The sequence below is a fragment of the Psittacula echo genome (genome assembly GCF_963264785.1).
Source record: "Psittacula echo genome assembly, chromosome: 8".
Classification (NCBI taxonomy): Eukaryota; Metazoa; Chordata; class Aves; order Psittaciformes; family Psittacidae; genus Psittacula; species Psittacula echo.
In genome coordinates this window covers 9374970-9489408 of record NC_137744.1, presented here as the reverse complement: position 1 = coordinate 9489408, position 114439 = coordinate 9374970, and the positions used below count along the sequence as shown (strand labels likewise).

Genomic DNA, 114439 nt, shown 5'->3' with positions numbered 1-114439 from the left:
TACAGCTTGCCCCGAGCAGCCCCTCTGATCCCCAGCACAGCTCTGGGAGTCCTTCTGTTGGTTTTATCATCTCTTTTGGCATATGCAGGTAAGACTCAGGGGGTGGCCAGCTTCAAGGCCTCCCCCTGCTATAGCTTTGCACATACTTGGTCTGCTTTCCCACAGGGCTGTAAATACCTTAGCAGCCTTGTCACAACCCCGATTCATTCTGTTAGCAGGGTCTGTCAGCACAGCAGATTTTTCCTCTATAGACAACCAAAGAGATCCATGTTAGTTCTGACCAAATGCTTTACCAGCATCTCCAAGAGTTTTAACATACTGAATACATGTTTTCTCTAAAAACAGTTCCCAGGATCTCGGGCTTCCATGGATTGAACTGGCAAATGTGCAAATGCCAGCAGAACTACTTGTGTGAGAGGAAAAATCACTGGCTATAACAAAGTCCACACTTCAAAATGAATGCTGAGTTGTTTCTCCCTGTGAACTTGGAGTGATGAGCTCCCCTCAGGCATTCTCATGAGCACAAAGTGTTGGGTTGATGGAGTGTTTACAGTCATGTCTACACAGTGTAATAATGGTGCAGACCTACCTAAACTCATGATAGCTCTGTCTAGCATCATGCAGGACCTATGCAGCTCCATGTTAGGCATAGTGATGATGCTTCCAACACACCATGTGCCTATAGCATAACCTACTGTCTCGAAATCACAGTCTGTTTCCATTGTCATTTGTTTCACAGGAGTTTGGAGAAGCCTAAGAAATGCCTCCCTGCTCCTGTCCCTCTTCCTGACCATCTCAGTGTTCTGGTGTGGCTATGGAGTCGTCTTCATCCTGGAAGGGCAAGGAGTTTTGAAGGACACTGGCAATTTCCGCAATGCCATGGTGCCTGGCCTGGTCACCTTTACTTTGGCTCTCCTCATTATTGCAGCAGTGTGCTTCCTGTGCAGAGAGGTCATCCTAGCTATGATTGCTTCTGCTGTCTCACTTGCCAGCGCTCATGAAGTTGCCATGCATTACAGCCCAGTTTTCGGTTCCTCTGCCGTGGCTTGCAATTACATGGTTGTCTGCTTGGTTGGTGGCTACTTTGCTCTGGGCAGGATTCTCTATTTCCTAACCAAAGAGAAAGCTGCCCTCCCCGGCACAGATCTGGCCAAGAAAAAGAGTCATGAACAGATCCAACCCTCCAGTGGCAGCATGAATCCCTTTGCAGTCACGGGTCTCATCCTAAACATGCTGCCTGCCAGTGTCTTTGGCTGCAGGCTCCTGGGTGTCACTGGCAAACTCTTTATTGGTCAAGTGCCCTGGCTGTGGGCAGCTGGGATCTACCAGATCGGCATCTGCATCTTATCCTACCGTGCCATGGATGTGCTTATGGCTACATTCTTTGGTTTCACTTCCATCCTGAAACTGGCTGGGGGCTATTGCCTTCTGTACCCAGCCTGGCAGCCAGAGGAGCCATCTTTCCCTACTCCATTCCTGGTGGTTTTTGCAATTCTTTTTGCTGTCCTGGCTCTTTTCCTCACTCTGAAGAGCCCAGTGGATGGCCTCTATTTGCTGGTTTATGTGGCCTACTGCATTGCATTAGCTTGCTGCCCCAAGGGGTTTTTTGAAGGTGGACCCCAAGGCGTGGATGTGGCCATCTTTGTGGCCTCAGCCTTGATGACTCTCATTCACCTGTACAATGTGAAAGCAAGTGCCAAGATCCCAACAGGGAAGGGGGCTGTGAAAGCCCTGCTTGCTCGCAGCTCTTTCCTGAAGCTTCGTGAAGGGCCAGACCTTCATGCTCCCTACCTAGGGTATTCCAAGTATGCGGATGCAGAAGTACTGGGCTATGCATGCAGTGTCCTTGCTTCTTTTGCTATTACAATGACAGGGAACCCACAGGCTCCGCTTGCTACTGTTGTAATTCCATGGGTAGTGGTAGCTGGTGGGATCCTGAAGCTCCTAGGTGGCTCAGTGGCATTTGCCCGGGGTAAAACCCTGGAGAGCAGCGCCTTCATTCTCTATGCTGTCATGTGGATCATCTGGGGCTTGACAAGATACGCTGGCCTCTATGGCACTACCAGAAGCTTCCACACAGCAGTAGGCATCATTGCTTTCATGCTCTTCAATGGCTTCATTGTATTCTGCACACTCTTCTTAAACATCACCTGGTTCTTTTACTCCTTCACCTTCTTCCTCATCACCATCAGCTTCTTGCTGGATGCCATCCATGCTCTTCCAGCTGGCTATGACATTGCTGCCACTCTCATCTTTGGTCTGGTCAGCTTTTACTGCTTCCTGTCTGCCCTTTGCAACAGCATCTTTGAGGGTTCCTGCTTACCAATGGGTAGACCCATTGTGCAGCTTAGTGGTGTGGGGGGAGGAATGACCAAGTGCCTTCACCTGCCTGCCAGGAAAGCTTCCTCAGTCAAGAGAATTGCAGGTAAGAGAAATACATAGGGTGTAATGTGGGGTGGAGGGTAAATTCTGGGAGGTTCTGTAGCAGAACACTATTAAAAGGACATTGTTCAATCCAGATGTGAAAACCGTGATAATCTGATGACATTTTAATGAAGTAGGCCAAGTTACCAGGGTCATTAGAAGCTAAAGACACCAGGGGAGAAATAGGATCAATTCCTTTGTAGGAGCGGGGTTTAGCAGTAAATTTGCTGCTGTCTCTTCTGTATCATGAAGGTGCTGAGGTGCTGGCACAGGGTGCGCAGAGAAGCTGTGGCTGCCCCATCCCTGGCAGTGTTCAAGGCCAGGTTGGACACAGGGGCTTGGAGCAACCTGCTCTAGTGGAAGGTGCCCCTGCCCATGGCAGGGGTTGGAACTGGATGAGCTTTAAGGTCCCTTCCAATACAAACTAGTCTGGGATTCCCTGATTCTACGATCGTATCCCTGTCTGCTCATCCAGTCTGAGATACATGAATCCTCCAGGCTGGGGCTGCCACTGGAAGCTTTGTACACAGAAAGCAGGGCAAACGCATGGTGTTTGCTCTCTCCACAGGGCTGAATTTCTTCTGGCCCTGAGGAACGTGGCCCAGAACTCCCCTAAATGCCTGCTCTCCTCTTGGATGAATGCTAGAAAATGCACTGTCAGAGGAAAAGCTTTGTTAGTTGGGAACAGGAGATGAGAGCACCGAATTGACTGTATTGTCTGTGACAGCTCTTCCGTGAATTACAGCCCTTCACTTCTAGTCACTCAAGGGGTTCTGCCCTGTTCACATGCCAACAGATATCCTGAAGAATGGAGGGACTTGCGGCATCCCCACAGATACTGTCTATGTGCTTGTGGCAGCCTGTAACCGCCCTGATGCTGTGGAGAAAGCTCACCAGTAAGTACTTGTCTTGCTGCCCCAGTAAGGGCTTCCTTGGCTTGTCTAAAGAAACCTCTAAGGCTTAAAGCTGCTGCTGAGTAGTGGCTACAGCAGCCATCGAGCTAGGAGATGCATAGCTTGCCCTTCATGGGAACAACAAGGTGAGGAGCCTGAGGGAGAAGATGTGGATGAGGAAAGGAGAAAATTGAGCTGCAGTTGTCTTCTAGGAGACTGAGGCAGGTGATGGAGCCGGGTAGCTTGGATATCACAAGGAAACGCAAAAAAGTGGCAAATGTGCCTATTCGTAGGTATAAATTGTCACAAGCAAAACCCTGCTCATGTTAAACAAATGCCTCTAGCTGTACTTCTGTAAGCAGACAGGACCCCTTGTATTGGTGCACTTTACTTAGAACTTGGACAGTTGGAACTCTATCGATCACTGGGTAAGAAGCTTAAACCTTGAACTGGAGCAGGCGTCCCAGGTTGGCAATAGCCACTAATATCATTTCCTCTCAGGTCATCTATTGAACAGTCCTACTTTTACTAGAGACTGCTGACCTGGGGCAGAGCCTACACACCTTGTCTTTACACAGTTTCCTTTCCAGCTTGGAAATCAATCCCCATCTTACTTCCAGGCTCATTTTTCTCGCCTCTTTTCCAGGTCCAAGCGCCAGGCTCAGGATCGCCCCATGTCACTCTGGATTTCTAGCCTAAAGCAACTGGAACCTGCAAAGCATTTGTTCAGTCCCCTCCTCTGGGACTTCATGGAGGCTGCCTGGCCATCTCCTATTAGCTTGGTGGTTCCCAGAGGTGAGGAAATGCTGTTACTTCCAAGCTCTCCTGGAGAGCTTTGGTTTTGAAACTCCAACTGGAGTTGCATCCCTGCAATGCCACATGCTCCATGGTGATATTTCTGGCATGATCTTTGTGATCTAAGTGATGTACATCCGTGAGTGTGGTGACTCTTCCTCCTGCAGGTGAATGGGTGGACTTCCTGGGGATGAAGGACTCTGCTAAATACGTGGGTACCCCTCAGAGTGTCGCCATCCGCATCCCTGACTGCTCTGTCACCACACACCTCATCGACCTGGTGAGTGGCCAGATCATGCTCATCCAGTAGCACCCGACCAGACCTTGCCCTTTCACTGCTCAGGGAGCAGGCTTGGTGTCAGTCACCAGCACCCAGGTGCTCTGGCCTGCTGGAGGGGAGGATAGTGAGAGACTGGAGCAACCTGACAGCCCTAATAGCATGTCCCTCTCCTCTCTTGCTGCTTTTCTCAATGAAGAGGGGTTCCTAGCATGTCCTGACATGTTTGGGGAGTGAAAAGTGCTAGAATGAGTAACTCCCACAAGAAAAATACCACTAAGAAGGGGTGGGGAATGCAGGCAGCTGGTAGCTGATTTTATTGCAGAAAAGTGGCTAAAAGGAAAGTCAGAAAGCCAGAAAAGATGCAGCTAACAGAACCCTTTGAGTTCCTACATAGAATGCTTCTGTCGCAAGCATGGGCCAGAATAGCTGGTCTAGAACATGGGCAGAGGAACTGCGATCCTCCGAATGTTCCTGTCATCTCTAGGAGAGACACTGTAGGTCTTTAGCAGTTGCTATTGCTGGAAAACAGAATGTTCTTTCCTGACCAACACCAGTAAACCCCAATTCAGCAGGGTGTTAGTCACCCATACACAGATTTGGTGGGACCTATGGAGAAGATGTCTCTACCTGTGAGTCACACTGAGTTCTCTTTAGTCACAGGGACTTATGAGTGAACTTCAGAGCTCAAGTCATCTGTTTTAAACAGCAGAACCTGCTCAGAGCTTTTATTCCCATGTTTCTGTCACCAGGTTGGTCCCATTGTGGTCACATCAGCTAACCCAACAGGAGAGGCGGACACAACCCACCACAACCAAGTGTATGCCAAGCTGGGAGATAAGGTAACTGAGGCTCTGTGTCTCTTTATTCCAGCTGGTCCCAAAAGATGTGGGATGGAACAATACACCCACTTTTTTTTCCAGTAGACAAATCAATAGGGGATATAAAGCATCTGGGAAAGCATCTCATTAAAAACTTCTTAAGGATGCTCGTCATGTTGATGTCAGTGAAAAACAGTGTTAAAGACAGAACTTGGTTCTGGGAGACCAAACCAAAATTCTTCTGATTGATACAGTCTAGTTATGGCTTGGCAAAGTGAGTTTGTTCATCTTCCAGCTCAGAATGATATAAGCAACCAAAAAAGGCTACTTTGCTTATAAGCAATAAAACCACTGATGCCTGAATGTGCCCGGGCTCCGACTGGTTTTGAGATGTTGGAACACAGCGGATTCCCATCTAAAGCTGAAGCTGGTCTAAAACTGGTGCCAAAACTCCAGAATACTCGTGGCTTTTAGAGCTTTCTTAAGTTCTGGAAGTACAATGGCCAGGCCATTGAAATGGCTCTTTCACATCATTGCTAAGCCCTGAGCATACCACGTTTCCTGTATTCATGGCAGCTTATGTGAGGGCAGTTTTAAACAAAAGGCAGCACAAATCTTCCACCTCTAACTCCTTTAAAGTCTGATTTTCTACACATTTCCTTTGTGGATGGGACTTCTTCAGAGCCCCTCAGCTGATGTAAACCTGTCTTTACTGTCCTGCTGACCCCACAGAGAGCTTTCTCTCTCTCTGCTTTTGTTAAGTTCATTCCTCCCGAATTCAGCCCTCAGTGTCGATACAGTGGGGCAGGAAGGCGCAGATTTGGCTTTGATAATAATTATCTGCTGCTGAGAGGGGGAAACTGACCTCTCTTTTCCAAGGGGAACTTGGTGTGAGCATCTGCTGCTCTTTAGGTGGATGCAGTTCTTTGTGATGGGCCTTCTCCAGAGAACATTGCCTCCACAGTCGTGGACTGCACCAAAATCGACAACGGAAACATAGGGTTCTTCAGAGTCGGCATCATCCCCAAGTCTCAGGTAAAATTAGTCTTGATTCTATTTCTGTTCCCTTTCTCCATCTCCCTTAAGTGGGTTTCAGACTGGGGGGTTCTTGGTTCCATAAGGAGGTGAAGAAATCTGTGATAGCACGAGGAGTTATCATGGGGTGGTGTGAAAGAGCAGAAAAACAGAGCTCCATGTTGCCTGTGTCCTGATCCTGCCTCTGGACCACCATTACACCTCTCTGTGTGAGGTGAGACTGATCCATTTGTGTGAAGAGCCCTGAGATCCAAAGTCATGGACATTCGTGGAGCAGGCTGTCCACTGGAAGAGAATAGGGCATTATTTCAATAGCTGGAGAGGAAATCAGTGCTTTCCCCTAATTACTGACCCACTCACAGCAGTGTTCACTACTTCCAGGTACTGCAGATACTGGAGCAGGTGCAGAAGAAACACGCTTCGGTTCCTAACAGTGGCCCTTGCACCACAAAAGGCCATGCAGAGCATGGGAGTCGTGGCCATGCTGTGCACAATGGGGTGGGCTCAGCCGCCTCGGAAGAAGCAGTGCCGGTATGGCCCCGTGACGATGGCTGCGAGAATCACACTCGCCTCTGACTCTGTGCAGGTCAAGCAGTTACGTGTTCAGGAGGGAATTATGTGCTGGAAAATGACATACAGGTCACTTGTGGGGAATGGGAGAGGTTTCCCAGCTGTGGGGTGACTTACTCATCTTCCTATACTGCTACAATATCCCAGTGCAGTGCTGACTGACACACCACAGGCACCCAGACGTACAATTCACTTACAGAGACTTTCACTGAAGATCACACACAACCAAAGGAAGTGTTGTACCAGTGGCAGACTGGCCTTAGAGTATCAGAGCTTTATTCCTTCCAGGATGATTTAATACCTTCGGTTTGGGGCACAGAGTAACGTGAAGTGTTTCATGATTACGTATTGGTGGAAAAACACTGCATGAAACTTGACGTGGGAGAAGGGAAGATGTATTCAGGTGCTATGCTGTGAATACAGTAGATGTTCTGAAATAGATGAGGCAAAGCATTGCCTCAGGAGATGTGCTATCTTCTGATACATCTTCTCAAATGGAGCTCACAGAACCCAACACTAACAAGAAATGTCATTAGCTGAGGTGCCTTTTTCTGTATTTCAATCAGTGTGAGGGTGGAATGAGTCCAATAATATCTCCTTAGAAGTGCTAGAGCATTATGGAAGACCCTTCCTTCCCACGTTATCTTAGAGTATGAATTTCAGGAGACTCATCTGCACTGCATTTGAGGATGCTAGAAGCTGATCTCTTGCCCTACAGCATAACTGTGCATGTCTCATAGTAAGTTTCCTCCAGAGTGCAGATTTAGTGCAGAGTGGTAGCTGCTGACCAGGAGGAGGCGAAAAGAAGTTTCAGACTAACAGGAAGAGTTTTCCTTGGCAAACACTGCGTGGCTGCGCAGGTAATGGTGCATTTATCCTCTGAGAACTGTTGATCTTATTCTTACCTGACTCAGGTGCAAGGTGCTGATCAAACTCGGGTTGAAACCAATGAAACCAACACCCCATCCCTGGCAGTGTTCAAGGCCAGGTTGGACGGGGCTTGGAGCAGCCTGGTTTAGGGGAAGGTGTCCCTGCCTGTGGCAGGGGGTTGGAACTGGGTGAGCTTTAGGGTCCCTTCCAACCCAAACCAGGCTGGGATTCTATGAACTGATTCGTTGATTTCACCTGAAATTCTGCTGGAACTTAACCATAAATGCTGTGCGGTCAGAGGAGCTCAACCTCTACGAGCTACAGCAACACCAGGTCTTCCCAGCTTGTTCTTACAGAACTGGCTCTCTTCCTGCAGAGAAAGAAAACGCCAGATAATTGAGTTTCCTGAAGAATTTTGCTGGTCTGTTTACTGTATCTCTCTGGAATTTATTAAAACTGATTTTTAGAAACCAATAAAATATTTTCAGTACACAGTTGTGCATTGCACAGGGCTGTGCTCTCGTCCATGGCATGAACCTGGAAAAAACTGGGGGGGTCAGAGGGTTTGGGGTGCCAGGATGTTTGGGATCCTGGCCAGGCATGAAGGATCTTGCAAGGGCATCAAGCTGCATCACTTTCTGTGGTGGGGAAGAGAGCAAGAGAAGATAACTCTTAACATCACCCCTCTGGTGCCAGCTCCCGTGCTGAGGAGTGCTCGTGAGCTCATTTCACCCTTGAATGAGCTGAATTCATGAGCTGAATTTCACCCCTTTCTTTACTCAGTTATAAACCCCAACCATAAACACTGAAATCTGAGGGAGGGGGATAATGAGAACAAATCTGGAGAGATGCTAAAGCATCACAAAGCCTTTTGCTTCAGGAAAACAGCCCTGGCTTAAATACAGAGATGCTAAAGCATCACAAAGCCTTTTGCTTCAGGAAAACAGGCCTGGCTTAAATACATCAGGGATGCTGCTGCCTTGTGCTGCAAATAATGACAACATTTCAGTGTGCTACGACTCCAAAGTGGTTTAAAAAGGTAGATTCCTCACAAGGTGCCTCGCCTGGCTCCATCCTTCCTCTTTCACTGTCTCCATGGTGCTCGTTTCTCACCTACAGAAGGTTTTGGTCGCAGTATCAGGACCCTGGGAGAACGTGGGGGGGAACCAGTTCTCACTTTGCTGAGCGAGGTGCAAGACAGGGAGATATTTCAGTTCAGTTCAGTCCTTATTTCACCCCACCCACATCTCTCCTGTGCACGAACAAACTGGAAAGAAATAGTGGAGGGAGGAGGAGATACAAAAGAGATGTTTCAATTAAATCAAGGCAAAAAGAATTCCTAATATTTCCAGAGTTTTCCCAGCATTCAACATGAAGCCAAACATTTTTAAAGAGAAGTGGGAGAGAGAAGCAAGAGCTTCTGTTTCACGTGGCAAATCCAAAACACTTCAGCCAAACAATGTTGAGATAAACATTTGGACATTGCAGTAGATCTGCTGAAAAGTCACAGATCAAATCCATGTTGAGTAACTGACAGTATCTATCAGATGTTTTCATTACTAAAAATGGAGGGTTTGGTCAAAAAAGTTGCCCAGGCTTCCTCAGAGGAGACTTACTGAGTGCTCCTGGTGATGTTCCTTGCCTGTCCTGCTTAACAGGAAGGAATTGCTCCATTGCGGTGTACCAAAGGAGAGGGACAGAAGAGGACTTGCGGTCCTCAGACCTCCATCCCAGGAAGTTTGAAGTGACTGAGGAAAACCAGACTTCTGCGAAAGGCCAATTCTGGTTGCATTGTCAATGACTCGGAGGCCTTTAGGCCTCAAAGGTCGCCTTGGGAGACAAAATAATGTCATGAATGGGCTTCTTTGTGAAAACCTCAACGTTTCAATCCCACTGGGGTTGGAAGTAACCCAGGAAGAAGGGCTGTCCCACATTGATTTTGCCTTTTGTGGAGTCTAGACATGCGTTTCAACGGAAAGAAAAAAAGAGGAAAATAAGGTAGTGTATTTTCCAGTGGCAGGAAAAAGCCAGCTCACCCTCCTGAGAATAGAGCTGTGCCATAGGAACAGGATCTGACTCAGCGACATCTTCAAGGATGCATGTTGGTATAGAGGGTGGACCTGATACTAGAGTGGGCAGAGTGGTTCAGAGAGGAAGGGTGTCATCACAACCACCTCTTGAGTGAAACCAGCTGAGCAGAAGCCTCGAGACATGGGCAAAGTTGGGAATGTCCTTTGACCAACTCCAACTTGGAGAAACACCAGGACGTGGGAGCTCTGCAGGGACAGGGTCCTCCCCTCTTTGGCCTCTGCTCCTGAGATAGTCAAAGTCTACCTATAGTTTGGGATGGGACATGGGTTGGTGGAAAAGGCAGAAGCAGAAGCAAAGGCCTGGTTAATTGGGTGTCAATCAGCCAAAGCAAAACCCTTTCATCTTGGTGCTTTTGAGAGCACAGCGTCTGAAACACAACCTGCAGCTACTGTCACACTCACCTTGCTGCATTCTTCCTGGTACTCCTCGCAGGTACATCAAGGGCCCGCGGTTACTAGTACAAAGCCACCAGATAATCTGGTTTATTGCTTTTGGGGAAAATACCAAGAACAACAAAGAAACAGCATATTTCAAAATCCTGGGCTGGATCCTCAACTGCTCCACAAAGCTTGGACCTCATGGCCGAGCTGTGATACCCAGACAAGAGCTGGACAATAGGTTGCCCAGAGAGGTGGTGGATGCAGCATCCCTTGAGACATTTAAGGACAGGCTGGATGTGGTTCTGAGCACCCTGATCTAGTTGAAGGTGTCCCTGCTCATTGCAGAGGGGTTGGACTGGATGAGCTTTGAAGGTTCCTTCCAACCCAAACTGTTCTATGGCTCTGTGAACCTCTCGTGGTCAAGAGCCACTTGGAGCCCCTGGTGTTTGTGCAAGCTGAAATGCTGAATTTACAGAAGAGCTGAGCTGAGACTCAGAATAAGTCAGGACAGAGCAAGCGGGGTGACAGCAGCTGGGCACTTCACCAGAGCAGAAATTGGCTCTGTTATCTTTTGCTGTGTGTCTTCCTTGTAATTCATGGTGCACCTGAAGTTGTCTGGTTAGGAACAGCGGTAGGAATTTATCTGCCTAGCAAATGAAATCTACTGTGGGAAAACTCTCATGGGGAAAAGGCAGCCATGTGGAAATGGAGCTTCTCGAGTCATAACAAGAATTAACAGGATTAACTTGTGACTCCATCATATTCTTCCTTTCTTCCCCAGCTAGAAAAGCATCTAATGGCTTCAGGACCTTCACCTCCTCTTTATGGCACTGTCATAGCTGGAACTGAGAGAGGAAAGGCTCTGTGATAGCTGCATCTTCGGGCAGGGGTGGTGGCTTATCAGCTCGCTGTATACCCCTGCTCCATTTCCATGGTTGCTGGCATCTCACTGCCACTGGGGCTTGGTTTATAACTGACCATGTGTGTGAGGGCTTGTGTTCAGCTTGGTGCCTCCATGGTGTGTGTGTGTGCGGTCTCTGATGGAGGTAATCGTGCACCTCTGGCTCTGTTGGTGTAGATGCTGAACCCATCAGCACTCTGTTCACACTCAGCATGCATTGGAGGGGTGTGAGCATTCACAAAGAGAGGATCCAGCCCCCCACACTGGTTTTCTCTCTACTCAAAGGATCCCACAGCAGCACAGCCTTGGGTCCCCCCAACTTCTCGCCCTACATACTGGATGGAGGGTGATAAGCAGAAGGTGGCTGCAGAGCAGCATGACCAAGGGGTAAAGTTGGGGGCTGGATGGGGAGGTCTGTCCTGTACATCCAGTTCAGCACTGCCTCCAGCCATGGTTCAGCAGCTCTAATAAATACCTCCGCTGAAAGCCCAGGATGAAAGGTTCAGAAGTGTTAGTTTGTGTGAGAATCATGGAAAACACAAAGAGAAGCTCTCACTCGTGTCATTATCTCTAGATACCAAGAAAACAGGAATTTCAGCTAATTCTTCTGCTCTGGCCATGAGACAGATGCCAGGGTTTAGACAGTTATCCTGAGATAGATATGTACATCTCTGGAGCTGTGAGACACAGACATTGCAGTCCTTCAGGGCCATGCCCAGGCGTCCTTGAGGAACCTCTGATTCTCCACGTTCTGCTGCAGAATCAGAAAGCCTGTCTCACAAAGCAGCCTATTTTGGCTCTGTGCAGCTCCCAGAGGAGCAGGACTTTTAGGATCGCATCCCAAGCACTCTCTTCCTGAGCTCCTCCATTCTCAGACCCTGTTTTCTTATTACCCACCCAGCAGGAAGTACCATGGGCCTTTCATGAGATGTTTATTGGTGAGTTTCAGTAAACAGCCAGCTCTGAATTCCTTCTCTGGAATCAATTACAGGAGCAACCTTTCTCCTTCGGCCTGACTGCCAGTTCACACCTAACAATCGCTCTCTATTTGCTGATCCATGTAACCAGTTTCTCACTGTTACGGGTTTCGCTGTGACCTTATGCAGTCAGTGACAACACCCTGCATTAGAAGGATGTGCCCAGATTGCCTTTCAGTGCACCGTTCTTGGGAACCTGAAGAATGGGTAAGTCCCAGCAGTGCTGACTCTGCCCCTGACCAAGCTCACCGTATCTCCCTAACGTCCCTAACCACCTGCGGCACCCTTTCCCCTGCAACCTTGCTAAGGCGCCTGTGCTCCCACACTAGGTTATCAGATCTTACATGATCCAAGGGGGACCACAGACCCTGTTCTCCTTCTTACCACCCCCTACACTTGCTCCAGGCCCTTGTTGCCTGCGGCTGCCAGCAGCTTCACTCCCTTGCAAAACAAACCAAGTCCTAAGTGGTAACACAGGAGTCTCCTGTGACCGTAGGGGTGGAGGAGGAATAAGGAAGGAGCTGACATAGCAGCTTGCTATGGTTCTGGGTGTGAAGGAGAAACCAAATCCAGAAGGCAGCACTGACCATGATGGATGGGACACAGGGTACAGGCTTGCTTCTCCTTCTGGTGGGGTTTCCACAGACACAATTCACAGAATCATTGAGTCCCAGGTCAGAAGGGACCTCAAGGATCATCTGGTCCAATCTTTCTTGGCAAAGCATGACCTACACTAGATGTCCCAGCACCCTGTCCAGCCAGACCTTAAAACTCTCCAGTGCTGGAGACCACACCACTTCTCTGTGGAGATGATTCCAGTGGTTGATTGATGGTCCGATTGATGTTGATTATGTTCTCCATCTCGCTTCCAAGCTCTAGCTCTCCAAAGACACAACAAAGTGTGAGCCAAAGGAAGCTAAAGGCCTTGCCCGTATCTCTTCACAGCTAAACTGATTATTAAACAGAGCCACTTTGGGGGTTCATAACTGAAGACCAGCTTTACACTGCAGCTGTTGGATCCATTGAGATTGCCTTGGCTGTGATGCTACAGGCTTTGGTGGCTTTTTTAACTTTCCGGGTGTGCTTTGCCCAGAACAGCACCGTTCATTCCATCCTTTGAGGAAGTGAGTCCCAGTAGGTCTCTGGCAAAGGGTAAGAGTTGGGTACAGGGGGTGCAGCAAACACAGGAGGCAGGTTCATTTTCCTGCTACTCTGCACAAAATTACATTTAAACCACGCACTGATAAGATGTAATTTGGTGGAGTTATGACCTCATCACTTGCTGGAGATGCCCTTTCCTCACTCATAAGATTATCAGAGATATAAATAATCAAGCAGTGAAAAAAACAAGAAGGCAGGAGCTCAACAGACTTCTGAGCAAGTGCCAGGAAGGGAAGTGGGGGCAAAATGAGGAAACCCACCCACAGGAGAGATCTAGGGACAAAGACGATGTGGTTCACATCCTTCACCTCTAGCTCAGTTAGAAACTAAAGGTGTGGTTGCTCATTGCTGATTCCAAGTTGGAAATGAGCCTTCAGCAGTGTATAGCATCTTGTAACAGGAAACACAGCAAGAGGTGTTAAATATTAGCAATAGCCCTGATGAAAGGACCTTGTGTTTCAAGAGCTTGAATAAAGGAATTGAAGGCTCTTGCTGTTGATCTATGGGATGTGTGTTTCTTTCCCTCTGACCTTGCTCAAATGCTGGCAGGGGCAGTGCAAACCCAGAGAGTTGGGGAATTCCCTGGGAAGAACTGTGGATACACAATAAGGCAGATACTGCTGCAGGTCCCCACCTTCTTGTGCTGGGTTTATGGGAAACAAAGACCTGTTATGGAGCCTTGACATGGTGCTGCTTGTTCACATGGGGTTGGTGACTGAACAGTTTTCCTTGTCATTATAACTATTCAACACCCAGTGAAAAATATTGTATTTAGAATCATAGAATCATAGAATAGTTAGGGTTGGAAAGGACCTTAAGATCATCCAGTTCCAACCCCCCTGCCATGGGCAGGGACACCTCACACTAAACCATGTCACCCAAGGCCTCATCCAACCTGGCCTTGAACACCGCCAGGGACGGAGCATTCACAGCTTCCCTGGGCAACCCATTCCAGTGCCTCACCACCCTTACAGTAAAGAATTTCTTCCTTATATCCAATCTAAACTTCCCCTGTTTAAGTTTGAACCCATCACCCCTTGTCCTGTCACTACAGTCCCTGAAGAAGAGTCCATCCCCAGCATCCTTGTAGGCCCCCTTCAGATACTGGAAAGCTGCTCTGAGGTCTCCACGCAGCCTTCTCTTCTCCAGGCTGAACAGCCCCAACTTTCTCAGCCTGTCTTCATACGGGAGGTGCTCCAGTCCCTGATCATCCTCGTGGTCCTCCTCTGGACTTGTTCCAACAGTTCCATGTCCTTTTTATGTTGAGGACACCAGAACTGCACACAATACTCCAAGTGAGGTCTCACGAGAGCAGAGCAGAGGGGCAGGATCACCTCCTTCGACCTGCTGGTCACGCTCCTCTTGATGCAGCCCAGGATACGGTTGCTTTCTGGGCTGCGAGTGCACACTGCAGCCGGCTCATGTTCATTTTCTCATTGACCAACACCCCCAAGTCCTTCTCTGCAGGGCTGCTCTGAATCTCTTCTCTGCCCAACCTGTAGCTGTGCCTGGGATTGCTCCGACCCAGGTGTAGGACCTTGCACTTGGCATGGTTAAACTTCATCAGGTTGGCATCAGCCCACCTCACAAGCGTGTCGAGGTCCCTCTGGATGGCATCCCTTCCCTCCAGCGTATCAACCAAACCACACAGCTTGGTGTCATCGGCAAACTTGCTGAGGGCACACTCAATCCCACTGTCCATGTCACCGACAAAGATGTTGAACCAGACCGGTCCCAACACCGATCCCTGAGGGACACCACTCGTTACCGGCCTCCAGCCGGACATCGAGCCATTGACCACAACTCTTTGTGTGTGGCCATCCAGCCAGTTCTTTATCCACCGATATTTATTTGGCTAAATGTGATGAACGGACAAAAATCCCAAAGGATCTCTGGAGATCTGACAGTCAATGCTAATGCATCGGGCAGGATCTTGTCACACGCGCTTGGGATTTAGAGTTGTTGCTATTGGGAATACCATGAAATTATATCAAGTCATATCATGGAATGGTTTGGGTTGGAAGGGACCTTAAGGATCAACAAATTAAACCCTCTTGGAGGCAGCTATCAGTGACTGCCTTGGGAAATCTGGACTTGGCATTTGTTGGGGCTACCAGCTGGGCATCAGCTCCCAAGGCAGACACGTTGCCTTCAACTGGTTTGTTTTACAGTTCCTCTATTCCCATGGTCTTGTGCATGCAATTGGGTGTGTCTGACCAGCATGACTGGAGGTTATGGAACAACAGGCTTGCTTGTCAAGAGGAGAATCATGGTAAATTCCAGCCAAGCCACCAAAAACTTAATGTTATTGTACAATAATTCTAATTCACAGCATTTGAACAAAAAGGCTTTGTCATGATGAGGATTTGCCCCAATATGTTTGGTACAGCGGCACTAAGACAACACAAAGCGAATCTATTTCCTTGTTTGTGGCAGAGACACGCGCTTGCTCCCAGCACAAACTGCGGGAAGAAGAAAAAGATTGTGTGGTTTATTGTGTTAAATAGAAACATTTACTTCCTTTTTATCATGCCACGCCTGATGCTGGAAAACAGGTACAGTGCAAACACCTCTCTCTAATCACTTCTCATAAGTCATCAGAGCACATGAGATAATGAGTATCAAGGTAAGAAGCCCAAACATGGTGAATGGTTTTGTGTAGCACTATTTGTTTCCTTGGTTATTCAGCAAAGCATACAAAATCAATGCATGAGTCCCCATCTTTACATCTCTGACCTACACCTTGCCCATAGGTACAGATGGTTTATTGATTTAATTGTGCTCTGCCAGGAATCCTTTGCATGTTGTCAACAGAAACCACCGCTCGTGGTCCTCCCTCATCTGAAGCCAAGAGGCTCCTGTAATTTTCTCATCTTGTTCTATTTATAACGTAAATTATAGATTTGTCCATAGCTCTGAAGCTGCAAAACAGTTTCTATTTTAACCCCTGATTTCCCAATCACCACAATGCTCTCAAGTGCTTTCCTCAGGGCTGAGACATCCTGGTCTTGATTTACCTGCCACATAGCAGCAGTGCATGCTTAGCGTGCAACATCCCAGGAGCCCACAGCCCTCATGGGTGACTTTTCCAACTGGACAAAACCTGCCTTGATTTACCCAGTCCTGGTCTGCTTGATGTGTGCACGGACCACAGCAGATGGGGAACTCCATGTTGTTCCCCTGAGCCGAAATGTTCTGTGTCACCACTGTGGGGAGAGTCTAACGCAAGCCTACAGCTGCAGAGGTGACAAGTCAAGAAGGAACTTTCTGGCTTTATTTGTACCAAGAGTTTATGGCCAATATTAAAAAACCCAAACTCATTTGCTTGGAGAAGTCAAGTAGTTTTTCAGGTATTAAAGTATTAAAACATGAGAGAAGTCCCATGTTGTGGGACTTCACCACATCCTTAAAGTTAAGTCTCTGCTGGGTGGTGGTGGACCTCAGCGGGCACTTAAATGTGTTTATTGAATAAGGGCTTATCATAGAATCCTAGACTGGTTTGGGTTGGAAGGGACTTTAAAGGTCATCCAGTTCCAAACCCCTGCCATGGACAGGGACACCTTCCACTAGACCAGGCTGTTTGGCTGCCATAAGGTATGTGCAGGGAGGAGAGCGTGACTTCATTCTGCTTACAGATGCTGGCACAGGCTGGGAAACCACAGGAGGCTGGGAATACCCATCTGTGCCCAAGTTGAGTGAACAGGGGCTGTTCAGGAGCAGAGGGTACCAGTGGGTTTGCAGGGTCAGAGGGCTGTAGGGTGAAGGGGAGCCTGTGTTCAGACCCAAGGAACAGCCGCCAAGGAGTTTTAACCAGGAGTTTGGGGAGCTGTTTGAATGAAACAACATCCGTCACCTGGAGCAGGAGCAAAAGCTGCTATTTATGGTGACTCCTGAGTGCAAACTAAATAGCAGCCTGCACCTCGTGGAGGATCAGATGGACAACAACCATGGTGCCAAAGCAAGCTGAGCACGGTTAAAACCGGAGTTACTGTTTACATGTTAGTAACGAAGCGTAGGAGGAATCCAGTCCCAAAAAGCTCCCAGGTTTGGCTGCTCAGGTCCCAGAGCCGTGTCGGATGAGCAGGGAGGGAGCAAGCTCCTGCCCATGGGTGTAAGGGGGGATGTGGTTTGCAATAGAAGCCCATGCGCAAGACAGAACAATGCTCCGAAATGATGATAACGAAGAGAAGCGAAGGACTCGTCCCTTGGGTGGTGGGAGGTGGCACCATGGCTGTGCCAAGGGAACAATCTCGCTGCCCAGAGCAGGAGGGAGGAGAAGGAACAACTGTAGGGAACTGGCAGAGATCTGCCGCTTGGACACTGCCTCCAGTACAGGAAAAAACATTACAGAAACCCTCCAAATCTGTAATGCACATCCCAGTGTTTTGGGGCCAGTGTCCTGCCTTCAGGTCCTAACTCATTGTTTCCTTGGTTGGGGTTTACCTTTATTAAGAGCGAATTTCCCTCATCCCTGGCTCCCCTGGGTCTTATTTGTTTTGGGGGAGAGGAAAGTTCTGTTCTCTGCTCTTGGCAGAAAGCTCCCTTCCCTCCATGCTGTGTTACACAGGTCCATGTGCTTGGGGCTTGGCCACAGACCCACATCGGCCTCTGTACATTGTGAGGAGCTGAGTGCCCCAAGACTGGCTGGAAACTCACCTGGGCCAAGCAGGGAAGGTTGGGGAGATGCCAGAGGATGACAGGGAATGACTTAGTCACTGTGAGCCCTCTGTTAGAATCCTGCCTTCAAATATTTATTCCTTCCTCTAGCGTTCAGCCATGGAGCTTGCAATAGCTTGGTGGAAAAATCGAATGAAACTCAAAGCCTTTATGTTCCAAAAAGAGGATTTATTCAGTGGACTTTAGCAGTTTAAAATACACAGATCCGAGTGCTATGGAAGGGGATATACAAGCAGGGATGGACTTCACAGTTCAAGGCATTTAGGAAACAGGCACTCTGGGAATTCCTGCAGTGAGGCATCAGCTCCCGATCCTGCCACACTCTGTGGGCAGGTCTCCCAGCGGTTTCAGGCACTTACTGGAGATAAACAATAAATAGCCACAGAAAGGTCCCAGGAGAGATGTTGGGTGCGGAAGTGCTGCTGCTTCCCAAGGAGGTGGGGGCTTGATTTTAGAGAAGGCATGGCTTCCACAGCACCACGTCCTCCAGGGAGGCTTGGGAAGCATCACGTCCTTCAGTGAGAGCAGATGCTGCTCTTTTGCTCAGGGGACGTTTCCTTCAGTTCAGACTGCTCTATTCTTCACTCTTTCAAATATCTGCATCACTTTGCCTGCTGGTATGCAGCCTTCTCTCACGATGGTGATGCCACCTTCCCAGAACAAGAAAGAAGTCAAGATAATCCCCAAAGGGTGGAAGAGATGGGATATAAAGGAATATTGTGGACCAGGAAAGCCATCCAAGTGCTCGGGACAACCAAATAATAAGATTGTATAGCAAAAGGACCAGAAAACTTGTTGCAAAGCAAACCTACCTCCTGACACTGACCCTACACTTTGTTCAAGGGTTTAGTTTTCCACTGGTGAATCCCTCTCAGATGGCAACCCACATCCAGCTAATGACACCTCAGCTTGTGCTGTTATGTCATTGTGGATGAGCTTCATTCTGGTGGGCTGCAAGAAGCATCCACCCTTCCTCTCAGAAGCATCCACCCTCCCACTTGAAGCATTTTTGCTATTACAAGGCTGGTTTTGCTTGCACAACCGTGTTTCTCCTCACTGCCTTGTTCTCTGTCAACACAGAGGTCTTCCAAGGGCATCTTTTGTTTGTTCCCCTTCATCAACATGTTTGGAAATGTCCAGGCACTACAGAACTGTTACTTTTGGAGCATGCTGTGCTGCCAGATTGATACTACTGAAAGGGTTGGGAACCTCCCAGGAAAATGCACTTGCTGACATAGAAAGGGTGGTTCTTACACTCACTTTCGTCAATCTTTGTGCAGTTGACCACAGTGGATGCCACCACCTCATCAGATTCTCCATCACACAGGACACCCTCCAGCTTATGGCCAAGACGCCTGTAGGGGGAAAAAAAGCAACAACACTGCACGGTACTTCATATTAGATTGTGCCAAAGCTAAGCTCCATGCAAGGCATCAAATCGTGGTCTATACACCACCCAGACGTGCTGGCCACCCTCTAACGTGGCTTGCACTGCAACAGGAGTGCCGGTGAGCAGGGTACTCACGAGATGACCATGTCATGGTGTGTGCTGTCAACCTCCCCACTAGGATTAGCAGATGTGATCGCCAAGGGCCCTGTCATGTCAATGAGGTGCACCAGGACAGTCAGGTCAGGCACTCTGATCATGATGCTGTCTTGAGTTCCCACTCTGCTGTAGCCAGCTCCAACCCCTTGAAAGGCAGACAGGGAATGTTGGCAGAGGCAAGACCGGCACAATACCTGGTGTAGCATCAGAGGGAGACCTCCTGCTTCCTTTGCAAGTGGCCCTGCTCCATACTCCAAACAAAATTGTGAGTCTCTCTGTATATGTTCAGAAAAGAATTCTGATCAGATTTCTGATCAGAAATCCATGAGAGCAGCTGTAAGATCTGGGGACTAACTGGGTTAAAAGGAAAAGATTGATGTCTGAGAATCAGCATAGCTTTTTTCATAGACATAGAATCATGGAATGGATTGGGTTGGGAGGGACCTTAAAGATATCTGGTTTCAACCCCCTGCCAGAGCAGGGACACCTTCCATTAGAGTCTAACTTCTTGTGATCATTGTCTACCCTCCCACTTCGTTCACACTCCTCTCCCTGTTATGTACTCTTCACTCCTGCTGTAATATTGTCACTGATTCCCAGAAGCCAGGTTTGAGTGTGAGTCGTACACTGCTCACAGTGTTCTGACTTTGTCCATAGGACGGGAAGGAAGAGGCAATGAGAAGTGAGGCACATAGGAATCCCATCCCCATTGGGACTGCTCATCCATCTGGTACTCCACCCAGGGTTTGCTCATTCCCAGCTAACAGTTATGGGCTTGAAGGAGGTGACCCTCCCAGGCTGATGAACCTCCCTTGCTTCAAGTCTGCCTGAGTTAAAGAAATCATACTGCTGTCTCACACTGTTCACAAGCCATTGCAATGCTTTAACAGCCTCTTTAACATTCACCCAGGCATTCAATTGCTCCAGAGATGATTTCTGGGGATAAAATGAACATGATTTCTCCCCATTGACATCCAGAAAGGTGTGTGGATTGCAGACCTGCAGTACTGAAAACATGAAAGCGGGAGAGAAGAGCTGTGCTGTTCATCTCACCTAACTTCTTCAGCCACTCTCCTTTCTTGATGATGCAGCCGATGCCACCAGGGTAAACGTTTTCCATGAATTCCCAAAGCAATGGGCTGATGGGGGGAGCAGCTGCCCGCAGCTGATCTAGGTTTGAAATAAAGATGCAGATGGGCTTCTCTTGAGGCCTGTCCTGCAAAAAACAGGAATAGAGGAAGGGAAAAAATAGATGAAGACAGAGTTTGCATTGAGAAGACGGAAGCCCACAGGAACCCTGGTTTATGCACATCCCAGGGTCCAGGAGCTCCAAGGCAGTAAGATGTCATCTCTGCTCCAAATGCTGGGCACAGGAGGGGACTGGATGCTGTGACGGATGCCTCAGCTCAGATCTACATGTGCAAACTGAAGAAGAGAGAGAACAGTGGCCTGCTCTTGGGATCTTGGCGGGATGCATCCAAATCCTCTGCTGTAGACACAACCAACGCAGGACCACTGATGCTCTGCTCTTTATCAGTGCTTTTAACACCTTATAGACCAGGGCCCTGATCCTCTTCTAACTTACACTGGTACAAATCAAGGTCAAACCCACCAATTCATGACAGGATAATGGAAGGAAGAGCCTAACCCCTGCAAACCAACACCTACATGACCACTTCATCAGTGCTTTGAAATAAGCTTGCTGTAAAACGAACAGTGATACGGAGGGAACATAAAAAGAGCTCACAAAGCAGTGTCCTTTCAGTCCTCAACTGACATCAGTTTCAGTAGGGCCAATTGACTAAGTAACTGAGCATGTATTTACATTCTGTTTATATTATCTCATCGAGAGGGAAGGTTAGCATTGGCATCAAAGCAGGACAGAAAAGACTGCCTTTGTTGCTGATGTTCACACTAACTGCCAGCTGAGATAGTCTGTTATGCTTATTTCTCCAGGCTAGCCAGGAAATTGCCTCATGGAGAATAGACAGGGCCAGGCTGCAAAAGTTGTATTGAAGCTGCAAAGTTTGGGTCTGATTCCAGCACTGAATGTCTCCAAAAGTCTGGGGGAATTTAGAGCTGGGATTCTTATTCAGCACTTCATAAGACGGAGAGGACAAATAGAGGTTTGGATCCACTGGTGACAAGCATCAAGGTGGTTCCAGTTTGGGTTTGTGCTTTATCCCCCGGTGAAGCAGGATGTAGATGTCTTATCCCCACTGCCCTACACCCAGAGCAGAGGGTGCTTCACCCCAGGTTGCTCAGCTCAGGAAATGGTCTCTGACTTTTTGGTTTAGCTGCTCATAAACTCCATCTAGAGTCAAATTCTGAGGCTTGAGACAACTTGAAATAAGGGGCTCCCATTTCTGTTCGTGTACATAACTCATCTATAGGACATAAACAGAAGCCAAGTAACAAGATGACAGCCTTGTATTCACACCTTGATTCTGTAGACCTTCTCAATGGCTTGAGGGTGTTTGCAGGAGGCTGCCAAAGCGTACACAGTATCTGTTGGTACCCCACATACCGCCCCTGTGTTCAGCAAGTCAGCAATGGTCCTCAAGCCACTTGTACAGTGGGACCTGGGGCAGATGCAGGGTGGAGGATCCTTGGTGTCCTTCTTAGGGCTTTCAATCTGGCAATAAGCAGGAGTCAACAAATCCATTACAGTGGGAATAAGGAAAGATGAGACAGAGAGTAGGATACAGTCCACCCAAATGCAGGTACCTCACTGTGCCATGCTCCCTTGATAGCCAAAAGGCATAGGCAGCACTTCTAAGGGTGTTTCACCTCAAGCAGGAGAGATGAATTACAAGGCCGAAGTGATTACCTCTGTCCCAGTAATAAAGACAAAGCTCAGGTGAGGATTCAAAGGAAGGGAAATTCCATGAAAATCTGAAATCCCTTAGGTCAGATTGGAGAACCCAGGCTATCCCTCCTGACCAAGGAAGCTACACCATCATGCATAAGTGTCTTACTGTGAACAGTGGGGTTCCCATCATCATGAGATCCTTCCCAAACATGTTGTTTGCAAGTGATGCTGTTGCTCCATAGAAGCAGATGATGCTGAAGATGCTCAGCATCACAACTGGGAAAGAAAAAGGAGAGAGTCAAAGGCAGGAAGGGTTTTATTTTCTTCTCTATCTCATCACTTCCCAGCATTGCAAGCTTACTTCAGTCTTTCCTGTCGTGCACCATTTTCAGTCCAGCATACTTGTGGGTCTAAAATTCCAAGGCGTTTCCGGCCTTGTCTACCTGTGCATCTTTTGCCATATCACTTTGGGATTTTGTTCTAGTGGAAAAGCTTCTACAATGCATCTTGCTAAAGCACTTAACATCATTACAAATAAAACTGTCACTTGCAGCAAAGACAAAGTTTCAACAGAACTACAGCCATTCACACCGGTGGCACATTTAGCTCATCCCAAGCCTTAGCTCACTGAACAGCTACTATCAAGAAGGGCCGTACAGAACCTCAGGAAGTTGCCTTCATCCAGCACTATCAGCCACACCTAAATGCTTATTAGGAAGTTCAAGGACCTGGGGATGATATAAGGAAAGGTTTTCTCCTCCAATCTTGGAGCTGAGAGGCCCGTCTTGTAGGGAAAGGTGGCACACTCTTCCACTTGTGTTTTCCCGTGTTGAGTTTGTGCAGAGCATTGCTCCTCAACCAGGGACCCACTCACTGCACTCTATGGGTGAAGGTTTGATGACCAAGTTCACCTGAAACTCACTTTCAAATGGCAAAGGGAGTTCCTCCAATGTAAAGAGCAGAAAACAAATGGTCAAGAGCTCCATTGCAAGGGTCATGCAGAGAAGCACCACGTTAAAAGTAGAAGCTGTGAAAAGAAATGGAAACAAGAAGGAACCACATCAGGGAATGGACCATAAAAATGTATGTGAAACAGCAGAAGAGTTCCTAAATCAGCTTAATCTTATCTGATTAAACTGAGCAGTCTGTGGCCTGACTTCCCTGTTCATGGAGGAAGAAAGGCTTGGCTATGGTTCGTTCAGCCCTCAGCTTTCAAGAGACAAGCTGCCAAATCCTTAACCTGCCAGTACACTGTGCTCACATGGAAAACACTTCCTGGGCAGCCAAGACTCTGATTTACAGCAGCTGGACCATGGATAAATGCCAAGGGCCCCGTCCATCTGACACTTTCACCTCACTTGAACCGTTTATTTTCTTTGAAATGTTCTTCCGTTCCCTTATGACTGGTTCTTCTAAGCTCGAGTCAGCTTCTGTTACTGGCTGTGGGCAAAACAGTTCAGTTCTTGCTTAATCGGCATGACAGAGAGAGCTGAGACTCTTGTGCATCTCCACCACAGAACAAACATGATGGCATTAATGCTCTGACCCCGATTATCCCTCAACAAACAATCACACATGGCTCTGAGACTTACCTAGAACAATAAGAAAAGCATTGAGCACCAAAAAGGCAACGGAACCTGCAGTGAATCCTTCGCTGTTCCCCACACTGATGTTCACCAAGTGGCCTGAAATAGGACCAGAAGATTGGGTTGTGAGCAAACCATCATGTGCAGCATAACAGAAGAATGACATATCTGCAGTTGGAATGACCACAACTCAAACCAGTTGATGGTGGCCATTATGAAGAAAATCATTCACATCCAAATCCCTTGCTTCTGAAATACAAAACATTTAGGTATTAACTGGAGGACTGAGGATGGTTATCCAGAAAAGGTGATGATTTTGCCTCCAGCTTGTAATAAACAGGGTCTGGCTGGAAACATTAACAGCTTCTTGCCATTACCTCTTAAGCAGTAGCTTGAACTTTCTCCACAGGTGCTCATTTTAATAGGACTTGGCATGGAGATTCTATGAACACGCTGCTTACCTGGAGCCAAATAAGGTTTTTTAAAGCCCAGGCTCAGCATTCTGAGCTCTTCCTTCATGGCTATGAGTAACTGAGTTGCTCTAGGCTTCTGAAGGATAAATCCATGAACTTGGAGCCTGCTACTGCCTGAAAAGCGTCTCCTGAACTGTTATTCTGAGATAAAGGTGCAGAAACAGTCTGAGTGTTGTCTCACAACAGCTTAGCCAGAACATTTTGACCTCTGTTGGGCTGAAGACACATCTTGGACTCCTGTAGCTGTGAGAGTACCAAGTGATGGCAGCAATGGCAATTGATTGCTTGAGTACAAGCTGGGATGTTCGGTCATTATCTATTTACAAGGAGAAATGCTGGTAAACCTGGTGTCATTGAATCTCCTGGGAGAAGGAATTATGTTAAAGAAAGTAACCTGTAATTTCCTAAAAGCACCCCTTTTTTGACAAAGCAATCATCCTGACCTTGCATTACCTGCAAACCGAAGCCAGGTCCATGCTCCCCAGAAAGCAGCGTAGCAGAATGGAAGAACAGAACCAAACCTTCTCCCTCTTTGAACCTGGATCCTGCAGATGTAGAGCTGCATTATGGCTCCTGGGATGAGCACAGAGGGTATGGAGAGTTGCTGTCTGCTGGGGTCACTGAAGCTACCCTGGATGGCAGAGACTGCAGCCAGGCCATTGCAGATGTAGAACAATGCATCTGGCACTTCAGCACTGGTGCCACCTGGGAAGTTCTTGGACCTTGTGAGGTAGGTTTTGGCAGCCATCAGCGTGGTTTGCAGAGCTGAGCTGGACATAGCCTGCATGCCAACTGGAATCAAGACCTTCTCCCCGATGGAGTTGATAAGGGTGGCAAAAGTGGCATACAGTGAGAGGGCAGTGCAAAGGCTGCAGGCAGCCCCCAGGAACAGGTAAGCACCTGGCATTGGGATCTGATGGATGGAGGCGGCTGTGAGGATGATGAATGAGGCATTTTGCAGCATCTCCAGGGTATCTTTGTGGGTTGACATCAGAAACAGCATGCAGGCAATGGCCAGGAAGAACCACCCTCCAAACATTCCTAGCCTGCTTTCCTCAGCCTTGGCCAGCCCGAGGAAGGTGGTGACTATAAACTCTTCCCAAGACATCACCAGCCAGTAGAGGCTGCGGACACCAAGCTTGGTTGTGTGGTAGACATCACCTCTTAGATAGCTGTAGAAGCTGGACAGCAGCTGGCAGCTGGAGATGATGGATATCCATGCTGCTCCCACACAGAAGGTCTTCATGTACCCAAAGAAGTAAAAGGCAAACATAAAGGCAGAGACGGTATCGCAGATGTTGCCTAGGGCCATGGGCTCGGCGTACTTTGTATTCTTCTTCTTTTCTTCCCCAATGGCCTTGGAAGAGCTCCTCTGTGCTGACCCCAGTAGCAAGACATTGAAGAGAGGATGCCCAAAGCCTGGAAGGACGTACCGTTGTGTGATGCCCTTCAACAGGAGAGCCACGGCTCCATACAACCCGCAGATGACAATGACAATCTCAATGACACCAGACACTACCAGGGCCCACTGGCCAAACAGGGCAACCGCTTCAAACACCAGGGCGAGCGCGATGGCCCCAAATATGAAGGGCATGATGTAGTTCACTGTGGCTGAGCAGAAGGACAGGATAAAGGAAATGGAAATGTAGGCCACCAGCCCAGCCACAACGCTTTGGCTAGAAGAGAGCTGGGCCATGTCAGTGAGCAGGAGGTGGCTGGCATTCCCCGAGGGCAGTGTTATGTTCTGCAAGGAGGGGTAAGCGGCCGCAATGATGCGTGTAGCCCCGTAGCTACTCCACAGAGCAGAGAAGGTGAAAAAGGCTGAGCCTCCCAGGTGGTCATACTTCCGGAAGGTGAGAAATCCTGCCAGGAGCTGGACAAAGCCTCCAGTCAGGATGAGGTGGACACCTGAGAGACACAATGAAGAGGTCAGGTAGAGTTAGAGGTTAGGCTAAGAGAGAGTTATACTGTTGAGGTGGGTACAGTGAACATTAAGATGCTCTGAGAGCTGAAGCACCTCCACTGTGGAGACATGCTGAAAGCTGGGGTTGTTCTGCTTGGAGAAGAGAAGGCTTCGGGGAGATCTTAGAGCAGCTCCCAGTGCCTAAAGGGGTACAAGGAACCTGGAGAGGGGCTTTGGACAAGGGCCTGTAGGAACAGGACAAAGGGAAATGTCTTTAACCTGCCAGAGGGGAGATTGAGATGAGCTCTTAGGCAGAAGCTCTTTCCTGTGAGGGTGCTGAAACACTGCCCAGAGAAGCTGTGGCTGCCCCATCCCTTGAACCATGCAGTGTTCAAGGCCAGGTTGGATGGGGCTTGGAGCAACCTGCTCTAATGGAAGGTGTCCCTGCCTGTGGCAGGGGTTGGAGCTGGATGAGCTTTAAGGTCCCTTCAACCCAAACCAGTCCAGGATTCTATGAATCGCAGCACGTATGTGCCTGTGTGTGTGAGTGGGAGTGAAATTGGGTCTTTCTGCTAATATACACAACACCTACAGTCCAATACTATGAAGCAGTGCTCCCAGGCCAAATTCACCTCTGAGCAGCACCCCCGATATCCCCCCTGAGCATCATCACCCACCTGCGAGGATGTCCTCTGCTCCCTGTGGCTTGATGCCGGTGTGCACCACAGTGAGGTTCTGCAGGCAGAGGAGGAAGGCGCTGACCACATTCGCCAGGAGCCCCAGCACTGCCGGCTCGCTGTAGAAGACGGCGGCGAAACCCGCGGTGCTCGCCATGGCCCCTGCAGACACAACAGGAGCGCCAGCGGTCACCCCACCACCTCGCCGTCCCCGGCGTCTAGACCAGTGCTGCCTCGGCACGGGCACTCGGCCAACCTTCAGAGCCGTGCCCCTGCTCCAAGCAGGGAGGAGCTGGTGACAGGCTCAGGTGTTTCCACAGTGCCTCCCCGCTCGTTGCTCCAGACAAAGGCTCGATTCAAAGCACAGCTTTAGGTGTCTACTTTCCGGAGTCCTATCCAGAAAAAACACACACAACCTATTTAGGCTACGAGGATTTCTGGCAAAAACATGTTTAGGTGCCCCAAAGCGCTGCAGGTGTTGGTGATGGTTCCTGTCCCCTCTCCTCCAAGCTGCTGGAGATGGAGAGCAATGAATAGCCTAACACAAATGAACAAACATTCAGACAAAACCCACAAGGTATTTTTGAGCCATTCCAGGACGTTTCTTATCCACTGTTACAGACAAACAGGCAGGCACGACGCACGCATACACAGTCTCCCTTCCAGATGGAATTTTCCAGCTCCATCCCTTTCTTGAAACCCCAGTGACTAAACAGTTTATTTTCAAACCCTTCATATTTCTACCATTAACTCGTCTATTTGCAGGCAGCCCCCACATTTCCATTCCTCTGCACTCCTGGGTACCATGAGCTGGAGTTTTCTCTCTGGAGGTTTTTGTTAGGAAACAAAGATGAAAATAAAACAGCAATGTTCTTGTTATTTTGGTATTTTTGGCACACCAGATGACCTAAAGGAGCTGGAAAAGGAGAAAGTGATGTAGTCTGTTCTCAGCCATTCCAAAAAGCCTTTTGGAAAGCAAGGGAAGCATGCAGCACTACTATTGACATGGGAAGTGAGGAGTGGAGGGGCACCACTCAGAGAAGAGAGAGTTTTGTGAATATTAATCAACCCAAATCCCAGTGTCTGCTCTTAAACACATAGTATTCATCAGCAGATGTATAGTTTGCAAACATCACAGGCCTCTGGACTCTTTTGTCCCACTAAACCCCCATGTTTTCCTTCTCTCCATTGATTCTGAGGGATGTGATTTTCTCCAGAATAAGGAATGAAGGATAAATTGACTCCTAACTGCTCTGAACTGATTCAGTGACTTAAACTTCATGAAATGTGGAAATGGTAAAAAACAATCAAGTGAGCCTTGGGGAGGGTAATTCATTAATTCAGTTATTTGATTGTGCTAAAGGTTAGGTTTTTTTGGTTCAGAGATATGCACCAAACCACAGTTCTGCAGGAGGCACAAGCATCTCTATAAAGTACTGACCTGAGGAAGGCCGTAAGGATGCACCTTAGGAAGAGCTGAGCAGTACCTGTGCTGTCCATGATGCTGCCATGTCAAATGGCATTCAGCTATAAAGAAGCTGTTTGGTTTACATGGTTATACTTGGAGGCGGGCTACGATCTTTAGTTCCTCCAGATGTTTTGCTCTGAAATAGCCCAGACAGTGGCTTTCTAGGTATGCTGCAACAAGCCCCTGTTTTGAGTCAGTCTCTGGAGGAGGATGAGATGGGTTTCTGGAGGAAGATGGGCTGGCCAGGTGTCTCCCTGGCTTGCAAAAGTGCTTTTCAATTTGCCAAGGCTCATATTGGCAGTTCATGTGTAACTAGTGGTTTTAGAGCCTGCAACATACAGCTTGGCTCTGTGAAGGATGTAGATATACAACTCATAGGGATATTTCTCTCTTCTTGCAGTGCAACCCTTCACAGGATGTCTGAGAATATGCCATATCATGCTACAGAGGTGTAAAGGGAGAGGATGTGAGAGGATTTAGACCAAGATATGGAAAAGCAGGAGAATGAAGGAACCTCACTTAGGAGGAGAAGGGCTTGGGGTTGGAAACTGCTGCAGACCTACCCACAGCATCCCCCACACTCTGCAAACACAAACTGTGCATCGCTTCCCCCTCTATTTCATGCAGCATAAAGACACATCAAATAACGAATCCCCTCCTGTTGTCATCTCAGGGGTAGCAGCACTAGTGATGCTGCAGGCTGCAGCAAGAAATGAGGCTTCTGCATGGAAATAGAGGTGTTTTCTGTTTAAAGCCTTGTTTGTCCATAGGATAAAACCCCTCATCGCTGCTGTTGCTATCTGTTTTGCACAGCTGCTGCCTCTGGCACTTTGGTAGGACCTGTTTCTCTACATGCTCTAGTGAAAACCAAGCGTGACACCTCTCTGCTCCATGAAACACAGCAAGGAGGCATCTCCCACCAATCCTTTCCTTTGCCCTCAAGCCTGCAAGCTTGGTGTCTTCAGCTGAGACTGATGCAAAGCAGCTCTTCGGGTATTCTGCAAGCAACACAGAGCAGTGTGGAGGCAGAGGAGCAAAGGGGAGGTCTCTTCCTACCATGTGGGGTTAGCAGCTCTCTGCAGACACAGGGTACCAGCCAGCACAGCCACTGTCCAGGAAACCACAAGGATGGAGATGTCCTCACAGTGAGGAGGCACCTGGAGAGCTGGGGCACGGCCAGGCCCGGCAGAGCTGGTTCTAGCAGATGATGGGGCAGCCTGGGTGATCCTTCTTTTGCACAAATCCCTCATGCAGTGAGGGCAAAGCCAAAGCCATCCCTTTCCTCACCCAGCCTCCTCCATCTTCTTTCCTTTTTCCTGCTTGCCCCTGACATTCATCAGCTTGGGGTCTGCAGAAATGGCTTGTGAGGTCCTCCCTCTGTCCTGGCTCTTGTCCTCACAGCATGAGCCATGCCTGTGTGGGCTGCTTGCTGCAGCCTCTGATCACCTTTTTCTTGCCTTTCTTGCAATAACTCCCTTTCCAGAATAGGTCATAGTCCTCTGCCTCCCTCTTCCACCTCACTGCTATACCTGGGCTTTGCAGACACTGCTGTATGCATCTGCTTTGCACTGTCATTTGTGCTTCACCTTGACTTACACTAATGGGAATATACTGATGTGTGGACATTGCCTCCAAAGGAGGTTGGAACAAAGCTTAGCATGCCATGGGACACGTATATAAATACCAATATGTTACGTTTCTCAGACACTTATTCCCACGTGGCATTTCACTAGTAGTTTTCCATCCCACCTTATTAATGATAACAACTGTTCACACAGCTCAGAGGAAACACTGCTTCTCTCCAGATAAACAAGTTAAGAGAATGAAATGCAATTCTTTTTGGCTAAGCACATAGCAAGATTAACAGTGCACAACAACGCCATGCAGCTGGGTTAAATACCCCAACCCTGACTCTCCTCTGGTGAAAACCAGCACCAAGTTGCCTGAGGTGCATTGCTGCATCCACAGTGATCAAGGATCTGCCTTAGTATTTAGTAGAAGATTCTGGTTTTAAACGCAAGGTGTACCACACCAGGCTGCTGTTCTGTACTGGAGAACCTGCAGCATGTTGAATGTCCCCAGGTTTCACTCTTGGGCCAAGCAAAGAGCCATGGCATCTCCCCAAAGTCCAAACACTCATCTGGGAAAGAAAAGTCCCAACGTCTCCTGGCAGCAGCAGCGTCCACCTCTGCACTAACCCTTCAGTGAACCCACAGCCCATGGCAGGCAGCATCACAGAGCTGACTATTTAGAAGGAGAAGAGCTATGGAAAGATTCAGCCAAATGACAAAACACTGAATGTATTCAAGAAAAGCACCAAAGAAAACCACCAATGCCTCGCTTCTCCCTCTGCAGCTTGGATTACCTGGTTTGGTGACACTTCAGCTCAATGGGAGGATGCTCTTGTCCCTCTCATTTCCTGGTCAGTACCAGTTTTATAGTCCTCCTCTGTAGGAGGAGCCTGGGGCCCGTTGCTTCACATACTGGCACCTGTAGCATTTGGAGACAGGAATTTCCTTGAACCTTGTCAGTTATTGTCCTAAATCTTTTTTTATTTCCTGAAACCAGGGGGGGTTTCCCTTGTGTTCAGCAGAGAAAAACCACCCCTCCTCATCTATTCCCCCCACCCTCTCCGTCCCCAGAGGCTGATGTCATCACACTTGAAATTCATTTGCAAAAAAACAAAAAGCAAATTGCCTTTCAGAAGCATATATAAACCCTGACACCAAAGCACCTTGCAGACAGACACCTCTCCCATCCCTCGAATAGCGCAGCGCAGAGCTGGGCACTAGGCAGTGGTAACAGCCACCAGCATGGTCTACTTTACCTTACAGGTAACTACTATTTCATGTACAAAACCTATCTGTCTCTGATCTTTCCTTCTTCACTTTAAAGAGGCAATGTCATTTTCCGGGCAGTTCCTTAACTGGCCGAAACTGCCGTGACATGTAGTGGGAACCTGCCCCAATACTAACAAAATCAGAAGGTTTTCACAGACATTTTATTTACAGTTACTAACCTGTTCCTTTCATGCCTGTTCCTTTTTATGCATCCCACATGGGTTTATACGGTGCCATGGCAGGGGGGTTGTTGTTGTTGGGACATGTTATGTGGTTTTTTTACTCTTCGTGTTCACCCTGAGCTGGTGCTGCTTGCAGCCGGAATGGGATTCCATGGTAGGTCTGCAAAGGCTGTGCTGCCCCTTCTACTGTACTGCTTTATTTCCCTGGCTAGTCCTGGCATTCCTGCTGGACTGAGCATTGGAAAATGTTTTTCTCCTTTAAATATGTAGCCAGTTTTATCCGCCTGTTTGATCTGTGAGTGTCTCACAGTGCCATTTTAGAGGCACAACCAGAGTAAAGTGGCTTTGAAGGAGTTCAAGCGGCTTCGGTGACAAATGCTCTTTCTCTGTCTTTAGATATCCCAGAAGTTCTTGGCAAGCTCCCGGCAAGTTCACAAAACTGCTGCTCACGGTTTGTACCTCTCTGCAGAACAGCATTCCCTGTCCTTTTCTAAAGAGCATCCAAATAACCATGTTACTGCTTTAAAAACAAAGGTTCTGGGCTGTGCGCACTGAGATAAACCGCTCAAATCCTTGGAATATAAACGTGTTTAGGGGGTCTTTGTGTGGTTATTGCCCGCGGTTGCTAAAGAACAAGGAGAAAAGTAACAAATGATAAAAATGCTGATTGTTAATCCTGTGCTGAACCAGAAACTTTAACTGATTTAGAACCAGACTTTCCAAATTCTTACTCTTTGACCATAAATGTGAGATATTTAAGTTGGAGCTGTCACCGGCTTGCTCAGATCCTTAACTCCCCCGTCTGTCACCACTTCTTTATTACATCTGATCTTGCTATTAGCACTGCTTGAAGCGATTCAGGGGTCATTCCCTGTGTCTCACAGCAGAGGAGCTTCTGCGCAGCTACAGCTTCTCGCTTCAGGCAAATGAAGCAGGACTTTGCTGTGTAGCCACTTGGTCTCTCCTAAGTTTGTCTATTAAGTGATTTTAAAATGTGTTATTAATATAATAAATGCAATGAATTCTGCTTAATTAACACTCGAGAAAAGAAGGTTAATAATAATCCACACAGATATATTTGGTCTTGGATGGAGTATTTTGGATTTTAATGAAGTTCTGCAGCACCATTACCGTACCCAGACAGAAACACTGGAGTCATGACATGCTTTTAATGGAAGGGTTAAAAAGTATCTCTGCCTACTGAAGTGACAAAGAGCCTTTGATGACGGGAAGGAAGCAATCCAGATTTTATGGCTGTGGTGTGATTCAAGCAGATTTTCCTCCAGCCTCTCCAGTCCAGTTTGTTCCTTCTCCTTGAGGGCGGAGGTTTGTGGGACACTGAGGATGCTCTGGGTACACAGAGAGGACACAGATTTTTCTCAGTAGAAGCTTTTCCAAAGTGCTGAGTGTTACAGATTCCTATAGCGATGTACTTCATGGAGCCGCTGCAAGGGGGGAATGTTATTCCCATGAGTCACAGCTTGATGACATTCTCAGCTGTGTTTACAAATGGATTTTAGGCTCTGAGGCTCTAGGTGAGTCCAAATACACTTGCAAGCAAACTGTGAGTCAGTAGGCATGACATTTAGGGATGAATACAAGCTACTGAAATTAGGGAATGGTCATTTTATTTAATTGGGATGTTTTCTGGTTGAAAAATGAAGTGTCATCATCTGCTTATTCTCATGAGGTTTCCTGTAAGATGTTGAAGCAAAGCGTTTTTACTTGGTTGCTTCACTCATCCTGAATTTTTCATGTCATTAGTTTCATTTGAACATTAATGCCAGCTTTGATCTGTGTGCATGTGTGTGTATTCCCCCATCATGCATACCTATATGTGGATTTGCAATCGTGTATGTTAGCTATATTGAATTTTATCATTTTTCTGCTCTCGTGCACTCTCAAAATTATCTTATAAATTATAATGGGTATAAGAATGATCATTCTATGACTTATAAATTCATCAAAACAATTTTGTCCCAAACTGGGTATTTTCCACTGAATTTTAATGCCACCAAAGATTTGGAAATGGTGACTTCCAAACCTGAAAGTGCCAGGAGTTTGTGCTGTCTGCCCAGCTCTGCCTTTCCGGTCACAAATACAGGCACGGACTTTGCCTTGGGAAGCTTGATACGTTGCTTTTTGTCTGCCAGCAAAGATGTTTTCAGAGACAGGGAAAATTTTCCTTCAAATATCAAGCTCAGGAGATCTTCCGTTTAATCCCCACCTGAAGCATAGGCTGGATCCTCTGATAAGCTGAGTTCAACTATGAAAGAACACAAAAAGAGTTGTTTAAGCACTAGCACCCTTTTGAGTACATAGGGCTTGAGAGCTCTGTGGCTGAGTCAAGAAACCTCAGCGACTTGTAGGACCCAACTTCTGGATAAATCCAGGCTTTGGGTGTAGTCCTACCCTGGTAATGTAGCAGGGCTTCTGCTCTGCCTGTAGTCCAGATAAAGGGACGTAATTTGTATTGACCATCAGCACATGGCCCACACGTGTCTTTGTCCCCTCTCCTCTCTCTTGGTGCTGCAGTGGTGGCCAGGAGTGCTCCGGAGGAGACAGTGACCAGCAGCTTTGCCTCCTTCATCCACGCAGTTCGACCCGAGCACTTGTCCAAGACTGTTCGTCACAGAAGCAAGAGGATGATCCTCGACAGCATCGGGGTTGGCCTCGTGGGTAGCACAACGCACGTGTTTGACATCGCTCTGCAGTACTGTCGGGTAGGAATGGTCCCATATTCCCACGTAGTTAATGGGGTCCTGACACCACCACCACATCCAAGTCCTGATTTCATGGCTGACACAGGACTTGCAGTAGAGGAGTGTTCTGGCACCACAGTCACTGCTTCACTCAAGGTCCTCACCTCAATCTCCCTCCCTTTCACAGGAGCTGTACTCTTCTGTTGCTGTGAGCTCTGTCTATGGCAAGCCAGGAGTAAAACTCTCCCCCACGCTGGCTGCGTTCACCAATGGAGTTGCGGTAAGGCGAGCTCTTCCAGGAGCAGGTCTGCTCTGTGAGGCCTTCAGAGACACTAGTTAGGATTACAGGAAGCAGGGGGTTGGAACTGGATGAGCATTAAGGTCCTCCCAAAACCATTCTATGATTCTATGGGAACTACTGGGTGGATGCTGTTACAGATGCAGCTTCATCAGCAAGGACCCGTAGCGTCCTCAGTTTCCAGCCCCCCCCCACCAGCATGTCCTTATCTCCATTTCTCTGGCAGACTCACTCCATGGACTTTGATGATACCTGGCACCCTGCTACTCATCCATCAGGGGCTGTGCTGCCAGCTCTTCTGGCAGCTTCCCAGATGCTACCTCCAAGCACCAAACCCAATGGCATGGATTTCCTGCTGGCATTTAATGTGGGCCTGGAAGTGCAAGGAAGGCTCATGCATTTCTCCACTGAGGCTCACAACATTCCTAAAAGGTAAACCTCCTTTTTTTCACCAAGTAGGAAGAGGGTTGGTGTTAACAGTACTACTCAGGGCTTCAAAATGTTAGTTTAAGTCCAGCCGAACTCAGGATCAGGGTAAGGACCCACTGAGAGCCAAATGCCAGTTCTCCCCAAGCTGATGAGGCACCACATATTCATTTGGTGACCTCCAGCGATCTTCCCTCAAAACCAACCATCAACAGGACTAGCACTGAGTCTGCAGCGTTATCACCTAAACTAGCCAGGGCAAGAGCACAGGACAGGTAGTGCCCACAGCCATGCAGACAGCTTAATTGTGGCCACAGTCCCAGGCAGTACCCTGGTGTGGTCCAAGGGATGGCATGACCAGGAGTTGTTACCCTTGAGCATGGTGGATGAGGCCACCTTATCTGTCTGGAGGAAGAAAGTTCGGCTTTATGGACACAAACCATGCCACCTACTCTTACAGAAAACTATAAATGGCTTTCTGGAGATGCTGAGCTCACTCTGTTGTCTCCAATGAAGTTTCAAGAAGACAGTTTGTAGATGGCTACATTTTGAGTTAGGTAAATCCCACCTGCACCAGAGCTGGGAGGGTAATTGGCTGTTCACTCAGTCCCAGGCAGGTCTGGTGGATGAAGTTCTTGGGTGTTCCCTGTGCCAAGCAGGCAGGATGCTCATATCTGCAATTTCCCCCCATATCTGCAGGTTCCACCCTCCCTCTGTGGTCGGTACCATGGGCAGTGCTGCAGCCACAGCGAAACTGCTGTCTCTCAGCACGGCCCAGTGCGCGCACGCTTTGGGCATTGCTGCATCGCTTGCAGGGGCACCCATGGCCAATGCTGCCACCCAAGCCAAGCCATTGCACATTGGAAATGCCACACGCCTGGGCTTTGAAGCAGCGCTGCTGGCTGCCCGAGGGATGGAGGCCAACCCCTTGATCCTGGATGATATCCCTGGTTGCTCTGGATTCAGTGCTTTCTACAGTGTCTATCAACCCAAACCACTCTCCACACCAAGTGACCACCATGAATTCCTCTTGGAGAAGCAGGATATTGCTTTCAAGAGATTCCCAGCCCACCTGGGGATGCACTGGGTGGTGGATGCTGCCTTGTCTGTCCGGAACCTCTTCATCAACTACGCAGGGTCCTTCTCTCCCTCTTTGATCCGCACCATTGTGCTGAAGATCCCAGTATCAAAGTACATCAATCGGCCTTTCCCCAGCTCTGAACACCAGGCTAGACACTCCTTCCAGTTCAATGCCTGTACTGCCCTGTTGGATGGGGAAGTGGGCCTGAGCTCCTTCGCAGAGAGCAGCATCCAGCGACAGGAGCTGAGGGAGCTGCTGGACAAAGTGGTGGTGGAGCACCCTGAAGATAATGTGGCCAACTTTGATAAGATGTACGGAGAGGTGGCACTGCTCCTGCACAGCGGGGACATCCTCACGGGCAAATGTGACACTTTCTATGGGCACTGGAGGAAGCCTCTGAGCAACGAATCCCTCTTGAAGAAGTTTCGTTCCAACGCCTCCCATGTGCTTCCAGAAGAAAAAATAGAAACCATCATCACTATGGTAGAAAACCTGGAGAACCTGTCAGACAGTTCCCAGCTGGCCTGCAGCCTGTGAGGGAACAGCAAGTGGGGTTTTGGTATGGGACTTCTCTCAGTGAAACTCTGATTCCTCTCTTCATTGGTGCTTTACTTTTGTTTTTCCAATGACAGGAAAATTCCCACCCCTTGAAGTCAAAGTAGACACTTTAATACCAAAGGAGCCCACGAGGCAGGAGGTGTGTCTGTGTTAGTGATTAGGACACAGATTGAATTTCAACACATAGTTGGCTGCAGGGCCATCGCAAATAACGAAACTCCCATGGAAATCTGTGAGAGTCCTGGGGTATCACCTGGAAGCCGGCTCCCCAGAAGGAACAGTGTCTAGATCTTTTTTCAAGCTGCATTCCAAGTTTTTCTGTGCAGGATGCTTGACTGCTGAGTCTGGTAAGGAGAGGAAGCGCAGCTGCAAGCTGTGTGCTTTTCTTAGTGCTCTTCTGGGCACTTTTGTGATCATGGTTAGTTAGTCATGCTGGCCAGCTGAGAAACCTGTCAGTTACTGTAAACAGCCCTGCCTGCAAAACCCTCAGGCAGAGATGGATTATTTCCTTTTCCAGTAAAAGCCTCCCATTTCTCCAGTACTGGGGAAGTGTTTTTCACTTCTCTGTGTACAAGGGATGGTTCAAAGAACTTTAAAACCTGTATTTCTTTTCTGAAAGGAAGGCAGTTGGAAGGTGAGGAGCCCTACGCCACTCCTATACCTGATCCTATGCCTTCTGCAAGGTGATGCCTGCTAGTTCTTTGTCTCTGCCACAGCATCCCTCCCAGCTTTGCCCTACACAGAGCTGGCTTACCAGAGGTGGTCCTTAAAGTCTCTGCAGAGATGGGCCCCTCTAGATGGTGATCTGGGCACATACACACTATGACTCACATTGGGAAATTCCTGTTTCTCTCCCCTTAGAGGAGGGAAAGCTCAATGAGACTCAGTCCTTAACTCATCTTTCCAGCTGGGATGAGATCAGCACTTGTGCTCCTGTGCAGCCGTTCACTGAAAGGCTTCTGACCCTGCGTCCTTTGTGAGCAGTAAGATGGAGAACTGTGCAATAATCCCCTGTACATGAAACAGATACTGTGACTGCTGATCCAAAGGACTGGCCTCCAATCATAACATAGGTGCAGAATCCATTGCAGAAGTGAAGGTGTCTTCTTCAAGGCACAGAGAGACGGGACTAGACAAGCAGGAAGGCATGTGGGCTGGTTCCTTTTCAGCTTGCCAGTAGTGGTCTTTGCAGAGAACTTCCCAGTCAGAGCAGAACTGTTTGCCCACCTGTAAATCCCCTCTCTCATACTGTCTTGCATATTCCCACTGAATCTTTCTGAATAAAGAACTGAAGTAAACTTGTTTTCTGCATGAAGATTTAATGCTACATTATGTGGACCATCAGGTTTTCTGTTTTAATCTGAACATATTCAGTACAGAGGCTTTTCCAGTAGATGGGGAACCCAGCAGAGGCTAGCTAGAAGGCTGGCCTGTGCCCAGGGATTTCTCCAGACTCGTATATTTACATTGAGCCCTGCAGGCTGTTTTTCCTGGTGAGGATAATAGTCCATAGCCAGAAAAGCCTGGCTGTGGTTAAACATGGTCTCTCAACAAAGAGAAGTTACAAACTGTTTCCCCACTAAGTAACTGATTTCAAATATTTGTCAGGTTTCCATGACAAGCTTCTGGTTTCCCTTGGTTGGAGTCAAACCTTTTACCAGCTTTTCAGCTGGGCTTCAGGCTGCATTTCGTCCCCATGATCCAGAAACCTCACTCACGCCTTGGCTGTCCCATCAGGTGTAATCCTGACACCTTTCAGCAGACACTGTGTAAAATTAGGAAGTGAAGGCACAGGAAGGCTGGTAGGGCCCAACTCCCCTTTTATCAGGCCCCTTACCAGTTGAAGCAGTAAGAGGCTTTTCCAGAGGACCCAAAGGCATAGCCAAGGTTTTTTTCTTTCACGATGTTTCCTCTAAAAGCCAAGAAACCTGAAAACACCTCCAGTGCCCCAGTCCAGGAAAGTGTCTCACTTGTTGTCTTCACTTTCGCACAAATGCTTCATATTCTTAACTAATTCAGAGGCCCAAACCCCTGACAAGGGAAGCAAGACCTTAAGATAGCCAAGTAAACAAATGACCTATGAAAATTACAGACCAGCTTGTGTGATGCTGAGAGTGTTCAGCGATTAATATGGTGCTACCAAAATCCCCAACTTCTCTCAGGCTGAATAAGAAAAGAGCCATTTTCCTTCTTTCTACTGCTGTTCCAAGAAAAATGACATTTAAAATTGAGAAAAGGACACATTCCTCCACAAACATATTTATGGTAGCAAGCTCAGTGACTGAAAAGACACTTGCAGTGCAAAGACAGGCAGGATCCGTGTTGGCAATCAATCAATAGCTACAGTCCCACACCAGAAATTAATAGGACTCTGCTGGCACAAGCACTTTGCTGGGGAGAAGCTTGGGCCAATGGAAAGCGGGGGAAAGCTGTAGAACAGCTGGTGGGAGCAGGATGCCACCATCAGCCCTTTCCTGTGGGCAGGACCCATCCGTGGGGTCCCGTAGGAAGGTCCCACTCTTGCTCAGGACCTACCCATAGGCAGGACCGCCCCCATGGGCAGAACCCACCCGTAGCGTGCCCGGGAGAGGCCGACCGGGCCGCGCTCAGCACCCTGGAGAGCAGCCGCTGCTCGGGGCGCGGGCTCTAGGACCGCGCGGGCTCCGCTGTGCCGGGGTCCCTCCTGGGGTCCTCCCCGGTCCCCGTTCCCAGGATAACTCTGTGAGATGTCTGCGGCTTCCTCCCAGGGCAGCTCTTGTCCTTGGCTCCCACAGTGGCTCAGCTGGAGCTGGGAGAACCCTCGGCCCCATCTGTGACCATCCGCAGCTCTGCAGTTCTTAGGGACTTGCGTTTTTGCATGGAGGAATTTGGATTTCCCGTGAAATGCCAGCAGAAAAAAAACAAAAACAAAATAGCACAGTTCAGGGATTATTTCAATTTTAGAGAGTGTTTTGGCTGTAAGGGTCAGAAGAGGCCTCTCTGCTTTCCAGCAGTGATGGTAACATTGCTACCTCAGTGTGGCCAGCTGGGGAACTGCTCTCCATGAAATCCCCCAAGTCCTTCCTTATTGTTTTATGCTTTTTAAATGATTGAGGGGCTGCTTTTTAGATAATTAACTTGAGCCTTGTCCTAGGTTTGCAAAATAAAAGCTTGAGCCTGTAAACTGGCCACCGAAAGCCTGGCCTCTGCATCCTGCAGACTGCTGGGATGCAGGCACAAACCAGGCTGTGGTCAGGGTTCTCCTCCATGGGCTGCAGTCACATCTGGGCAGTACCTGGAAACCTCGATCAGATTCTCATCGGGGTCTCGGAAGTAGATGGATGTTATTGGACCCATGGCACCAGTTCTGGCCACGGGACCTTCTTCAATAACCACCCCACAGGCCTGGGAAGAGACAAAGAACAGGGGTTTAATGCTTAAGGTCACTCTTCCCCCAGCCTTGAAAACATGAGCTGACAATTCTGACATTCTCCAACACAGAGACCCTCAGAGTGTCACTTGGAGGCTCTGGCTTCATGTCTCCCCAGGTCCCACTGTGGACACATGTGCCTTCTTCACCTTCAGATGATCCTGCAGCTGGTCCAGGGGTACCTCTGTGATAAGGCAGAGATCTGCAGAGCCAGGGATGGGGCACCGAGCCCTGGGTTCAAACTCATTCCCAGCCTCATGAAGGTTAAACTTCTGGTTGCCAAAACGTAAAGCTTTGCGAGTTCCCTGTCCCAAGAGAAAGGAATCAAAGTGCAATGAGACTTCCTGAGCTGGAAGCCTTCAGCATCCACTCACCTGTGTAGTCCTAAAAGTGCTGTGGACCCAGCTGTAGTCCTGCTAACTCTGAACATCCATCCCCACCACAAGGACGTGCCCCAGAGAACCTGTCAGAGATCCACAAAGCCCAGCCACTGGCCCAGAACTGCAGCTCCCCCAGACCCAAGCCAAGCCTGTGCCCCATATTACCTGGAAAGTCACCACCTCCATGCCCAGGACTTTCGAATAAAAAGCCACAGTGTCCTCAATGCTCTTCACAGTCAACACAAGGTGGTCCAAGCGCTGGATGAAACATGAGGGTGAACTCATGCACTCCCCCTTCCAGGACATTATCTCAGGGCTGGGAATCAGCATGAAAATCCACAAAACATGAAAGCCAGGAGCTGCTCAGGGAAATGCTCCAGGCAGCTCTGAACTGACCTGTGAATGGATGCCAAACAGGTTTGCTTTTGGCCTGTCGGTGGCACAAGTACAAGGAGGTAATAAATCCTCCTCCCTGGCAGGGCCCCAGACCCCTGCTTTGCTCTGGTGGGACCTGACCATGCCAGAGCCCCTGGCTTTGGCCAGATTCAGAGGACCTCACTGAGGGCTGAAGTCCCAGAGATGCTGAGCTCTCAATGCACAAACCCCTGTGTGCACCAAGGATGGACCATGTGTGATTCTTCCCTCCAACCATCTCTGGGGTTCTCCCAACCTTCAGGAAGAGACAGAATCCCTTCTGGTCCCCATATAATGTAGATGGAAAACACGGACCATAAGATAAGGAGTGTGGCCTTTACCAGCTTCAAGAGGATAGGAACTTGTCACCAATGTGACTGCACTGTGGGACTGAGCCCAGGGGGCAAATGGCTGAGGGGACAAACCCCTGATGATCTTGCTCTGATGAGCCTCTGATGATCCCTGGACATTGCCCTTCTGCAGAGTCCCTGGGAAATGTCTGGCAAGGAGAGATCTCAATGCCCCTCTGACACAGGAGCAAGGTCAGCATAAAGCAACCTGCTCTAGTGGAAGGTGTCCCTGCCCATGGCAGGGAGTTGGAACTGGATGAGCTTTAAGGTCTCTTCAAACCAAACCAGTCTGGGATGCTACGAAGAGGGACTGGTTTGGAGCCCTGTTTTCCCTCATCCCAAGCTGGAACTGCAGCACTGCCTGGATTGTGCCCAGTGACTGCACCAGTTGTGGAGGGAGCTGCTAATGGAGACAATGAAAATCACTGCTCCTCCTTGCTGCAGATGGTGTTGGGTGTTTAACACCCTTACCTCTGCCAGCCTGCGCTCTGCAAAGTCTGTTCCACCCAGGAAGCTCTCCTGGGTGCTCCCAAGTTGGGGGACCCTCATGTCACAGCCTGCATCTCCCTGCTCCTGCCCAGCAAACCTTGCCAGGACAACCCTCCTCTCCCATGCGAGCCCTCCAGCAAACAGCGACAAGGAAATTGAACTGCAAAACCAGGCCGGGTACCTGTGAGAGAGGACGGTCACTGGGCAAGCTGGTTCCGGATGGTTCCCTTACGACCATCCTCTTCCTGCTGCCGGGAGCTGAGCTGTGTGAGCAGACACGTCACAGGAGAATGAGGGGGAAAACCCAATGAGGTTAAACAAGAGGTGTGAGCTCAGCACACCGCAGAGGTGTACTTTGACCCAAAGGACCTGAAAGTCCAACTACGTAGAGTTGCTTGAAATATCCCAGGAAAAGAGCCTGGATATTTCAGCCACGTATCTTCCCCTTTGCATGGGAAAGACGTGTTACTGTGCTATATAAGGTGCTATATTAAGTTGATCTTGGTGCTCAGTCTGGGGTAACTTACTGTTAAGAAGCAAAGATATTCCTAGACAAGAGGAGCTGTTGGCAAGCAGCTGCAGTGGGCTTCCTGTTTTCCCACCTTCCCACCTCCCCTGTGCCTATTCACCTCTATGCCCCCAAGATTATTTCCTTCCATCATGCTGAGGTTTTATTCCCCTGTGAGGCACTTGCTGTCCCTGGGAACAAGCTCCCACTAGCAAAAGACATACAGGTTGTAGGTACTGAGCTAACAGCCAGTATGGAGCAATGAGCAATAGAAAAGCAGTCTCAGGGCAATGCGCACAGCTTTGAGCACCTTTTTGGACCCCTGCAAGTGGACACATCCAAAGGGGCTCCCTGGCCTCTGCCAGAGTTACAGATTTTATTTTCCTTCTTCTACAAATCCCAAATCTGTCAAAAATCAAATGGAGTTTTGGAAGCCCTGAAGCTCTCTGCACAGTTGGCTTTGGAGGAGTGAGTAGTTCATAACAAGACATGCAGGAGGTGATCACTTTTGCCCTGCCCACTCCAGATCAAGAGGTTCAACAGCCGCACATTGGGGCTGGCAGCAGCTGAACCTCCCAAACCTCATTTTCTTGGGAAAAACACTAATACCTTTTCTTTACTAACACTCCCAAAGTTCTTCCCACAGGTGTGGGTAACAATAGGACAATTGACACCTGGCAGGGCTTTAAAGGCACTAATTGGCCTTAAATAGCCCTGATCAGCCTCACCTGGAGACTCCAACCCACATCCATGGGTCCTGGAGCATATTTAAACTCTTCTTAGGGGCTTTCACACCTTGCCTGAGCTTTGGGGTAGGGCTGTTGCTCTCTAGGCTTAAATGTGCTTCTATCTGGCCAATGGCACTGCAGGTCTGGACCTCAGTTTGTAGGCTCATATTCTGGTCCTTAACCTGGTGTCATCATTATGGACCTGCTTGGTATTTTGTACTGAATAGGAGTTCAGGGTCTTTGGGGTTTTTAGAGAGAAGGTTACAACGGGCAGCATTAGCCCTGTGGTTGTCATCCCAAGATAAAAAGCCATGTTTTAAAGCAGAAAAATATATTAGCAAGCTGAGAAAGTTGGGGTTGTTCAGCCTGGAGAAGAGAAGGCTGCGTGGAGACCTCAGAGCAGCCTTCCAGTATCTGAAGGGGCCCTATAGAGATGCTGAGGAGGGACTCTTCATTAGGGACTGTAGTGCTAGGACAAGGGGTAACGGGTTCAAACTTAAACAGGGGAAGTTCAGGTTAGACATAAGGAAGAAATTCTTTACTGTAAGGGTGGTGAGGCACTGGAATGGGTTGCCCAGGGAGGTTGTGAATGCTCCATCCCTGGCAGTGTTCAAGGCCAGGTTGGATGAGGCCTTGGGTGACATGGTTTAGTGTGAGGTGTCCCTGCTCATGGCAGGGGGTTGGAACTGGGTGATCTTAAGGTCCTTTCCAACCCTAACTATTCTATGATTCTAAGCTGTGATGTTGCTATAGAGGCATCAGCAGAAAATGAGGTAAGAAGAGGCAGCTCCCTGACTAGTTTGGATCTCTAGAACTGAAGCATTTGTTACAGTTTACATACAAGTAAACCTTTTCTTAGCTAAAAACAATAAACCTTATATTAATTACTCTGAACTTCCATCTGTCTCTGATGAAGAGCTGATAGAGCAGTGGTGCATGTTCTGACACCTGGATATAGTAATACTACATGCATCTGGGTGTCTTGGTGTGTTGTAACCCTCTTGTTTTATTACAGTATTACTGTGAAATCGAAGCACAGATAGAAAGGGGAGAGTTCCTGGGGAGAAGATGCTTTTCACTGTTCAGTTGCAGTGGGAGGTGCTCTGCTGAAGAGGTACAGTGCTGGCACTTGCTTTGGCAGTAATCTGAGGTTTGGGATGTTCCTTCACTAACTGCGTGATGGTTTCTTGGAGCTGGGAAGCTGCGGTTTGGGTCTGAGAACTCAACCTCCCCAAGGGAGATTGAGCCTAAGACTGACAAGTCAGAGGGACCTTGGTGTTAAGTTCAGGGTGGGAGCCCCATATATCACACTTCAGCTTGGGAAGGGTTTTGTGCTTAGGTCCTTAAAGGTGTAGCTGCAAACAAGGGTTCCTGAGCTGCTCCCAGCAGACATTTGGAGAAGGCTCCCTCTACATGCTGGACAGAGTGATGGAGCTGAAATAGCTCAGCAAGTCCTCCACGGTGAAGTCCATGGCAATCCCTGATCCCGTGTAACAGCGCTGGATCAGTTCCTCAAACTCTTGGTACTGATGTATGAGCTCCTGCTCCATAGTGTGCCACACCACCTGGGGAAAACCAGACCATCAGCTCCCTTCATCACCCTGTGACAGCTATAAATGCGTTGTGGGCCTGAACCCCAGAACATCACGGCATCACACACAGACCACACTCCAGTTACCGGCAAAAGGTTTTCCTCAGGGGAAAGATCCTTGTGGATTTTCCTGTAGAGGGTCTCAAGGGCTCTTTTCACTTCCTTGCCTGGGTATTTGTCAATGACCTTCCTCAGTTCCTGCTTGCTGTAGGCCAATTGGAAGCTGACCTCTTCTTCCTTCACCCCTTGAGCCACACGGGCTTTCACCCCTTCAAAGAAGTTCTGGAATGACAAGAAGACATTCACTGGTGAGCTTCCCTAAGGTGGACTCCTGCATCGGGGCTGAAATCTGACTGTTTCAGTTCTCTTCCCATGTCTAATTAAGTGGAAATGAGGCATTGGAGGCTGTTTGCCCTCCAGGAAAGCAGGGCATAGGGAACTTCATCAGTTCTCTTCCCTCCCTCCTCAGTAAACAGCATCTTTAAGGCTTGCAGCACCATGGAGCAATGGGGTTGCTGGGAAAATCACTTGTGTTCCTTTGTGCTGCATAGAGCTTTGCTCACTACAAAGCGCTTGGGGCCAGATGTGGGGCTGGGGAATTCCAGAGTCTGCTGAAGTCTAAAGCAAAACTCAGTTTCTCTTTGTTCCTCCACGATATTGTGTGAAAGCAGGACAGGCTGTTCTGTAGCAAGGAGCACATCACATCCCAGGGGTGGCTGTTGTTTGAGAGCCCAAGGCTATGCCAATCCCTAGGGATACAGACCTCAGCTAGCTTTCAGGAAAGTGCCGGGAGCAGTGCAGCTCCAGGGAAAGCTCAGTGCTGACAAACATCTTTCTGCATGAGCTTTTCAGGCACAGAATCTGCCAGGCTGGAAGGGGCCACAGGAGGTCTCTAGCGCAACCTCCTGCTCAAAGCAGCTTCATCACTGGATTCGAAGGAGGATACCCGGGAGCACTTCTCAAGGTAGGTTTTAAAAACCTTTGAGGATAGAGACTGTGCAACCTCTCTGGGCAGACTGTTTCAGTGCTCTATTATCCTTCCAGTCATTCCTGCTTTCTATCCATCCGGAACCTTCCTTTTTACATTTTCTGATGGTTGTCTTGTCCTGCTGTGCACCTCAGTAAGCTTCTAGTTTGGGTTGGAAGGGACCTTAAAGCTCATCCAGTTCCAACCCCTGCCACAGGCAGGGACACCTTCCACTAGAGCAGGGTGCTCCAAGCCCCTGTGTCCAACCTGGCCTTGAACACTGCCAGGGATGGGGCAGCCACAGCTTTGCTGGGTACCCTGTGCCAGCTTTCAGTATTGGAAGGCTGTACTTGTATTGTACTTGTATACAATCCAAGTATCCTTGTATGTTGCTTGCTTTCCTTTGTTGTGAGCTATGAAATGCTACTTTTCCTCACAGAGGAAGAATTTGAAGCCATTAACATAGCAGGGCTGCAGGTAGTATGAGACACAGAGCTGATCTTCCAGTTGAACCTACAAGATGTTTGACAGCAAAGCCTGGAAACAAATTGAAAGTAACAGGCCCTATAAATAATTCAAGTTGATCTCAGTCTCTGAGACATCTTACGCCAGTGAGAAGAGAGAAGGAGCGGAGCAAGGAGGGGTCTTGGGAGTAGCCATCACCTCTAGGAAGAAGGGGGTGTCTGAGTTAGCAAAGCCAGATGCTCTGAGCTCTGCTAACAAAGCAGCCTCTTGGGAAGCGTGAAACTGTGTTAGACTGATTAGCCCAGGCAGCTGTGAGAGGAAACTACCAGATGCAGGCACGCAACTGGGAGTGGGGTCTGAGCAGGTCCTTATGCTGCTGCTGGGATGCAGGACTGGTACCAGCACCTCATGCAGCTGAGCCCTGTTCTTGCTGGGACTGTGCTGGAAACCCAGCATTAAGTGGTCAGAGGAGGTGTGGGAGCATTGGGCAAGTTATAATGAACTAACATAACCCCAGAGTGGATCTGGGAAAGGGTGATCTGGACACCATTTAATTCGTAACTTTGGGAAGTGCCCTTTGAGACCCACTTTACCCTGTACTCACATTGAGCTTCTCCAGTGGCTGGCCCAGGTATGTGATGATGTATTTCTTCATGTGCTCGCTATATCTTTGTTTGGCTTCTATCTTCTTGTCCTCCAGGCAGTGGATCATCTTTTGGCACAGGAAGCAATGAATGTGGTGGAAATTTTCCATCATCACCATATCTGTGTTCACCTTCAGGTTTGCTGAGGACAGGCTATTGACTTAAAAGAAAGGAATAAATCTAAATCTCCCCTCTGCCAGTTTAAAGCCATTCACCCTTGTCCCATCACTGCTTGCTCTTATAGAAAGCCTCTCTCGAGTTTTCCTGTCAGATCCCTGTAGGTACTGGAAGCTGCTCTAAGGTCTCCTGGAGCAGCTGCCTGCCTTGCTCTCCCAACCCTCCTCTTCCTACCAATACACCTAGGAGTTCTGAGGGAAGTTGTTCTTTGGCTGTTGCTGCTGCTCCCAAGACCTCTGAGCCTGTAAGAAGAGCAGTGTGTTCTGTAGGGAGGAGCTTCTCCATAGTGGGAAAGGGGAGGTTGACATTAGTTTCAAAGCTAAGCACATGCTTCAGCCCCGTCACAGCTGGGACCCTCCTTGTGCATCAGATGCTGTGTAACTGCCATGCCACACTGAAGGTATCTGCTGCTCCCAAGTGAAAGCAGTTTCAGCTCCAGGCAGTCCCTAGGAGGCTGGCAGCCTGCACATACCCTGCTCAGCTGATTGCTGGTAGCTGCTGAAGCTGCAGCTATGCATTAGATCTTGAGCAGAAGCTCTTCCCTGTGAGGGTGCTGAGGCGCTGGCACAGGGTGCCCAGAGAAGCTGTGGCTGCCCCATCCCTGGCAGTGCTCAAGGCCGGGTTGGACACAGGGGCTTGGAGCAACCTGCTCTAGTGGAAGGTGTCCCTGTCCGTGGCAGGGGCTTGGAGCTGGATGAGCTTTAAGGTCCCTTCCAACCCAAACCGTTCTATGCATCCAGCCACCAGTGTACTCACTGCTGTTGAAGACACTGCTGGCCAGCCTGAGGTGTGCTTTGTCCAGCTCCCCTCTCCGCTGAGCTGTCCTGAACACCTCCTCTGAGAAGTTCACAAACTCCTCGAAGCGGCTCACGGAGGGCAGGATCCCACCTTTCAGCTTGCTGGGCATCCTTGTCTCCTCAATCTCTTTGCACAAGGTCCCCTGGGAACAACACACAAGACATGGCACTGTCAGATCTAGTGTGGCCCCAGCCTCATTTCATGGTACACTGAGGCACAGGCTGGACTTTCTCCATTTACAGTATTTCCTATGGGGAGACACATGAGCCTCTCTGAGGCTGGATGTGAAGCTGTGCACACTGCTCTCCTGGATCTGGTGTACCTGGTCTCCCAGGCTGTGTAGATCTTTGCTCAGACACAGTGCTGCAATCTCCCCATGCAGATACCCACAGCTCCTAGGGCAGAGGTTTTCATCACTGCCCCTTCTTGCACTTTGCAGGCTGGTTTGTGAGCAGATTTGCTGCTCCAGGTCTTGGCACAGGCACAGTTGATGTCAACATGTGGCTTCCCTTGACCTCAGTGGGCTCAGGGCCAGGTTCCTTGGCCAGTTCTGATGGAGAGCTTATCTCCAGCCATTTGACGTGCTGCCCTCACTCCCACAGCCTCCTGGCACTCTATATGAGGAAAAACCCTTTGGTTTGAACACCCTTGTAAGACGAGGTGCAGATGATCCTTAGGTTTGTCCCACCTCCCTCAGACACAATCTGTGATGCAATGGGGCTCTAGTCCTCCCAAAACCAAAAGAGCAAGATCCCTGCCTCATATAAACCAGCACTGCTTTCAGACATGTTAGAAGCTTGGAAGATTCTGGAGGAGGTCAAACATCACCCAGATCTACTTGGGTTTACTCCTACTGATACTCACAATGCACTTATTGAAGCTGCTCTTGGCCAGGAGCAGCATATTGCCCAGGATGGTGTTGAGGAAGGATGAGGGGAGAGCTGAGGAAGAGTCCCACATCTCAAAGATGGAGTCATTCAAGGTAACCAGGACTTGCAAGCAGCCAAATGGGTGAATCTTATTGCAGATATCTAGAAACCCCCTCAGCTCTGGTTCCAGGCACCTGAAGATCTCGCTCAGCAGCCGGGTTGTAGGTTCTTCCAGTCTGGAAAACAAAAGGTAAGCAGTTAAATGGAGAGGGCACTGGCCCTGTGGCCAGCTGCAGAGGCAAAGGCAAAGCTAAAGGAAGAATCAAACGCCTTCTGTATCACAGAGGAGGCTATTGATGCTTGGGTCATCAACTCTTCACCGTCTCTGCTTGCGGGAGGACACTGAAATGTCCCCGTTTTGCCAGCCAAATGAAAAATTCCAGGGTTTTTTATGCTGCCATTTCTATAAGGTTTCTATTCCATAGTGTATTTTCACTTTATGATGTTGCTAATAAGGAAATAAAACTGATCATGATTTCCATGAAACACAAGCCTTGCTTTCTGATCCCCCTGCAGCAGAGCTGCTGCAGAGAGGCAGGACCAGCACGCTCTGCTCAGCCTTTCTGCGTGCCCAGCTATGATGCTGGCCCAGGGTCCAAATCTGAGGCCACTTAGTAGACATCAGGATGGTCAAGAAGGAAATATCCCTCCGTCAGTTCCTCTGGCTGTCCCTGCAGGACACTCCAGACTATCTCATCACCCACGTACTGGCTCCAGGGCTTGGTGCGTAGAGGGTCCTCAGGAGATGCCGTGCTCTTTTCTCCCTTAGTGGCTGATGTCTGGAAAAAGAAATGGAATGGGAATCATGATTTGTCTGCCATTCCTCAGAGAGGAAAGCTGGGTTTCATTTCTGCTGCCCCATATTGGAGTCCTGTGTTTGACACTTAGAGGTCCTGTGATTTTGCTGGAGCTGTCAGTTATGTTCAGCTGGGACAAGAGATAGCTTCAGAGTGCACCAAGGGAGGTTTAGATTGGATATCATGAAAAACTTGTCCACCAAAAGAGTTATCAAACATTGGAACAGGTTTTTCCAACCTAAATGATTCTATGATCAGGAGCCTTAAGCTTCTCCACTACTGACACCACGAGAGGACAAGAGCTCAGGTATCTGATAGAGGTAGGCAGCCACCCCCTGTGCCTGCTGTGACAAGCTGGAGGGAGGACTGGCTAATGGCTGATGGGACTGGAGAGGACACAATCCTCACACTTACCTCCAGGTCTGCAGCATCATGGCTTAGCTGGAAGAATTTCTCAATGAACTGCTGCTCTGTGGTGCAAAGGGGTTGTAGCTCTCTCAGAACCTGCTCCAGTATCTGCTTAGAAACCATTGGGCATGTTAGAACACCCTTGTAGTGCACTGAGGACCCTGGAGTAGATGTCTATGTCCATCTGATGTGACATCTAAGCCAGATCAACAGAACATCTCTGCTTCTGCTCCAGGTACACAGCACTGGAGGGAGGACGGTGGGATAGGTTACAGCACTGAACCCTTTAGAAAACCTCAGTTCCTTACCATGACGATGTTTCCTTTGTCCAATGTGTGTTCCTGGCCCTCTCTGCTCCCAGGGTGACTCCATCGGGACTGCTGCCTGCTCCCCATCGTTATTGGCTTCTCTAAGCTTTCCTGAAGACCTGCATATTGGTAGGTGGTGAGACATCTCCATCCCTTTTGCCCTTTCCACCTCCTTTGATCACTTTAACAGATCTAAATGTCCCTTTTATGTCTGATCTTATGCATGAATTGGCCTTTACCTGTTGGAATCAAATATAGGGGGGAAGCAGGTTTTGCTCTTGGTTTTTTATCTCTCTTCACGTCTGTTTCTGTCTTTCTCATCAGTTCTTTTTCTTTCGCTGTCCACAATACTTAGCCCTTTGCTTAGTCCTAACTCTGGAGGACCGGGGAGTTAAGAATCTTAGATGATAAGAGCATAAATCAGCAGCAATGCCTGCAAGAGCTTCAGGAATAATGTTTGTTGCTTAGCTTTGATGGTAAATTGCTATGAAATAATATCCAGGCAGGGAAGAGGGCTGGCTTCTCTCAAGAAATAGCCTTTTAAACTGAGGAACACTCACCTGGAAGTAATTGCACTTCTCAAACATTACCAGGTTTTTTCCATAGTGTTTTCACTGCCTGCTTGGATGAAGTGGAAAAGCTGAAAGATTTCTTTGAAATGTGCATTAAAAAATACTATTACACTCACTGAAAGAAATCAGTGGAGAAACATCCATATTATTTTCTAATTCATTCTAACAACTGGCATCATTCCCCTTACAGAGGTTCAGGGTGAGTCGGGCCAGCACTCCATTCCTCATAAAGTCCAAAATACCCTTATGTGAGCCACTACCTCCTTTCCAAAGGGCTTTACCTTTGGCAAGGATTTGTCTGATGCCCTACATGCTGAATGGGATGAGGGATGACAGAAAGCCCTGCTTGCGACCTCAGCCTTGTTAAAACCACAGAGAAAACTAATGAGCTGCTTCATCATCTCTTTCCCAGCCTTCTGCACTGGGTGATGATAATTTCACTTCCTGGGAAGTGGCAAAACCAGGAAATAGGAAAGAATTCCATGAGCCTATAAATGTTAGTGTGGAAAAGGGAATGGGAAAATGAGGAGAAAAGACTTCATTATTGGCTCATGATTAATTAAACACAGCCTGGGGTTTGCCTTCGAAACTCATCATTCCAAAGGTAATAAATAATCAGGTGATGTATTTAGAAGCAATGGACATAAATAATTCTTTATGAGGGCAGGGAATCAACCCTCGAAACTCACTGCCAAGGCAATCAGGAGAAAAAGAGGCAGAGAGAGCGAGCCTGGGATATTTCAAAGCGGGGATGAGGGATGTTATCAGGCAAGCGGCCTCGCAGCCTGGGCTGTCATCCATGCAGCCGCTCACCTCAACGAGCCATGGAGCAGCTCAAACGTGGGGAAAGACCTTGGATGCTGCTCCCGCAGAACTTCATCAAAGCCAAACCTGCACAAGCAGCCTGAGATCTGCCCGTTCTGCAGGAAAATATTCCAGCAGGAATCTCTGAAGGTCCCCAGGAGCTGGGGGTGACTAGGCTCGTATCAGTGCCCATTGCTGCCGAGCTCCTTCTGCAAAAGGACATGTGCCCGCATTGCCAGGGTGCTGCTGACCCTGCAGTGGGTCCTTGAGCCACAAAGACGTCAGCTTCCAAAGGGGGGTGATGTAGAAGGAGATGGGATGCTCTCCCTTCTGCTTTGCCCCCAGGGTCCCAGAGGTGGGCAGGCAAACATCATCTAGCAGCATCACAAGCCTTGGGGAAGGTGCCTTGGGGCTGAGCATCCCCAACCAAGCCTGGAGTTTCCTACCTGTCCCAGAGCTCACCCCAGGGAGCAAAGCACGGTGCCAGCACATCCTGGCACCAGAAAAGCTCATCTCACCTCATCCCATGGCCATGGGAGAAAGCCCAGCAAGAGGCAGACACCTCTGAGTGATTTATGGCAGTGCAGCAACAGGCTTGTAGCCATCAAGGTGTCCTCCTACCACTGCAATGGATTTCACGGACACAGGATTCTCTCCTGGGATTTTAATAACTCCCATTTCATGAGGTGAACATAGGCATTAAAGATAGACAAAGCACTGGAAGGAGACCACTGTTTTAACAGTTACAAAAGGGGATCAGGCAAACCTGCCTGCAACACGTGCCCTACTCTTTATTTTTATTTAACAAGCCTGTTTTCATCAAGGGCCTCTTTAAGAGCGCTTCTGTCCGCTTGCAATGCCTCCCATTTTAACAGCTTTCTGAGCAGACCCAGCTGTCCTGAGGAAACAAACTTGTGTGCTTCTATTTTCTATCACCCAGCAGAATTCAAGAGCCTTGCTTGGAGCCCATCAGTCACTTTGCAAATAGGAACCAGGGCCTCTTTATCCTACCCATAATCTTTGTTATTTCCTTCTGTTTAAATAGAAGCAATCGCCCTTCCTCAGGAAATGCTGCTTGATCACATTATCTTATAAACCACATATCGGTGCTTGCTTCCCCACTGCTAATTCCCCAGGCTTGCTGCCAGTGTGTTCATTACCTCTTATCAGACACTCCAATTTTTAAGTGAGAAAGAGCACGTTTTCCCAGGAAAAGCTGTGTCCAGGAGTGGAGAGAGGGGGGTGGGAGAGGAACGTTATCTTTTTTATAGCTATTTCTTTTACCCAATGTGTCAGGTGAGGCAAACCACATGCCCCTCTCTGCTGCACTGAATGCAAGAGCTGTGTGGCGAGGGAGGAGAGGACAGCAAAACACCCACATATTCACCCTGCCCTTTCTGACCAACTCTGATACTGTGGGAGAGGGCCCTGGAAGGCTACGGAAGTGGAAATCACCTGCAATTGTCTCATTCTGCAGCCTGGTGAGCTTCAGGGTAGCTCCCTCCAGATGCCCATGGCTGGGACTCCCTCACCAACCCTTGCATCCCACCAGAATGGCATGGTCTTCACTCCAGAAGACAAAGGATGGGTGAATATCAGGTCAGTGGGTTAGCTGGATGAGGGATGTACAATCATTGCTGCAAGTGCAGAAAGGCAGAACCCTTCCCCAGGATCCTTAAGCCATCAGCTTCCTTCCCTAAGCTTCATCCTCTGGCTCCTAGGTCTGGACACCAGTGATGAAGTAGGTGCAGATGTGGAAGAAGCCAGGAGAGTGCTATGATAGACTAAACACACCGTGCAAAGTGGTTTTTGACATTCAAGTTGGGCCAAGCTGGCATGGAACTTTCCATTACAGTGCTTTGTTTTGCTGAAGGAAAATATGACTTCTGCAATAAAAAACTTCCAGAGGAGACAGATCAGTTTCTCTTTTTATCTTCAGAAACACCTGACTGGAATATTTTGAGTCAGATGCAGTGATTTCAGTTGAAATGATCACCTTGGGACAACATAGCCCCACAGCCGGCTCACTATGAAATCATTCTGCTCTCACAAATACTGCTATGAATACAGTCATGTCTCCAGGGACAGACTTGGTGCCATCTCTTTACAGCAAAGCAGAGTGTATGAGGAGTCTGTGACCAGCTCTGCTTGCATGAAACATGGACCAGGCATTAGCCAAGCAGTCGCATGTCCCCCTTTCTTACATCTATCGCATCATTTCCGAGTCCTACAAAGGGAAGGTGGATAAAAGCTACAGCTTGGAGAGCAGCTAACCAAAACTGGGTAACCCGCAGAGCCAATGGTCTCACAAATACTGCCTGGTGTAAAGCAGAGTGGGCTTTGTCATGTGCTGCCAACTGTAGAGGCAGTCCATGGAGGAGGAAGTAAATGCATAGCACAAAACATGGGGAAGAAACCTGCAATAGGGGATGATTCCTTACTTGCAAACAAATCACTGCTCAGCAGCTCAAAGGTTGTATTTGCAAATCACTCACTTCCTTTTCTTCTTCCTAACAAGAAGGTTTTGGCTTGTTCAAAAAAGGCTTGGATTTCCCGGTCATAGAGTCTGCTGAGGTTCTGGGCATAGACCTGGGAAGTAGAGAAATGACCAAATGAAAGCAAAAAGACCAAATCTCAGCATTTCAGACCTTTTCTTCCAACACAATGTCTCCCAGCAAGTCCCAGGCTGCTTTCTGTCAAGAACAGAGGTCCAAGTTGGCCTGACACCAGCTGCAGGAAGCTTGTGAGTTGTCTGGGTTAGGTGAAATCAAGCTTTCATCATGAATCAACCACTTTAATCTGTTCCTTGTGGATGGTATGCAATATTGGTTCACGGTTTCAGCCATACCTTGGGGAGATCACAGAACAGAACTGGGTTTGCATTCCTCAGCCAGGTCATGAGCGGGGTGTAGGGCACCAGTTCCTCATGGTGGAGTGCATGGCTCGGCGCAGATGGCTTGTCTATGGGCTGAGCAAGAGCAGGGACCTGAGCATTGCCCTAAAGCAACAGAAACAGCAGTAGGAGTGAAATAGAGCATAGCCTTGAAAAGCTCTGTAAAGTATTTGCTTTATAATCACCCTGAATTTACAGTTCTGAATATGTTTGAGAAGCAAATTCAAAGGGTAAAGCAGAGCATCTGTGGTCACTTTGAACTCTAGTTTTAATCCCATGTCCTGGGAACAATTCTGTGCCCAGAGGAATGCCTAGGGTCTGGCAGTGCTGGGACTTGGCACCCGCAGACTCAGAGTCATGTAGGTGAGATGGGAGCTCGGCAGGTTCAGAGCAGATCCTGGTGGAGTGGCTTGCTCAGGGATGTGTCCAGTCAAGGTCTGAGAATCCCCATGGATGGAGATCCCGGAGCTCCTTGACATTACATTCCTTCCCAGTGTCAGTACTCGAAGGTATGTGAAACAACCTCTTTGGGGAGGCTCCTGCAGTCCCATCTCCTGGATGGTTGCATCCCCTACACCACTGGTGTTATTCCACCAGAACATCCAACTCTCCCAGAGTTATGAGCTGCCATGTGAGGAGCGGAGCTCACCTGCAGCTCGAAGATGTTTGTAATGTGACTGATGAAAGAGCTCTCAAAGTTCTGCTTGAGTGTTTCAAACATGATCAGCTGCTCAGCCACAGACTGCAGCTTCCGATAACCTTATGGGGAAAAAAAAGAGAGCATCACGGTATTGAGCAGCATGAATGGTTGTGGCTGCAGATCAACATCGCTCAGCACACTGGCAAATAAGACAGGTCTTCAAGGAGGAAGTTCTGGGATAAATATTACCACTCAAAAGCTAACAAAGGGGAAAAGATTTGCTGTTGTGCCAAGCAGAGCATCCATCAGTCCAACTACTGGCAAGGGCAAACACTTCGTCTCACCCCGATACATGGAGTTTAATGCCAGGATGAAGTCCCTGTACACCAGCAGGTCTCCAACACCACCCACAGTGGATGCTGCTACAATGAACGATCATTTTTCCATGCTCAAGGCACAGGGTGCCCAGAGAAGCTGTGGCTGCCCCATCCTTGGAAGTGCTCAAGGCCAGGTTGGATGGGGAATTTAGAGAAATTGTAGAGATCTTGCCATAAGTTTGCCTCAGCTCTAACATATACTGGACCAGTCAGTGCCTGAGTCTAGAGGGAGGTGCCTGCAGTGCCTGGATGCATTTGAGCTAATTCCTGGCTACATCCCCTCCAGCTCAGGAGGGGGCCCCTGCAGAGGTTGGACAGCAGGAAATGGTGCTACGTGCGCAGCACAGGTTGTGGATGAGCCAGTGGCTCTGCTGTCTGCAGGCAGGAATCTCAGCTCTCTACTCACCAGGATGGATCTGGGTGTTCATGCAGAGAGATAAAGCCTCTGCTGCAGCAATGCAGGCTTTCACCCTACTGGGGCTGGAAAGGTCTGCCTGGCTCAGAGCATCACAGTGTTCCCTGCTGAGGTTGAGCTGGGTCTGAAAACAAAGCCAGAAGAGAACAGGTACAAGCACAGTCAGCTTCTCACCCCTTCTCATCCCATCCAGAAGGTGCTGGCTTGAAATAGCCAAGTGATGCCAGGCTGCATGTGTCCATCAAATCACCATGCTGCTCTGTCCCCACCAAAAGCAAAGGTCTGCACAGTAACAACTGCAGTGGTGGCCATGGAAGCCCTGGCAAACATCAGCTTGTGTTTCCAAACTCTGGGACCTCTGGGATCCTACTGTCAACAAAGTGGAGGGGAGGAGAAAGCAAAAGCTATGGAAACTGCAGCTTGAGCTGCTCAGAAAAGGAAAGGTCAGTGGCACAGAGGTCACAGTCAGCAGTGGAAGTGAGGATTAGCTGTGCTATTACTGCACGTTTCTTGCATTTATGGTATGTTTGCAAATAATCTGTTTCCCACATTCCCAGAGCTCATCAAGAGTCATTCCACCGCTGTCCCCTGTGCCAGTGTCTCCGGCTAAGAGCTGCAGAGCAAAGCTTCTCTGGATACTGAAACAGGCCTTTGTGCACAGTCCACGGCTGATGGCAGACATTGACCTAACAGTGAAACCATCTTCAAGGGTGGAGGGAAAGAGGTGAGAAAAGGAAGGAGGAAAGTCCTGTAAGTGGGAAGAGAAGGAACAAGGTCTGTGGACAAACATCCCCAAATGGTTCTCCCATGCAGATGTACAGTTTTCTTCAGGATCCACCCAACATTCCCATTTGTTTCTCTGCATGTGAGGTTATCAGTGCTGATGGGAGCAGGAGTGGGTATCGCACACTCAGGCTGTAATTGCTGGTTAAGTGTGGTGTTTGTCCATTCTTGGGTGTTGGCTATTGCATTGGCTACTGATCATCTGCTAATGAGAGCTGGATTTCCCTAAGACAAAGATAGAAACATGAAAGCTACCAAGTGAGGGGAGGACAAAAGCCCTCAGTGACCATTGTTTCCCACAGGAAACCCCACAATCCAGACATGCCTGGAGTTTGAAGGCACGAAGCTGGGAGCATCTCAATGCTTTGGGTGCAAGGCTGAAAGCACTGCCACAGCAGCCTCTCAGGAAGAAGATCCCAAAGCTGACAGTGAAAGGCTGACTGCAGCATCCCAAGCGGAAGGCTGCAGAGCTGCATCTGGAAGGTCTTTGTCATTGCATCATTTGAGGCTAATCCTGCCCAGGAAAAGGACTTTCAGAGACCCTTCTCACAGCCCTGGACCACAGTGAAGGTACTGCACATCATGTCTGCTTCTTGTCTACCTGCAGTCCATCCCAGCTGCGTGGCCATCCTTACATTACCAAGACAACGAAGTCCCTCATTTCTAGGCCAGAGAAGCTCAGCATCCTTTGCAGACAGAGAACAGTTTTCAGAGTGTTTGAGGCTCGCTGGAAGTTTTTCCTAATGGATTCAACAGGCTGAAGGTTTATGTCTTTGCAAACCCACCTACCGTGAGGAAGAGGATCTCATCCATCAGCCTCGTCTTGTTGGAAACGATGCGATGTAGCAATGAGTTTTCCTGGTGGATGTGGTCCATCTGGTGTTTCACACTTCCCAGTAACTCATCATAGATCTGCAAGGTCTCCTCCACTCTGGCCACCTCTGCCAGTGCCTCGTCAATGTTGCTCATGAGCTGTGTCACCTGCTTCTCAGAAGAGATAATGGCTCTAAGGTTGGCCTGTGAAATGGAGAAACAGCACTGTAGCAGGGACTGGCCACCACTCAGAGGCAAATATCCTGACGTTCACCCTCCCAAATCAAAGCAGAGACCCTGTCATTATAACCTGCAAGATGCTGCTATAATTGCATCAAGTGTCCTGCATCACTGCATGCACAAGGTCAATGTCTTTGCACTTGGATAAACTACATCAGCAACCATCTGCAAGTCCTAAGTGCTGGGGCAGGACAAAACCCTTCCCTGAGCAAGATGTACACTTTCATCTGCCACAGCAATGAGGTTACTGTGGAGCTGCTGTGTAAATCAGTCTTTGTAGGCTGGGAAAGGGTACCAAGCCCTGCTGGCTTCTGCACCACTAGGAAAGCCCCAGGTGGACACTGCATGGAGTCTCCAGACCTCAATCCCCACAACTGGTGAAGTCCCCTGAGGACCTGGGTATCCATCCCACAATACTGGTAAGGAAACATGCTGGCTTTGAGGCACTGGCCATTCCTGCCTGGCTCTAACACTTTGATGCAGACCATGGCCATGCCAAGTGCTTGTCACAGCATGTTTAGCATCGCTCCGGGCATCACCACTGCTGCCAGGGTGTTACCCAGCTGAGCTGCTCTGGCAGGGGATTAATAAACAGTGAAATCATGCATGAGACACACACATAGATGTCTCTAATACAGGAACTGAAGGCACAATTTGCCTAGGGAGGTCTCAAGCGTTTGCTTTGACGGGTGGTGAGGATAGATCATCGTGTTAATGGCTGCTGACAAGCTGCACTAGAGATTAACTGCTTCCAAATGTTAATGGTATCGTTTTCAAGGCCTGTGAACCACAAAGGTATCAAAGAAAACAATCAATAGACACAGGCCTGGGAGGCTTCCAGACTGCCATTTTTCTCTCCATTAATAAAGCTATTAAAGAAGTTTGTCTTTTCTGATATTTCAATTATCTGATGCCTTTTTCAGTAAATGAAGAACAACAGCAGAAGCATCTGCACCCCCCAGTACACCCCGTGCTCAACTTGCTGGTGGGAAACGGCCAGATGAAGAGAAGCAAAGTCTTGTCAGCCCAACTGTGGCTTGGACTGAGCCTGTGCTCAGAATTAGGAGTGTGCTGAAAGCACAGTAGATGCTGGACACCTACAACCCCCATGTTAAGGATTTTCTCTTCCTCAAGCTCCGTCTACATTGCTTTTGGGATGAAGATGAGCTGCAGCTCCAGCTCTGAAGGTGTAGGATAAGATGCTGGAGCAGTGCTAAGATGCTTGTGAAATGCACAAGAGTCACTCTGCAGCACATGTCTGGATCAGGTAGGCTTGGTGTCGCTGCAGAGCATCAGTTCCATTCTCCTGTGACAAACACAGTGCTGTCCTAGGAAACTGTGGGAGAAAGGACTGTGGGGAGTGGCTTCAGATGCAGGCAGATTCACAAAGCACCTGGCAAGGTTAAAGGAATTGTGTAGAAGAGAAAAGCCTGATATCATAGCAAACACAGCAAAGCATCTCTGTTGAAGCATAAAGACGAAACTACAACACTGCAAAGCGATGCAGCTTTCACAGGGAGCCCAGTGATGCCAGGGCAGGCTGAGGTTCACTTGCCAGCAGGCTCAGGGGCCAGACTTGAAGCAGGGTTTGCTAGAGCACGCAGGTACTCATCTCCGAAAGCACCAACGCTGCTAAGTGTGTGCTCCAACCGGCCTACACAGGCTGGTGAGAGGGAGCTGGGAGGCAGCAAACCGCCCCGCTCCCAGACTGCTGCTTTCCAGCTGCACACCAGGGACCTGGCCCCAGCTCCATGTTTTATTAACTGTTCCTAAGTCACAGCCATGAGCCTGTCACTGCTGCACCTTCAGATTGCCTTGTTAGGGCTGAACAGACCCATGGGGGGGTGCCTGGAGCAAAGCATCACCGATGGCACTGGCAGGGCACCCGCGGGCAGAAAGGGCTCTCCGGAGAACCACCGCATGGGAAAGGGTAATAACTGCCCTGCTGCCAGCAGCACAGAGCTGCCAGGCGCTGCCTGTGCTTCAGCGGGTGCTGGGATCCTGCAGGGATGCGGGAATATCAATGTGGAAATCAGAGCTCGTGGCCTCCCAAGCACTGGGGCTGTGCTCTCCCTCCCTCTGAAATGAATAAGCGCTTCCTTGCTGCCAGTGCAGTGTTTGCCATCCCCAGAAGGGATGGGTTAACAGAGGGTGATTAGTGTTGGAAGAGGAGGACAAGGCGTCATCACTGGGGTGTGCAGAAAACCATGTGAATATATGCACACACTAGTCTAACCTGCTGGTATTAATAACACTTAATATCATAGATTAAACCTTCGAAATAGAAACATCTCATTAATCAATCTGTATTAGCAATAAGTGACATTTATTCATTAGAGGGCATTAAAATAATGTATTCGGCAGTGCCTTTCATCTCAAATAACTTAATAGAGATTCGTTAGTTGCTCTCATTGAGTATTTTACAGCTGGGAACAGTTGAAAAGTGTCTGTATGACTTGCCAAGAGCAAGCAGGAGCAGACCTCAGGAGTCTGGTTCTCCAGATTAACTACTAAGATTCCAAGTGTAGCAAGTAACATAGAAATACAGATTGGGAACACAGCAGAGGTAAAGGAGGTTGGATTTAGGGGGTTTGGGTTCTTGTATGGTTTAGGATATTCCCTTTGGCTTCTTTTTATCCCTTTGTTCTTCAGTTACCTGCCCATAAAATGCTAATCGCAGATATATTAGCTTAAGATAAATGCTCAAAGCAGCTAGCTCATTATCTTGCTCCAGCACTCAAAGAATCAGGTCATCCTCTGCAGAAATGCAATAAAATATAGCAACTCTAATACAGTAAATTAAGCTCTCCAGCCCGAAAATAATGTGTGTGCCTTCTCTGCTATGGTTTAGCTTTGACTTTTTATCCTTTTCCAGCTCTGTTTCATTTCCCCCTCATTCCTTTCTCTCTAATTACTGCTTTTCCTTCTGTAGGGATCATTGCTGATCCTTCCCTTTCTTTCCAGACATTCTTATCTGTCAGACCACTCTGTATGCTCTTCATCACCCACCCACTTTTTACGTGCACTTTCATCCTCTCCTTCCCTACTCAGCAGCCTCTATCCTTCCTATCCAGATGAGGTTAAGGCTTTTTGGTTGAGTCACAGCCTTTGGTCCCCCCCCTTACCTCATCCAGCACACGGAGGTCATTACTTAGCTGCTCTGCAAAGACCACAGAGTTGTTCACAAGGGGCTCATACTCCTCCATCAGCTTCAACACATCAGCAGCTTCCTTCGGTGTCATCTCCTGGTACATATTGAGCTCCTCTTGGCTCTCAGCCTCTGCAGGGTCCTTCCTGTCTTCTTGGGGCCTTTGTCTCCCTGCATGGGCAGGAGAAGATGAGGAGATGGCCAAAGCTTTCTATCTATGTCATTTTATTAGCCTTGCTAATACTAGCCTCATTGAGTCCAAGTGACACAAATCCAGTGGTCTCAGTTTGCTGTCAGTTTGAGTAAGATCATGGCAGGAAGCAAAGAAAGATGTGCATGGGATAGAGGGGCAGCTTTGTAAGAGGGACAAAATGGGCATTTGAAATGTAATCTGAGCTCTGACTGTGTTGTTACTTGCTCACCTCCCTAGGACTGTGCATTGGGGCATGTTGATGTGTTCCTTACACAAAGCTGAGACAAATTTCAGAGATGAACAGGCTTCTTCTGATCAAATACACTGATAGTCGTGTGTTGTAGAGTAAAATACATTCTTACATCCATTTCTATTCATATTTCTTGTCTGGGGAATGTCACCAGGCAGGCAGCCAGTCTCCCCCACCCTGACATTACCAACACTTTACAGCTCACCTTCCCTATTCCAGACTGCAGATACCATCTCTGGAGATAAGATAAATTGTCCATCTATTTGTCTTCCCAGCCTAGCACTGTCTCTCCATGGCAAGGGATGGATAAATGAGGTGGCTGTGCCTCCTGATACACAAAACATGGATTCTCGGGCTTCCCTCTCACTGGTACCCACCTCAGCCTCCCCCATCATCCCCATTCACATTAAACGTATTCACTTCCCATATATGATAGCGATGATGCAAAAAACCCAAACCCTGTGACAAGGAAACTAATTACCTTCTGCTGCACAGGAGGGGACATTCACAAAGGCGATAGAGCCGGCCAGGTATCGGTGGCTCAGCTTCCACAAGCATCTGATAAAGGTTTTCTTCGCATCTAAGCTGCTAGTGGTCCACTTGTAAACCTTATCCAAGTGCAGATCAAAATCCAGGCTTGCCTAGATGCCAACAGTTCATTACCACATCAATTAGACACCACTGAGCAGCTGGGTAAGATTAGAGAGGTGCGATCATGGCACTCGGCAAATAATCACAGGCGTGATAAAAGCACTCAGTATAAGGATGCCCAGCAATTCTGGCCCTAGACATGGACACCAGGACACCCACAACGGGTCAGACCAGTGATCAACCAGCCCCAGTGTCCTGATCAGCACACTGAGTTCTTTTCAGGTTATACAGCTCCCTCACCTTTTACTGCAGCTTGTGGGGATGAACGCTGATGAATCTTGACAGTGGCCAGTGGCAGATGCATGGGAGAAGAGGACTGAAAGGGCAAGTTCAGAGTTATATTGCCCTCAGGATTCCCCGCCAGCCTCCAGCAGCCCATGATCTGGCAGCTCGCTGAGCCAGAGGTTGTATCCAGAGCCCTGTGTTTAACAGCCCTTGAAGGACCTCCTGTCCCTGGTTTCCTCTAATGACTTTTTGAACTTATTCGTAGTGTTGGCATCTACAGCATCCTGTGGCAGTAAGCTCTGCAGTATAACAATGTGCTGAATAAGAAAGCTCCAATCAACTGCAGTTAAGCATTTGGGCTAAGCGCAGCATGCACCCTGCCTTCCTCTGCTGACGTTCCCCTCTGCAACCCTCATCCACCCTTAACCTCAAACCTCTTTACTTAAGAACTTGGAACACCCAGAAAAACCCATAAAGAGCCTGCTACAAGCTCAGTCCTGAAACCTTCACTTTCATCCTCCTACAATGCTTCACATTACATCTCCCAGCAGCCCCATTTCCTGGCAGGGAAAGGTCACCTGAGCTAACAGGAGCATGGACTGGAATAGAAGCATCTTTTGAATTACCCATGTTGCTGTCATCTCTATAAATGTCAATATCGCTCTACCTACCTATGCCCAAAGGATGTAGTCTCATGGAGGGGGGAAACCAGCCACAAGAGACTTTGTTTTTGCCACTATGTGGTACATAGGTGGAGATAATAAGTGAGGCTGCTGAATGAGGAACATCTCACAGAAAGAAACTCCTCCCTGCACCATCTCACCAGCCCTGCAGCACATCCTGATCTCATCTCTTGCAGAACTTTAAAGCCACACTTATAATTATTGATACTAATCATCATAACAGACGTAGCATTGATGAGGATGGATGCAGGCCTATGAACCTTAAGGGTTGCTTTCCAACCACCCTGAGGCAATCCATCACACCCCGCATTGCTGTGCAGGCTTGGTAGCAGCCCCTGCAACAGCACAGAGCAGTGATGTCCAGGGAGGAATTTATGTGCTTGTGGTTTATAGCACATCTGAGGAGGAGCTATTAAGGCAGGGAGGCATCTGTTAATCACTTCATAAATATTAATACTGGTTTGGTCAAGGGAGCTGAGGCTTTAAGCACTGCTGGGCTTGCAGTGTCAGTACTTTGCTGGTGCTAGGGAACCGAAGGCTTCTCAGTGCACCAGAGCAGACCCTGATGACCAAGCCCTTGCTGTGTGCCCTGAATATTGACTCACTAGATGGGGTTTGGCTGTAGTCAATACTATCTGCTAAGCAACAGAGGAGAGCTCTTGGTTTGATTGCCATGGACCTGCCAAGCCAACAGGGAGTGTGCTGACTGGGTTGCACTGGGGAGCTTGCCTTGTGTAAGGTCTCCATGGTGGGAGCCTAAGAGATGACAGCAGCCTGCTGCTTCAGCCTCTCCTCTGCCTGGGGCCCTCGTGCAGCAGCTCCAGCTGGCGAGTAGACCCCATTTCCATAGAATAGTTTCAAAGGGACTTTAAAGCTCATGCAGTTCCAAGCCCCTGTCATGGACAGGGACACCTTCCACTAGAGCAGCTTGCTCCAAGCCCCTGTGTCCAACCTGGCCTTGAACACTGCCAGGGACGGGGCAGCCACAGCTTCTCTGGGCACCCTGTGCCAGCGCCTCAGCACCCTCACAGAGAAGAGCTTCTGCCTAAGATCTTTTAGGAATATCTTTTAAGTATATTTTAGGAATGATATGGATGATCTTGGCTGCCTGCCTTCAAGAAAGACAAATTCAGAGTGGAAGAGGCAAGGAAGAGGACTCCAGGCCTGCTGAAGGGAAAAGAGAAGTCACTACAGAAGAGGAGCCTGGAGGTCAGTCTGCTTATCCTGCCAGAAGGAAGCTTAATAGGGGAGGTCACTGCAATCTAAAAATGTATCTGCAAAAGAGAAGAGCTGCCTCACCTAAAGGACAGCCATGGCACAGGCGCAAACAGGGATTACTCGGGCAGGAATGCAGGCTGGGGGTCATTAAAAGCCTTTAGGCATTGGGACAACCAAGTTCTCCATTTGCATCCCTGTAGGGGGGTTTCAAAAGTACACTAATTCTTTAAGAGATAGTATGACCAGTTTATCTCATTGGGATGCAAATGGGGGGGAAAGGACTGAAAATCCTGGAGGTATCTTCTAATCCTGATTCCAGAGGAGCCAAAGCAGTTTATAAGACTTGGTGTAGCCTGGCTTATCTGCTAGAAGAAAGGCCAGGCAGAATGAAAGCTTGTCCTTCCTTGTGTACAGGACAATGTAAGACAACAAGATATCAGTTCAGCTCTACCCATAGCGTCAAGATGCCCTGCACACCTGCAGTTGTGATTTTGCTTCCAGAGAGGCTGTGCAGATGTACTTTATTTGCCCTGGATGAAGAAGTGAAAAGCTGTTCTTTTCCTCATTTATTTCTATCCTTGTGCAAACCCAGGCACTTCGCCAGAGTCCCTGGAACATTCTCATTTATAACAAAACTAATCATACCAACTTTAACGATGTTCTGCCAGCCCCAGTGGAGGCAAGAAGGTGTCTTGTCCATGCTTTCTTTCCCCAAAAATCCTTCATGTCACCCTAAAAGCACAGCCTCACCCTGACTCCAGCCCACTATAATCCCCCTTTCAGTAGATGCCTCCATTTAAGCTGTAAATACCCCATGCAAATGTCTGTCAAGAAGCTTTGTCAACAGGGATCGACAGATGGGCCTGACAATGTGCTCTGTGAATTCTGGAGACCTGACAAGAGCAGTGCTTTGCAGCCCGTCTCTCCAGCCTCTGAGGACTGCTGCACGGAGCTTCAGGAGGTCCTCTGCCTGAGGAATACTGGGAGTTTGCCCAGCAGTGTTGATGGAAGCTGTGTCCAGGCAGTGGTCACCCACCCACTGCTCACCCTGGTCAGGTATTTGGCCAGCTTGCAGTTTCCTACCTTAGCGAGGGATGGTGCAGGAGGAAGGAAACCCTCAGCATCCTGGGCAGAGGCATCTTACCTTCAGAACCGTATCTCTCCCACCCCCAAGATCAGTTCTGCCCTTTGCCACAGAAGGAAAATCAATCCTACCTCATCCAGAGTCTTGCCATCTACCAGCTTCAGCTCTGCTAAGGGCCACCTGTAGGCTACCTTGTATTGCTCTCCTCTGTCTGCCTTGACCTTCACCAGAAACAGCTGCATCGGCCTGAAGGTGTTCACTGAGGATGAGGGACAGGAAAAAAACAAAGAAACAACCCACAGTATTATTGTTAGCCCAGTACACAAGAGCTCAGTGTGAGCAGGCAGGTACAGATGGACACATGGGCACTGATTTTGCATTGTGGCTGTATGGAAAGATACTGCAGGTTTCCTGCTGACTTGTCTCTTCACTGAGTATTTACATATGGGAAGTGCTCCTGAAGGATTTTACCCAGAGCACTTTGAAATCTACGCAGGGATTCCCAGTAATTTCAAAGAGTTTAAACCATTGTGCTCTATAAGGCCCAAGAAATACTTCAGCAAGACCCAAATGTGAAGGGAAGAGGTCATCCTAGTGCAATAAGAGTTATGAGTTGCATACCATATTGCTGGCCCAAAGGAGTCCAAAACCACTCCACTGTTTGATACCTACACAAACATACCCCATCAAAAATCAGTTCCAGTGCCAATTCACTTACAGTCACCTCTTGGTTAATCTGGAGGTGCTCATTGTACATCATTCTGGCTATTATATCTTCTCCCATACGAGCTAGATACTTCCAGAAAGCTGACACGGACTGTTCCAGGGGTAACTCTTGTGTTTTAGGTGCTATTTATAGGCTACATCATCCCTTGGAGATATTTCTACTGCCCTCCACTGATGCCCAAGGAAGCTGAAGTGCATCATCTAGGTTAAACATGATGGGTAAGGCTGTAGAAATGAATCCTACAGTAGGTGACTACACTGTCTAGAAGGTCATTGGCAGGAAAGTCTCTGCCCCTGTAAGTTTGTTCAAAAAAATCCATGCGAACTCTTTCTCAGGAGTGATGGAGCAACTAGAAAAGCATAGACCAAAGGAGATGGAAAATTCCCCAAAGAACTTGCACTTTGGATCCTAATCAAATAAGATCCTGAAATGTCTGAGTACCATTAAAACTCTCATCAAAGCTACAGAGAGACTGAATGAGGCTGTAATGCTGTGTCATGTTAGCATAGTTTGTTGTTGACCTCTAATGACAGATTCGATGTAAACGGTGAAAATTAATAACCTGACATTGATGGAGGGCCTCAGCTCTCTCCAGTCAGCTAAAGATCATCCAACATTCAAGAGGGAACTTGTGCTTTTGTTGCCAGTTCTTGACATACTACAGTGACATGGCACAGCTCCTGTCTTTGGATAAAGATTTCCTTCATTTAACCTTAAAGTACAGCATTCCAATAGTGTCCTACCTCTTCTTCCAGATGAGGAAAAGAGCCACAGAGACCAAACCAGACAAGAGCTGCATGAAACCTTCCCGGGTTTGCAACTAAACCCGCTGTCCAGTCCCCCCAGGGTTCTCACCCACAAGACACAGAATGGACATCTTCTTCCTCCTCCCTGTCTTCCAGACACGGACAGTTTCCAGCAGCCTCTCTTTCTGTGGGTTGAAGACGCCTTGTTCCAGCAAGCTCCAAAGAGAAGGCATGGTGGGACCTGAACACAAGTGTGCCTCCTGCTGATGCTCGTGGTCACTGCAGGGTGCGCAGCACCTCCTGTGAAGCACAGACAGGCTGGAGAGGGGATCCACAGGCAGTGGCACACCACTAAAATCAATCACCCACACACTGATTTATCCCTGTTGTCTTGCAGATACTATGAGGGCTAAGTAATTGTTGTAGATTAGAGGTCAGAAGGGTCTGAATTCCTGCCCAGTGCATCCAGCCCAGTAAGGCCACAATAAAACTTTCCTCACAGGTTTTCACATGCTTGCAGACTCATTAGCAAATCAGTATTAAGAGCAAACAGCTAAACTCCCGAGGAGCCCCCCTGTCGTCTGCTCTTTTTAGCTTCCCTGGCTCCAAGCTAATCAGCTAATTAACCAGGGAAGGGAACAACACGGAGGGAATGTGAAGTCCAAGGGTGGTCTCAGTTTCTGGGGCTGAGCCCTTCCTGCAGCTTGCCATGCTCGTGATCCCTGGCTGTATGTGTGTCCCATGGAAATGTGAGTGCCCTCACAGCCAAGTTCTGCAGCCAGTGCAAGCTTTTGGTTTCATAGCCAAGAGGATGAGCTAAGAGGAAATGAGCCCAAACTTCTTCTCCCCCACGTTTGGCTTATGTAGTTGGACATGCTTCTCCACAGCTTGAGAATGGCTGAGATGTGCAGGACTAAGTCATCAAAGGAAACATCAGCATCCAGCTTTAAGCCTCTTGTGATATTTTGCAAGAGTACCATGACCTCCACGTCACAGAAGAGGAAAGAAAACAACCTAATGAAGAGGATCTCCTGGCTGCCTCCTTATAAGCAATGCTCAGAGCATCTTGAGGTTTCAGTCCTGGCCATAAGTCCAGCCCACACAGAGCAAGGGAAACCGCAAGTGCAGCCTCTTGATATCTCAACAAGCTCAGCTCAGTGCTAGGCTGGAATGAGACAACCTTGAGGTATTAAAACACTGATTCAGGTCAACTCAGTTGAAGAAGGAAAGGGTTTAAGTCACCACAGCAGAAGCAGTGTTTTTAGCAAGAGCATGTTGCTTGGTCACAAACTGCTGTTTTTAAAGCACAATATTCTTAATGGAAAGTTCTCGCACAACTTCCTAGCCAGACCTAAGACCCATGGAGATGTCTAGGTAAGAGAAACTCAGCACTATCAGGGTGGAGATGGCAGTTCATGTCCTGTACATCATGTCTAAACACACAGCAGTTTGCAGTAGAGCCTTTGATGTAGGTGGTGAGGAAATGAGAAAGTGGCTACGACTCTGAAAGGTTACATTTAATGCAAGTATTTTAGTAAGAATTAGGGATAAATAAAAACACAGACTGCAGGAAAATAACAACATTTAGAAGAGGCACTTTGAATGTTTGCAAATAGAGATGAATTGTTATGGAAATTTACTCCTTGCTCTGCAGTGAGCGGAGGCAAATGAAACCTTCAACAGCTCCCTCCCCGCGGTGATGGGGCTTTCAGCGCAGCCACGTAAGTAACGAGCTTGAAATCACATCTGCAATTAGTTAAACTAATTTTTAACTGTCTGTGACCAAGAAAACATAAATAAAGGAGAGAAATTCCCTGCTAAAAAGATTCTGTCACCGCAGCATCTCTTTGAGGGCAGTCCCTCACCGGGTTGTCTTGGTTTCTCCACCATCCCTGTCAGCTTTTCAGTCCCTGATGGCGTTCACCTCCAGAGGCAGGATGGCAGCCTGGAGCCCCTGGAGCCCTGCTCTTGCTTTTGAACCCACTAATTCATTTCTAATAGCACTTGAGCAACAGCTATAGGAAAATGATTGAAAGCCAAAGTAATAGAGGGCTCAGAGCTCCCTGAGAAGTTAATGCAGGAAGCTCAATACTTCCCACAAACATAATTGAAAAGCTGCCTGCAGTGGAGCCAGTAAAACCGTCCCGTCTTCTAGAGACAACCTGTGAGACTTCAGGATCTCAGGGAAGCCTTCCTGAAGCTTTCCAAGGTGCCCATCACCCATCCAGGCAGCTGCCAGCGAGGATCAGAGCCTTAGTGAAAGGAAGAGCATTCAAAGACTTTACCAGAGGCGTCTCGCTGAGGATAAATTGCAGGATTTCAGTCACAAGAAGCCTTCGAACAGGAAACTGTTGGTAAAATGAAGGCTTTAAGTGACAAACAGGAAGCCTGAAGGACCTGAATGAAGCCTGTGAGCAGCCAGCTTGAGGTCAGGGCAGGAAATCCCTCATGCAGATGCTGCAGAGATCAGGTGCAGCGCTGGAGCAGCAGGGGATGGAGTGGGGTTTGACTAAAAGTGAAGTAAAACTGCCCCCCATTTCCTCTTTGTTTTGTTAAAGAGTCAAAGCGGTGAGCGGAGAACATCCGTGGTTCAGCCTCTACCCAGATGTTATGTCCCTTTAACAAAGGGTCTCAGAAACCTATAAGAGCTTTTAGGATCTCACAGGATGCCAATGACACAGTATGTGCCCTCATTAAGCAAGATGCGTAATCATGATGCATAACTTCATGGAATCATAGACCAGTTTGGGTTAGAAGGGCCCTTAAAGCTCATCCAGTTCCAACCCCTTGCCACAGGCAGGGGCACCTTCTACTACAGCAGGTTGCTCCAAGCCCCGTCCAACCTGGCCTTCTCCAGCATGTTCCAGTGGGGCCACAACAGAGCACTGTTTGGGTTGGTGAGGTGGTGGAGACTCCAAGTTAATCCCCCGGGGTCAGGTGTGGGTGCCAAACACAGCTGAGTAAAGCTGTGCCTACATGCCTGCTATGCTTGGTGCCTTGGAACAACAACTTGCTTAATTTGTGAGCTTCAAGGAGATTATGTGCACTCTGGAGGGTAAATTAGATGGGACAAGCGTTATGGAAGAGAGAAAAATGTGATCGCTCTGCACAGCAGGACTGCATTAACACAGTATCATTTACTGCAAGACAGTAAGGATGCGATGCCAGGGCTTCCATTCATGATTTCATGTTATTTCAGTTAACTCGACCTTTTTAACCTCTTCTCACTCACAGAGCAGGTTTTCCTCTCCTCCAGCCAGCTGTGCCTGTCTTCATTATCATTCATGGGCATTGCAGGGAGCACAAGGGGGGAATATCTCCTTGCACAAAATAACTTGCATGAACTCGGTTGATCTTGGTCCAGATGCCAGCCTGGCACACAAGCCCTGATTCCACTGGGAGCAGGGAGGGGGTTTTAAGACCATCCTGCTTGGCTAATGGAAAAATTCAGGAATGACACAGGAAAGGAAGAGTTCCCATAAGGTTTCTGGCTTTACTCCAGCATCCCTGGAGCCCACAGAAAGCTGCTTTGTAGTGCTGCAGTCTCAGCCACCAGCGCCCAGACAGATGATTTCCCTTGAGTCTCGTGGCTGGTGTCGACAGTGAGGAGTCAAAGCTTGTATTTAAAGCAGAGCCTGGCCTTCAGAGGGCTGGGGAAGGAAAAATCCCAAGCAAGCCTTGAAAAAGGCAGCCGTCGCTGGCATGTTCCTCCCTGCCTCTGCAACCAGAGTGAAGCAGCTGCAAGAGGGATGCAAACGACCCATTAATCTCAATTGCTTCAAGCTCATAATCCTAATGGATGACTTTTTCAAGTACAGGGGTGTTTTTAGCAGTTCTCATGCAAAGAGAAATTAGGAAATTGGGTGTACAAATGAGCTAATAAAGAGAAGGGAAATACAAGCATGGAAGTGCAGTGTGCCTCGCACTGATTTATCCACCCAGTTCCAAATGCGGTAATAACGGGAGTATTTTAACCTTCAGGCTGCAGGAATGAAACACATACACAGTTTGGAGTGTGCGATTGCCGTTCCCTGACCGAGATTAGCAATCTGCAGTAGTTTCTTTTCCTTCCCAAAACTGGGAACAGAAAACTGCTTTTGCCTCAGGCACAGCAGAGAATTTAAGCTATTTAATTTTCTGCCGCAGGGATTTGTAGTCCTGATTTGATGTTGAATCTTATTTTTGGTGCTTAAACAGCCTGCATTCCCCAAATACCCAGCCATTGCAGTGTTTAATAGACGGCCTCTGTCATTCCAAGGAAAACAGGGGTGGCAACCAGGACTTCTCAGGAAGGACTTGCCCTGAACCATTAGATGGTCAGATATACACGGACAGTGCTGCTTCAAAAAAGAGCAGAGGGTCCCAAACCTTCTCCTTGCTCCTACTATGGATTTTCTTCAGCCTCCTTGCTGCACATGAAGAATAAACCCCCCTTTGCCTTACGCCAGCAGCAGTGTGGGACATATACACCCATCAGGCACATGGCCACTGCCCTATAGACCAGTTATGCCACAGAAGAATGGGGAAAGGCTTAGCACAGGAATTTTCACTGTAAGTCAATGCCGAGATAACAGTGATAGATTAGGACAAGGCAAATGCAAGAAAGGAGTCGCCTTGTCCTTGTCGTTATCGTGGCTTCCCATGTTTAATGTCTGGAGCAGCTGTGGCTCATGTTGAAGGGCAAGCAGCAATGCTGGTGCACAGTGGGTGCTGTTTTCTGCCCTCTCCTTTCTGCAGAAAGCTGCCCCAGTAGGGGAACTCTAGGTGTTATAATAAAGGATGAGAGCTGACTTGTGAGACAGAGGAAAGGCGAGAGCTGAACAAACACTTTATTTGATGGCTTTCCCTTTTTGCCTTTCCTCTCCCCAGGACCAAACCTTAAGGATTTCAAGAGATTCACATCCTAAATTAGTTCTTTTGCAGCTGCAGATGACCAGCCATGTAACACTGCTCCTGTCCCCCATCAGTGCTCCAGAGCATCACAGTGTGCCTCATGCCATGTCTGACTGAGGCTCTGCAAGGTACCTGGTGTCAATGGTAAAACATCAAACAAACAGGGTCAACTTTGAATCTTAATGTATCCCAAGTGAATTTGGACAAGATCTTTCATTGCTGGGGATGGTGCATGTGTGTGTATGCAGCGTTTAGGTCTATGGACAAGTCCTAGCACATGGTAATCTCCATGGCCTGAGACGAGCTCCTTTACTCCTGACCTGCTGAACTGCAGTGACTTGGGTGTCTACCTTGCACAGACGGGCAAGTGTGTGTCTATCCATCTTCTTAGTAAGATGATGCTATTTAAACATAAACTAGTATGATTAATAAAACATAATGCCTGTTTCCCCCCACTCTTTACACCTCCTCTGCTCTCTCCTCACATTTTTGCTGGGCGGATGGGTTTCTTACATGCCCCAGATAACTCAATGAGTTTCATCTTCACTGCTCTTTCCACCCGCCTGCTCTCCTTTCATTTTTTATGAAGACTCTTGCTCTGCTAACATGCTCTTGGTCTCACTGGTAAATCAAGGTGGCTGTTTGTCTTTAGCTCTCTATTTGCTTTCAGCAACACAAAGATAAATCTAGGCACTGTGCTGGAGCTGGATCAACAAGAAAGCTCATTTCTTCCCTCTTCCCTCCCAGTTCATGGTTGTGCACAGCTGGCAATAAGTTGTATTTGAGACCTGAGAATGTTCCCTCTCCGTTTTCTGGGGTGAAAGTGGTAAAACAAATAGAAAGACTGAGAAATGACCTCTCCCAGGCTCTCCTGGGTGAAAGCACACTGCAGAGAGCTCTGAGATAGAATGTTACATCAAGAGCCCAAACCAGGGTCAAAGAGAAGGCTCCCAGAGTTCACCTGATGCTCTCAGATTCACAAACTCCGTAACCTCTCCACATCTTTCTGCTGATCTTTCCAAGCACTGGAGGACCCAGATTGTGAAGTGGAGCACACTCATGGGGAGTCCCTTGTGGACTGCAACTGCTAGAAATAGGAAATCAGGCCATGAACTGGCTTTCCTCGCAGCCCACCATCAGAAGAGACAGGGAATGAGGCATGGCCAAGCCTCCCTCTTATTCCATCTCTGCTCCCTGAGATGATGGCTGCAGATAGCAGTGTCCAAGTGGGGTTTAGGTGTCCAGACCCAGGAGAGTTGGCTCTGCAAACATGCCATGTGTTGGTGCTGCTTTGCCCTGCCAGCTTTCCCACAGAGGAATTACATGTGGGGTTAAAGAAAGAAAAACAACCATCAAATCTTGATCTGGGTTCAGTTTCCTGTGTCTGGATGGTCCATGACAGCATAATCCAGATTTATGAAAGAGAGGAAGTATTTTAGGAGAGGCCATTTATTCTCTTCTATTTCCCATAAAATCTGAAGAAGTTGTTTGTCGGTTGATGTGGCAGCGATGCTCAGCTTGGGAACAAAAACCCACCCCATAATCAAAGCAGTAAAGCATTAAAAGGCACAAAGCAACATCTTTTTAGGCCACTTATAATTGCTCTGTGGAACTCACTGCCTCAGGATCCCAGTCAGAAAGGTGGCTCTGTGGTTTATAACAGCCCATCTGAGCGTACCCAAAGATACGGAATCAGTGGCTGGGATCCAGGCATGGGCAGCCTCTTCTCTGGAAGACCACATCCATATACAAATGGGCTTAGCACAGAGCACCATGGTGGTAGCACAGCATCCACCATGTGCTGCCAATAAGAAAATAAACCAGGCTAAGCAAGGCACTGATTTGTTACGGGGAGAACTGGGGATGGATTTTGCCCCATGTCCTTTAATGGCAATTTCCTGTAGGATGATTTTTGATTCCTCCCTGTTTCTTGCTTTGCAGCCAGAAAGGAAACACACAGAGGGATGTGAGGAAGCTGCAATGTTTGGGACCTTCCATCCTGGAGGCAATGTGGCTGATGCCCTGCTCTGCCTGGAGGATCAGCCCTGGCCCCATCACGGATGCTCAGGGTGCTCTTTCACCCCAGAGCAGTCCTGGGGTGCTCTGATCTGATCCCTGCCTCAATTCACCATCTCAAAGAGGGGAGGCAGAGGAGAGATGAGGGACTTGGCTGCAGCAGTGATCCATAATGTGATCCATAGATCAGCCCGTTCTGCACCTCCACTGCTATCCCTTCCCTCTCTGGATGAGGTCCTGATGTCGGAGGGACCTTCACCTTTCTGCATAAGCAGATCTTGGTGGGTTCTTGAGTAGATGCTCAAGTCACCAGTGGGTGAAAGGGCTCCTCATCCTCCTTGTGTGTGGTTTTAGGGGATGCCTGCAGAGCAGGACACGGTGGAGATCCCACTAGAGGGTGCTGCCCGGCTCTGCTGGGAAACACGAGCTCCTGGGCCTGCAGCCATCCCTGTTAACTCCAGGCGCCTCATTTCCCTTGCACTCCTGCGATGTTTTCCCTTTCCCCCTGATTTATCCCCAGCCATACCACTGCTATAGATTGCCACTTCCAGCAGGACAAATGAGCCGGTCTCTAGTTTATGGATCTGCTTTTCCTTTTCCTCTTTCTCTTTTTTTCCCCCCTTGAGTAAACACAACAATAGAGTGAGTCCGAGCTAGGAATGGAGATTACAGCACAGCCATGTGCTCAACTTGCTTTGTATCAGCAAAATGAGAGCCAGTCACACAGAGACAGGTTTCTTCCTCACCTCAGTGACCTACACCAGTACCAAACAGCAACAGGGAGGTATTTACCCACCTCAGGACTATATTAGAAGACAGACTTATCGGTCCTAAATATCTTACATGACCTGCAAGACCTACACAGATGTCCTCAGGGGAGCTGAGGGGAATCACAGAATCCCAGACTGGGTTGTGTTGAAGGTACCTTAAAGCACTTCCAGTTCCAAGCCCCTGCCACGGGCAGGGACACCTTCCACTAGAGCAGGTTGCTCCAAGCCCCTGTGTCCAACCTGGCCTTGAACACTGCCAGGGATGGGGCAGCCACAGCTTTGCTGGGCACCCTGTCTTGTGCCTCTCTTCCTCTCAACCCACAGCACTTCTCCTCCCAGAGGCAGCACCAGCAGATGATGCCCTGGAATGGGTGCCTGGCTGCACATCCAGCCACAGACCAGGGTTGCGCACATGGTGGGATGCCAACATCCTCCTTGTGCAATGTGTCTTTGGAAGATAAACTGCTCATTGGCACTAAATTCCCATGTGCAACACCTGTGGCAACAGGGAGTGAAACATCTGTACAAGTCCCCAGGCAGAAATGCCCTTTTGAAACGCTGTTACAGACAAGGTCAATTTAAAGCTGAACTTTCTGTTCCTCCAGGCAGCTTCTGCCTCAAGGATGCTTCTGTCAGTGGTCCATGAGCACACATCATCGTACCCACATAGCAGCCGCTGTCTTCTGCAGGGAAAACCAGCCAGTTCTTACTCTGGCATTAATGTGACACTAATTCAGCCAAATACACCCCTGGGAGGCAGCGCAAGCGATGGGGAGGTGAAAGTGCTCCTCCACAGCTCCTATTCCCAGCTCTTTTGGAAGCTGGTGCCCCTTGCAGCTAAGACAAGGGCTGCCTGTGTGCTCGGAGCCTGTACTGACCCAGAGGATTTCACTCAGCCCTGAAACACATTGGAGAGTGGTGAGGACACATGTACGAGGCTGCTGCTGGAATAGGAACAGATAGATCCCATCTCTGCAGTTTAAACTGAAGCCAGAACAGCTCAGGGGTGGTGGGACTGATCCAGCTCAGGGACCCTCTTTCTTTCCAAAGCCAGAGACCTCAGCTCTGAAGGAGTCTCAAAATACCCTGTTTCCAGCACTGGAAAGGGTTATTTGCTCAAAAACAGGCAAAAGAACAGGGCGAGTACATCACGATTTCCCTGTCCACCCAAAGAAAATCCCTATTTAAGGGATTAAGCCTCCAGTTTAAGGATTTCCTAAGCAGGGAACAGCCTCTTCTTGTGTCATAGCTGCAGTGGATCCTTCTCCCATGAAATCCTCATGTTCTTCTCTGAAATTAAACACATTTTCAGCCCCTAGCAAAGGTGCCACAGTCTGAAGATACACTCTCCAAAGCACCCGACATGGTTGGGACCGCACACCCAGGCCTCTGCAGGGCTTGCCAAGGGGTGGGATCCCAGGGATAGCTCTGGACCTGAAGGATACACATGTCCTAACATGCATCCTTCACTGCTGGCTCCTTCATATTCCTGCTGCATTCAGAGATGGCTCTTTCTCTTCTTCACATGGTAGGATGAGAGCATGGATATGCAGGGCATATGCAGGGGCTGATAAAGGTGTTTCCAAGCTAAGCAATCCCTCCTTTCACACAGCAGCCACGCTAAAAGATAACATCTACCTCCAAACTACTTAATGGGGGAAATGAGCTTCATTGCTCCCTATCTGCATGAAATATTCAACACTTCATCTCTAGTTTTTCTTCTGCTTGTTAAGCTTTGACAGAAGCCCATTTGCCATTTGCTGACTGCAGCTCTGTGCCACGCCAGAGGGCAATAAACTGGGTCACCCTGCAGTGGGGTGGCCTCTCTGTCCTTGCCGTCTAAATCCAGTTACTGCCATTGGCGTTGCCGTGGGTTGATGCAATGCCAAGGCCTTACTGGCAGCAAGGGATGAGCTTTACGAGAGAAGAAGTAATGAAGGGTGAAGGGTGACAGTCCTGTGGCTCAGGCGGTGGCCCTGGTCCATTTTCTGAGGTGGCTGGGAGTTTTCCAAGAAAATGGAAATACTGAGTCATGGACACCAGAACTTTTGTGTTGGAGCAGCAGTTCTGAGAGTGAAGCTGCTTAAAGCGAAGGAACTGCTCAAGAGCTCCTTGGCAGTGTGGATGTGTCGAAGACTCATATACCCATAAGAAGAGCCAGGTTCAGGTCCTTATCAGGCCTGGTTCACATCAAAGACTGAAAGGCTGGGAAAGTCTTATAGTTTGTGCATGGAAAAACTCCAAAACACCTTGGCTGCTGCTCAGTGCCAAACTGCAGCATTCCTGAATCCTCATTTACATCCTTTGCAAGACGTTTCCTTCCTCTTGTTGCCACTCCTCGTGTGACCATGGGGAAGTTTCTCACCTCTTCATGATCTGATCCCCATCTGTGCTATGGCGACAGTGATCCTGGTTGTCCATTTAGGCTGGAGTCACTCCATAGCAGATATTAATGTTTATATGAGGGAGGTGCGCACTGCCTGAGATGGGTGAGAGAAGACGGGAGTTCCAGAATCATAGACTGGTTTGAGTTGGAAAGGACCTTAAAGCTCATCTAGTTCCAACCCCCTTGTTTTAAAAGCAGGGGTTTAAGATCAGGAACGGAGCAATGGTGTGGCAGGAGTTACACCACAGGCAAAATGATGACAGAGGGTACAGACATATATTACAGCCAGATGTGTTACAGGATGATTACAACGAGCTTCTTCAGACTCCTGCCTCTGATTTTGTCCATTCAGCATGTTTCCGTGCTTCCTTAGCCCCATCTTTGTGGCCTTAACAGCTGTTGTGCTTTTGGCTGGATGCCTGATGCATTCCTCTGGAGGGGGATGCGATCAAGCGTATTTCTGCTCAAGCTCCCTTAAATACAGCGAGTGTCAACCTGCTTCTGCCTGAGTGATGCTTTTGGTGCTCAGAAGGAGGGAAGTAATAATAAGAAGACCAAATATTATTGCTGGCTGGAGCTGTGGAGTGGGAATGTTGCAGATGCAGGAGAGATGCTGGTAGCTTTGGTGTCCATGTCCTCAGCTGTCCTGCAGGTCACTTGGTCTGTAAATGGGGACCCCGCTTGTATGCAAGGGCAAAAGAGGTGACTGAATTGTGCCTGGAAAACTCTTTGGCATTTGTTTTTGGTGGAAAAGGTTAAACATTATCAGTATTTGTCATGGATTTTTCCAGTGCTGGTCGTGTGCAGGTTGCCTTGGCATTGCCATGGCATCAGTCCTGGCAATAATGTCAGCTCAACACATGGCAGGGCTGACAGACGAGCATTCCAAGCAGGTAATGTGAGGGTAAAGTCTGAGTCACATCTTCCAGCAGTAGCATGACCGTTGCTGTCACTGTGCTGTCTATGGAAACACAGTGGCAGGTAGTCAGGAGATGCCAGGGAACAAATGCTTTCATGTAGATTACTTTGGCTTTTTTTTTCTAGTTAAATCCACCTGTAAAACAGCTTTGTAAGTGGCATTTCACTAAGAGAGTAAGCTAAGGCTTGGATGAGAAATGTTGGGGGGGTTAGAATTAGATGATCTTTAAGGTCCTCTCCAACCCAAACCATTCTATGATTCTATGGAAAAGATTAATTAAACCAAAGATTTGGCTTGGATGAGGTGAGGCTCCACGTTCTGCATCATCTCCTGTACCCAAGCTTGCAGGAAGGACCTGTGCTGTGGGAAACAAGGCACCTAGATTCCTGCACTGAAGCCTGCTATGAGGTTTCAAGGTAGAAAACATCTCTGAGACAGAGCTGCAACCCTCACATCCCCCTTTGCTCTATGCTTCTGCTCAGGGTGGAAGGGCAGGAGTGCAATCACAGCTCCTGCATGGTTCAGCTCCGCAGCGGGGGGGAAGCTGATGTTCTGGCCCCATCCTGGCTCTCTTAGAGCTTTGTCAGTGGTGAACTGCACGTCTGGAGGATGCACAGGGGACAGGATGTCTCACTCGGACAGCAGCGCCTGTGTATACGTGCTGGTGGATGGAACATCTGCTGTCAGTGGGGACGCAGGAGTGTCCTGTGGGTGAGTCCTGCCCTCTTGGACACCCATCTCCATTAGAAAGAGCTGCCACCAGATTAAAAAGTGCAGTAAACCCCATCTCAGTCCTTGGGATGTTTCAGCCACTCCCTATGATGATAAACACTCCCAAAGAAGATGGTGAATGAAATGTCCCCATCACACCCAGACCTGCTCCCTGCCCACCCCCAGCTCCCAAATCCATGAGCTGCCTAAAGGCAAACTGCTGCCAAAGGAGAAGCTGATCCCAGGCACTAGTCACCCTCTGGCCTGGCTCTAAAGCCTGGAGAGCTCAGGACAGGGCTCTGAGGCCACCTTCGGGAGCAGTTAGTCCATCAGTATTTATTCCCTCATAGCCACAACACTCTTGCAACTGTGTTATGATGGACAGCGTTGTCACAGTTGCACTAACTTTATCCTTGTCCTTGACCTCTAGGGCATTATACAAATAGCCTGTGAGTGTGGTGGCCTGTCCTGTGCTCAGCTGCAAGCAGCAGCATCTTTAATGCTGAGTATTAACATAACAGCCTATAGGAGGAAGCATTGCCCAGGGGTTGAAGCACAGGAGTGGAAGGGATGGGAGATGCAGGGTTCTCTCCTGGCTTCGGATGTGTGGTGCTGGGAGAATGATTTTAGAAGGGTGATAAAGAAGAAAATACACAACAAACCTAGTGTACGTTGGCCTGCAGTTCAGTGTTTAGTGCCCAACAAGTGAGCTCAGCCATAGGAACCCCTTCAAAGGCAAAATCAAAGCCAACAACAAAACATGTTTGTAAAAGCTCTTCCTTTGAATGCTCCTGTGGAAAAGCCCACACAGGGCAAACAGGTTTGTCCCAGCAGCTCCAGTGCCAGTGCAAAAGCCTCTCTCAAGCTGTTTATGGTCTTTTTGTGCCTGCATGTCCCCACCTGGGTTTCACAGCAGTTGGAACTCTGTGTAATACATGCAGAGATGAGAGAAAGGTTTGATCCAACACGGATCACAGATTGGGAAGAGAGTTATCACTCTTTTTCCCTATGTTTTTGTAGTTCCAGCACAGTGAGAAGATAAATATAATGAATACTAATAAGTATCAATTCAGCACACTCAGCTAACTATTAAGATTTCTTTTTCTGATAGATTGTACAGATAAATTTAATTTAATGATAGCTAGGAGGAGGAGGAGAGAGAAAGAGATCTGTGGCATAGGCTAAACTGGGAATATAAGAATAAGGTTTTACTGTCGGCTGGGAAGCAGATATGAACTGGCCCAATTTAATTCAGCTGGTTTGCTCCCTGCCACTCTATATAGACCAGTAGGATTCCTCCAGCAGCCCCAGCCTGCAGGAGCTGGAACCAGTTCTCCATTAGCCTCTCCCTCTGCATCCTCCTGGAAAACCAGCGGTAACTCAAGCAGAGGTAAGTAAATCTTGGGCCAGCCTAAGAAGGGGTTGTGGCAGGCTCAGATCAGGCACCTGAAGGCCAGGCTGAACTGGGAAGAAGCTGGAGGGGAATCAGCCAGAGACAGATATTCTGCTTCAAAGCAGCTCCTTGAGAGCCTATAATCAGTTCCCATCCCTCACAATCAATCGGCAGCAGATTAGCACGCTTGGAAATGCCAAGGGCATGGAAAATGCCATTCTGTCACTCAGGGTAGGGTCTGAACGCATGGGATTCTCCTGGCATCACGTTCACTGTCACCTACAGATCCCTCCGCTGTCCTGGCAACTTTCAAAGGCTAAATTGACTACTCTGAAAGCTCTGTTGTTTTTCCTAGCAATTTCCATTGCTCTGTCCCTGTGCCATGCTGCAGTCCCTTAGGATGCCTGGGAGTTGTGCATGGATCTGGCCCTCAAAACTGAGTCCTTGGTCTTCAAAGCCAGCCTCATGGGAAGAGCTGTCTCAGACTGGAGTCGGATTTGAGCAGCTGGGCTGGAGAAGTCGGTGCCGTGCTGCAAACACCCTTTAAAGCACAAGGAAATGTCTCTTTCAAGTCTGTCACTGAGCGCTGGCACTGCCAGTGCACTCGGAGACATGAGGCACCCAGGGCACGATGCCAGGAGAACACGACAACAGGTTCCCTTGGCATAGTGCTTGGATAAAACTGTGCTTCCCAAAACTGATCCTTGGCTCCCGTGGTTGGCAAAGCCACATCGATGCTCTTGTGCCTCAGTCTCCACATCTGCGAAAAGGGGACAGCAAATCCCCTCTGTGCTGCCAAGAGGGCTGGAACTGAGCGAAATGATGGTGATAGCATGAGAAGTGGAAAGAAGAATCCATGCACACATTCAGGCTGGAGATGAGAAGGTTTTCAGCATGATCCCTTTTAGTAAGAGCTGAATCCTGACCATTCATTCTGGGGGTGGTCTGTGTGGTGAGGCTGGTGTGATGGTACAGGTTGGGATTGGGTGACCTTGGAGGACTCCTCTAGCCTACTTTCCTGGCAGATCGACAACACTGCAGTGCTGTTTGCATGTGAGAGATGGTGTTCCTGGCAGAGACAGACCAGAGCTATGGAGCTTGATGCTGCAGCCCTGTTTTCAAAGGGCTGTAGAACGTAGACAAAGAGTCTTTCCGGCAGTCCCATGCATACCTCAGAAACAGCTTGGTCTTCCCTCCTCCTAAGGCAAGAGTTTTGAGCCATTTCCTTTGCACCTCGGGTTGAAAGCAAGCCTTCTGGTCTTCAGAAAATGCTCCCCTTGTCCTTTTGTGATTTGTAGCATGTCCTCACATCATGTTGAGCATATAAGATCTTTTTCTCATCTGTGGCATTAACACAGCACTTAGAAACTTGTCTAAGCTGGGAGACATGGAAAACTGAGGTCACAAGCCCTCCCATTTGCGGGACAGTCTGGGGAGGGCAGACACAAGAGCTTGCTTGGGGTACCCTGGATTTATTGCTATGATTACTGCTGAAGCAGATCCTCCTGAATCCCTCTGTGTGCACCAGCACCATCCTCAGGCTGCTCTGCCAGGCCAGATGGCACCTTCACCCTGGGGTGCTGCATTGGCAGAGCTCAAGGAACAGACTGTCTGCAACGAGGCTGACACAGGTTCCTCCTGCAACCCGCCTGCTGTCTACCTCGGTTTAGGCTTCAGATCTTCTTATCACATCTCTGTTACATGAAGCAAGTTTGGGTCTTACTGAAAAGCACCTAAATATATCCTCTGTGTATGGAAATCTAAGTGTACGTGGCAAGTTTTATAGCCCAGGTTGTTTTCAGCTCTGTGCCTCAATGATCCTCATCCTAGAAACGCAGCAGGCAGGATGTTTGCTTTTGCCAACACAGGGGAGTGAGATTGTGAGAAGGTAAAGGCCACAGGAGCTGCTTCAGCAACTGGGTTACAAGCTTGTACCAAGGGCAGAATTTGATCTGGAGAATTCATTTGTCAGAGGGAAAAGTCCTCCAGAGTGATGGAGTGAGGCAAGGCAGGAAACATTGGGAGTGCTCAGCGTGCCCATGTCCTGCTTGCTCAGAGCTGCTCTGCTGCTCTTCAGAAGAGGCCAGGCCACTCTTTAAGCCCATTCTGAGTATTGAAGACACGGTGATATATTTGTAAATCTGCTCCAGCCTCCTTTCTTTCTGGGCTTTGTTCTAGCGCTCACCTCAAATGCAGTGGCCTTTTTGGTCCTGTGCCATGGCTTGAAGAAGTTACCAACTTGAAAGAGGTCTTGGAGAAAAGGCTGCATGAGACATCTCTGCTTCAGGGATGAGTAGTTCCCAAGTGGCCATCCAGTTCCTGAGCCCAGATGGTGAAATGAGATCAGTGGATACGCATGTTCTTGTTAGCAAATAGTGCACAGGATGGAGATGGATCTCTGATACATCATCCCTGAAGTCAGTGGTGATGATGCTGGTTTCATCACTGTCCGAGAGGATCCTAGAAAACCATCTTTTAGTGATGATACCAAATCAAAACCTTGATCCTCAGCAACTCCCACATTCCGTGATGAGTTTACAGCCTAGTCCTCATCCTATCTCTGATTTCTAACCCCACTTTGCTGTAGGGACATCTAAGCTTTCATAATGAAAAGCCAATTAAAGCGCACCATTAAGCACAGCCTTTTTACTTCCTTGTCCGAACTTCTCTCTCACAGAAAGGACACCACAACTGTAGTGCAAGTTGGCAGATGCTGCTAAAAATGGGCCAGATAAGATGTATAAGTAAATTATTGACATGCCAACCTGAAGTCTCCAACAGGACCATAACAGCGGGGTCAGATGTATGTGGTCGCTTACCTGCTCCATTCCCAGAGCTGCAAAGCCACCTGAGCTCCTCACAAAGCAGAAGCAGATTAACCACCTTTTATAGAGGCTGGCAGTGCCCAGAGTTTCCAGGCTGCTCCTACAGACACAGCGAGTCCTCAGCAGAGAGAGCAGAGAGGTGTCTGAAGCAATGAAAGCCTCGTCACTTGTAGTTAACTTCACGTGTGCATGTTGCTCTGTGCCTACCAGCAGACCTGTACAGCTCCTGGGGAAGGACGCGAGGGAAGAGTGATAGATACATCTCAGTGATGCTGGTAGGAGCTTGTTGCTGGTTTATGGGCACCGAGGAGCTTCTGTGGGACCAGTGACTCGAAGTGAAACCCTTTTGACCCTCCACTATTGTCACTGATGCTCTAAAACCTCATGGTGTGATTTTAAGTAACTCAAAGAGAGGGAATGGCAAGAGGAAAGCAGGAAACACTGCACAGGGGAAGAAGAAAGGAGAAATGCAGATAGGGATGAGGGAGACAGAGGTGGAAGCACAGGGGTGGGACAGGGATGCTGTATAGTGTGATTTTTCCCACTGACTGATGGTGATACAGCCATGAGACCCTGAATGTATTAAAACTAATGCTGCACCAGAGCCTTGCACTTGGCGCTTCTGCTGCCCTTTTAGGAGCAGCTCAGCTCTGTTTAAGGATGAAAGATGCCTGCATTTAGCCCTCATTCATGAGTCATAACATTGGCACAGTGGGGTTTGAACCTCTGCGTGCTGGACCCTTCTGACACACATGAAATACGGGGTTTTTCCTCTAATAAATATTCCTCCTTCAATGCGCATTTCTCCATTATCTCTAGATAAGAAACTGATGTAGCAGATGCAGTAGCATCGCTTTCTCTGTGACAACATCCTTGCAGCGTGATGTATCACAACATCATCGCCAGAGCATGGTGCATACCTGATTTATTACTGTATTTTTTCCTTTTTTGAGGAGAAAAAAATCAGGCAATGGAAAAATTTGTCTTATCTTCGGTTTATGGCCCTTCCACCCTTAAAAATGCATAAAGAGTGTTGGAGCAGCACAATGGCGCTTTTAGGGATGCTCAAGGTGACTGGAGAGAGGGCAGGATCCCACAGTCTGAGGATGAGGAGGTCGAGGCACTGTGAAGAGAAGCGAGTTGTGTCCGAGCTCAGCAAACACAAAGAGCTGGAAACAGCAGCCAGGAGGTTCTGCAGTGCCTTCCTTGCAATCACCAGACCACATTCTGTGTAATAACAGAGCGGACACAAACACACACACACGTTAAGCCTCCCTTCTCTTGGGACATGGATGAATCATGTTCCACTGCTGTGGTTGATAAAGATCTTTAGAAGTCAGAGAGGGCCCCAAATTCACTCTCTTAAGGAAGAACTTGTAAACGCTGCTTTATAAAACCTCTTGGCAATTTCTCCTGCATTTCCAGACCCTCTCATTGCTTCTGTGGTGCTGAACGTCTTCCCCTTCTCTGGAGATCACGTGTCAAGTTGCCTCAAGACACGTCAGCAGTGGCCTGGATGTTTTCCACTTCAGCTCATGAAGATATTTGCACTGATCTGAGCCTTATAACGTGGAGGACAAAGCACTAAAGCAGCACAGTGCATTTTCACTTGGGTGGGAAGGTCTGTGGAAGGGAGGAGTGATGCTCAGGTGATGGTGGACAGGAATTTGCAGGCAGAATGAGTCTCATCCATCTTCAACCAACCAGAGAGGAAAGTGCCATCTAACATCCATCACCCCAGTCCAAAGGGGGGCCAGAGGAGAGCGGCTGAACTTGCTCTTTCAGGATCTAGTAGCACCAGGATCTAGTGGCACAGACACAGGTTAAATACCCACCTGGATGTATTTGCTGCATGCCTGGAGCCCTGCTTTGGGCAGCTGAGGCAAACCATGTTTCCTCCACAGCTTCCCAAAACCTCAGCACCAGCATCCTTTGTGCTGTCCTCTCTCCATGCCTGTCCCAAGCTCCCACCCCAACCCTCTTTGCATAATGGTGCACAGCCTCCATCTGACCCCAAAATAAGGTCCCCATTCCTCTTCTGACCCCAAAATAAGGCTCCCATCACTCCACTGACCCTAAAATATGGTCCCCATCCCTCCATCCTTGCAGCTCCCACTCCATGCAGCAATGCCACCTTCCCAAAGGCAATGGGCACAGCATTTTCTGTGGGATGTCTCCAACTAAAGCCTTGCTTTTGTAGCCTTCCGAAGGCATTATCAAGCTCAGGTTATTTTTAGGCTCGTTTCCTAAGGAAACAAGATGAATGCATTTGCATGTGCTGTGTGCAAGACAGCGTGTGTCTCTGCTCTGCCCTCCCACAGAGGGTTTGAGCTCCTTGGGCAGTTTCAGCTGAGTTGGATGGAGCGCTGTAAGGTCTCAAAGAGATCCTTTTCTGATAGACTTGGGGATAACAGTGGACCGGACAGAGGAGGAACTTAATGTACTTCCAGAAATTAAAGGCTAATATATTCACCAGACTGACCCCTCCAGCTTTCCCTTCCCTTATTGCACCAGTGCTGGGAGGGAAGCGCAAGTCATGGGGGCTCCTGCAAACAAAACCCATCACCTTCAGTCCTTGTTGAGCCCCACACTGAGAAGACAACCCTTTCCATAGGCACACCAGGGTGCTTCAGGGAGTTGGAGCCCTCAGTGGAGGTTTTAATGCCGAGCACAACTGCCTGCAAGCAGCCTGCCAGTTACTTGCATCTGCCTGCTCACACTTGTTCATATCCAAAAGCCTTTTTAACAGGGTTCCTTATTTCACGTCTGCCCGTGCTGGCATCAGATAAGGTTCTCTAAGTCAGACACCAGGATTTTGGCCAGGGAGAAGCAGAGGAATCTGTACAGAGAACTTTTTTCTGTGCCCTTTGCTTCTCTGCAAGCCCTGAGTGGGCCAGGATGAGTGAGAGGGAGGATGGGCTGAAGGAGGAATTTTGGTCTCCAAGCTTCCAACTTCTTTTTCTCTCCATTTATAGCATTTGCAGGTGAAACAAAATCTTGAGGTAAAGAAAGTTACGATGTCAAAACCATTTCCCATTTCCCCTCCCTTTTTTTTTTTTACCTCTATTTCTGTAATTTGGAGCAAATTTTGTTGTTAATTTCTGTAATCCCAAAGCACGTTCTCCCATTTTTAATTCCCCCCACAAATATATTCCACAAAATACGCACGTGGGAAAGTTCCTGGTTTGAAGTGTGAAAAGTGAGCCTTGAGGCTTGATCCACACCACTGATAATCACAGACTCTGAATTCGCAGGAGGATACGGAATTCCAGACACCTCCGGTAAGGTGGGATTTTTTGGGAGCTATGATATATTCTATACCTATGGATTTATTCTTCTAAACTACTGACAGACCCAGGGAACAGCATCCCAGCTTGACTATTCAGAGGTGTAGAATCATCCCATCTATTTATTCAGTGAGATATCCCACCTCTAAGTGTACTTCTAGTGACCGTATCACACATCTGTGGAATGACACTGCTGGGATGCAAGAAACCAGCAATGAGAAACTCAAACAGAAGAATTCCTTGGATCTCAGTTCCCAGACTCAGTGTGGGATCTGGTCTTCAGGTGGAGCAGAAATTCTGTCTTCTGCCCTTACAACATCTGACAGGTACGTGTGAATAAACTCATAAAGAAACTCAGGTCAGCTTCACTGACACAGAAGCTGGATTTTAGGCTGCCTTCACCAGACTTTTAGGAAATGAGCAAATACTGGGATGTTTCTTGGAATCACTGTATTCTCTTGTCTTTACAGAAAACTGGCATTTTGAAACAAAAAGAGAAATGCCAGGCAGCTCTGGGGGTGCAGGGCAGGTACTCCGGGACCTGCTGCTGGGGATTGAGATGCTGTTGGGCTTTTTCCCAGCAGGGAAATGGCATTAGAAGCAAATCGTGCGTTGCTGGTGGATGGATGGATGGATGGATGGATGGGTGGATGGATGGGTGGATGGATAGGAGCACTGCTGGAATCCCCAGCCCGGAGCACGGAGCTCCCCGATGCGGGGTGATGCAGGGATGGGCGGGTTGGGTGACGGAGGCGGTGGCGGGGGAAAGCGGAGGGGAGGAGGCGAGGCGGACCTGGGGCCGGCGGGGGAGGGCGCTCAGCGGCTGCTCGGACATAAAACGGCAGCGCCAGGGCCGGGCGGGCAGAGCGGAGCGGAGCGGCGGCAGAGAGTGGAGCGGACCGGATCTGGACCGATCGGACCGGCTCGGCACGGCCCGGATCACACCGCACCGGTTCGGCCCGGCCCGGGCCGCCCTGCGCTGCGGAGGTGAGGGGAGCGGGATGGGGCAGGACGCGGAGCGAGGTCCCCCCGGCTGACTCGGGGCTGACCCAAGGGTCCCCGGTCCCGGCAGCGCTCGCAGCCCCCGCGGCAGGCGGAGGCGGGGGTCCCCTGTGTGTGTCCCCCGGCTGCAGACTCGGATCCCGGCCGCAGCCGTGACAAAGGAACCCAGCTCTGTTAGACGCGCTCTCGGCACAGGCGGGCTCCCTCCGGGTGTGCTGTAGCGGGGAGCACCGGGAGAAGGGACTAAAAGCCGCTGCGGGAGAGGATTTGGGAAGCTGGGAGCGCGCTGGCTCTCTTTGCAATCTCTTCCTTGGCTTGTCCAAGTCACTCCTTGCTCAAAAACGATTCACCCTGAGCATCCCTATGAGCTGGGAGGCGGCGTTTGGCCATGAAATGCAGGCTCAGCTCTCCCCCCCCCCACCACCCAAAAGTGCCCACAGAGTTTTATCTTCGCCCTTTAGTCTCTCTGAAATTCGCATTAGGATCCTTTTGTGAGGCTCCTCTGAAGCCACACAGGACACAAGGATGGGTCAAGGCTTAGTGTTTCACAGCTGTGGGACCAATCCTGGGGGGGTGCAGGCAGCTGCTGGCAACTTCACAGCACTCCCAGGGCTGCCTTAACATTCTACAGCAGGAAGAGCATGAGGCCAACCCTGCCAGGCAGTTGGGAAACCTCTTCTCTCCATCATCTCCCGCATTCCAGCATGGAGCACGGCTTGGCCAGGCTGGATCCAGAGTCCGTCTGATGAGCCAGGTTTATGTAAGCACTGATTTGCACTGTCAAGAGATGGCTAAGAATGAGCCTGCCTTTGGAAATGTATAAATACGGCATCTAGCCCAAGCTGTACTCAGCAGCACAGTGTTTGTCTTGGTCCCAGCCCCTGGGAGATGTTCTGCCACCTCTCACCTGCTCTCCACTTGGCTTTAAGTCTCTACCAAGTGCTTTCCAGGAGCCAGGATGGAGCAGGAGTGCCAAAAGGCACTGTCACTCTGTCCTTTATAGTGGTATCTAGTGTTGTTTTTCTGGCAGACCTGTGTGTGTTCCTTGCATGGACCACAAAGTCCCCTCCAAGCTCACCAGCTTGGCAGGAGACACCGTGCTGTAATGCGGTCCTCCCTTGGCACACTCGGCAGGATGCTGGGCCAGGCAGGTCACCACTCAAAGCTGGGGTGTGACAGCCCTGGCTTTCCTGTTGTTAACATCAGCGTCATTGTGTCTTCCACATCAAAGATGCTGAGCCCCAGGAGCTGACTGGTGGGGACACAGGCAGTGCGCTTCCCTTCTTGTGCTGTGGAAGAGAAGGCAGCCTTGGAAATAATTGCTGCCTATTCCAAGAGCCAGCGACTGGGGAGGAGAGCTGACTTCCAGACCCCTGGAGAGCCAGGGGCCTGATCCTGCCCTGCTTGCTGCTCCAAATAAAGTGCTTGGCTTGGGATCAGTGGGAAAGTGGGGGCTGTGCTTGCTGGCAGGCTTAACACCTTGCTGCTTTCTGTCGCAGGTGGGAAGGCAGCAGTAGCTCACTATGGCCCTGGCAGACAACACGGGCTGTGCCAAACCCAGCGAGGACTTCCCCTTCCCCGAGATCATTGAACTCAATGTGGGTGGACAAGTGTACATCACCCGCCACCCCACCCTGGTCAGCGTGCCCGGCTCACTCCTCTGGGAGATGTTCACCCAGAAGAACATCCGCTCGCTGGCCCGGGACAGCAAGGGACGGTTCTTTGTGGATCGGGATGGGTTCCTCTTCCGCTACATCTTGGATTACATGAGGGACCAGCAGCTGGTGCTGCCCGACCACTTCCCTGAGAGGAGCCGCCTGCAGCGAGAGGCAGAGTACTTCATGCTGCCGGAGCTCGTGAAGATGCTGGCCCCCAAGCTCAGCAAGCAGAACTCGCTGGGAGATGACCCATGCCAAAGCGACCCCGAGGAGCTCTCCCCCAGCGCGGACGCCACCCGCACCCTGACCTCTGCCAGCACCACGCTCCCCAGCGCTGTGGCTGGTGGCCCCGGGGGTGCCGTCACCAGCGGCGCGGGTGCTGCCAGCAGCGATGTCCGCAGGGCAGGTTTTATCACCATCGGCTACCGGGGCTCCTACACCCTGGGCAGGGACAGCCAGACGGATGCCAAGTTCCGCAGGGTGGCTCGGATCATGGTCTGCGGCAAGACCTCGCTGGCCAAGGAGGTCTTTGGGGATACCTTGAATGAGAGCAGGGACCCAGACCGGCCCCCGGAGAGGTACACCTCCCGCTACTACCTCAAATTCACCTTCCTGGAGCAAGCCTTTGATAAACTGGCCGATGCTGGCTTCCACATGGTGGCTTGCAACTCCACAGGCACCTGTGCCTTCGCCCATGACCAGACAGATGACAGGATCTGGACCTCTTACACCGAATATGTTTTCTATCGTGAGTGACACCAAAAAAACCCAACCCCACACACACCAAACACCAACTCTCCCTTTCCTCTCCCGTCTCCTAGAAGGTAGACATCCAACCCTGAATCCCAGCATCCTTTTGAGTTTGTTCTTGGGTTTTTTCCCCTCCTCCTTCCTCCGCGTTGAACCTGTCCAGCTCTCCCCTGTCGCCGTCGACCACCAACCTTCTTCCCTCTCTCCGACTTCTGCAGTAGCCGCCTGTAGCTCCCAACCCTCCCTGGATGTGTGGACTTGGACACTGTTATGTACTTGTTTTGGGTGGGAGGGGGGCATACACCAGACTGTGCTCTGGGATGGGATTCCTGCAGCTGGATGAGCTTGTCCGTGTTGGACACTGAACTTGGCTCTCGTGCCCTGTGCGTCAGAAACAGGCTGCGTACACTGTATTTGATCTGCCAAGGGGTTCAAGGGAGAAAACACTGGGTTAAGGACATGCAAAAAGGTGGGAAGCAGCGAGGAGGGTGGGAGGGAGGGGGGTGGATGGAAAGATGCAGCCTCGCAGCATGGATATATTGCCATTAGCCCATGTAAGCAGCTTAGTGTTTAGACTGTCAGTGCTGGGGAAGGTTAGATAAAGGCTCACCCTGTGTTTGCAGTTGGGATTTGGAGTATCGCTGCTGCTCTGGGATGCCTTGGGGGGGTGTTTTGGGGGTGGGAGAGGGTGGATGGATAGATAGATGCTCTGTTCATGTATATTTGGAGGGAGGTGGGGGGAGTGGGGAGGGCTTTACACGCTGTAGGGTGTAAATTGCTTATACTTTGGATGGTCTGTCAGAAAAAGTCCCTTCATCTTTCCTTTGGAGTACAATAGTGATGTGAGGGATGGGGCTGAATTGCTCTGGTGAGCAGCAGCCATGACTTCACAGATTAAAGGGAATCTTTGCCCAACATGAAAGTCTTTGCCTTTTGGGCAATCTCTTCAAGGTCCCTGCAATCACAGCTCTCCATGGCCTGCTCCTGGGCCAGGGGCTGACTGCTGCTGCTTCTTCACCATGCCTGGGCAATGGGTAATAAAGGAACAAAACCAACTCACCTACGTCTTTGTGTGCCAAGAAGCAAAAGCAGCAGTGCTGGTGGTGTGCTGTGTGCACCCAGGGTGTTGCTCCAGCAGCACTACAGCATGTGGGCATGAGGAATGTGATTTCGTAGAATCATAGAATGGTTTGGGTTAGAAAGGACCTTAAGATTGTGTAGTTCCAGCCCCCTCATGCACAGGGACACCTTCCTTTAGATCAGTAGTATATGGTTATGAATAAAGAGAAGGAAGGAAGACAAACTCACTGGAGCCCTCTTGGCCTGCTCTGACCCCCCTCCTTCTCTTTGAACCTTTGCTCCCACCCCACAGGGGCTGAATCTCAAAGCAGTGAGAATGCTGGTGCAAGCGGTTGGGTCCAGGGTTACCCACCCCTCTGCAGACCAGCCCTGAGTGATGCCTTCATCCCCATCACTCAAGCAGGGCTCCCTTACACCTACCATACATCCCCAGTCCTGCTGCTCTGCTTCCTGAGCAGCCCTTGTGAAGCTGTTGGTGCAGGCAGCTGGAGGATCACCTCACTGGATGGATGCTGCCCAAAGGGGCATTTCTGTTTGGGTTGCGCTGAAGAGATTGGAGGGCTGGAGTCCTCTGGCATGCAGGACAAGCAAAACCATCACAGCCAGACAGCCCCTTTCTCCTGAAGAAGGGGAAGGCAAAAATGGTGTTTTTATAAGGGACCATTCCTCATTGCAACAGCATTTGAAGAGGAAATGACAACCAGCTTTAAAAAAAGCAAAGAAAAGGGAACTTGAGCTCTGTGCAGAAAGAGGCTGAAGGGCAGAATTAAAACCTTCTAAGTAAAGGGGGAAGGGATGTGCATGTCCTGTTGACTTCTTGGCTTCTTTTTAACTAGAGACTTTTCTGCTCGTTATTGATTAGGACTGATTGAAGAAAAGAAGTTGCTGCCTTGTGAGAAATGTGGTGTTTGATGTTCGCTTTTCCCCTCTGGAACTGGGCTGCACAATTGATCTCACTGGAGGAAGCATTTTTCCGGAGGGGGAAACCATAATGGCACAGTCACCACTGAGAGGGTTTTGATCTGTAGGTTATGTGATCTTGCTGTTAAACCTTATACCCCGGGTGAAATATGACCAGAGCAGGACAGTTGACTTCTGAATTGCTTTGAGTCTGATGGTCTCCATGAAAACCAATACTTCACGAGAAAATGCTTCTGCTGAGCTCTGGATCAACAAAAATACCACAATTTGGGGTTGTTTCTTTTCTTTGCACATCTCTAGTAGTGGAAAGAGTGTCCTTTTGCTGCTGCTCATGGCTGAGGGGAGAACGTGGTTGATTTGATCCTTAGGAAAGACTACCTATGGAGAAACGGTGCTGTGGAAAAGCATCTGTTTGAGGTTCTCCCTTGGCATCTCCCAGCTGTACCCGCTATTGGCACATGTGGTGATGGAGAGGGGTGGAAGGCACACATCACTCCCGAGGAAATTCCAGTTGAACACAAGAGGAACATTTTTCACCATGAGAACAATCAGCCCTTGGGATCATCTCCCCAGGGAAGCGGTGGCTCCCTAGTGTTAGGCACTGTTAAGGTTGAGCTGGACAGGGTGCTGGGACATCTAGGCTTGGTCATGCTTTGCTGAGAAAGGCTGGACCAGATGATCCTTGAGGTCACTTCCAACCTGGTATTGGATGACTATATGACTCCCAGACAGGAGACTGCCTATTATCTTGGCCTAGAGGATGGTTTGTAAGAGACCAAGGGGGTCTCATTCTGGTAACAGGTCCCTTACAGAACAGTGTGGACCATTGTGGGGAAGAGTATCCCTTGAGAAGGCATCTGGTCTCACTGCAAAGCTCAGCAGCTGCTGAGCTCACCAGAAACTAAGGAATAAGGGCTTTAAAAATAAAGGGCTTTAAGCTTTTGAAGCTTGTTTTTCTTCGGAGGGGCAAATGTAACTCATCCTTTCATTTAGAGACCCCCAGGAAGTCACCCACCCCAAAATAACATCCCTCTTTCAAGGGAGGCAAAGCATGAACACGGGCTGGGATTGTGTTCCCAGGCAAGCACCCTGCCCACAAATTGCTGGTTACTGGCTCGGTGTCTTATTCTGCACAAAAAAGTGCAGGCACTGAGCTTTTCCCATAAGGAAAAGCCAAATCCCATCGTCCCATCTGTCTCCACCAGGCACTTCTGCCACCCCGAGAGAGCATCTGAAGACATTTTATATCCTAAGTCTCTTTTTAGCCTCTCTCTAAAGGGACCCATTTTGGTAGCAGAAAAGTCCTGCCCTGCCCAGAAGCTGAGCTCTCCCCATGCTGCCAGCAGCCAAGAAGCAATAGGAATTAGAATCCCAGACTGGTTTGGGTTGGAAGGGACCTCAAAGCTCATCCAGTTCCAACCCCCTGCCATAGGCAGGGACCCCTTCCACTAGAGCAGGTTGCTCCAAGCCCCTGTGTCCAACCTGGCCTTGAGCACTGCCAGGGATGGGGCAGCCACAGCTTCTCTGGGCACCCTGTGCCTCAGCACCCTCACAGGGAAGAGCTTCTGCCTAAGATGTAATAGGGATGGAGCAGATCGATACTGGGGGACCGGGAAGAGGGCAAGCAGGGTGCTGTGGGGTCCAGAAGGTATGAAAGGCTGGAGAGGAGACAGAAAACCCTATCTCCAACCTAGAAATCCTGTCCTGCCATGGACAGGAGAAGCCCAAGCTGCTCAGTGCACCACAAAGACTTGATTGTAGTGGTTTAATAGTGAAGGACTTAAGCACCATAAGGGTAGATGCAGCAGTAGCTGTAAGATGGAACCAACCTCTTCTAATATGAAATATAAACCCCAAAACCTACCTCTAACAGCATGGGTATTCAGCACTGAGAAGAACAATTGGAGGGATGGGGGTTCTCCAGTTCTTGGTGCCGAAGCTGTAGGAAGGGGTTTAACTAAACAAGCTTTCAGGCTCAGTTTAGCAGCTGACACCAGCTGGTTGCAAAAAGCAGGAGGTCAGACAATACACAGAGCATTGCTCTGCTCTGGCCAGCCGTGTAGAGGCTGTGGGGCTCCTTCTCGGGGAGGAGCAGGAGAGGAAGCACAGCTGAGCAGTCAGTGTTTGTGTTTGCTGCTCCAGCAGCAGCGCTTTGCTAAATGAAGGTTGTTCAGCCTGTGCTGACAGCTTGCTTTGAGCTAAAGCAGGTGACTTCGGGTCTTCCTGGTGTGCAGATGGTTTTCTCACAGACTCCTGCAGTTAAACACAGTTTTACTTAGTTTTCAGTGGCTGGGAATCATCACCCCCTCCTCTGGGAGAGCTGTACAATATCTGACTGAAATCTGTCCTTGCAAATAGGCTAAACCGGATTTCATCTAAATCATATTTGATGCACAGCCCCTGCATCCCAGATGTCTGCTCCCTCTCCCTCCTTACCCTTCTCCAGGCTGGATACAGAGCGATGCAGAGTCCACTTTGCCAACAGCATCCTTCAAGTGACCCTAAAGGGGTCATCGCCCAGCACCCCAGGGCAGCAGGACAGATCTGCCTTCAGAAATACATTTTCTTCCTGTTTACAGCCTACTCCAGAGCACAGAAAACACAGCTCAGCCCCGTGGTTTCCCAGGCTCAGAAATTGGATGATGAGGTTCAGCAGGAGGCAGAGGAGCATGCAGCAATTATAGAGGATAAACACAGCTCTTTACTGCACGCTGTCAAATGCCATCCTCTCTTGCAGCTCTAATCAGGGACACAAAAAGCCTCTCCTGCCAGCAGCGTGAAGAGGAGCATTTGAATGGGAAACACAATTCACCTGGCTGGTGTTAGTGGAGGAGCTGGACAAGCCTGGCCTTCCTGGATTAATTTGGGAGCTCAGGCAAAGGTCAGTTAGGGTTAGCAGGCAGGAATGGTTTGGTGTTCCTCATCACTGGAGCAAGTGAAGTTGAGCCTTGCTGTGGTCCTCTCCCATCATTGTTTAGGGGACCTCTGTGGGAAGAGGAGCATTTTGCATCCTCTTTCTCTAGACCTGTGGTCCTTGGCATGTTCTCCCCAGTTGATGCCACCCATGCCCGATGGGAGAACCTACAAAGCCACCACAGCAGAGGACAGAGGCACAGCCTGCCCAGGCCATGGCAGCTCAGCTCAGTCCTCTGCCCTTTTGGAGAGCTTGGTGGTGAGCACGTTGGTGCCCACCCCAGAGACCATGGCTGGGAGAACAGCCATGGGATGCACAGCCTCTGTTTCACAGCCCTCCGTGAGCCCAATTTGCATCCATTCAACACTGAGGAAGCTGCTCCCAAGACCAAGCTGTTTTGAGCTCTATTTCTTACCAAGAAAGGTTTGTGTAACCTCACACAGCGCTTTCCTTCCCTTTTCTTCAAGGACCTGACCCTGTGGGCTGGTTTTGCCCCAACCTGGCAGTGTTCCAGCTATTAGCAGCTTGCCAGTTGTGCGAAAATGAGGTTTGGGGCACATCAGACCTCTTCGAATCGCCCTCCCCATGCCCATAGCATGAGCTCAGCCCTTCAGCAGCAAAACTGCACAAGCAAACAGACTCTGTGGGCTCCCTGCCCTGTGCAAGCTCCATAAGCAGCATCCCACTGAGCTGTGCAGGAGCTGGAGAGCCCTGAAGTGCTCCACATCAGCTTCATGGTTAATTTACAGGCCCCCTGGGGCGCAGATGGGGGTACTGAGCAGAGCTGGAAGATCAAGGATGCTCAGATGCTCAGGTCTTATGCTTTGAACCTGTAGAGCATTCATTGCACCCCTGCCTTGGGTGGCACCTTGTGTGTATCAGCTCCTCCTTCACCCCAGCACAGCTGACCAAGACATATGGTGAAACAGCCCCCAGGATTAGAGAGGTCAAGGGCAATCCCTGGAGCTTGGCAAGGCATCAGAGCCAGATGTGTCTTGAGACAGGCAGCAGTGCTGCTCTGTTGTTAATGGAGGAAAAGCAGCAGAGACCTGAAAAAGAGCTGCTTCATCCACAAGCCCTGAAACAAGTCCCTGCCTTTCACTTGGATCTGGGGGGAATCATAGAATCATAGAATAGTTAGGGTTGGAAAGGACCCTAGGATCATGTAGTTCCAACCCCCCTGCCATGGGTGGTGGTACCTTTGACAGGAGGAGAAGTCCCTAATGGAGAGGCAGCAGAACTACTGGGACAAATGAGTGAGTTTCTAAAAACAAGGAAAGGGAACATAAAATCTTTATTTAAGGCAAGGGAACACAAAATCCAGAGTAAAGCTCAATGGGAGGGCATGGGAGCCTTGCACGCAACCTTGGGGATTTCTGCATGTCCCGTTGCTGCGAAGCCACCCCAGAGAGTCAGCTCCAGGGCACGCAGCCACAGGCTCCACACAGCCTGGCCAGGAGCCTGGGAGCAGGGACCAGCTTCCAGACAGGGCTTTTGGAGAGGCCCTGGTGCTCCAGGGGGAGGCTGTAACACCTCAGTGCTCCTCTGTGCTAGGGACATGAAGGAGGGATGGGCAGGAACAGCCCCGGGGCTCCCAGCAGAGGATGAGGGAATGTTGCCCCATAAAGAAGCAATAAAAACAACCAGCTTGAGGCTTTGCTGTTCCCCTTCCACACTCCCCGCATCAGCTCCTGGCTACAGCCCATGCCCCAGAGCAGGATGTGGGGTCTCAGCACAGCCAGGGCATGGCTGATGTCCCTCCTCTGCAGGGGCTGGTGGATGTTTCTACCCCACCACTCTTCCAACCCCACTCTTCTATCCCCACTCAAAACCAGGGCTGGGCATGTGGCAAAGAGCAGGTCTGGGTGGTGCGGGGCTGGTTATACCCTGCAGGGGAAGGAGGAGCATCCTTGTCCCTGGGTGTATCTGAGGCACCATTGCCCTCCCCTTCCTGCATCCCATGAACAGGCAGACACAAGTCACAGGTGGCACAGCCAGTGTCCTCTTTCCCTGACAGTATCCCAAAAGAGAGGGACTCAGTGCTCAGGGTGCAGATCTGCCTCCTGGGGCAGGGGGGCTGACATTGAGCATCATCAAAGATCATGATGCTGCTGTGCCCTGGCTTGGGGCTCCTCTGTGCTGGTACAAGCATGTGATGCTGTCCTACCTGCTCCAGATTCATGCACCTATGTGCTGGTCTGCTGGAGATGAAGTGCTGCCCACTCCTGAGGCCATGCTCATGGACCTCTGCTAGCTGCTGCCTGCAGCCCTCTTGGCTTTGCTGGAAGCAAATGCACTGGATACCCAGCTTTCAAGTTTGTTTGGCTTTTAGTTCAGGGCCTCTTTCCATGACAAGGAAGGGCTCAGAACCGAAAACCAAACAAAGACATTAATGTTTAAGGCTTAAAGAGGAAAAAAGTAAATAAAGGAAACAGTAAGAAACAAGCTGTCAAGTTTTCCCCAGCCCAACCTCGTGCTTCCGCACTGGCCTGACTGTGTTTGTCAGCACCAGATTAGCAGATACTCACAGGCTGAGAAGCTGATGGCTTCATGGCCCTTGAGCACCCAAAGAGACAAGGTCTAGTGAACCCAAAGCAGGGCTTCTGTCTACTGCTGCCTCTTTGCTGCTCCACTGGGTATAGTCATAGAATCATGGAATGGGGTGTATTGGAAGGGACCTTAAAGCTCATCCAGTTCCAACCCCTACCACGGGCAGGGACACCTTCCACTGGAGCAGCTTGCTCCAAGCCCCTGTGTCCAACCTGGCCTTGAACACTGCCAGGGATGGGGCAGCCACAGCTTCTCTGGGCACCCTGTGCCAGCGCCTCAGCACCCTCACAGGGAAGAGCTTCTGCCTAAGAGCTCATCTCAATCTGCCCTCTTTGGCGGGTTAAAGCCATTCCCCTTGTCCTTGTTGGCCCCTTCAGGCACTGGGCACAGGCCCTGGGTTCAGCCCTACCCTGCACCGCTGCATCCTCACTCAGCTCACCGTGCCTCAGTTTCCCTACCTGCAGTGTGAGGCAAACCAGCCCTTTGAGGTCCCTGAGGGGAGACTCCAGAGAGCCCGGCTCTGCTGGGGGTGTTGGGATGGATCCCCCAGCACTTTCCTCCCCTCTGAGCTGTCAGGAAAAGCCTGATCCAGTGCGGAACTCAGAGCACAGCCTGTCCACATCTGCTCCCACCACGGAACCTGAACTATCAGGCACAGGGAGGCCACTTCACTCTTGTAAGCTAACCTGGTTTAAAATAGCTCCAATCACCACAGTACAAGTAAGAACCCCACTGAGTTACACTGCTTTACCCCAGCTGGGCATCACTTCCTCAGAGCTGAGGCTTTCAACCAAAATAAAGAGCAATGCTCTAATCCTTCCCCTTACAGCAGAACAACAGATTACAGCTCATTTAGTGCAGTCCCACTCGCCATACAATTACACCCTGTGTGTATCTATTATTCCCATTACTCCCAAGTATTCTGGTTAATATCCTATTTTAATCAACTCAGAGGATTAAATGCCATGAAGGACCCAGGAGGATAGTCTTTTCCAAGCGGATGGTGCAGGGATGCTGAGGACGGGCATGTGGGTGCTGGGCTGGTCCTAGGAAGGAGGGATGGGGGTGAGGGGACAGGGCTTTCCCCTGCGTTGCTGCTAGAAGCAAGTTGAGCCGGTAGAGCCTGTAGTTAACGGGCTACAAGGAAGAGACGAGTAAACAGGAAACTGTTTCACAACCTCCCATCATGAAAGCTTCGCCCTTTGGCTCAGCAGTGGATGCTGCCTGTCCTGCCTGTCCCAGCACCTCCCCAGGGATGCACTGCTCATGCAGATGCTGCAGCAGCAAGTCTGACACCCTAATGGCCAGACCCCACCTCGGCTGGATGCTCACTGCAGAGGGGGTTTGCTCCCCAGCATCTCGCAGCAGGGTTTGAGGGAAAAGGGAGCTGCCGGGGCTCCCCATGCAACCCCAGAGCTCCTGCGTGTCCCAGTGACCCTGAGGCTCCACAGGCATTCACCTCCAAGGCAGCTGGGATTCCAGCTTCTCCTCCGTGTGAAGTGGAAACAGCTCCTTTGGCTTGGTTCACTTTAATGGAGCAGCTCCAAACCTGCAGAAACCGAGGGAACAGCCAATGTTTCCCGATGGGCGTTCCCAAATCCTCATTGTTCTTTGCATGCCTGGGGAGGATTTAACACAAGGCCCCAGGGGAGCAAAAAAACATCAACAAGATGCCCCAGGGTGCAAGCTTTTAACTCTCATTATGCTCCAGGGGAACTGAAGTCCCCAGGTCCCAGTTTCTGGAAGGATTCCCAGTCTTCTAGAAGTCACAGGAGCAGAATAAGCCAGGAAAGCACTTCCCAGCACGCTGGGAAGCTGAGCACGTACCAAGCACATCGGGGTTATGTTAAGGGCTTGTTGCCTTATGACAAATACCTCTGTGTTCATGTCCCCCTTGTTCCCCTCATTTTAGTGCTGTTGGTGCCAACAAACTGTGCTTTTGCAGGTCCTGGAAAGCAAAGGCATTTCCTTGTGATGGGATATATTTGTATTTGCCAGGAATAGTGATGTCCGGGCACCAGGACCTTCACCATCATCAATTCTCCTCCATCCCTCTGCATGAGCTGAGGTCATCCATCAGTGTCATGTAAATGGAGGACAAACCGACCTTCTCCTGTCAAGCAGAGGGCTGGCAGGAGTCAGGAACCTCCCGTTGTTCTCAGGTTGTTGGCAGACACCCCAATGGTGCTGGTTCCTCCTTCCTGCTCACGGCTCTACCACCACCATCACCTCTGTCTATGCTCCCCACAGCCACTGAATCCTGCAGCAGCAACTTCTGCTTGGAAGCTGCTCCAGGAGTTCCCCAAAGGCTCCTGTGGCACATGGGCACACTCAGCCCCCAACCACCATCTGCTGCCCGGTTTCACAGGTTGGACAGTCAGTCCTGGGGGCCAGAAATCCCAGCCCTGGCCCTCTGTAGCACTGGGGCTTGCTGGAAGCAAGGCTATAAGTTGGGGTTGTTCAGCCTGGAGAAGAGAAGGCTGCGTGGAGACCTCATAGCAGCTTTCCAGTATCTGAAGGGGGCCTACAAGGGTGCTGGGAATGGACTCTTCATTAGGGACTGTAGTGACAGGACAAGGGGTGATGGGTTCAAACTGAAACAGGGGAAGTTTAGATTGGATATAAGGAAGAAATTCTTTACTGAGAGGGTGGTGAGGCACTGGAATGGGTTGCCCAGGGAGGTTGTGAATGCTCCATCCCTGGCAGTGTTCAAGGCCAGGTTGGATGAAGCCTTGGGTGCCATGGTTTAGTGTGAGGTGTCCCTGCCCATGGCAGGGGGGTTGGAACTGGATGATCTTAAGGTCCTTTCCAACCCAAACTATTCTATGATTCTATGATTCTATAAGGAGGCTTCAGGGACCAATAAGCGAAAAGGCAGAGCCTGCAGGAGACGCAGGAACGCTGGCAGTCTCCATGAACTAAAAAGCTTTGATCTACTTGCCGTCAGCTCCAGATGGAATTGCCCATTCCCTTCTCGAATTCCATCAAATGCAATTATTTCCCCCCAGATTATTTGTTGCTATAAAAGGCAGAAGGAGGTCGAACAGCGTGAAGAAAGGAGGTGGCCAAGAAGGGGCTGACGTTTCCTAGAGGATTGATGCACAGGGCTCTGCAGCCCCACAGGCAAAGGAGGCTTCCCTGTGTGCTACTGGCCAGAACTACAGCCATGCCCCGGGTATGGTCACTGTGACCCTCAATGCAGATGAATGTCCCACAGTGATACCATCAGCAGCTCTGTGTGCTCACAGCGAGATCCTGGATGGAAAACTTGGATGGGGCTGGGAGCAGCTGCAGAGTACCACATGTGCTGAGGCTGAGTCCTGCAGAGCCAAAGCACGGACACATCCTTGGAAGCTGGCAGCTGGCCTGGAGAGGTGGGAAGGCAGCAGGAGGCAGTGTTCCCCTGGAGCTTGGTCACCCCGTTCCCCACTCACCAACACTCTGGCAGGATGGGGGCTGCAGCAGCAGCGGGGAGGCTGGGTACAGCGGAGGCTGCAGCTTCAAAACGGACCCCTTGCCAAAAGTGATTGTTGACTTGCCTGAAGGTGGCAGTTTGTGTGATCAGGTCGATCGATCTGCTCTAACTTCACCCTTTCCATCTGGATGTCAAAGGCTGCACCTTGGGCAGTCCAGCAAGAGAAGCGAACTGTGCTGGAGGGTGGGATTCCTGTCTGGAGACGCCATCTAACATAGCAGGGATTCACAGGCATTAGAGGTGTCTCTTTTCCTGAGTAACCAGAGGAGATAGGCCAAGAGGTAACAGCCTCAAGCTGCTCCAGGGGAAGTTTAGATAGGAATAATTTCTTCACTGAAAGGGTGATCAGGCATTGGAACAAGGCTGCCCAGGGAAGTTGTGTAATCACTGTCCCTGGAAGTGTTCAAAAACTGTAGATGAGGCCCCCAGTGCATTGTTTTAGTGGTGCTCTTGGCAATCCTGGGGAAATGGTTGGACCTGGTGATGTTAAAGGTCTCTTCCGACTGAGCTGATTCTGTGATTCTGTGCAGATGTCTCTCCATGGACTCCAATAGGAACCCCCCAGTTAGGTCTTTTCCTGATTGACCTCTCTTTATCAGTGTACATTTTAATGTAGACTTGAGGAGGCAGAGCAGCAAAAGCACATTTGGCCCCAAAAAACACATTTGCCCCAAAGAGACTGAAGGGATCTCACATGGGTGACAGACCATTGACAAACCTTCCTGTGAGCCAGGAGGACAATCCAGCTTGGACTCCGGATCCCCTCTGAGATGCTGTATGAAGACCCCTTATGGGGTTGGGGAAGACCTTTGGGGTGTATCTCAGGCTCCCCAGTTGAGCACCAGGTTGCCCAGAAAGGCTCCAGCTCTCACATAATCCCATACAAAGCCATTATCATCAGTCCCGTGGCAGGGAATACACGACAGAAAAGTGCCCCGCTGTTCAGAGAGGACCATTAAGCAAACACAAACTCCAGGCACCAACCCAGGGGAGCAAAGCTCTCTCATGGGAAGCCCAATTACACACAGTAAAATAATGTTCTGCTGGAGCGACCTGTGTGCAACGTTTCCTGTGCAGCGATAGCAATAGGGGGCCCTAATTCAAGTTAATGACCCAGTAGATGCCTTTGTCAGCCATTGAAGAAGACAAGGTGGTGAGCAGAGCCCTGATGCTTCATGCTTATGGTGCTGAATGACTGTGTGAAGCAGTGAGGTCTCCTCATTTTGCCTTAGAACCCTCAGCAGGCAGTTATTTGCTTCTAAAGCTGTTTCACACAGGGCTGAGCCATTGCCAGTCACTCATTGTGCATTCCTAGAGACTCCACGTTTGACTTTCCTCCCTTTTTGGCAGCTTGGGCTGGCACCACCAGTTGTACCCTCAGGTCTGGCCAGCCACAGCCATTGAGGATGGCTTTAAAAAGGGAACTTCTCAGAAACAAGGGAATTGCAGGACCCTGGGGTGCAGCAGAGGATGGGCTGCAGAGGGATGGGCTGATGCTGACCAAGGCTTGGAGCTGTGGGAAGCCGAGCAAAGGATGAAGCGCAGCTTCAGGCATGTTTGTTGCCCTGAATCAGCTCCTGTGGGTCTGTGAGTCTTCAGACAACAGCCCATCTCCATCACCATGAGGATGCCCACCTTGATTGAGGGTCCCATTATCCACAGAGCATCCCCAGACCATCCCCTCACTGCAGACAGCCCAAATCCACAGCCTGGAAGGTGTCCCTGCCCATGGCAGGGGGTTGGAACTGGATGAGCTTCAAGGTCCCTTCCACCACAAACCAGTCTGTTTCTGTTTCTGTTTGGACTCTATGACTCCTGCTGTGCTGCCTCCCCCCTCGACCCCCAGCCTTGATCACCAGCAGGGACCAGCTTCACGAGGGGGTGTGAGGAAATTCCATTCATTTGCAGTTCTGTTTGTGCTCCATGTCTGGAATAACGTGGCCCCACCTGCAGAACAGCCTGCTTTCCTCTCCTCCAGAGCCTGAAGCCATCCCTGCACGGGAGGACATGGCTGGAGCCCAGCACCACATCTGCACAAACAGCACTCAGGGATGGATCCATCATCAAGAGGTTCACTTGAAGGGGCTCAAGCCGTTCACTAAAATAACATCCCTACCCTGTGTTTTAACCTCTTGGAAACGCAGCCCCAGCCCTTTTCCAGACAGTGGGAGGGGGAAATTGCAGGTTTGTGCCTTTTTCTGTGGTTTAGGGGAGGTTATTTTCTCTCAGGCTGCGTTTTCCAGGCCAGCACTTCCTGAGAGAGCTGCTGGTGTGGGAGCTTCCAGCATTAGCTCAGCCCTTGGTAACCTGGAGCCCCTGGGTCAGTGGGTGAGACACTTGTGGAATGAGTCTGTGGGCCCCATCCTCACTGTGGAGAGTGCAGGGACCTTGTTCTGACTGGATCTGAGCCTCGCTGATGGGGAGCGAACCTTGAAAACAAGGAGGGGACGAAGGAAAGACATAAAGCAACCCAGAACAAGTGACTTCAGACTTAAAACAGGGCCTGCAGCTCTAATTTCTGTGCGGCTCGGACTGGCACTTGTGCTTCTGAGCTGAGGTCTGGGCAGGCAGGCCTGGGTCCATCTGGTGTAACCCTGCGCAGCATCCAAGGTTGGGTCCTTGATGGGCTCTGGTCAGCTATGCTGGATGCCACTGGGATCTGGGTGCTGGAGTTCAGGTGCTGGACTGCGGACACCAGTATCTGCAATTCATGAATCCTCATGGATTTCTTAGGTTCTTTTTGTTGTGAGGAGAGCAGAAGCACCCTGGGTTTCCTCTGTGCCCATCACCAACAGTGGTACTCCCATGGGAAGGTCAGTGCCCATGGAAACTGTCAGTACTATGGGGTGGGTGTCAAGCACCCAGAGAGGGGTGGAAAGCAGCTTCCTGACCCATGGCAGCTCAAAGCCCTGCACATATCAAGGTCAGACCTTCAGCAAGGAGGATGCAATGGGATGGGATGCAACGGGATGAGATGCTCCAGACCTGCCATGTGCCTGTGGTGCCCCCATCGCATGCCGAGCACAGTTCCTGGCACCCAGGCAGCCTGCCAGCCCGCTGCAGCCAAACTGAGCTGCAGGAGAGGCAAAGCAGAGCTCAATTTGTACATTCAACACAACATCACAGAGAGGGAACCGGCTCCCCAGGGCGATCTGGCAGGAGCTGCTGCCTCCCCCTTCTCTCTGCAGCCTGGAGCCATCCCGAGCTGCACACACACACACATTAGAACTGGTGCTTTGGAGCTGTGCAGATGCCCACAGACCTATTGGACAGAGGTATTTTAGAACCTACAGCCACCAGGCAAGTGCATGATGTGCTGCCCGGCTTGGGCAGCTTCTGTTGGTAAGAATAGAGCCAATGGTTCTTTGTCTGAGCTGCAGCAGATACAGGAGATAGGCCAGGTTGGACAGGGCTTGGAGCAACCTGCCCTAATGGAAGGTGTCCCTGCCCCATGACAGGGGGCTGGAACTGGATGAGCTTTAAGGTTCCTTCCAACCCAAACCAGGCTGGAACTCTGTGAACATGCAGCTTCTGCAAAATGAAGGTATTTGTAATCCCCTCTCACTCCCTGTTTACCAGAGACCTGCTGGACTCTGGTTTAACTCAGGTAAGAGCACCATGTCCTAGGTAAGAGCATCCTGAGCCTCTCCCTGGTGTTGGGTGTGATTTTCAATTCCCAGATGGTACCACAGGCTAGAGCTGGAGCAGGCTGTGCTCTCTCTGAGCCCAGGGTAGTGTTTGCCTTGTTTCTGCACTGCTCCATGCTTCTCCTCACCATGGGTGTCCCAAGGGTGCAGCTGAAAACGTTTCCATCCCCACCAGTGGCATTTCAGCCATGGCATCAAGCTGGGAACCTCCTGAGCAGCAAAACAGCTGAACGAAACCCCAAGCTGTTAACTCGAGCCCAAGAGCCTGACTCCAGCTCTATTGACACAAATATTCCCTGAGCAAACACTTTTCACCACTTCTCCCCAGCTGTCTCTCTGCTTTTCTGAGGTTTCCTGCCCCAAAATAGACCCTGCTAAGGGGCTGCAGCTGCCTGGGCTGGGCAGGCAGGATGGGAACAACACACAGATCTTCTCCTAAGCTGAGAAACATCACTGAGATGAACTCAGGGGAAAGCAGATGCTCAGCCAGCTCTTAAATTGCTCTTGGAGCTGTTATCAGCAGCTCACTGCTGGAGCAAGGAAACACAGTGAGCGGCACTGCAGGAGCTGCTCTGCAAGGCGGCTGTAGTCGATATTCCCATTACTGCTCTACTGATGGGAGCGGGCACCCATGTGAAGCACATGGGTGACCTTCATGTTGTCCCAGATTGTCCTGGCTTTCCAGCCCCCAAAACCCTCATTGTCATCTGTAAGCGCTGATCTGCGTGTGACAGTGGGGGTGTTCCCTCCACTTAGCATCCTCTGCTTGGATTTAAGCCTTATATTTAAATGATTGTCCTGGTTTTGGCAGTGGCTCTGAGCTGGGAGGTTCAAGTGCACAAGTTCAAAAGAGTGGGAGTCTTTGCACACAAAGATGTGTGTTAGACAAGGATGTGATTGCAGGAGCCTGGGTCGTGGGAGACCTGACATGGGGCTATGCAGTTCTCTTCCTGATGCCAGGACTGGAGCACCCTGCCCGCTCTGGGATGACAGGTTAAGAAAGATGCTGATGAGCTGGAGGGAGTCCAGAGGAGAAGCACGAATAATAAGATGAGGTTCAGTAACCGCGGCTTATTAGGAAAGGTTAAAGAAGCAGGGTTGGTTTAGTCTGAGACGTAGAAGATGTGCAAACAGGCCGTCATCAGGCAAAGTTTAACTGTAAAATACCATTTGAATATGAAATGTTAATCGGTGGTACTGGAAGGTCACTGGAGAAAGGATCAGAATAAAAGCAAATTCACTGTAGGGAAGGTTTGGGTTGGACATTACTAAAAGCTTTCTCTCAGCTACAGTGGTAACGTGCAGAACCAGTGGGGCAGATCTCTAGGGAGGACTGGTATCTCCTCCCTGGAAGATATAAGATTAGACAAACATCCACCAGAGATGATTACCTAGGATCCTGTGTTTATGAGCTGAGAAAGGGAGGATTAATACATCCATCCATCCATCCACTCCCACTGCCTGGGCAGACCCCTGAAATGCTGGGCCATAAAACTAGGGACCAGGTCTTTTTGTCCCAAGGCAAGAAGCATCTCCAACATTTTAACAGGGGATGTCACTGAATCTAGCCTGGAATAAATGTCCTGCCATGTGTAAGTCCTGACAAAGGAGAAGCAATAGGTCCAGCAGTTTAAATGCAAATGCTTTCCCACCAGACCGAGTGCTGATGTGTGCACATAGGGATGCTCTCTGACAGCATCACCACACTGCTGGGTTAGACCACTTTGGTGCCCTGCAAGTCGGACCCAGGAGGGGCTGCTGCTCCCACATTTCCACCTCAGTCTTATCTCTGACCTTGCTGGTTTACATTACTTCCTCTTCCCCTTCTCTGCCAGCACCTACCTGCACACTGCCCTGCTGCTGCTGCATAGGAGGTCCTCTCCTCAGCTCACACCTCTGCCTTATCTGAAGTGGCTTTATCTGAACTGGCATCTCTTTTGGCTTCCTGAAGGAAATGAGCTGGGGGGAGAAACATGCACAGCACCTAAATTTAACACCTTGCCATATAAGGGAGGGAGGAGGACTCTAGCACACAGCAGTAAGCACCCAAATGATGCTTTTTGTGCCTGAGAAGCTATGGCTCACCATAGGCCCATCTGAAGGTACCCTTCTATGGCCAGCACTATCTTTTTCGCCCTTCACCTGCCAAAACATGACTGAGATGAGCCTTGATGTGAGTTTTAACATGGAAGAGATAGTGACAGACTTGTTTTCCTTTCCTTGCCTTTCCTGGCAATCCCTGATGTATTTACCAGGCTTTTCCCTGCATACAGGGCACTGCCTGCCCTCACCTACCTGTGTAGCTGGCAAGATGTAACCCAGCAAAAGCTGTGATTTATGTTTCATGCCATTTTACCTCTGATCTGCATCAAAATCCAGGGCTTTTTTTCTTTTGAAGACTAGAATCAAATAAAATAAAAAATCAAGCCATCATTTAAATAATTGGTGGATGGGAGCTCAGCGACCCTGATTTAAAGGGATTTAGCTCCAACCTTAAAGCCTGGAGGGGAAGCTGCAATTTTCTGATTAATTCTTCCACAAACAGGGGTAAAAAACCATCCCAGCCTTGCCCCTGCTCCTGCTAAAGGTGAGAAAGGGTTGAGACAGGAGAGGCTGGACTGCAGGGTTGGGCCACTCATGGTGATGCTGGTACTGGAGCTTTTCCACCCATCACCTGCCCTGTCTCTTCTCCAGGCATCTCCTACTGCCCATGTCCCTCCAGGTTGTACCACCATCATCTAATATCACTTCCTTCTCAGAAACATGAACTCAGCGCTGGACACATTCTGTAATCAAATCAGACCTGAATGATGTTAAAGGAGAACTGGAAAGCGCTTTAATAATGAATAAATCAAGGGGGATTAAGAGCCCTGCCCCATCTAGAAATGACCCATGTGTGGGCTGAAAATGCAAACTATTACATTAGATAACAAGATCAGGGGATGATTTATCAGGCAGGAATGGGCAGAGCATGTGTTCAGCTCCATGTCCTGCCTTTGACAGTGCCTGGCAGAGAGATTTCAGACCAAGGAGGAAGAAACCCCTCATCTGGTTTGCATTAGCCCCGCTCCAGGAGAATTTCTCATTGCTCATGAGTGATGCCCAGTAAGCTGCAGCATTGCAGTTTCTGTCTCTTATCATCTTCAATCTTATCTACACTCATTTTGGAGGGAGGACTTCCTTAAAGGGAGCTTTCCATCAAAGAGCACATGGTTGTAGGATGATGGCAATGCTCCCATCAGCTTCCTTAATTCTTTCCTCTGGCTCTGACCATCCTGATCTCACCCTCTTCATTGTAAAACTCCCTTTATGCCTTTCACAGTGTTACTGAATGGCTTTGGGCAGACTTTAATCTCATCTGCCTGTCCTGAGAAGTGGCCAGGACTGAACCTAGAGCACTGCCCCATTCCGTAAAGGTATGTTGTATATTTTCTATGAGGTTCTATGCCCTTACCCAGTGCAATCTGCTGCTTGCGCCACCTCTGCCTGCTAAGCAAGCACTTCTTTACCTCCTCATCATTACACAGGGGCTGCTCTTTTGTGTCTGTCTCCTGAGTCACTAAGGGCACATTTAAAACCCACCAAGGTGTATGAAAAGCTCAAGTGACATTTTCTAATGGGCATTGCTTTTCAGTGCTTGCCATTTCATTTAACCCACTGACAGGCTCTTCACTAAAGTCCCTTCCCCTGCTCCCCTTGCAGCTTACACCAGCCTGATATTATGTTCTATTCCCTGCAAACTTTATCCGCTTGACTCTTTGCTCTTTTCCCCTTGCATCATTAACCAAAGTCCTTCATCCCAATACGGGCTCTTGAGGATGTCCTATTATTACATTATTTATACACTGACAATGAACTCTTGATTCCATTTCTTCCTTTCTGTGTCTTAATAAGCTTTTAATACACTGTGGAAGTTAAACAACCTCCCTTTGGCTATTGAGCCTCCTTAAAAGCCTCTTTGATGGTCTTTATCAAAAAGACCTCAGGAAAATGCAGCAACTGTTCTCCATTATCCTCTGCTTTGTTTGACTTACTATAAGACAAAAGGATTTTCTCCCTCTGTATTAGAAGCACACAGGCACTTTGTAATTCTGCCTTTAATTATTATTTCAATTTACTTGCTATGGCCAGAAGCAGTTACAGTTCTTTAACGTACCTTTGCAAACAGGCTGAAAAATGCAGGTTTGGGGTTCATTAAGATTAGTTGCAAATTCATCAGAAAGTACAGGAAATAGCGCTGAAACCCCCCGTTTTTGGCATGTGAAAAATGTGTTTCCTTCTGGTTTTAAACAAAATATGCTAATTTCCCCTTTTCAAACACTATTTCAAGATTAAGGCAATTTTAATCTGTTTCTCCACATTGTATTAATGGGTTTCTAGGGATGATTTTCAATAGCAACCAGCTAAAACCAGAGAGGAAAATATGTCTTGTTTCAGCCCACTGTTATTCCACAATGAAAGCATTCAGAGTTGTCCTCCAGACCTTCCCCTCCTCCCCTGCAAGCAGAAAACAGGTTGGTTTTACCCTCTTACAGGTCAGAGATGAGAACCAAGGTCTATCCTCCAGGCCTCCAAGGAGCAAGAGAGCAGCCCCTTCACTCCTCCAGGTGGAACAAGCAGGAGTAGAGAAATGGACACACCAAGAGTACCAAGGGAGACATCCTAACCCAGGGGGGTTGGGATGCTCCCAGATCCTCATCATGCCATGGGAAGGGATGCGCTAGCCCATTGCCTTGTCCCTGCACCTACAGGATACCTCTGAAAAGTTGTTCCCTTCAGAAACGTGCTGGTTTCTGCTCATGCGAGGGCATCTCTAACTGAAACAGTGAGATGGGTTTGAGATGGTGAAGTTTTGTCCAGGATTAAGGCTGGTGTCAGCTTATTCTCTACTTCAAAAAGGTGTGAAATGCTCTACAGGAGTGTAGCAGGTACCTACCAGAGACATTTTGAATGAGGGCCACATGTCATGCACTGTAAAACCTGGCTGGGCTCATGGTGCACATCCAAGGGAAATCACTTACCATGGGATGGGACCACAGAGCTCTTTTGCTTCCCTTGCATCCCACCCAAATGGGTGTGCTGATATAAAGGTGGGTCAGCAGAAAGCCATCATGGTGGAGCAGAGAGCCAGACCCACACCTTCTCCTTTGTTTCTAGGTCCTGCTGTGCGAGGCCAGCTCTCCAGGCAGCTCTCCAGGCACTGCAGCCTTCCAGGTAAAAGCACCACAGGGGATGTCTTAGGGCAAGGCAAGGATGGGTGAGGGTGATGGTGAAGGTGGGTTCAGGTCTGCCTGGACAAGGAGGCATTTGAGATTCAGTACTGGCTTTGGTCTCACAGGCCATGACAGCCTCCTCAGTGGCTTCAATCCCTTCACTGCACCCATACGACATCAGATAAACTGTCCTATGGGTGCAGTGAAACAGGGTTTGAACACAAACCCAGTTTGTGTTTGTCAGACAAACCGGGTTTGAGGCCAGAAGTGGGGCTGCATCAGCACATTCCAGTGGGGACTGTGAAGTCTTCCCAAATCCTGGGGTTTAACCTCTTCAAAAGGTCATCAGAAGGCATGAAGGAGGGACAGCCACCTCTCATACAAGCCTTTAATATATGAGCAGGGACATTTAATAAGAGGTTCCATTAACAAACGGTTGGTGTTCAGAGTTACACAGGGAGGGTTTATTCTGCACATTCCTCAGCTTTCGGGAAAGGCCATAGTCCAGAACCACAAATAGTCATTGCCCAAAGGGCTTAGCATTCCAAAAAGGAAATGAAAAGGGAAAACTGCAGCTGTAACATTGAAGGGAGCTTCCAAGGGCTGGGTTAGACTCTGGCAGGCTTTTTAATGAGTGATAGCTTGGCCTCAAACTCTCTTTCAGTAGGAAAAGGTGCAAAAAGTGGGAGAGAGGTGCAGAGGGAGGCAGACTGTGCAGCCTGTATGGGTTCAGTTCTCTGCAAATTGCTTCACCTCCCTACGGCTCACTGCTGGAGAGAGAGACTCATGCTGCTGCTGACTGCTGTGGCTGGGGAAGGGGTATTTATTTGCACATATGTGCTGGACCCTTGACATAAGGATGGGGGGCTCAGCTGGACCCAAATGTCTACCTCATGCATCCCTGTGTACTGGGACAGGCTTCAGCTTGTATAATTGAGGCAGCTGCAGTGATTTTGGCAAACCTCAGCTCCATAAACTGACTCCAGAAGAGAAGGGGATCCATGAAGTCTGGTGTGAGTCTCCAAGAGGAAGAGGCTCCCCAGGAGCTCTGCGCACAGAACACATCAGGGCACGTTGCTGTGTCGTCTGACCCCAAAGTACTCACAGATCTGGGTCAAACTGGGCACAATTCTGCAAAGTAGGGCAAGAATCTGTGAAAGGAGGGATAAAAAGAGGCCATGTGCCCCTTTCTTGTCACCCAGAAGCATAGGCTCTGCTTGGGTGAACGAAATGTGGGTCCATGCTACATGTACGGACACCTCCTGCTCTGTATGGACAGGCAGTGCCTTTCCTGTGTAGCCTTCTTGCTGTGGGGAGTTTAAACCCTTTGCTTTTCTTAACCAAAAGCAAAATCAACTCTTCCCTTCGGTATGGAGGGGAAAAATGACAATAGCTTGGTTTGGCAAGACAAAAGGATTCCAGCTTGTTCTGTCTCCTAGCACATTAAGAGCTGCAATGATTCCCAGCTTTCCCTTTGCCTTCCTGACACTCCCAGCTTGGTCAGCAAACTGGGCAGTCTCCAGCCCTGCCTGCGATCTCCCTGCGAGGTCATTACTGTGTGGATTTTCTGCTTGGCAAAAATATCCCGATAGGAAGCGAGTGCAGTCACATCCCCATGGAAAATGCTGATGGAGCCACTTTCTGAGCCTGACTCCTGGAAAATTGAGAGAAAAGCAGATTCCTGTGTAAAGAAAGGCAGCTTGGAGCCCTTCTTGTGCAGCAGGCGCTGCCAAGGAGCCATCACTGGGAACAGCACGTTCATATCTACAGTCCTCCTGGAAACTGTGACCTAGGGAACACCTTCCCCACCTCTCATCATTGACTCTCATACAAGTGCTGCCTCGATGCTCTTGAAGGACCCTTCCACTGGGCAGGAACTTGTGTTGTTATAAACTGGTGAGCCCAAAGAACAGGAAGCACTGGGGAGAGGAGCTGTCTTCCACGCAACAGGGCAAAGCATGGCTCAGCTCTAGCAGAAAGCAGGAGGTCAGACAAGCTCAACAGTTTTCCCCAGAGGTAGCAAGGAGCTTGGATAGGTGGAGATGTTGAGCCAAGACAACACTGTCCTTTCCATCTCCTTATTGCTGGAATGGACTTTGTAGGTTTATGGCTGAAGCTGTGCCTTGAGGAGGAAGAACAGCTCTGGGAAGGGGCAGTATGGAAGTATGGCTCCGGAAGGGAGGATGTGAAGTTTTAGTCCCTCTCAACCCTGGCCAGGTCTTGGTGCCTCCTGAGCTCTGTTTCCTTGCCTGTGAGGTGGGAGAAGCAGTGACCCCCTCACTATGGGATGGACAGACCCAAGGCTTTTGACACCAGGAGGTGACCCTGCTCTGGGGTCCTCGCTCCTCACATGGAGACTGGCTGGTGACCAACAAAACTCCATGGTTCTTCACTAAGAGCCTCTCATGATCCAGTCCTGCCAGATGGACAAGCCAGGATCTGAATCTCCTCAAGCCCTGCTCTGGCTGACTCCAATGCAGAGTCCATTTCCTGGCTTTCCTCCCCATCACAGAATCATAGAATCATAGAACAGTTAGAGTTGGAAAGGACCTTAAGATCATCTAGTTCCAACCCCCCTGCCATGGGCAGGGACACCTCACATCCTTTCCCCTCTCCTCTGCCCTCCTCTCCATTCTTGTTTCGCCCATCACTGAAGAAGGATTTAACCCAGGATTGAGACCAAGAGCACAAATTAATTGCAATGTCCTGAGGGAAAAGAGCTACGATGACTTTAACTGCCTTTAACATGGTTTCAAGGCCGTCACTTCCAATCAAACCACCAACTGGATGTGATATACAGCCTGCCTATACATTGCACATATGGCATCGATTAAAGAACAAGATGAGCTAATGGTGTTGAAGTCATTGCTGTGAACACATGTAATCCCTCATGTGCCTGGAGCACTCTGCAGCACAAAAGCTCCGAAGACACTGTTGTATGGTATCATTATGAGATTGGGTTTTAATCTCTCATGAGGTGTGGGTTCAGTCCTGCTTCTGCACCCCTGTGGAACCATGGGCATTAAGAGCATTCGGTTCTCCCCAGCACCAGAGGGTCAAGTCCTGGATGCTGCTGTCTTGCAGTGATTCCTCATCCAGGCTGACCCAGCTGGGAATTTCACCCCATGGAGGTGTTATGGCACCTCTTGCTGGGCAGCAGGGGCAGGTCTGGATGTGACTTTGGACATGGGAGCAATCCTGCAGGTCAGGAGGAGGATGCGGAGACCGGAGGGATCCCCTGAAGGACCCGGAGCCCGATGCAGGGCCATGGGGTGGAGGTTTGCTGGTTGTCCTCCCTGCTGTCTCCTTGTGAACTAACACTCAACCTGTTTGAGAAGGAAACGTGGGGTTTGCTGCTTCATCCTTGCTCCCAGCAATTAGAAAACCTATTTCCATGATGCCCTTCATCATCAACTTACGTGAGTGGTTCACAAACCTCATTAATTTAACCAAAGGGGAGAATGAGAGAGTGAAACCGTGAGTAGAACTGGAAAGAAAAACTGTGATGAAACAGTTACAGTAGATGTAACCTTTACTGTATCCTGAAACTGACTGAGTTTTGCTCAGATTTAGAAGGAAATCAGGTTCGAGCAGTTTATATCATGGCAAAGTACCTTTTGAGTTGGTTTTTATCAGATGCATCACTAAAAAGGAAAGTTTAAGAGCTCAAGAAGTCCCGCTGGCCTGGATTTTGATTTTAGCCTCTTCCTTTGCAGAGGAGGATGAAATTCTTTGTGTTTCTTCCAGCCTGGTCCAAATCCAGGCTCCTGAGTCCAAAAAGCCCTTGCAAAAATGGAAACTCCAGCCATTCCCAGCTGGAATTTTGAATCAAAACCAGCAGTTCTTCTGATGGAGGACATCCAGAGCACAGACCTCTGCTCCTGGGCTGCACCATGTCCCCTTGCAGAGCCTCAGGGATTGACCCAAAACCCCACAGGACCAAGGAGGGTGCTGGAACATGCTTCTAGAAAGACTCCCCCAAGGTGTGCAAGGAAAAACCCCTCACCCTCAGCTGGATCCTCCTCCCAATCCTATTAGTATTAGAGAGGGATCGAGCTATAAGAGGAAAAGCCCATCTTTAGCAGCAGTGCTGACAGCTTGCCTTTTAAACCTTTCATAAGCACTGGCTCTCACAGCCACCCTCATCTGCCGCTCGACAGCACGTGGAGGCAGTAACCCAGTGGCTTGGCCCCTGCTGAAGGGCTGCTGAATGCTGGGACCTTTGGAAGGTACCTGGGGAACCTCAGCCATTCAAATGGAGCCTCAGAGCTGCAGTTCTTGTTCCATCAAAACCTTTCCTCCTCTACTTGTGTGCCAGGACCTTGATTTAAAACCATGTTCCCTTGTCCCATATGGAGGTGATGGCGGCTGTTCCCTGTGCCCTGTGATCAAGGGCATCTGTGACCACAGGAGAGAGGGGACAGGTCTGATGGGTGGCTGAGTTCTGCCCTGTTCACCCCAGCTCCCAGAAGGGTTTGCAAGGGCCCCATGGCGTTGAATTTGTCTCAGTTGTCCTCCTCCAGACCTCAATTTGGGACTGCACAGTCCCTCTGCAAAAATAGCTGCTCTGGAGCATGAATCAGAGCCCTTTTTAGCTGCACTGACTGACAGTAACCACAGAGACTCTGCCAGAGTTTATTGGTATAGGAAGTAGAAGACCATGTTTACAGCTTAGGGAAATGCTCTCAGAAATCACAGCTGATGACGGTGGCAATAGGCAAGGAGCATGCTGGGATTCTGCTGCCCTCTCCTGGACGCAGCTTCTGGATGTGGCCCATGAGTGCTGGATCCTGGAGGTCAGGTTGGCTGCTGGGCAGTCCCCTCATGTCTTGGCTTCTGGCCACCACAGGCCATAGAAAGCTGCTTATCCACTGGTCCTTTGGAAGCTGGGGCACCCAGTTCCACCCCTTGCTCGCCATGGTGAGGTGGGGAACGTCTGGGTTGTATGTCACATCAGGGTGACCTTGGCTAAACGCTTCTCCCTCTGCAAGAGCAGAAGTGGCTGCACCGCTCTTTGTGCATGAAGGGGTTTACCCAGCACTTGTCCATGGAGAAACCTCCACTTTGCTGCTGGGTCAGTGGTCAAGCAGTGGTCCAGCTCTTGGAAAGGGGTCTGTTCCCAAAGCAGCACATGGAGTCACCCTCTCAGAGGTGAAAAGCCAATGTTCTGGTCTAAATCTTGTCACCAGCTGTTTGATAGCTTGTGGGTTTGGGAGATACCGGCCCAGGAGATGAACAGCAGCTCTGGGAGGTGCTTCAGACTCTGTGGAGTGTGGCCATCACACACCACTCTGACCCCTTCTCACACTCGCTGTGCATCACTTGCCTTCTAAGATTTAATTCTTTGGGTCTTGATTGTTTTAGGTAGCTCCTGGCTCAGCCTGCCCATTGCTCAGCCTTTGGAACCGGAGCACAGCCCCAACAAACACATGTCTTCATCTGAGCCCATCCTGGATCTCAAGGCAGACGTGGCAGAAGCGCTTCCAGGTGAGAAACACGCTGTCCCGGCTGCCTCCAGTCACACCAGTGCTGGGCAGTGTGGGCCCCCAGGTCACCCCTCTCCCCACATGTACCTGCGCTGTTGCTTTCTCGATGTTTATTTATTAAGTTATGAGTTTAAACCCAGGATAGCAAGTGATCGCTGATGTCCCATTCACACATGAGCACCCTTGGCCTCCTCCTGAGAAGCCCCAAGACAACCTCTGCTCTTTCCCAACACTGGAGGAAGTAAAACTACCTATTTGTTGGAATTTCCCAACAAGAGACATGAAGATGCAAATC

The 114439-nt window shown here is 49.4% G+C and overlaps 3 protein-coding genes and 1 pseudogene across 4 annotated transcripts; 2 read left to right on the top strand and 2 right to left on the bottom strand.

The window, feature by feature from the left end:
• Window positions 1–31150: 31150 nt before the first annotated feature.
• LOC308224483 (cis-aconitate decarboxylase-like) lies at window positions 31151–36403 on the top strand (the record flags this gene model as incomplete). The annotated part of the gene is made up of 7 exons (XM_080624462.1): window positions 31151–31171; window positions 31756–31810; window positions 32721–32894; window positions 33895–34082; window positions 34249–34341; window positions 34586–34791; window positions 35485–36403. The coding sequence occupies 7 exons, from the start codon at window positions 31151–31153 to the stop codon at window positions 36401–36403; spliced, it is 1656 nt and encodes a 551-aa protein (XP_080480588.1).
• A 3252-nt stretch (window positions 36404–39655) lies between these two features.
• On the bottom strand, window positions 39656–40543 carry GLOD5 (glyoxalase domain containing 5; the record flags this gene model as incomplete). Its single annotated transcript, XM_080624846.1, has 3 exons — window positions 39656–39808; window positions 39983–40138; window positions 40379–40543. The coding sequence occupies 3 exons, from the start codon at window positions 40541–40543 to the stop codon at window positions 39656–39658; spliced, it is 474 nt and encodes a 157-aa protein (XP_080480972.1).
• A 3568-nt stretch (window positions 40544–44111) lies between these two features.
• LOC308224641 (exocyst complex component 1-like) lies at window positions 44112–66481 on the bottom strand (the record flags this gene model as incomplete). The annotated part of the gene is made up of 18 exons (XM_080624789.1): window positions 44112–44267; window positions 44381–44575; window positions 46330–46529; window positions 47303–47486; window positions 48209–48449; window positions 48982–49052; window positions 49479–49589; window positions 49787–49905; window positions 53658–53751; window positions 54011–54160; window positions 54705–54814; window positions 55479–55611; window positions 57060–57287; window positions 60449–60642; window positions 61396–61555; window positions 64169–64300; window positions 64907–65034; window positions 66358–66481. The coding sequence occupies 18 exons, from the start codon at window positions 66479–66481 to the stop codon at window positions 44112–44114; spliced, it is 2730 nt and encodes a 909-aa protein (XP_080480915.1).
• A 19837-nt stretch (window positions 66482–86318) lies between these two features.
• Window positions 86319–89315, top strand: LOC308224631 (BTB/POZ domain-containing protein KCTD12 pseudogene; annotated as a pseudogene). Its single transcript, XR_013958956.1, has 2 exons — window positions 86319–86435; window positions 87950–89315. The product of XR_013958956.1 is annotated as a BTB/POZ domain-containing protein KCTD12 pseudogene (transcript).
• The last annotated feature ends 25124 nt before the right edge of the window (window positions 89316–114439 follow it).